General features: G+C 41.2%; 2 protein-coding genes across 4 annotated transcripts; one reads left to right on the top strand and one right to left on the bottom strand.

Moving 5' to 3' along the window:
- The first annotated feature begins 21,860 nt into the window (after positions 1-21,860).
- On the top strand, positions 21,861-57,252 carry si:ch211-236h17.3 (carbohydrate sulfotransferase 11). Of its 2 annotated transcripts, none has more exons than XM_061735072.1 (4): positions 21,861-22,310; positions 47,695-47,771; positions 52,787-52,948; positions 55,428-57,252. In XM_061735072.1, exons 1-4 carry the CDS (start codon positions 22,217-22,219, stop codon positions 56,109-56,111), a joined length of 1,017 nt encoding a protein of 338 aa, XP_061591056.1. In that variant the 5' UTR covers positions 21,861-22,216; the 3' UTR covers positions 56,112-57,252. The 2 variants fall into 2 exon arrangements, with proteins under 2 accessions (XP_061591056.1, XP_061591055.1); XM_061735071.1 differs by having other exon boundaries at positions 52,784-52,948.
- An 8,201-nt stretch (positions 57,253-65,453) lies between these two features.
- On the bottom strand, positions 65,454-126,688 carry LOC133456574 (solute carrier family 41 member 1). Of its 2 annotated transcripts, none has more exons than XM_061735069.1 (11): positions 126,553-126,688; positions 110,459-110,778; positions 81,690-81,797; positions 80,174-80,245; positions 77,578-77,722; positions 76,072-76,218; positions 74,875-75,019; positions 74,122-74,201; positions 71,522-71,656; positions 69,071-69,219; positions 65,454-65,758 (listed from the first exon to the last, which is right to left on the bottom strand). In XM_061735069.1, the coding sequence occupies exons 2-11, from the start codon at positions 110,759-110,761 to the stop codon at positions 65,585-65,587; spliced, it is 1,458 nt and encodes a 485-aa protein (XP_061591053.1). In that variant the 5' UTR covers positions 110,762-110,778; positions 126,553-126,688; the 3' UTR covers positions 65,454-65,584. The 2 variants fall into 2 exon arrangements, with proteins under 2 accessions (XP_061591053.1, XP_061591054.1); XM_061735070.1 differs by lacking the exon at positions 126,553-126,688 and adding an exon at positions 117,525-117,548.
- Between the last annotated feature and the right edge of the window lie 17,491 nt (positions 126,689-144,179).

Genomic DNA, 144,179 nt, shown 5'->3' with positions numbered 1-144,179 from the left:
AGCTGGTTAGTGCATGGAATTTGTTATCAGCTTTGAAACGGTACAGACGTTTGCCTTGTGAACACAAACGCCACAGACGAGAAACGGAACAATTGTATCGATTCAGCCCCTGAATCGGAACAAAACAAACGGGCCACAGGTCTGAAAGCACCCTTAGTGAGGCGGAGTGGAACGCACCTCAGAAAAATCCAGTTAAATCCTTAGCTCAATTGTTGCCAATAGCTGCATTTAGACGTGCATGTAAACATACTGAGTGTGTTTGTTCTCTGCCTGTGGCAGGATCGGCTGGTTTCCCGGAGGTGTTTCTCCCTGCAGTTGTTGGTCTGACATAATTATGGCCTTTTATGGGTCATGCTGGGTGTGGAGCTAAGTCTGAAATAAGATGAATAGAAATCAGTAATTCAAGACTAGAGATCAGTCACTTTGAATAAGCTAAACGATTTTTGAAGCTGTCAGGTTTCTGTGTCATGTGATTAAATCCTCAAATAAAACACCATGAGTCTCCTATTTTACCCGCTGACATCTCCTTCTATCTGCACGCTTACTTTTCACATTTTAAATGCTCATATTTTCGACGCCAGCTGAGATCAGAAGTAGCTGCCTTCTCTCTGAGCAGCACTTGATTTAAACTGCTCATCTTCAGGGAACCGTATCATCAGCAATGGTTTTGGCAGTCATAAAAACTAAAGCTCACATCTTGTCTGATTGGAAAACCTCTAGAGAGAACCTGGTGTACCATCTTAAATTATCCTATTTTCCACTCTCAAAGAGACCCTGCAACATTGTGCATTTCAGGGGGGAACATTCTGCACCTAGTGATGAACACTTATTGACCGTGTTTGGGTGTATTTTATGAAAATGTTTTATTTTGGCGCATTGTAAATTTCAAACCCATAGGTTCTGTGAAATCTTCTCCCAAGCCCTTAGTCTGAACAGCCTCATCCAGGGAGTTATTTGCTTAATTTCCTCTGTTGCAGCATTTAACGTGAACCGTTGAAGTCCTAACGGCCTAGAGGAAATGACTGGATGCTCGAGTGTGCACATACTCTGCCGAATGATTCAAGCTTTCCATTGTGCATGTAACGGCCTCAATAAAAGTGTTTTCAAAGTTTAATAATCTCCTATAAGGTGAGTAAACAACCTCATCTGGATGGAATGCAGAAAGGAAAAGCTGTTAGAGGTGACTTCAGGAAGAGGAGGGGTTCCCAACACGTAAACCTCAATAAAATAAACAAAACAACACAGACATTACATGTAATTCGACAAAAACCAAAAACTAAAACAAAATGCAGATTAAATGTTGTTGTTGTTTTCATTTTCAAAAAAACTATCTGAGAAATCATACAGCTAAGTCCAGAGGTATGCTGTAGTTGCAGTAATGCAATGCAGTTGAAAACATTCAATTTATATGAATTATACTCATTCAATTTAAATTAAATTAAAACAATAATACTTTATTGATCCTGTGGGCAAATTAATTATGTGATCATTTGCACTTTGGTACCACTTTGTTTGTATATGTGATAACGGACTGATTTTTCATCTTTTCCCGCTTCTACACATACATCGCCCAAATAAGTTACGGCTACACAGCTAGAGTCTAGCCAATAAAATCAAACACAGAGGCACAGAGTTAAATACGAAAGTGGGTTGTTCTGAACCCAAATTAGAGGAACATTAGTTTGGAACTGTAAATAATCTTTGTATTTAGAGCTGTTTAATATTACTTTGGTAACTTTTAGACGTTCCCATTTATTTAAGTGGTTAAGAAACACACTGGGGGGCGTGATGGAGTTTATTTTGCTTGTCAAATGTCCGGTGTGAGGCCAGAAGCGTTGGACACACCCTCCTCATGCGTTGCTACAACGCTGCCATGTGAATCCAGCGTCAATCGCCACTGACCACCAAGTGAAAATGTCTTTGCAGCAGAAATAAACATATTTACAACCCGGTTCAAAAATACGGTTTCGATCTCAATAGCTAGACTTCACATCCGTGAAAAACTGCACAGGGAATGAGTTTTTTTGTTTTTTTTTCCACATGAGGTAAAAAATTATATAAAGCAACACATTTATGTGTCTGATTAGGGAGTGGTCTTTTGATTGGCTGCTGGCAAACCAATGAATAGCTGTGATCAATTTCGCTACATAGCACTTAGCTCTGTATTGACATCTGTGAATAAAGTTGTGAGAGAGTAAAGTCATTCATACTGTTAATTTTACTAACAGACCACCGGGACTGGCCTTGGGTTGGTCTGGAACAGCCCCCGGGTCTGGCGCTCAGAAGGCACGCCGATTTTTCCCATAGACCGCAATAGTAAAAGAGAAGCCTCTAAAACTGTTCACAGGACACCTCCAGCTGTAATCACCGGCAATTACTAATCTTTGTATTCTATATTTTTAAGTCATGGACTTTATATCTGTCAAAAATGTTTTATAACGGCTAGAAAAGTCAAAGAAAAGTCTCTTTCTGGGCATGACGTCACGGCTGACGTCACAGCCGTGTCCGTGCATTCCACGGATGTTTATATTATGTAAATTATGTAATTATATTATATTAATACATTAATAATATATGTAATACTATACATGTAATAATATACATTAATTCATATATTATATTAATACGTATTATATTAATATTCGTTCTCATTGCCCCGGGGCATGATGGGAGGCCCCAGAGCATCATGGGAGGTGACTGAACTTCGCATGCTCTATGGGCCCGTGTATGCGGAAGTAAACCCGGAAGTCAGAGATTTTTTCGTCGTATGCGCTGGCTGAGCAGAATGCATTGAAATGAATGGGCGGCCATTTTCAATTTCCCATCCAGTTTTATAATAGATCCATGGTCTGGAAGGATCGCAGGAAGAAGCTTTGCTATGAGTGGGCAACTTCTGCTAACTTTGTGTGCGATAAACACAATTGACCTTTCGTCAGCCTTCTGATTGGTCCCTGGCTGAACAATCAGAAAAATGATTCTCCGTTGCTACATCCGGTTTATCCGGTTGGACAAAACAGCCGTCTCTCTCGCTACATCAATGGAAAAAGTGTAGTTTTTACTTGCCTTGTATCAAAATTTAAATCACTGGATTATTTTTTTTAAAACTTTGTATTAGTAAAAAGGAACACTAGTGAGGGTGCAGAGTATTTTTAATCCCCAAACTGGCAGAAATCCGATCCGTACTTCCAAAACAAAGTCGGCTTGGCAGCAGGCTACAACCCATAGCTCCAACCGCGAAAGCCGTTTATTTATTTATCTCAAAATTGTTAAGCCGTGTGCTCGTGGGGTGACACTCGCTACCCAGAGAGAATCAGAGGAATAGGCTACATTTCATCCCAAAACAAACAGTAAATTACGAAAAATGTCTGCTTTGGATGAAGCTTTATGGACGGCCAGACCTTCCACCGTGCTTATGCTAAACTCATCAAAATATCTCGTTTTTGCTGAAAACCTCCGTTTTTTAAACTCCCTCCACGGTACCTGAAGAGTTCCTTTTTTATTTATATCTAGTTGCTGTTGATTTTCTTTGGTCCATTAATTAGAAATAAAGTGATTTAAAACCCAGTTTTTACAATAAAAGTGGACGGGAGTTGACAGTTTTATCCCACCTGGCAACTGGGGCGAGGCTTGACAAAGGGTCAATCCTGCTAGTCCTCGTTTCAGTTCTTGCAGGACTCGTTTTGAACATCATTTCAGTAGTGACAATTTAAATGATGTTTAGAAAAATTTGATGAGAATGAATGCAAAGTAAGATTAAATGGCGTAAAATTATGAAAAAGAACAAAATGTGTTACCATAACTATGTTTATGTGCAGTAGGAGGTAAAAGAGGCTTTGGAAATGAGTGACATCACGGTGGGTTTGTCCAGTAATTACAGTCTGTCGTTTACGTCCTCGTACTAGTGTTTCCATTTTCAGGACACATTTTCAACATATGTTTGAACCTTTACAGTGGATTATGTCATCAAGTTTTTAGCTTATCATAAACTCAGTGTTGACAGTCGCTGGTTTCACATCTAAGTACACGAGGTATAATCAAGCGTTCATTTGACAGTGATGGATGAACGTGATGTGATCTCCTCCCATTTATCTGAGCACGCTTGTCTTAAAATGGGCTGACGTACCGTGGATTATTACAGACTGGCCTCAGAGTTATCTTTCCATCTCCTCTAAGTACGAGCCTGCATATTTTAAAGCCCTTTTATTATCTGTCACTTTTTCAGGGGATTTCTCCACATGAGACCCGTCATCCCGGCCCCTCCCAGCGCCTCAATCACACAAGCATTCACAAAGATCAAAGGATGCTGATGGCCTTAACTTCAGACTAGAGAGACTAGTGAGAGGGCAATCTCTAGGAACTGAACTGAACTTTCTTTTAAAGTGCCCTCGGTGACTGGTTTCATTACCTTTTTGATTAATTTATAAGCGAGGGAATGGACCGTTGACACACCAGCACTGCATCTTAACAGAGCATTTGTTGATGCAACTCTTACATCTGGTTTCCGGAGAAGTTGGCAAGATAATTGGACGTTTCTAACAGGATGAGTTACAGTAGAACTGCTTCAAAAGGACAAAGTAAACCTTGTTAACCTGAACTTTTATTGAGGCGCTGGCCATTCCCAACTTTCTCTTTAACGCCCTTCACTCAGATTAGAGTTTTGGTTATTTTTTTCAAACCATACATTTTGATTCAGCTCAATATAAAAAAAAGCATGTGTAAGCTTTCATTTCATCTATTTGATCCAGCAGTTAATGCTGTGCATGCATTTTTGCAAACACTCAGCTTATCTATTCTTCCTCAGTCTAAGAATAATACAAGTTTTCATTTTTCTTAATAATAATAACAAAAAAAAGCTAAATTCTGTAACTAAAAGTGATAAATCCAATGAACACCAGACTGTGTCTCTGTTACTGTTGGCTTCACTCCTGCAGTACAGTAAACACATGGACTGGGTCTCACTATAGCCTAATCTCCATAAAACTGCTCCTATCTGCATATTTTTGTCTTTGTTGTCACACATCCGGCAAAGTGTAAAAAATGGCCAAAAGGCAGCTAATTAGGACTACAAGTAACCCAGAATCAGCTGAAATCCCTGTCCATGCACGGCCTCAAATCCTCAAAAACTGAGGACGCCGTGTGAAATGGAAACGGGAACAGAATGCCATTATTGTTGTGGAAAAAAACCTATTAAACACTCTTTAATATGTTCTTTCCAACTGGGTGGATAACTGGACTGAAACTGAGTGGTTACCAAGTTACCAAGAATAAGACTTGATCTACAAATCTCAAGTTCATGTTTTCTCAAATACAAACATCTGGAAAGGATACATCAATGCCATAAGGGATATAGGGAGGTTTTAGATAAATGCTGGTCTGGACTCTCTCATCCAGGTCATAGTACCTCTCTCTTCTTTTCAGGTCACCAAATCTTCAGGACAGAAGGTGAAAGGTCTTTTAAGACAAGAAAAAGAAGTCCATTTGTCTTGTTTCAAGTCTTTGAGAGTATTACAGGGAGGCCTTGCAGCTTTCAGTGAGACGATGCTGAGCTACTTTCCTTATAGCACGGCTTTGAGGTAGAAGAGTCTGATTACTGAACCGGTCGGACTGCAGTTGAGACCTTTCATCAAGGCAAGACAAGTTTATTTGTATAGCACATCACAGCAACAAGGCAATTCAAGGCGCTTTACATCCTGAAAACATGAAAAGTAAAGAGGGTAAGAAAAAGAGAGGGGGAAAAAGATTGAGTTACAGTGCAGTGGTATCGTAAAGAAAGGTTAGACTTAAGCTAGAGTTACAGTTTAGTGCTAAAATTAACATTGTTTAAGTCTAAAGTCAGAAGGGTTTCAATAATTCATCAAAGGAACTGTAAACAAGAGTTTTTAACCTTGATTTAAAGGATCTGAGGGTTTCAGCGTTGCTGCAATTTTCTGGAGATTTGTTCCAGATCTGTGGAGCATAGAAGCTGAATGCTGCTTCTCCATGTTTGGTTCTGGTTCTGGGTACAGAGAGCAGACCTGAACCAGAAGACCTGATATGTTTGGATGGTTGCTGTGGCAAAAACAAGTCCCTCATATAAACCATTTAGTAATTTATTAACTAAGAGAAGTATTTTAAAGTCTAGTCTCTGTACAGGTTCGGGGAGCCAGTGTAAGGAGCTCAAAACCCGACTGATGTGGTTCACTTTCTTAGTTCTGGTGAGAACTGGTGGAAGCAGCGTTCTGGATCAGCTGTCTGATTGACTTTTTAGGCAGATCTGTGAAGACACTGTTGTAGTAATCAATTCAACTGAAGATAAGTGCATGGATGAGTTTTTCAATATTCTGCTGAGACATCAGTCCTTTAATCCTGGAGATGTTCTTCGGGTGATGGAAGATGACTTTGTATTTGTCTTAATGTGTCTCTGAAGGTTCAGATCTGAGTCCATGACTACACCCAGATTTCAGGCGTTATCAGTGGTTTTTAGTTGTAGTACCTGAAACTGTGTGCTGACTCTTAAACCCTCTTTTTTTGGTCGAAAAACAACTACCTTAGTTTCGTTTGTGTTCAACTGAAGAGAATTATGTCACAGTCGCTCAGTGATTTGTTCCGTTCATTTACTCAACGATTGTTGTCACCTGGTGGCACTGTAATGTAAAGTTGTGTGTCATCTGCGTAATTATGGTAACTTGTTTATTATTATCTGAACTAGCGGAACCACGTAGATGTTAAATAGAATGGGTCCTAGGATAGAACCTTGGGGAACTCCACATGCATTTTTTGTTGATTTCAATGTAAAGTTACTTATTGACACAAAGTAGTCCCTGTGTTTTAAGTAAGACTCAAACCAGTCAAGTGTTTTGCCAGAAAGTCTGACCCCATTCTCCAGTTGCTTTAGTAATATACCATGGTCATAAGAAAGAGAAAAAAGAAAGAAAGTCACGAAACTTATGTCACATCCACTCAGTGATTTGTTCTCTGTTTCTACTCAACGCTTGTATGGGCTCATTGTCACCTGGTGACACTTTAATGTAAAGTTGTGTTTCATCTGCATATTCATGGTAACTTGTTGTTTATTATTATCTGAACTAGCGGAACCACGTAGATGTTAAATAGAATGGGTCCTAAGATAGAACCTTGGGGAACTCCACATGTATTTTTTGTTGATTTCAATGTAAAGTTACTTAGAATCAATCAGAATCATATCACATTATTTGGCCAAGTCAGATCAGACAAGACATGGAATTTGACTCGGTTATATTCGCTCACTGTACAGTAAATAGGGAATAGACAAATGACAGCTCTTATTAACATATATACAATTCATTGACACAAAGTAGTCTCTGTCTTTTAAGTAAGACTCAAACCAGTCAAGTACTGTGCCAGAAAGTCCGACCCAATTCTCCAGTTGCTCTGGTAATATACCCTGGTCAAAGATGTGAAATGCTGCGCTGAGGTCCAATAGTACCAGCACTGCGGTTCTTCCACAGTCTGTATTTATGTGTCATTGAACACCTTAGCAAGGGCGGCCTCAGAGCTGTGGTGGGCACAAAAGCCTGACTGGAAGACGTCAAAGCCGTTGGTCAGAGTTAAGAAGGTATTTAACTGTTAAAACAGCTTTTTCCTAACCTCACCGATGAAGTGAAGATTAGAGATGAGTCTGTAATTCTGCATTAGCAACAGATTGTTGCTGTCTTCAAGGTCTGCGGGACAAAACCTGACAAAGGAGATTTATTCACTATTTGAGTCAGATCACATGCAAATGTAAAACTCTTGAAGAAAGCTGTGGATAAAATATTGAGACAACAGGAGGATTAGTTTAGTTGATCCGTAATATTCTCCAGATTTTTGTAGTTTTGAGTAAAACTCTTACTGGACTTGATATTGATGCACTGACTGGTTTTCTAATCTTGTGGATTTTCTTCGTACAAAAGTTAGCAAATTCATTGCCAACTTTGTTTACAATGACAATTGCCTGTTTGAAAACCTTCTCCTGAGATGTTTTAGACACAAAAAGACCATATTTTGTGAAGAGGCATTCATACGGCACTTAAATATGTCACAGAGGGATGTGTACAAAAACTGGACACGGTTGGTAATAAAGTTAAATTGGAGGTGAGGGTTTATGAGTCACCTCATTGAACTGTCGTCACCATCAAACCTGCTCATGCACCACAAGGTTTTAATAACCTTTAAACAGAAGTGTCCAAACTTTTGATTGAGCTGGGATTTTGCCTTTACGTGCAAAAAGATTTCTCGGAGCCAGTTGGAAAGGGACAGTCTTTTTTCCTTTCTTTCTACACGATGCACAGCTAATTCAGCATAACAAACCCCAGAGACAACGCTGCACACGTGCAGCTCTCAGGTGCTGCTGCTGCTGTTTTTAACTTTCTGCCACTGATGGAGCAGAATGGAAGTGGAGCGAGTGAGTGCTGCTCAGGAAAGAGAAATTAGGCTGAATGGAGCTGAAAAGCAGCTAAACCGAGCGGCAAAGTCTTTAGGTTGGCAAGAGTGAGTCAGCCAAGCAGTAATGACTGGAAACAGCTGTGGAAAAGCTAATCTGGCTCCCTATAAAACCAATTTTACTTCATATAAAGCTCACTGATTCTGGAGCCAGTTGTTTGTTCAGCTTTTTTCTTACTTTGAAAGTATTCAGCATGTCAGACTTAACTAGTTGACCATCATTTGCAAGAGAAAATGCAAAACTCCCTTTGTTTTATACTCAGCATATTACTTTTTTATGATAAAATGTATTCAATTCCTTTGATCCATCTTCTGATGCACTTTGGGAAGTCTTCTTTATATTTCTGCGTTATTTTCACATAGACAAGAGTGAATTATATGCTCCTTAACAAGGTTGGTCCCTGACGCACCAGGTTGTAGCGGATTTGGTCATAATATTTAAATTGTGTTTTGTGATTAATAAGCACTTTTTTTGAAAATTATTTTGCGTTGGATCGATGTCGCGAATAAAATAGTTCAGACCATCCAGCTCCTCAACCATCAGTTATGTGTTTCACATGAGCAGAGTTCAGGTAAAAACAGCAGTTAAATCAACAAAAATGTCAGTTTGCTGGATGAAATATATTAATTCCTGATAAAATACGTTTGTTAGTGCACAGCTCTGCTCATGTATGCATGTGAATGAGTGCACGTTTGTGTGTACATGAAAGTACAAAGTGCATTGAGGTTTCTTGCTTCGGGAATCCCGGTCTGTGATTGGACGCTGCCTCAGCGTCACCGCTGCTCATTTGCATAAAGTTGAGATTCTCTCAATTTCAAATTGACGCTCTGGACGCCTCCGACACCTCTTGCAACAAGCTTTCATAGACATTGAATGGCAGCCGGACGCCTATGACGCCCGTGACTCTTTTGCTGTCAACATTAAAAACAGCAAGACACAATTAAACAGTAAATAACAAATAAATTGATAAGAAAAGAGGTAAAATAGTCAAAAGCACAAGTTGTTAAAAAGTAAGGGCAGTAGAGTAAAGCAGGTACACATTTCATTCTTAAAATGGCAAGAATTACATTTCTATACGGTCAAAACGTACAAAGACCGGGTCAAATACAGTATTACAAAAGTAATCCGTAACAATTCGTACGGTGAATTAAACCAATTTGACAATTCTATACCACAATTCCTGTTTCCAGGTCTTAGCAATGAAATTAGCTCACAGGACGTCATGGCCGAGGTGACTAAGAGACTCCAGAATGTAATGCTGATGGATGAGAAAACAAGAAGTTGACTGAACAAGGATGAAACTTGGACAGTGTCATAAAGGGAACTTGACCTCCGGCCCTGTAAAAGACGGCTGAGCTAAAAGTGATCAGCGTTCAACACAACAGTGAACGTGTGTTTCGAGTGTATTTAAAATGTGATCCTAACATGGTCTAAATCAGTGATTCTCAACTGGTGGGTCGGGACCTTTTTGGATATACTTCCCTATTTTTTCATGTATTTGCAGGAAAACTCCACCTGAGTCTGTTAAAAGTGGCTGTTGAGATATTTTTATTGTCAAATCAGCTTCCTGTTTGAAGCTTGATTAATGACTGAATAACTTCACTCCTACTGTATTTGTGCATTAGTGGATGCTCAGCTAAAGCCATATATTTTTGGGACATTTTTTTCAGTTGCACTTTTTTATTTCACGTTTGTACGTGAAAACACTGTTATTTCTTTACAATCTGAATCTCAAGCTACACTACATTTTCAATGAATTTGAGTTACTAGAAAATTGTTGAATTGGGTCCCGGCTGGTGATGAAGGAGGGATGGAGGGCCCCGAAGCCCGACCAGTTGAGGTCTAAATGGTAGCTAGTACTGTCAAAAAAGAAGTCCTTTTGACACTTTTCCTGTAGGGGGTTGCAGTTTTAGTCTGTCTCCTGCTTCTTCCTCTTTTTTTACACCAACCAACTGCACATCCTCTTTCAACACAACCAGAAAGCTCCTCTTCGGTCTTCCCCTTTTTGCTGCAACATTCTTCCACGTATAATTTCACTCCTCTTCAAGTGACCAAATCATCTCGGGTTTGGTCACAAAACAATGTTCTCCCCCGAGTCAACAAGTTTCCCAAGTTACCAAAAATCCCCTATTCAGTGTTTGCCAGAAGCCAAACACATTGTCACAGTGTCGCATTCCCGCCACGTCCCGGTGTAGAGAACTCTTGGACATAAACCCAAGTTTCCCTGACTGTTCATGTGAGCTTGTCCCTAGTCCTGTCCATCTTCGTCTTACCTCCAGGCCACAGGGAAGAGCTGCTTTGTTTCCTGCTGCTACTCTTATCACACGTATCTCCACCATCCACGCGGCCTGCTCGCTCTACTTCACCTGTTTTCAAAACTTTCAGATATTTAAACTAGGGCTGTCAAAGTTAATGCGCTAATAACACGTTAACTTAACGTCCTCTTAATGCCGGCAATTTTTTTAACGCACGATTAACGTGTAGGATAAAAAAAAAAAAATGCGCATTATATAATTTCTGGCGGTCGACGGCACCCGTAGCTTGAGGAAAAGTATGGTGGATTACTGAACTTTTTTGAAAAGCGAGGAAAGATGGATAATGAAAAGGGACTTTTGAACGGCAAGTTGACTTTCAAAAAGATGCAGATGGTTCGCTCGACAAGACTAAAGTTATTTGCATGTACCGTCAATTTGAAATTAATTACCATCGAAGTACGTCAAGTCTCAAATACCATTTGCAGCCAAACACGCGACCAATGCAGAGAGAGCGCCGCCCCGCAACCCCCTCATCAAAAGCAGACAACGCTGGATAGCAGTTTGCAAAAAAGGCGTTTTGATCCCACTTCGGAGAAGGGGATATTTTTTTAGCCTTTTATTTTCCTCCATATAAGGTTAGACATAATTACATGGAGAATTTAACTGACCAATGCACTTCTTGTACAATGTTTGTGATGCATATGGTTCATTGTTTTACATTGAGCTGCTTAAAAAAAACAAGGAATCTTAAGTTAGTCTTTACAAGTGTAAAGTTGGGGACTACATTGTGTTTGTATTTATGAAGGAATGTTACATTCAGGTCAAAAGCTTTTTTTTGTGGAAAGTTGAATAAACATTGGCATAAAGCAAGCATATTTTCCCTTTCTCATGTTGTTAACAGTATTAAAAACATTTAAAAAATACCTAAAGGTAATTAAGAACAGCAAAAAATATGTGAATAAATGTGCGATTAATATGCGATTAATTGCGCAACTATGAACAAAATGCGATTAAAAAAATTAATCGTTTGACAGCCCTAATTTAAACATCTGCACCTTCTTCACATCAGAGCCACGGTCCTCACACACCTGGACTGAATCTGCAATCTGACTCTTGCCCCAGCACCTTACATATTTATTTATTTATCTTGTGTTTTTTCAAGTGTTCTTTCTTTTATACCTCAGTTTTTTTTTGTTTTTTTTTTAATTCTATTATTCTATTGTCTATTGAGTGCTATGGCAAGAAAATTTCCCCTTGGGGATGAATAAAGTCATCTGTCTGTCTGTCTGTCTACTCCTGGCGTCTTGGCCGTTCCGCCTGCTTCTCTTTTATTTACACATGAACAAATTTGCTGGTACCCTTCCATTAAATAAAAGAAAGGAGAAAAGCCCACAACAATGTGAAACTGACAAAAATAGTAATTATATCCTGAAATCAGAAATTGCTTGTCAATTGTGGCTCAACAGAATCATTATGTTCAAGGTCAAATGTACTTATATAGCACATTTAAAAACAAAACACCAAAAGGCTTTAAAATCGGATAACAATGGAACAGAAATCTTTTGAAAGCAGGAAAATAAAACACATTTAAGAAACAATAAGATCAAAATAGCAGTAGAGTCTGTGTGTCGCACTCGACTCAGAATTGAGAAGAGAGAAGAAATGTGTTTCTAACATCTGAGCAGCAATAAAACAAACAACTAATGACTCCGGCCTGTACAAACATTATGGGATGCTCAACTCAATATTGGTTCCAGAACCTTTTGAGTCGATCACTGCAATCCAGCGATGAGTGTGACTCCCAGAGAGATCTGAGCACCAGTCCAGACCAGAATACTGGAGTTCTGGTCCTCATGGACAAACGTCTCCAGATGTATCAGGTGTGAAGGGTTTTTCTCTAGACTGCAGGTTCCAGATGTTTCCACAGATGTTCAACAGGAAGTAGACCCGGACTCATAAAAGGACACTTCAGAACGGTCCAGTGTTTGGTTCTGAGTGGTTCTGGTCTGGTTCTAGTTGTGTGTTTTGAGTCGTTGTCCTGCTGGAGGACCCAGGACCTGCGACTGAGACCAACGTCTCTGTAACTGTAGCAGCACGTTTGTCTCCAGAACGTCTTGATGGTCTTGAGATTTTCATTGCACCTGCACAGATCCAAGACCCTGGTACCAGACGCAGCAGAGCAGCTCCAGAACAGAACCGAGCCTCCTCCACGTTTCACAGTAGATTTTATTTTCTTTGAAGGCTTCATTTTTTGCATCTTGTGAACATAGACCAAAAACTCTAAACCGTTTTTTTTTTTTTTGTTCATTGAATGATTCTGTTTAAAGATTATCCAAACGCAGTACCTGACTTACATTGGTCAATGTTCAGTAAATTATTATGTATTATTATTGGCAGAGGTGGGTAGAGTAGCCAAAAATTGTTCTCAAGTAAAAATACAGTTACTTCAGAATAATATGACTCAAGTAGAAATAAAAAGTAGTCATCCAAATAATTACTTGATTAAAAATAAAAAAGTACTTGGTGAAAAAACTACTCAAGTACTGAGTAACTGTTGAGTAACGTCTGAATTATTTTTTTAACACAACCATTCAAACAGACAAAAGTACAAAATAATCATCTTCAGGCAAATTAAATCAATAAAATAATAAAATAAATGAAAATTAATAAAAAATAGCTTAAAATAAAATAATCTTAAAGTAAATTCAAGTACTTTAATAAATAATAAAATAAATATAATAACAGAATAAAAAAAATTATTAAGCACAAGTAGCACAAAATTTCAAGCCTTTGTACTTTTCTTTTTTAAACATGCAGAACTAGAACAAGCCCATGAACTCATATAAATATAATGTGTGTGTTTGAGTCTGTGTAAATGTGACAAAACATGCAAAAACAAACATTTTTCCCAAAGAATTTCCCAGTGATGTCATGAGATTGACGCGTACGCGGATAAAAGGGATAAAAGAAAAGTAACAGCTCAACGTAGCCTAATGTAGCGGAGTAAGAGGAACAGTTTCTTCTTCTTCTTCCTCTCTTGTTACTACCCACCTCTGATTATTGGTCAGTTTTAAATAATTTCAGCAAAAATTGTGGGTTTTTCTTTCCTTCTTCGATGGAAGATTACTCACAAATCCTTCAGTCTTGCTGTAATGGACCAGTTTCTGATAAATGGTTAATTAACACGATGAACTGACAATTACGAACTGGGAAAAGAGTGAGTTGCAGAAATTTGGCAATAACACACTCCAAAGTCAGCACTGGCCCAGAACCAGCCCTAGAACCGGTTTGGTGGAAAAGGGTACAGGTGTACCTAATGAAGTGGTCGCTGAGTGTAAACCTACTGTATGCTGGAGGTGATTCATCATACTACTGAACTTGCTGAATTTCTGCTCTGCAGTAACAGGTAACATTGTATGTTTTCTACGCCAGCAGGTGATAAGCTACCCGTCTTTCTGTACGTGACTCACAGGTAGGGTCGCCACCTTTCAGAAATAGAAATAAGAGACGCCCCGATTTCAGCAGCGCAGGCGCCAAAAAAACATCCCCAAAACTTCTAAACTGCATAAAAAATGTATTTATTTTATATGAAAAAACAAAAGGCTTTGATTTAACGTTTAAAGTGCCTTAATAGCATTGAACTTGCATGACTGTACAGACAGACAACCATACTAGCAACTGAAATAGCCTCCTATGATATGTATGTCCACATCAGTAAAAGTTAATTTATTTCAATAATCCAACATAAAAGGTGAAACTAATACATTACATAGTCTCATTACATGAAAGGCAAGATGTGTTAAACCTTTATTTGTTATAATTTTGATGATTGAATTGTTTATTGATTTCATAATATAGAGATTTTTTATTTGAGGTTTTCATAAACTGTGAGCCATAATCACCAAAATTATAACAAATATAGGCTTGAAATATCTCACTTTGAATGTAGTGAGATATAATATATTTGTTTCACCTTTAGTTGAATTTACTACGAATTAAGTTTTGCAATATATTCAAATTTTCAGACCTTCACCTGTATATTATGACATCAATAAATAAGAACATAATATATGTCCGTAGTGGTTCAATACGGAACGTACAGTAACTTTTAATTCCCAATTACGGAACAATTCCGTATTTCAAAGGACAGGTGGCGAGCCTTCTCACAGGCCCGTTGATCTGGGGCTGCAAACTATCCAGAGAAATCCCTCAGGAGCCTTCACCAGAGCTGGCGTGCTGCTGCTGATCCTCCAACTGCTCGGGCTGCCGTGGGCTCATCGGTGACAGGTAACGGTTAGCCGGAGCCCCGTGGGTGGTCAGTAAACCATCAGCTACAGAGGGTTGAGTAGTGAAAGCTAACATTGTCCCAACAACCACGTAATTTGCCGAGCCATCGCCGCCTACGACTCTCTCATTTGCAAGTCTGAGATCTCTGTTAAGTGTCTCCAAGAAGCCCAGGAGGTAAAGTGTGTATTATAGGGCTAATGGTGGGTACGTGTGTAATTACAGCACGCTCAGCTCTGGCAGTGCCAGAGGGTGTGCATGGAACCGGCCCAGCGGCTCAGTTTCTGCCACGTCTTTTCACTTTTGGTCCTGATTTAGAAATCGATCTGCTGTAAAACCCAGACCCACAGTACAGTGGTTCCGTGTTGCTCAGAGAGGCTTAAATCAACTCAGTTCACTCCAGCTTCCTTCCATGTGTGGCATCTTGATCTGTTTGTAGTTTGTTGAACATGTGTTCCCTCATTTAATTATATTTCAAAGTAATACTTTCTCTCTTTTGTGTGAGCTTAGTCAAGGTTTGGGTGTCATATATGTCAGAATCCATGCAAAGCATTGAAAGAGTATGAGATAATGGTTCAGGTACTGCACATCTCTTTGTAGTATGTTTCTGAAAATCTTGTATGTTTTTCAAGTCCTTTTGCATCTTCGTATTTAGATTAGTTTTATTTTATTTGTCCCCTAGGAAGATTCGTCTTCAATTGCAGTACATTTCATCAACAAGGCAAGGCAAGTTTATTTGTGTAGCACAATTCAACACAAGGTAATTCAAAGTGCTTTACATCAACATTAAAAGCAGCAAGACACAATTAAACAGTAAATAACAAATAAAATGAAATAAAATGGTAAGAAAAGAGGTAAAATAATAAAAAGCACAAGTTGTTAAAAAGTAAGGGCAGTAGAGTACAGCAGGTACACATCTCATTCTTACAATGGCAAGAATTACTTTTTTATACGGTCAAAACATAACAAGACCGGGTCAAATACAGTATTACAAAAGTAATCTGTAACAATTCGTACAGTGAATTAAACCAATTTGACAATTCTATGCCACAATGCCTGTTTCCAGGTCTTATTTCATACAACTGATGAGAATTACGTTTCTACTGTATACGGTCAAAACGTACAAAGACCGGGAAAAATACAATATTACAAAGTAATCTGTGCCGATTCGTGCTGTGAATCAAACCAACTTGACAATTCTACGTCACAATGCCTGCATTCAGGGCTTATCCATAACTTTGCGCGGTTTTCAAAACTCATAAGTATTTAATTTAGGAGTACAGTACGCTTAAATAACAAATAAAATGAAATAAAATGATAAGAAAAGAGGTAAAATACTAAAAAGCACAAGTTGTTAAAAAATAAGGGCAGTAGAGCAAAGCGAACTTAAATGACAGCACACAAGAGGACAGACGGATCAGCAGGCCTGCGGTTCGGATGGTGAGTGATGTCTCGTACTATGGTGTTAAGTGGTCGTGAGATGGACTTGTTATTTAGTTCTGTGAAGTTGGGTATGGGGGACCGATTATTCTAACATCTGTGTTTGTGATGCATTTGAGTTCTTCCCGGTTGGTGACAGATAGCACATTGGAGAAACATGCCGGACGATACAGAAGGATGGGCTGAATGATGCTTTGGTAGAGTAGTAACAGGAGGTGGGGTGCAACGTATAGGCCTTTAAATTCGACCAACGGCCTTTTTTGGCTTCTTTGTTTTATGTCCGCGGTGTGCTGATCAAAGGTGAGTTTATTGTCCAGAGTTATTCCAAGATATTTGAAAGTGTCCACTGTCTCAACTGTTTGGGTGTTTATAATGCTGAGGGAGGGCTGACCAGTAATTCCTTTGTTTTATTGCCATTGATTTGGAGATGATTGTCTGAGCACAACTTGGGGAAATTAGTGTATTGTGATGTTTAAATGCTTATGTATGATTGTAGTCGGTAGGTGTGTCCCAATTCAGGGGCTGGGTCCTTCTGAGGACGCGGTCTTCGTAGGCCACGCCTTCGAAGGCCACGCCTTCGAAGGCCGCGAAGGCCATACCGAAGGCTGGACGGACGCTAGTGAAATGAGACGGTCTAGCCTGCGGGGGATTTCCTGGTTGCGTCACCAGCTGTTCACGCCCTTGTCCAACGTCACTAAACAAAGTAGAAAGAAAGAAAGATAGACAGAAAGAAAGAAAGAAAACACGATAGAAAAGAAAGAAAGAACCAAAAAAAAAAAGAAATGGAGCCAGAAGTTTTGTTTTTGTTTTTTTTTTGTTTTTCATTTTGTTGGAGGAGGAAGAGAGGCGTGTCCGGTGGAAATAATAAATTTTTTTTTTTTTTTTTTTTTTTTTTTTACCTTGTCTGCACACATATTATTGATTGATACCATGACGGTAGAAACCAAAAGTGTATATATGTGCATTATTACTATATTTAATATATATACATATATATACGCACACAAATGCGTACACATACATAAATATACACATACAAACCCAGTGTTTTTTTTTTTTTTTTTTTTTTTTTTGGGGGGGGGTGACGACATCCACTGCCAATCCAGGAAGCAGGAACACACGGAGACACACGTCAAGCACTGGAAATCTGCAACAAAAAAAAAAAAACACAAACAAAGCACGAAACCGGCACGGAGCCAACCAAAACAATAACAGCAATCGACCTAAATCTTGAGATCTGATCGCAGTCTGAGCTAAGCTATCGCTACCGCTACCTAAACCCAAAAACTAGAGAGCCAGCATGCAGGTGAACAAGCCAGTGTGTATGTCTATGTGTGTGTGTGTGTATGTATATGATCATGCGTGTGTGTGTGTATATGCATGTGACTAAGTGACTGTGTGTGTGTGTGTGTGTGTGTGTGTGTGTGTGTGTGTGTGTGTGTGTGTGTGTGTGTGTGTGTGTAATAAACCAAACAAAGCTCCACCTGAAGTGTATCTATAGTGGGGGAGGGGGGGGAGCAACCCCGCCACCCGCGAGACCAGAGGCCGACACGGAAGAGCCCGGAACCCAGGCCACCGGCAACCCCACAGAGGGGAGAAGTAGGAAGGAGGCAACCCACCGCCTGCGAGGCCCCCCCCCCCCCCGGCGGCGGCCGAGGGGGCCCGCGGGCGGGGCCCCCACGGCGCGGGAAGAAGCAGCCAGGGACCCCGCGGCGGCGGACCGCGACCCAGGCGATCCCCGGCCACCCGGTCCGGGCCGGACACGCGGCCAGGAGGCCCTCACCCTTCAGGCCAACGACCCCCACCCGGCAGGGGGCCAGCCTGCCCGGAGAGACAGAGCCGCCCCGGCCGCCGACGCGGGCAGGCGCACCCGTCCCCCACGAAAGTAGCCCCCCAAGACCAGAGGGGCGCCCCGCCGCAGAGGCAGCGGGGGGGACCGGAGACGGGCCCGGAGAGAGGGAACCCCCCAACAAGGCGACACCCGTGCAGGCCCGACAACGGAGGGCCCCAGACCCAGGCATCCCATTCATTCATCCATTCACCTATCAGATACCTATACTAATAATAATATAATATACTATACATAATAATAATACTAATAATAATAATAATAATACTAATAATAATAATAACCATCTTTGTATACTGTAATAATATATTTTTCTGAAAAAATTTGAATCTGAAAATATTTTTCTGACTGTGCGCAATGAATCTTGGGATATGGTGGGCCGCGGAGGATACAACCGATGGATCCTTCAAACAGCGGGAAAAGAAGGCTGCATTTGGGCTGCATTTGAAGGAGCCTTCGAAATGGGACAGCCTTCGGCGCGCCGCTGTGATGTAATCGGCCTTCAAATCCAACCCTCGAAGGACGCAGCCCCTGAATTGGGACACAGCTATTGTGTGTCTTGCTGGTTATTTTGTGCCCTTGTGCAGGGATTTAGCACCTCTTAATAATTGTGTGCCTTTCTCTAAATGAATTTTTCATCCATTATTAACTTCCACTTATCCTGTGAGTAACATCGTACGTGGTATGTCAAGCATCACTCATTTGAAACACGTGTTGTGTAGGGGGCGTTGTGTGTCAAAAGTTGGGACATTTTTCCACTATTGACACTTAAATCTGAGTGTCAGCAAATTACGTTGCTGCGACACAGTTAGTGCTAGCAAATAAAATTGCACATGGGGGTGGAACAGTTTCAAAGTACAGGACTTATTTGTGTTTGGATCATGAAGAAATGTGTAGGCTACGGCTGTTTATGGTCTGACAGATGTCAGAACCCCCTTCCCCCCTTTGAGTGTTAAAGCGACGCTGCTTTGTGAACATATGTGGAACACGTTCATGCTGGTTTTCCCAGCTGGAATTTGCAACTTCAGATAAAATTAAAACTGCTGATCCTGATTTCTCAGCAGGTAAGCTTTTAAAGCAAGCTTAACATTTTTAGAGTCTAATGGCACTTTTCCACTAGTACCTACTCAGCCCGGCTCGGCTCGGCTCCACTCGGTTTGGTTCTTTCCCACCAGGGGTCTAACGTGCCGAGTAGATACTTTTCTGTAACTACTCTGCCGAGGTTCGAGGAGCGACTCTGACGGCGGCTTCGTCATTTTATTCAACAGGCAATGGCAGTGCAAAAGTCTGTTTGGTGATCCAACTCTGAGGTGCAGATGTTCATAAACCTGGTGCTGAGGAGAGAATTAAAAACGGATGTAGACGGGCGGTAATGAACGACCAGATCCACCAGTTCTGTCACTTCATAGCTGCTCGTGGCTCCCAACAGACTTTTCAGCAGCGCCGAGACAGACTAAAAAAAAATTAAAAAGCATTGCTGCTTGAAGCTTCTCTCTCTCTCATTTTTTTACTTGATATCGAACACAAGCCACAGACCCAGCAGCACATATATCATCTCCTCCAGGTTCTCCATCTTTAGTGTTGTTGTCTTCTTCCTTTAGATCACACAATCAAATACGTCACAGCAGCTTCGCTCTAACCTCCTACTTCTGCTCCTGGTGATGAATTGTAGTGGAAAAGAAACCAGGCCAAGTTGAGTCGAGCCGAGCTGAGATGAGTAGAGCCGAGTAGGTGCTGGTGGAAAAGTGCTATACCAGGAGCTCTGTCACTTCATAGCTGCTCGCGGCTACCAACGGACTTTTCAGCAGCGCCGAGACAAACTAAAAAAAAATTAAAAAGCGTTGCCGCTTGAAGCTTCTCTCATTTTTTAATTTGATATTGAACACAGGCGTCAGACCCAGCAGCACATCTATCATCTCCTCCATCTCTCCATGTTTCTTCTTCGTTTAGATCAGTGGTCCTCAACCCTGGTCCTCAGGACCCCCTGTCCTTCATGTTTTAGATGCTACCCTGCTTCAGCGCACCGTGATAAAAAGGACTGTGTCATTAACACACTTGTCCAGACCTGGATGAGAAGCTGATGAGGACCATTAATTAGAATCAAGTGTAATGATGCAGGGCAACATCTAAAACATGCAGGACAGGGGGTCCCGAGCACCAGGGTTGAAGACCACTGATCACACAATCAAATACGTCACAGCAGCTTTGCTCCAACCTCCTACTTCTGATCCAGGTGCTGAATTGTAATGGAAAATAAACTAGGCCGAGTTGAGTCGAGCCGAGCTGAGATGAGTAGGTATTAGTGGAAAAGTGCCATAATTCTTCTAATTTCTGACAGTTTTTATCTATTTATCTAATTATTTGTCTCCATCTGCCCCTCTGTTTAGGAAACTTCACATATTGTCAGTATACGATATAAACATATTTCAATCATGCATATTTATTTATAAATGTATCCATCTTTCCCACTTGCTTTCCAAATCTTTTCATGAATTCTTTACAGCCAACTCTCAGGTCCATTCCTACAACACAAGACACAGTAATAAACTTCATCCCCCTTTTTGTCGCACTACACACAGCCAGTTCTCTTTTGCTTATAGAGGATCGTTAATGTGGAATTCCTATCAGTTCATTGTTGAATCATCCTCTTCTATCAAAATTTTTAAGTTAAGACCTAAATATATTCTGTTAAATCAAGACTCTTAAACGTTTATTTTACAGTATGTAAGATGTGGATTATTACCCTACATACTCTTTTGCGTTCCCTGCTCATGTTGTTTGCTTTCTTATTGTCTGTTGTTATAGCTTCTTGTTTATTTTGTGAATACCAGTATTATTGTTGTTGTTGATTTATTTGTCAATTCTTTTATTTCCTTGGGGAGGTGCTTCTTATAAGCCCGTACAGGGTTTTTTAACCTCTCCCGCACATATTACTTTTGTCTGTTTGTTGTTGCTTTTGTTTTTCTCTTTTATGGTGCAAAAAAAAAAGGAAAAAGTTTTTAATTGATTATTTTTTTAAATTTTTTAATTAAAAAAAAAAAAAAGTTTTTCTGAATCTGAATCTGAATATTAATTTTGTCTGTTAGTTGTTGTTTTTGTTTTTCTCTTTTATGGTGCAAAAAAAAAAAGTTAAGTAAAAAGTTTTTAATTGATGTAAAAAAACATTTTTTTTTCTTCTTTTTTTTCAAATCTAATTAATAAAACCATTAATATTTCTCATTATAACGACAAGAATGACCGTGCTGTGATTGTAAATGCTGCCTTCACGAACCACTGGTAAGTATCCCTCTTTGTGCGGCTGTCATTGTAAAAATAGTAAAAAAAAAAAAAAGGCGGAACTTTTCACCCGTGTTCATCTTTTTCTGACATTAGATCCTAATCGTGCCCCTTCGTGTTATTTAACTCTCCTAACAAGAGCGCAGATCAGATCCCCCGCCGCCGCGGGAGCGGAGTTAATTTACGCGATGCGGGTTCCCGTTTGTCCCGTTTGCTCGTGAACGCAGCGCCGCGCCGCGGTGGGTGTGACGTCATGGCACCGTGCCCCGTCCATGTTCGGCGGAGGAAAAAAGTTTGTCGCTTCGTCAAAACTTCAGGCTCCATGTAGATAGATGTGGGAGAGAGACAACGTTTTATATCACCCTGTTTTTTTTAAAAGTTACATAACGTGTTATTTAAGGTGGATATGTAATTCATAAAACCAGCGTGGACGTCTCAGGGATCATCTTAATTGTGTCGTTCAAACCGCCTTCTCGTCCGGGGCGTCGTGGTCGCTTTTTTAATTTAATGTAGTCAATTAACGGAGAAGGTGGCCGGTTTTTTTTCTTTTTTCTTTTTCTTTTTCTTCCCTTTTTGAGAGGCTTTTGTTTTTTCCCCCCCTGGTGGTCGTATGAGCCGCGGCGGGGCCAGGGCGAGGGGTCCGGTGCTCCGGCGGAGGGGCCGGGCGTCGGGATGAAGATGCCCAGAGGAGGACGCCTGTTCCTGGCCACGAGCCTGGGCTCGCTGCTGGTGCTGGTGCTCTACTTCCAGAGCATCACCAGGCCGGGTGGGTGAGAGACGGGGGAACACGGTTCTTTATAGGGGTGGGTGGGGGGAAACAGCAGCAAAGGAACAATAAGACCCCTCGTTTTGAGAGGTTTGTGTTTGGCTGCGACACAATCTGCTGTAGATGCAGCAATGTCATGATATAGACGTGTGTTTGTGTTGATCCAGGGTCTAAAACCCTTTTAATTACACCCTTAATGCTGACATCTGGAGGTAAAATCAGTCTTAAATGAGCCTTTCTCTAGGAACTTTACTGTTTTATTCATATAGTATACATGGTGTACGGTATGTGTGTGTGTGGAAAAAATGCAAATGATCTTTTGTTGACATTCATTTTAAGGGTTTTTTTTTAAGAGAAATATGTAGATGGGCTGATTTTCATGAATTGACACATGTAGGGATACTTGATGTTTTAAAGGCACTGGTCTCTGTCTAAAACATTTTAATTAGACCTTGAATGATATCTGGGGTTTAAATCAGTCTTAAATGTGCCTTTTTCCAGGAACTTTACTGTTATATTCATATATTATATGTGTGTGTGGGAAAAAATGCAAATTATCTTTTGTTGACATTCATTTTAGGGAGATTTTTTTGAAGAGGAATGTGTAAATGGGCTGTTTTTTTTGTATTAATTGGCACCTGTAGGGATACTTGATGTTTTAAAGGCACTGGTCTCTGTCTAAAACATTTTAATTAGACCTTGAATGATATCTGGGGTTTAAATCAGTCTTAAATGTGCCTTTTTCCAGGAACTTTACTGTTATATTCATATATTATATGTGTGTGTGGGAAAAAATGCAAATTATCTTTTGTTGACATTCATTTTAGGGAGATTTTTTGAAGAGGAATGTGTAAATGGGCTGTTTTTTTTGTATTAATTGGCACCTGTAGGGATACTTGAGGTTTTAAAAGCACAAAACCTTTTAATTACACTTTGAATGACACTTGGAGTTAAAATCAGTCTTAAATGAGCCTTTCTCCAGAAACCTTACTGTTATATGCATATAGTATACATATATACACGGTATATGATGTTTGTGTGGGAAAAAATGTATTTATTCATTGACACATGTAGGGATACTTGAGGTTTTAAAGGCACAGGTCTCTGTCTATAACCTTTTAATTACACCTTGAATGACACCTGGAGTTTAAATCAGGAACTTTACTGTTATATGCATATAGTATACATATATACACGGTATACAATGTGTGTGTGGACTAAATGAACAGCAAATATCTATTGTTGACATGAATGGGCTGATTTTTATTAATTGACACATGTAGGGATACTTGAGGTTTTAAAGGCACAGGTCTCTGTCTAAAACATTTTAATTACACATTGTATTGGATCTCACTATAAGTTTTATTTCCCCCTTTTTATGAATATAACCATGTGTTTGGCTGCATCACAACATCACCTCAAGTCACAATATAGGACCTGCATTTGTCATGTTGAGTCCAGATCTCTGTCTAAAACCTTTTAATTACCCCTTGAATGACACCTGGGGTTAAAATCAGTCTTAAATGTGGCTTTCTCTAGGAACTTTACTGTTATATTCATACAGTATTGTAACGTTAGTCAGTATACATATATACATGGTGTAATATAATGTGTGTGTGTGTGTGTGTGTGTGTGTGTGTGTGTGGAAAAAATGCAGATTATCTCTTGTTGACATTCATTTCAGGGAGATTTTTTTGAAGAGGAATGTGTATATCGGCTGATTTATTATTTTTTTTAATTGATTGGCACCTGTAGGGATACTTAAGGTTTTGAAGGCACAAAACTACAACTTATTTGATCTCCCTAGAAGTTTTATTTCCCCTTTTTATGAATATAACCATGTGTTTGGCTACGTCACCTCATTTGTCATGTTGAGTCCAGATCTCTGTCTAAAACCTTTAAATTACACCCTTAATGCTGACATCTGGAGTTAAAATCAGTCTTAAATGTGCCTTTCTCTAGGAACTTTACTGTTTTATTCATATAGTATACATGGTATATGTGTGTGTGGGAAAAATGCAAAGTATCTCTTGTTGACATTGATTTTAGGGAGATTGTTTTGAAGAGAAATATGTAAATTAGCTGATTTTTATCAATTGGCACATGGAGGGATACTTGAGATGTTTAAGGCACAAAACTCCAACTTATTTGATGTCACTATGTTTTATTCCCCCTTTTAATGAATAGAACCATGTGTTTGGCTGCGTCACAACGTCACCTCAAGTCACATATAGGACCTGCATTTGTCGTGTTTATCCAGGGTCTAAAACCTTTTAATTACACCTTGATTGACACTTGGAGTTTAAATCAGGAACTTTACTGTTATATGCATATAGTATACATATAAACACGGTATATCATGTGTGTGGACTAAATGGACAGCAAATATCTCTTGTTGACATTCATTTTATGGAGATTTTTTGAAGAGGAATGTGTAAATGGGCTGATTTTTATTGACACATGTAAGGATACTTTAAAGGCACAGGTCTCTGTGTAAAACCTTTTAATAACACCTTGAATGACATCTGGAGTTTAAATCAGTCTTAAATGTGCCTTTGTCCAGGAACTTTACTGTTATATTCATATAGTATACATATATACACAGTATATATAGATCTATATAGATCTGATCTGGCATGTGTGTGTGGAAAAAATGCAAAGTATCTCTTGTTGACATTGATACTATACTGGCACATGTAGGGATACTTGAGGTTTTAAAGGCACAAAACTCCAACTTATTTGATGGCACTAAGTTTTATTCCCCCTTTATATGAATATAACCATGTGTTTGGCTACGTCACCTCAAGTCACAATATAGGACCTGCATTTGTCATGTTGAGTCCAGGTGTCTGTCTAAAACCTTTTAATTACACCTTGAATGACATCTGGGGTTTAAATCAGTCTTAAATGAGCCTTTTTCCAGGAACTTTACTGTTATATTCATATAGTATACATATATACATTCTGTGTGTGGAAAAAATGCAAGTATCTCTTGTTGACATTCATTTTAGGGAGATTTTTGAAGAGATATGTAGCTGCGTGGATTTTTATTAATTGACACATGTAGGGATACTTGAGGTTTTGAAGGCAGAGAACTGTAGGACTTATTGGATCTCCCTAGAAGTTTTTATTTCCCCTTTTTATGAATATAACCATTGTTTCTGTAGCGGTTAAACTCTTCAGTGTGAAGCAGTTGCTCAACTATGGGTGTTTGGTGAAAGGTAAAATCTGGAGAGACCTTTTTAACTGGATAATTGGGTTGATGAATCGTAACATTGGCTATAATCAACAGAATCCTCATCGTTTAAGTATTTATCCAATTGGGAAAAGGCAAAGATTGTATCTTTGCATCAAGATGGTTCATGGTAGTCTGGCTTCTCTACGTTCCTACGCCAGAAATGATCTGACAGATAATAAAGAATATGATTGTTTTCTCTGATATGACACAGAAACATGTTGTTACATGGTTTATGGTTAGTTTTTCACTGCAGAGTGATTTGTGATGGTAAGACACCAAAGGCAAGACCGGATTTGTAGTTGGGCTGTAAAAAAAAACGGATTTAACAATGTACGGTATATTTTTTTTTGCTGATTTTGACTTTCTGTGGAGTCTTGGCTGAAGCATCTTGGCAGGGTTTCTGTGGACGACCACGTTCTCATCTTATTACAATGCGCTCCTTTTGTGCTGGCACTGTCTGGTGTATCTGCCCTTTATTTTTTTGTTTTATTAACTTAAATCTGAGCTCTTCTCAATTTGCTGCATAATACATTTTCTGTTTTGTGAAAGTGGCTTGAATAATCTCAGTTTTACGTCTGTTAAGGAGGCAGAGATCACATTTTTGATAGTATGGTCTTATTAGGATGTGTATCGTCGATGGAAAAGCGGCAGCGCTGGAATACCTGGAGTGTTCATGTGTGCAACATGTGGTAACGATGAAATGTGAATGAAATGATGTATGAATAAGCTCAGTGTCGATGCTGGAATGTTTTTAAAGCCCCCCCCGCCTCCCTCCTGGAGACCCCCTGCATTCCTCTGCGTACTCTCCTCCTTTCACCTCTTCTCTCTGTCCTGGACACTGGAGAGGCAGATTAACCTCGTCAGCACTGATTGATTTGTGCTTAGTTTGCAAGAAAAAAAAAGCCTCTAAAGAAAATAAGAGATAATTTGACCCATGAGTTGTTTCTTTCCAGTCCAAGCTGTAGAAGTTTGTCACCTATGTGGTTTTCTGGGGTATTTTTGTGCATCTGTGACACATCTGTGTAGATAGTGACTCATTCTGATCTCTAAACTGAAAATATAAATGACTAAATATGGCGTGGTTAACGCTTTAACCCTTGTGCTGGATTTGGGTCAAGGAAGGAAGGAAGGGAGGAAGGGAGGAAGGAAGGGAAGAAGGAAGGAAGGAAGGGAGGAAGGAAGGGAGGGAGGGAGGGAGGGAGGGAAGAAAGGAAGGAAGGGATGGAGAAAAGAAAGAAGGAAGGAAGGGAAAAAAGAAGGAAGGAAGGAAAGAAGGAGGAAAGGAGTAAGGAGGGAAGGAAAGGAGGGAGGCAGGGAAAAAAGAAGGAAGGAAGGAAAGAAGGAAGGAAGAAAGGAAAGGAGTAAAGAAGGAAGGGAAAAAAGAAGGAAGGAAGGAGAGAAGGAAGGGAGGGAAAAAGGAAGGAAGGAAGGATGGAGAAAAAGAAGGAAGGAAGGAAGGGAAAAAAGAAGGAAGGAAGGAAAGAAGGAGGAAAGGAGTAAGGAGGGAAGGAAAGGAGGGAGGCAGGGAAAAAAGAAGGAAGGAAAGAAGGAAGGAAGGGAGGAAAGGAGTAAAGAAGGAAGGGAAAAAAGAAGGAAGAAAGGAAAGGAGTAAAGAAGGAAGGGAAAAAAGAAGGAAGAAAGGAAAGGAGTAAAGAAGGAAGGGAAAAAGGAAGGAAGGAAAGAAGGAAGGAAGGAAGGGAAAAAGGAAGGAAGGAAGGAGAGAAGGAAGGGAGGGAAAAAAGAAGGAAGGAAGGAAGGGAAAAAGGAAGGAAGGAAGGATGGAGAAAAGAAGGAAGGAAGGGAAAAAAGAAGAAAGGAAAGGAGTAAGGATGGAAGGAAAGGAGGGAGGGAGGGAAAAAAGAAGGAAGGAAGGGAGTAAGGAAGGAAGGAAGGGAGGAAAGAAGGGAGGAAAGAAAGGAGGACGGAAGGAAGGGAGGGAAGAAGGAAGGAGAGAGCAGGAGGAAAGAAGGAACAGGAGAATTAGGAATTGGGTCATTTTGACCCAAAGACAGTCCAAGGGTTAAATAAAACCAGGTAACAGATGATGTCGATGATGCACATCCGAGCCTCCGTCAGAAACACCGTCCACTGTGGAAAAGCCACGGGCTGCTTTTTATAGCCTTCACGGGCGACACACAAACCCACACGCTGCCGAATCTCCAAGCAGCGCTGGAGCACTCTGGTTGACCTTCCTCCACCCACTCGCCCGCCTGCCTGCCCTCCCTGCCGGATCCGTCTGGGCCCGTCAGCTGCGAGAGCCACACCAGTAGCAATGAAAGCCACATGTAAAGCCGCTTGGAGCCACATTAGACAGAACTAATTCACAGGATGTCAACAAAGCACAGCGCCTCTGTAATTATTGTGTATACACTCCCGAGTGGGCTTAAAAACCAACAACAAAGTCTCGTTTAGGTCTGTGTTTTCCAGGCCGTCCCCCCCGTCTTTTCATCTGCCGGTTCTCTTTTGATTCGACTGAGTGATCCCGGGTAGAGGAGATGAGCTCCCCGACAGATCGGTTCCTGCGTAGAGCCATGTGTAAATACTGATTTCTATCATACCCCCTTTTTTAGTTTGGATGAATAAAATGGCTTCTAATTAAATGTGCCAGCAGATTTGTGAAATTGGCTCTTGCGAGTGTCTCCTGAGCTACGAGCCAATGGCTGTGGAGTACCAGCTGCACAGGGACCAGGCGGCTGGTATCCCTAGAAAAACATCAGGAGATCCGGGTCTCATATCTGTTTTGTGGAGTTAAGGCCCAAGAAATGTTGAAAGGATAATTGGCGGTACCTGCAATCGTGATTCCAGGTATCCTGAGACGATGGGCATGTTCCGTTTTATAAATCCAAACTAAACAGCGCTAAATGCCTTTTGTGGATTAAGCTACTAACGTTATGTCCAAATGATTAACGAGGGCGTCTGCAGTTATTCAATTATGAATCAGCACAAAGCTTTTAAGTCTGTTGCCTTAAGTTCTTTAATCGCAACTACTTTGTAGAAACGCAGCCTTTACCTCCGGTAAGTTAACTACTTTGCTCTATTATCTAACGTTAATTTCCACTCGTGTTGTGAGTTTACCTCCGATTGTGGAGCTACTGAGCAGCAGACGCAGCTCAACCTTTAAATCTAGTATCCTCCCAACCCCAGATCTAGTTCTTCATAGCTAATAGTCAGAGGTGTCAAAGTATTCACATTCATTACTCAGGTAGAAGTATAGATACTAAAGTTTAAAAATACTCCTGTAGAAGTTGAAGTATCAACTCAAGTTTTTTACTCAAGTAAAAGTATAAAAGTACTGGTTTCAAAACTACTTAAAGTATAAAAGTAAAAGTAATGTAAGGGGGGAAAAAGCCATTAAGGACAAAAGCCATTGAAAATGAATGTATCTTAGTATAATGTAAATATATTAAAGAAGCATATATGTGTACTATTGAGCATTAACATGTGTTTCAGAGAGCAGGAGATATGATGACTTGTTGCCTATAAGTATTTTAATGGTGCAAAAAGTCAAACTTCAGAGGCATGTTATCATTTATCCTAACCTTTATTGGAATGTACATCCAAGTTTAGTTGCAGGAATCTGAGGGAACGGATGTAAGAACAAAACTGGACAAGAACATCTGAAACAACCACAACCAAATTCACTCTATCCGGATGGAGCAATTTAACTGGATAGTTTTTATTTAAAGGCCAAAATGAAATAGAGTAACGAGGCTGTTTTTAAAATGTAAGGAGTAAAAAGTACAGATAATTGTGTGAAAATGTAAGGAGTAAAAGTAAAAAGTCGTCTGAAAAATAATTACTCCAGTGAAGTATAGATAACCAAAATTTCTACTTAAGTAAGGTAACGAAGTATTTGTACTTTGTTACTTGACACCTCTGCTAATAGTAGATCTGCAGCACGATAGCTTCACATCTACCACCTCTACTACTTCAAAATCTGTCTGAAACATCTCGCAATAAGGTTTTTTGTGTTTAAAAAAACAAAAGAACAAAATAGCTGTCTGTCAGAGTTAACAGTAACTCAGGTGGAGTTGGGTGCAGCATGTTCACCAGCTCCTTTTTCTTGCACACAAACTTGAAAATGTCCGGTCCTGAGACCGACGGCAGCGAGGATGATGATGGTGAAGACGTCAGTGATGAAGAGTACCTGCTCATTTGACTCCACTTTGCACTCGCCTGCCCCGGCATGACTTAACGACTTAATTCACCGTTTATTTTAGAACCAGAATTTCAACAAGTGTTATGAGAGCAGATGTTTGATTTATTGTTTTAGAGCTGCTTTGATTGTGTGGATAGAAAAATGTTTAGTTTGTTGCAGGATTTATGCTTTTTTTTATTATTACTGGAAACGCTAGCTGCCGTGTTGGTTCAGATCCAAAGAGCTGGATGAGGTCATTATTTTTGTTTTTTATATTAGACCTGCAGAAATCTGAAAACCACCAAGGATTTTGGTTAAACCAGGTCTTACTTATTTCTACAGACACTTTATTTGTTTTCCTGAAATTCTTTGGAAAAGCATTGCAACAGCAAGACAGCATATCTTTTGCAAGTAGAAATAAATGTGTTTGGTTATTTGAATGAATTTGGCAGTATTAATAATGAATACTGGTTGCTTGGCTAAGTTTCACCCTTGGACCGTTCTAAGCAAACACTCGCACTGGACCGTCAGTTAAAGGCACGACAACGTGCATCATCTTCAAAAGATTATGCTCTTAGGTCTTTATTCACAGTCTAAAAATCAAGTTCACCAAAATCGTCTCGTCGCTTAAGTGACAGCCGTTTGGCATCGTATTCCCCTTTTCCACCAAACCGGTTCCAGGGCTGGTTCTGGGCCAGTGCTGAGATAAGATAAGATAAGATTATCCTTTATTTCGCCCTCAATGGGGAAATTCACTTTGTGTAGCATCAGTACACTTAACACACACATGCAGGGAAATGGTAAAAAATATGTAATCACAAAATATAAACAGTGTATACAGGACTGTCTCAGAAAATTTGAATATTGTGATAAAGTTCTTTTTTTTTCTGTAATGCAATTAAAAAAACAAAAATGTCAAACATTCTGGATTCATTACAAATCAACTGAAATATTGCAAGCCTTTTATTATTTTAATATTGCTGATTATGGCTTACAGTTTAAGATTAAGATTCCCAGAATATTCAAATTTTTTTAGATAGGATATTTGAGTTTTCTTAAGCTGTAAACCATGATCAGCAATATTAAAATAATAAAAGGCTTGCAATATTTCAGTTGATTTTTGTTTTTGTAATTGCATTACAGAAAATCACAATATTCTAATTTTCTGAGACAGTCCTGTACATTGGAATGAAAAATAAAAAAGTAGTGCAGTACGGCAAAAAGAAAAACAGTGCAAAAAAAGCAGGTAGGATGTGTATGAGGTAGACAGAATGCACATGTTATTGTCTGTCTACTGTTTGCTACTGTGAGTTTGGAACCGGGCTTTCTGTTTCCATTGACAAAGAACTGGCTCCGGGCCAGAAGAACCGGTTCCAAGGTAGCACCAACTCTTTACTGGACTAGAGGATAGAACCGCTTACGTAAGCGGAGGGGGTGGAGTTATTAAGACCAAAGCATCATGGGTCTGAGGAGGAGACAACCTGTCTTTTAGAGACGTGTCCACGGAGGAGCTACGTGGACCAAGACCTATTAGAGCAGATACCTGGTTGTTGCTTCAACTTTCATGCCGATGCAAACGCAGCGATGTAACTGACGTTGCAGCGACGTAATGACGTGGCTCCCTTAGCACCCGAGCTGTGGAAAACAAACCGGTTCTCAAGTTGAGAGAGTTGTGAACCAGAACCAGCTCTGGAACCAGTTTGGTGGAAAAGGGGTAATAGATGCAGCTTTGGCCTGAGAAAAATAAAAAAAAACATGCCCCTAATTGTGTATCAGTTTGTGGCTTTAGGTAAGTTGACCCATTGAGGTGTGTAAAAGTTCACCTTCTGTAGCTGAAATCTAGCTTTAGAAACCAGAGCTGGGTTGTTATTTTTGTAAGAGACTGTAAAAATGTTTATTTCTGCCGTGAAGTTGAACATTGATTCGCTTTTGGGACCAGACCCCGGTGGTTTTTCACTAAACTGCACATTTTCCCTTCTTCCACGTCTGCTTTGAAAACTGGACGTCGCTCCTATAAGATGAGATTCATGGTTCTTCTTGTGTAAATCCAGCTAAACTAGTAATTAAACAACCATTTCCTGCTACATACATTCCTGCTTCACACGCGTTTGACTTCCAACGCTTCTTTATTTCCAGACAGTCGGTGCGCGACTGAATTCTCTGTTTTCGAAACAAATCTTATGACATTCATTGGCGTCTCTCTTCCGTCTCGCTGATGAATAGGATTCAAGAAGGGGCGGGGCTTGTTGCTAGGTTACAGCAACCCTCTTCACCCTGGCGCATCCATCAGTAATTTTAAATTGTTATAAGAAAACTGAAAATGTGGTCATAGATGCTTCCAGTAAGCTGCTATTTGAACAGTAAATGGAGGATAAATGCAATAATTGAGACTTAAAGTCACTGCGCGGTATAAGTTACATTCATGCATCATTTAGGATCAAGTCAGGATCAAATTGCCAACTTTCCAACTTTTAAGAACAGACCTTTAAGTCATGGATTTGGGGCTTCACAGTTAAAGGACTTTCGCTTCACTCAGATCAAATTTTAATATAAGAAGAAGAGAAATCCTAGTCTAGAGCGTCGAGGATGCGGCAGCCTTCCAAACACAACAAACAGCCAAAAAAGTGCATATGTTTTATAGCTCCATCACTTGCCTTCTCCCATTTTTGCGGTCCGACTTGCGGCTCTTCCTGCTGCACCATCATCCGTAATGGTTTTGCGATGCCAGACTGGAATATTGGCAGCGGCGACGGTTCCACTACCTTGGGATAATCGCGCGGCGTTGGTGAGTCGGCGGTGGATGCACGCAGCTTTTAAAAGGCTCCATGAAACTTTTCACTGTTTTTGGACGGGTGCCTGCAGAGGCTCCAGGTAAAGACGCTGCAGTTCTGTGAACGGCACACGTTTGTTGGCAGCAGGAGGACAAATTGTTTCCAGTAATGTTGCATGATTGTTGAAAATTAGATGAAATGATACTGACAGCAATTGACTTCTTACCTCTCCGGATCCGTTTTTTGGTCATTATGTTTTTTTTTTACACCCTCGTTTTAACATGAAACATGCTTCCTATTTTCAAACAGAAGTACTTTGTGCTGATGTGCAGACGGATAATTGGCTTTTTGAGGAAATCAGTTCAGTTCTGCAGGAATTACAGGTATCTGACTCGTCTTCAGAGTCTCTAATAGATGATGATGACTTCTACTTCACCATGTGTGCAGGATTACCCTCCCAGCTCTCGTGCACACATGCACCCACCCTTTAGTGCCACATCTGCCAATTAAGCCCTCTGTAATGCTGGAGAGAGGAAGCACGGTGCATATTATTATTGTGCCGCCATTGTCCAGGTTCCTGCAGCGGCGCCGCGGGGCTGGAACGCAGGAAATGTGATTCCTGCTCGGCGTGCGATTAGGAACACGCTGCTTAAGTCGTGACAGATGTACCACTTCATCAAAAGATAATTTACATAAGAATTTAATTGAGCTTTGTTGTTTGGTTCCCCCCACCCATGACTGCGTTTCCTATTTGCACTTTCATTTGGAGGGAAGTTGATAAGCACAAACGCCTTATCGGAGCCGTATCGGTCGAGAGCAGCAGTCGCGACACGGCTGCGGTGGGGACAAATGTAAATAAACACAGAATACACTGTATTGCTCAGTTTATGGAGTCATATTTTATTTAGAATTAAACATAGTGAACATGTCAACTGTTTTAAGTGAGATAATGTACCATATAGACACGTCTGATCTAAGCTCGGGTTAAACCATATCTGTTTTTAGATTTTTGTACATTAGACCTGTACTGATGCGTCTGACGTCGACTTTAAAATATCATCACGCAAAATAATTGTAAAAACGAACATCACATGATCAAATTATGGTCTGCATCAGCTCCTACATTTGACGTTTTCTGCTCATAACTATGTTTACCTGCATGAAAAACGTTTTTTTTTTATCGGTTAGCAGACCCTAAAGTGGCACCAGAAGATGGTTCCCACCTAAAACAAGTTTTTTATTTTTATTTTGTTTTTGTTCCATCTGCCTTAGAAAGGTTCCTTTCGTGATTAGACTTTTTTTTATGTACCGGTAATTCAGTGTGAAACAGTGCCCTGTTTTATCCAAATATGTTATTTTGAACGTGTTGTCTTTAACATTTGGACAATATGCATTGCGCTGCTTTAAAAAAAATCTTTAGTAATTTTTTAAAGGAGAGATTTTTGTTGGACAGTAAGAATAAACAGGCCTTTTTATTTTGTATAATTTTATTCTTTATTTTTAAGAAACTATATTAAGGATTTTTTAATATTTATTTGATACATTATGGTTTTTATTAATCGAACAGAAAAATAATCATCCAATTACTCCTTAGATTAGTCGACTAATCGATAAAATAATCGCCCGATTACCGTATTTTCTGGACTATAAGCCGCACCTGCATATAAGCCGCATCCGCTCTATTTAAAAAAAAAAAAGAAAAAGATATGCAAGCCGCAGATATTTATGTTGTTAGATTAGATATTTACTACATGTACAGAAGGATTTTGAACTGTAAATGATGTACATGTTTGTACCTAAATAGATCTTTTCCTAACAGTGTCTTTTAACACGGCAGCAACTTTGCTGATTAAAACGGGACAAAACCAAGAGAAAATAACCGGTATTTATTTATCTATTTATCTGTTTGAAATCTGCTTCTACCTACTTCTATCTGCTAAAGAAGAAGTAGCGTATTCTTCTTTGCATTTATTTTGTCTTAGTTTTGATTCTAATTCCGGTTAGAGCGCCCCGAGCGGTGGAGGAAAAATCCACAGAATAGAAAACCTTTGTATAAGCTGCATGGTTGAAAACCTATGAAAAAAGTTGCGGCTTATAGTCCAGAAAATACGGTAATCGTTTTAGAAATAATCGTTTACCTCCAGCCCTTTTGCACATATTTTAGTCCCATGTCAATCAACTGCATTTTTCCAAGAACTGGAAAAATGCAGAACGGCACGAATGGAAAGTTTGATTTGGCAACAATAATGTAAGTCACCGCTGGGACTTCCCCGAGGATCCTGAACATCCTCCTGATCCCGTGGACTCACATGACGAGAGTTGGTATTAGACTGGTATTAGGGTGTGACGACACTCTGGATGGAGTATTAACGCGCTCTGGTTTATATTTCCTTTCGTAGATGTTTCATGCTTTAGCGCCCGTGTGATTTGGTGGTATTTTAGGAAATGAATGTTTAAAATAAGAGTCATGCCAATTCTCTCCTGACCGTTTAGCTCGGCAATCAGAAGCTCTAGAGTGGAGGACTGGCTCTTATTCACTATATATTCGCTAAGAATCAGCGATTTTTGATTATTTTAACACATTTAAACTTGATGACCTTTGTGACTTGAAGGAGCACCTCGTGGTTACCATTCAGCCGGTTTCTGGAGTGAGCTGGACCTGGATGGAGCGTTTCCTTTTCGACTCCCAGAAGTCCGTTGGTTTCATCTCGTAGAACGACCAGCCCAACCTTAATTATGTCCCTTTACCTCAAAGCTTCACTGTCAAAACTTGGACAGCGTTTTATTGCCACGGTTTGAAGAGGCCTAAACACAAACTACTTTCAAAACAAAATATATCCTTTTCTATACTCCCACTTTCTTGGCTTAACTTGATGATACATGTCGAATCTTAAATATTTTGGTTCCTATAAAAGAGCCGCTCCTATGTGCAAGGGTCAAATAGGGTCAAAATGTCCTTCAGGAACCATGTAGCTTCATCCCCCGTTGAGCTACCCACTAACAACGCCATAAATCATTAAACTTATTGGTTATTATTGTTGGTTTTACTTAGTTAAGCTGACAGCTGAAGTATATTCCCTTCTGAAGCCAACGTGAGCATTTCCCAGATGTACATGGATGTTTGTCACATTGCGTTTGAGACCACATCATAAATCTGCAGTGGCTGCAGCTCGTTACCGGACATATCTATGTTTAGGTTTGGTACATATCCCTCCCCGGTTTATTTAAAGGTATTGTGACATGAAAAACACATTTTTCTTGATTTTTTTGTGTTTTGTTGGGTGTCTTGACATCAATTACACCCAAAAAACAACGAACTTTTAACATTCAGTGTATTGTGTGCTTTCTGGGATTTTCCGCATAACTGTGCAAAAACGGCGCACCTGGTTTGGTGGCGGGCCGTGACGTCAGGGCCCGCTAAATCACCGCCCCCTCCACCCAGCTCCCTGCCTCCTCTCCTCTCCAGCGCACCATAAAGCCTGATTTATGGTTACACCGACGCAGACCCTACGGCGTAGGGTTACGCGGCGACGCGCTACGTACGCTGAACCCTACGGCGTAGGCTCTGCGTCGATTTAACGCGGAACCATAAATCAGGCTTAACACGGAGCTGTTTAGAGCCTCTTTTGTTCTAATCACCGGAGGAGAACTGCTAAGAAGACCCGCGGCCACTGACTGGACTTAAGATAAGGAGACACTGCTGCTTGCATGCCTTTATTTTTATGATTGTTTGCTGTGGACTGTCTGCTTCGCCCTGCTGCTTTTCCGTGCATGCTTCGCCTGTCGCTCCCGGCTTAAAAACTCTCCGACGCCGCTGTGAGCGTATTGCTCGCGGGGAGCTGCGGTCCCGGTCCTCTGGTCCCGGTTGGACTTCATCCCCGGGCTGTAGTCGCCCTGTCTGGGCTGTGTGTCGGTGTTTGTGGTTTGGTGTGCGCGCGTGTGTGTGAAGACGGCAGAAGTGTGTAGCGGTTGGTTGGAGGAGGTTTGGAGGAGGAGCGGGGCAATGATTGACAGGAAAGGGGAAAAAGGACCTGTTTTTCACGGCGCAAAAAAACACTGTAATAAAAAGCCAGGAATGGAGTACTAGAGTAAAGTTTTTCTTGTTACACTCTTTTAGACACATTTGAGGGATGTTGGCCAAGACTTTTAATAGTGTTAAAAGCATGTTAAAAATGATGTCACAATACCTTTAAGTCCAGTTTGAATGCTCCTCGAACAAAAGATGGTCTAAAACATCGTAGGACGAGGTTGCCAGTGTAAAACTGTAAGAGACAAGAGATGGGTCAGTTTGAGCAAATAATTCGTATCCACAGCTCTGACATTAGTTTTTTCAAGCTTTTATTTTAAAACTCGGTCAGTCTCTGTGGCTCAGGAAGAAAGCATCCTTGAGAGAGGATGAATGAGGCGGCATGCCGAGGATCTCAGCTCTGCAGAATAGTAAACAGAGGAGTGAACTTATCAGCATGTGAAGGATGAAAGGAATCCAAGCACATTTCAACGATTGGGTTATCGCTATGGCAGGAAACTGATTAGCATTATTGGAATAACTAAAATATAAAACTTTCTAAAAAAAAAATCAAAGCATATTTTGTCCATCCTGGTTACTGGGAGCCCAAATTTACCGATTTACACTTCACGTAGCCAAGCGGCTGTAAATAAATCCACATAGGAGAGGGTGGGAAACCGCTCGTCCTGGTTTCCCAGCTGTGGGAGACGATGCCGGATTGATCAGAACGCTGAATTACCCGCAGGAAGCTCGATATCAGTTCAGCTTCACGGTTCCTGGATGTCCAGCGCTGCGTCGACAGCGTCCGCACGTACGCCGACGACTTCTGGGTTTACGTCGGAGGACGCGGTCGGCCATTAGAGCTGCATGTCAGGTTTTCAAAGCTTGTTTTCGGAGGTATCTTCAGATCTTATCTGAAGCTATTAAAAGCACACGTGTAATGGTTTTGCGTGCACCTCTTCTTCTAAAGTGGTCAACAAAGCCGCTGTTGTGAAACGCGCTCAAGTGTCCCCGGACGACCTCGTCGAACATCTCGTGCTACACCTGCCGGCCGTTGGTTCTGCCTCGCTCCGCGGCGCTCACCAAAGGATGTTTATTGATCCTTTTAAAGCGATGGGCCTTACGGGTCTTCAGATGGACGGACTCGAGTATAAACGAGTCTTTGTCTGCGGACAACAAGGAACAGCTTGTCTTCTAGTTCCAGTTTACATTTTAAAGCTTAATACAGCGGCGAACGACTAGATCTGATGTGAAGGATTAACATCCACTGATTTCTACCAGAGTTTCTCTGCTTTTAACATATTTAACATATTTCCTACTTGGATCATGCAACAAATTAAGCTTTTTCTCCTTTTAATTAAGACAAACAAAGAGATCAGAGCTCATGGATCTAAGATGGTGATATTTATAAGCCATTTATGTGGCCATATAGATTAATCTTTTTTTTGAAGGGAGTCATTTTCTATGAATTTTGTGTAAAGTGAAAGTTAAAATGCGCACAAACACACATATATGTGTGTGTATATGTATATATATTAGACCCAGAAAGTAAGATTTCTCCATATTTGTGTCTGAAGTGACAACCAACTAAACAACTTTGAGATAGCTCTTCAAGATTAAAAAAAAAGCCCTGCGGGGCCCGATGTCAGCCATTAATTTAGGGAACTTCTTTAGTTTCGGCTTCTCTGGTCTGAATTAGTTAGAGTTTAGTTTCTTTCTCTGATCCAGCTTTTTCCTCTGAACTCGTGTTCCCAGATAATCGATGTGGCCCTGGGTGCCATGTCTTCATTTTACTGGCAAGCATCTGTAGCTAAACTCACAACTACGTACCAGATGTTGAAGCCGGGCCCTCGCTTATGAAAGAAGAAGAAGAATAACTCTTCATGATTGGAAGCAAAACACATCTGACTTTTTCTGATTGCTCGGAGAGATGGACAAGATATGAGGTTGAAGAGCAGGAAGTGGCCCGTGGTTATCGCTCCTAACAGCCGAGGTGTCGGTTCATGTGTAGCTTATGTTTCTCACGTCAGCACCAACGAAACTCTTAAATAACCTGAATTTACTGATTTTACTTCTTCTGAACATCCTGTAAAACTTTAAATGTTCATTTATGTTGTATTCACACAGTTTTTATGACTTCCGTGCCCTCGTGGTGAATGAATGGTGAGATAACGTCAAACCAAAAACCCCAGGACGTGTCGCCTCTGCTGTCACCGTCATCACTTCCTGCCTTCGTTCTGGATCGATTTCTGCTGCGTCTTTGTTTTTATGCTTTTCAGTCACTTTCGGTTGTGAGGCAGACTTTAACACACCGAGATCAAAGCTCCCAACACTGCAATTTTCTCACAGCCCGGGGAGACGTCCATTACGTGGCGCTCATAAAAACAAGTGCAATTAAGTTGAATTATAGTTCTTCTCACCAAGCTGATGGCACATAATTGTCTGTGCTGCGTCGGGATCACAGAGCCAGACGGAGATCTGCCTTTTTTTATAAAGAAAAAGCTAACATTAACTAAATATTTGGATTCATTAAAAGCATTTTGGATGCACGTCTCAGACTTATCCCCGATTCCTCGGAGCTTGTGAGACGTAGGACGGTTTTCCGTGTTTATAATTACCAGATCAGTCTGCAGACTTGATGGAACCACGTTTTTTATTTGAGTAAAACGTGGACGTTGCTTCTCGGGGCTTTTTTTTACAGCGTTTACCTCAGACGTACCCAGGATTCCTCGTGGTTTCTGTCGGTGGGTCTTTAGTGGGACGGAGGCCCAACTGACAGCTGTGTCGTGTCACTTCCTGCAGAGGAAGTGGTGGTTTTTACGCGGTTGTTGGTATCAGAACGGAGTAGCCTCCCTGAGAGGATGTGAAAACTGGCTGACGACGCATGAAAGATCAGTATGGTACAAACTCGTTAGGCCAGTAATTACTCGACGGATTAACACAAGTGGAGTGGTATAAAAACAAAAATTATATAAGTCCCACCCCTCACAGCGTAGCTGCAATTTGATTGGCCGCTACCCGCGTTTTTAAAGTACCGAAAGGTGAAAACTTCCATCTTCTGATGGAGGAAACCACTTCATTGATGGACATTAGACGTCTAAAGTTAAGTTTCATTGGCCACGGTTACATGTTTTTTAATTCGGAATTCATTATTCCGAATTAAGTAATTCAGAATTAAACTATTTTCCTTCGAGTTTACATGTAAATAGTAATTCCAAATTGAGGTTTACATGGAAAACACGTCTGATCGGCTTTATCCAATTCCGCTTAAGGTTTGGGGGTTGGGAAGGTTCTGATTGGATAAGGGGGCGGAAGTTACGTCTACCGGAAGAAAAACAAACTTAGCCGCTGCAACTTTGGAAAGCTGACAATTTTTATGTTTCCTGCCATCTGTTCTTTTAATTATTTCCAGGTCCTCCAAGCTATTTATTAAATAAATCAACTCTGCTCTTGACCAGCGTTTACTGCGTGCTGCATCTTGAAACTTTGTTTGGAAAACAAGCCCAGCGCGGAATATAAGCGTCATGGAGACAGACGGGCGAGGGAACGAGCAGAAAGAAAGACCGGAATTAATTTAAAGCAGAATGAGTGTTTACACGATCGTGGAATTATTCTATTCGGATTTAAAATCGGAATAAACCAGCCACTTCGGAATTAAGTTTAATTCGGAATGGCCATTTTCATTCGGAATTAAGTGTTTACATGGTAATTTTTACTCATTTTAAATCAGATTTAATTTTAATTCTGAATTAAAGAGGAATTAAACTTCCCATGTAAACGCACTAATTGTCCATTTCTGTTCTAAGAAGTCTTTTGGCTTTCTGGAAGAGTTAGTTTGAGGCAAAAGTGCCAAAAAAGATCGTTGGCGAACATAAAGTAAAACACATGATCCATGTTGTGATTATTCGTCCATATCGTTGAACGAGCTTATTGTGAATATTATTCATGCGATAGGTCTTCCAAATATTATCTTTTTTTTTGGATGACATTTGATCAGTAAAGTGATGAATTCCCAGGAGCTTCACTGCGTTTATTTGGTTAAAGACCTGGCCTGCCGTTATCGTTTTGGTCTGATACTGATTTTCTCTCTAATCAATTGCACACAGAGACTCATTAAAACCAGCGGCCGCGGGGCCGAAAGTCCTGCTGGCTTCACTTTCAGCTCCGCGGGGGCTGATGTTTTAAACACACACACCTTTCTAATCATCTTTCCATGTCCTCATGTTATCAGCAAACACGTATTTATACTCGCTGCCGTACAATAACTCCAGACACACGTGAGGCTTTAACGCCGCTGCAGTTTCTTGACCTACTTTCCCTCTTCCTGAGGAAGCGCTCGGCGTCTGCTGAAGGGCTTTTTTGTTTAAAGACGTGAACTGCAGCTCTGTTCTGGGAGCCGAGGCGCAGTTTTTTACTGAAACCTCGGACCATCTGATATCGACGCCTCTAAGTTTGGAAACATCCACGATGTCAGCTGATCGTGAGACGCTTCTTAACCCTTTATGACCATAGAACAAGTTACATTTCTGCAGGCTATACTGCCATTTTATGGAGTATTTGTATTTGCTATGCATCAAAACAACCCATATAACCCAATCTTTACTAATCTGTATGTTACAAGTCCATACTAACTAGATAAAATGCTAAAAAGTGCAAATAACTACCAAAAAAATGTAAATCGTTTTTTTTTTTTTCAATTTTACACATTTTTCTAAATGCAGAAATCCCACAGCTAAATCCCTCTAAATTGTCAACGGCAAAAAGTAACACAGAAGCCTTTCAACCACAAGAAGTTTCTTTGTTTATTTTAGTTTTTGAGATATATCATTTTATCGCATTTTTAGATATTGCGTCTTCATGCACTGAAATCAGCTCCAAAACTTGGCTCACGGTAAACCGTTATGTGTGTGTATGGTGTGTGTGTCGCTGAGTAATCTTTCGTGAAAATCTCTGCACGAAAAGCACGAACAAGAGCGCAAATTCAAACTGACTAGTTTCCCAGGGAAATTACGTCACCTCCCTTGTTCGTTGGAAGTGGCTTGAAAAAATACAACCTGACAACGTGATGACGTGTCAACGTAGGACGAGCTGTGAACGCGTACCAGATCTATAAATAACCTGCAATGTCAATTATGAAGATTTCCACAGTTTTGCTGGATTATGTGATATTTTTTTTTCCAAAAGATTGAATGGATTAAAACTCTGGGACACTAAGGCTACGTTCACACTGCAGTTCCCAAGTGACCCAAATCCAATTTTTTGCTCATATGTGACTCAGATCTGATTTGTTTATGACAGTGTGAACAGCACAAGTCACATGGAATCTGATCTTTTCAAATCAGATTCAGGTCGCTTCCATATGTGGCTCTAAATCGGATACAGGTCTGATGTTTTGCAATGCGACCTCAGTGTGAACAGCCAGGTCGGAATTAATGCGACTTTGACGTCAGTTGAGAGCGACCGTTGTCATAATACTGCGCTGGCGGGGGCGGGAGTCTCTCGGAAGAGATCGGAAAAGGTCAAGACAAACATAATATATACCAAATATATACAATAATATAATATATACATAATATATACAAAATATACCCATGTACGCTCACTTCTGCTGCCTCCATGTTTACCGCCGTATGACGGCGTGCTGCGTGTGACGTCTTTGTTATTGTTCCTCTGAGCATGCGGGTCAGTTCAGGGCCGCGATGCGTTCACACTCGAGTCTGATATAGGACACATTTTAAAAGATAATGTGAACAGCCACACAAAAAAATCGGATATGGGAAAAAATCGGAATTGAGCATTAAGGCCCGCAGTGTGAACGTAGTCTTATTGCAGGATATGTAAGTGAAACTCCTCCCGTTTAATAGGGGTGAGTATTGGGAAGGACCTCACGATACGATACGCATCACGATACTTGATAGGGCTGAACGATATGGACAAAATTTCCTATCTCGATATTCATGCCAGATATCTCGATATCGATACGATACGATATGACTTCGGTTCGGTGAAAACCAAGCATTTTTCAGAAAAATAAAAACATCAGAAATCAAAAGAGTGCAGTTTTATTGATTAGAACTCACTGCCAGTCATCAACATTAACATAAAGTCACTCAATAATAAATAATAATCAAAATATTTTACTGTAGCTCCGCTTTAACAATAAATAACCAATGCAGTTCAGTACATGTTATTGATTGGATGCTGCAGCTGAACGGACTGTCACAACATCACTGCAGTTTCATGAAGGAGTGAAGACAGATTACAGATTAAACTCATGTTTCACTCCCAGGTTTCATATTTGATTTATTTTCTGTTTCAACAATTAAATATCTAAAAATGTTAACTTTCAATCTGATCAACAAAAGAACCAGAAACAACTTTCTTAATTTATTACTGCGCATGTGCAATCCCCCCATTTGTCCAATCCTTGTTTTTCAGTATCCTCCAACGAATAGGAAATAGAGAAAAGAGTTTTCCACTCGCTGTTTTAATTCCCAATTTCGATTTTCAAACACATCAATTAATTTTTTATTATCAAAACAAAAGATGGGGAACGGATTATTTTGGTTTATTTCTCGTTTTTATAAACGGATGGACACGTCGCAATTTTCACCAAGCACGACTTGCACAACACCTCGCTCTGGTCGACATTATCCTTTCTAAATGTAAAATACCTCCAAATAATGGAGGATGATTTATGTTTTGGCAAAAAATTAGATTCTGCACCGCCACCGGCCGCATTATCCTCCGCACTCATGTCTCTTTTCTTCCGTTTGGATTTCTCCGCTCTTCTCCGCTCTCCCGTGTGTGTGGCTGTGTGCGTCTCGTACGTCTCCCTCACTCCCACCCTCCTATGTTTGTCATTGGTTGGCTTCAGCTGTCGATCAACAGCAAGCATGAAATAAGCTTTGTGGTTGGCTGGCCGTAGTGGTGCGTTCAAGAGCAATCTTAAAAGTAGTGTTTATGGAGACTGCTCGCGCTTTACAAGCAGGGCGAGCGGAAATATATCGTTTATATCGTTGCTTTTCCGTTATTAATGTCTTGAATGTTCATATCTCGATATAGATACGATAACGGTATATCGTTCAGCCCTAATACTTGAGCCACGATACGATACACATTGCGATATCCCGATTATGCGATATATCCCGATATATCGCGATATTCTACATACTTCACCGAAAAATTCCAAGTTGTATATATGTACATCAGATGATAGTGATAATGCATTGGACAGACTGAGTCAAAACAATGTAATTCAATCTTTCCATTTTAATTATGCAACATATTTGCATGAAAAAACACACTGAAACACAATGAAAAGTGCAGTGTGTGCATTATTCTTAGATACAAAATACTCAAAATAAAATGCAGTGTCTCACCCACACTGAAATCACAAAATAAAGTGCAGCTAGGGGTGAGCAAAAATATTGATACGGCAATATATCGCGATACATACATTGAATATCGATATCGTATCGGGAGACTATGTATCGCGATATATTGCCGTATCAATATTTTTGCCCACCCCTACTGTTTAACATGCAAAAAGGATCATTGCTCTGTTTTATTTGGTTGTAATTGTACGTTTTGAAAATCAATACGCAAACGGGAGCGTCTGCGCTCCGGCCGGTCTTAAACGGTTAAGAGGTGCTGATGCTCTGCATGTGAGAAGAAGTAAGGTTTGTTTTACACGGTTAAACGTTGAAAACGGTCCAGCCAGGACTGAAGATAGTCTGGATGATCTGGCAGAGATTCCTCGAGGAAACGGAGGATTTTTGATGATTCGCTGGAGCAGACGAGAGGGACGGGGACGGGATGTTCTCTCCTCATCTCAGCGTGTTGATCTCAGATCCTCCTTCATTATATCTGTTAAACGCCTGCCGAGTCATCAGTTCCCCCTTTTTTATTTGTGAGTTTCAGCTTCCTCAAAGTGGCAGGAAGTAGTTATGATTTACAGCTTGGTTTCAGAGTAAACGGCGGTCTGCTTTTCATGACGCCGCAGTTCCAACGTGACAGAGATTTGACAACATCTATTTTATTTTGACTGAAATCCAGGAGCCCGACTGGGTTTCCATACGATGGTGATGAGTTTAGTCATTAAACCTCCTCATCGTCTGAAGCAGAGCTTTTTATTTCAGCTGCATATAAACTAATTCCCTGTTTCTGCTCCGCGTCGTTAGCGGCAGACACAAACGTCGGCTGCCAACAGGTCTGGACGGAGGCGAAGTGGTGGAGAGATGGAAAGAGTCTGGGGAAGGGAGGAGAGGCATGTAATGTAATCATTTAGCTAATTCATTGTTTGGCTGTGTGATGTTCAGGAATTGGAAGTAGAGGTTTAATAAATCTCCCGTTTAGCAGCAGGTTTATTTAATTTACTGTTAAAGGAAAACTTTTAACGTTTAAACCCTCCGATTAAGGTAGAAAAACCTTATTTCTAATGAATAATGCACTTTTTATTGTACCAAGATGTTTAGATGGACCTGAATTAAGTGCCCTGGCTTTGATCGTTACCCAGCAGCCAGTATTGATCCAGTATTGATCCGGGTACCGGTCCGGTACCAGTTGTTTGTGTCGGTCGTTGTCTTGCGACACCGTCTGGAAGAGTTTCTTATCTCGGGGACGTCCTGACAGATTCGGGTCATCGAGCGGTAGAAAGGACAGATGGTTCACAGATCCGTCACTTCGGGTTATTATCTAATCAGATCGGAGCAACAAATGCTGGTGTCCCGGGACGGAGTGCCGACTGAGACGACCTGCAGTTCTTTGACTAGGGATGGGCGGTATGGACTAAAAGATTTATCACGATAATTTCTGGCATTTATCCCGATAACGATAAAAAAAATACCAATTCAACTCCATCTTTTTAACTATAAATCTATCACCACATTCAGTCTTTGGAGCCCCCAAATCACTGCTCTAAAAGATACTAAATACTACTAAACTACACCAATTACATTGAATTGATAAAAACCAATTAAATGAGTTACACCTGTACTGCAAAACTGGAATGACTCAGATCCGCATCAACGGGAATTTTTCTTTCTTTCTTTCTTTCTTTCTTTCTTTCTTTCTTTCTTTCTTTCTTTCTTTCTTTCTTTCTTTCTTTCTTTCTTTCTTTCTTTCTTTCTTTCTTTCTTTCTTTCTTTCTTTCTTTCTTTCTTTCTTTCTTTCTTTCTTTCTTTCTTTCTTTCTTTCTTTCTTTCTTTCTTTCTTTCCTCTCTATTTTTTTGACGGTATATCGTGAACGGTAAAATATCGTCAAGACCAAAACAAACCCAGTAATGTGCTGATCCTGCATGATTGTAGAACATCAGCTCCATCCTGGTTCTAGTTTCCATATGAGCTTGTTTTCAACTGCAGCACAATAACAGAGAAGTGGATGATGATGTTGAACTCACTATAAATGTTTCCATCCATCAGCTGAGATCAGATATGTGTGGCGACTGCACTACCGCTATTTCTACACTATTGGAGGATTGACTCCAGGGCTTTTAAGGATTGACACGACTACTAACTCTGTTACAGAATGGGAAGATAAAGACATGGCTCAGAGGCTGAATTTCTCATTTATTTAGCAAAAACAATCAAAAGCTTGTTTTTAAGACATTCAAGGCCTGTTTAAAATAGGTGTTAGATGTCGTAATAGGTCCCCTCTAAGGGACGTCTCCAACTATGCCGTTTAACTTAACGTTAATATTGAAGAATGATGCTGAACAGCTTTTTACTTGGTTGCAGGTGTTGATCCACTGACGATAATGTTCTTGGGATCCATTTTTGCAAAAATAAGGCCTTTTAAATGTTTTAATTTGTCTTAAATCTCAATCCAAGGGTCTTAATTTTAGAGGGGATGACTGGATAGTCGTTATTAAAAAGTTTATTTCATCGTTTTGAGGAGAATCTCCTGCAGAGGTTCTAAATCTGTGTTGCCAGGTTGGGCAAGTTTCAGCCCAATTGGGCTGAAAAATATATATTTGGGCTGCTTTTCTTGTTATTTCTACACTATTGGAGGATTGACTCCAGTGCTTTTAAGGATTGACACGACTACTAACTAGTCCCAAAGTCTCTAGCAGAATAACCAGCTCCAACACCCCCCTCCACCTCAGAAAAGGAATGAATAGTAAATGTTACTGATTTAAATTGGACTGAATTTGGAGATGAAACCTGAATTTGAAATATTAAAGATTGAAATTACATTATTAATTATTAATATATATTATGTTAAAAAAATAAAAAAATAAAAAAATAAAAATAAAAAAAAATAAATTACATTATTTACCATTATAGTAATCAGATTACATCGTATATCAGCATCACTAAAATGTACCTGATGCTTAATCAATCATGATATATAAATATTATCCATATATTTATTCAAACAAGGCTGTTATAAACACAAAACTGTAATTAAATACAAACGCATGCAGATGCACCAAAACATTAAATCAGATGCAAAATACAAATAGTTTACAAAACTGTACATTAACAAGAGAAAGAACTGCTGATACCAGATTCTGTCACCTTATTGGCAACGGACTCTCAGTTTTCCGAGTCCGAGAGACCAGGAAAAAGTGAATTTTTGTTGAGTTTACATTTCTGTATGTCAAAGTTAGATACAAGTTACTGTTATGCAGTATTTCATTGTGCTGCTTTTGTCATTCAAAAGAATTGGTCCGGTTGTTTTCCCTTCCGATATTCTGAGATAAGACAAGGACAAACAAAAAAAAGTGATCTTAAGTCTAGTGAGCCGGTCACTGCATGTACAGCCAGCGGCCCGTCATCGCTTTTAAAACCAAATACTGACTTATGAACGGTAAATAAAGACATTACAGAGCAGAATTATGTATTTATTATCAGGAGTACTTTTATTTGTGGAGTTAAATGTCTGAACGGAGGCTGTGGGTTTATCCAGGCGGGGCTTCAATGATCCGTCATCTCCCTCCGTTAGGTGGAGGGAAAGAAAACAAGCACGGAGAGAAGATAAAAAGACCAGCGGGACTCGTCAACACAGTATGGAATATTTAAAGGGGAACGGGGAGGATTTTCCCTCCGATCGGTGGAAACTCGCTCGTATATCTTTACAATGAAAATAAATGACGCACTTCTGTTCTGTTTAAATACTCATAACTCTCCGATCATCAAAGAAAACGTGCTCTGGTTCCCACGAAGTTCCCTCGCACCGTTTTACGGCCTCCACGACCTCTGACCTCTTGTCTTCTTGTCGTCTGCAGAAGCTGCTGTGAAGACGGGCGGCCGGCCGGGGAAGAGCAGCAGGAGTCCGCTGCAGAGCCTGCTCGATGGAGATGAGGTGAGGGCCGAGACGCAGAGTCACGACGACTTCCTCTTACACATTTCTGCAAACTTAGAGTCCCGGATCGGCATTTTAAGCTCAGTAATAAACATATTCCATCACTTTTTTCCTTATTTTACTTCTCTCTAGTGTTGTTTTCATCAGCCTGTTTCAGTTTTAGTCTAGTCTTTGGGTCAAGCTATCATTTTAGTTTTTATTAGTTTTAGTCTCGTTCATTCTCCTTTTAGTCGTTTCAAGTTTCAGTCGACTAAAAGTCTGAACATTTTAGTCAGAATTGTCCAGGACTATTTTAGTCTCGTTTTATCCAATCCAATCCAATCCACTTTATTTGTATAGCACATTTTAAAAACAACAAGGTTAACAAAGTGCTGCACAATGAGTAAAATAAAACATGATAAAAATAGTAAAAAGCTAAAAACAGAGTAAAATAGATAAGAGCACATAAAAGCACGACATAAAAGACAGGACAGAGACCACACAACTCTCACGCTGGATTAAAAGCCAAGGAATAAAAATAAGTTTTAAGACGAGATTTAAAAATTTCTACTGTGGGGGCCATTTTAATGTGGGGAGGTAGCTCGTTCCAAAGCTTAGGGGCCATAACTGAAAAGGCACGGTCGCCCCTGGTTTTTTGCCTTGTTTTCGGAACAACGAGACGCGACTGAGTAGAAGACCTCAAAGACCTCGAGGGAGTGTACACATGTAGGAGGTCCGAGATGTACTTTGGTGCCAACCCATTTAGTGACTTAAAAACAAACAATAGTATTTTAAAATTAATTCTAAAAGAGACAGGGAGCCAGTGAAGGGAGGCCAGAACGGGGGTGATGTGGTCATGCTTGCGGGTTCCTGTTAAAAGACGAGCAGCCGCGTTTTGGACTAACTGTAAGCGAGCAAGTGAGGTCTGGTTGACGCCAGTATAGAGGGCATTACAGTAGTCCAAACGGGTTGAGATAAAAGCATGAATTACTCGTTCAAAATCATTAAAAGATAAAACAGATTTAATTTTAGATAAAAGCCTCAGATGATAAAAACTGGATTTTACTACAGAATTAATTTGCTTGTCCAGTTTAAGATCATTGTCAATTTTGACGCCGAGGTTGGTGACTGTGGTTTTTTGGTAAATGTGTAGGGAACCCAGATCAATGGGAGGGCCATCACAGGCCCGATTGGGTCCAAACACCATGACCTCAGTTTTACCTTCATTTAAATTTAAAAAGTTTAATGCCATCCAGGCCTTAATGTCCTTTAGGCACTCTAGCAGAGGCTTCAGGGAGCTGTTGTCATTTCTTTTGAGGGGCAGGTAGATTTGAGAGTCATCTGCATAAAAATGGTAAGAGATGCCATGCTTTTTAAAAATCAGTCCAAGAGGGAGAAGGTATAAAGAAAAGAGGATAGGTCCGAGAATTGAACCCTGGGGGACTCCACAAGATAAAGGGACAGAAGACGATTGGGAGTCACCAAGTCTGACTGAGAAGCATCTCTGGGACAGATATGACCTGAACCATTCCAAGGCAGTTTCTCTGATACCAACACAATGCTCTAGCCGAGAAATGAGAGTTGTGTGATCAACTGTATCAAAGGCAGCAGTAAGGTCTAAAAGCATAAGAATCACAGAATCACCAGAGTCAATAGTTAAAAAGATGTCATTAAAAACTCTTAACAGTGCAGACTCAGTACTGTGGAAAGCTTTAAACCCAGATTGAAACATCTCAAGGATGCCATGCATGTCTAAAAACGACTGTAATTGTAAAAGTACAGCTTTTTCTAAAATTTTCGACATAAAAGGGAGCTTTGAAATGGGTCTATAATTTGATAAAACTGAAGTGTCTAAATTTGGCTTTTTAATCAGGGGTTCCACAGCAGCTTCTTTAAATTGCGCCGGGACAACACCTGAAGCAAGGCTACTATTAATAATTTTTTGGACATTTGGTCCAATAGTCTCCCAAATCTCTTTAAAAAGACGAGGAGGGACAATGTCAGTGGGGCAGGATGAAGGTTTGAGTTGGGTGACAATTTTAGTTAAAAATGACAACGACACAGGCTCAAACTGATTAAAAACAGATGAACAAGTGACGGCTATGGAAGGGTCGAAAGAGGGGGATGAGATATGGGCTCTGATAGTAGCAACCTTGTCAATAAAATAGCGGAGAAACTTTTCGCACACTTCAGATGAAGCTTCCAGACAGGTGGATTGGGGACAATTTAAAATCGAATCAATGGTTTTAAAAAGAACACGCGGGTTATTAAAATTTTGTGAAATAATATCAGAAAAGTAACGTGTTTTTTCAGCTTTTAAAATTTTCTGATACTTTCGCCAACTGTCCTTAAGGATTTCAAATGACACATGGAGCTTATCTCTCTTCCACCTGCGCTCAGCTTTCCTGCACTCTCGCCTGGCCGCACGAGTGGTGTCATTGAGCCATGGCTCAGGTTTGGGTCTGGGGCGCACAGCTTTTGAAGGGGCAACAGTGTCCAGGATGCCAGCACAGGTTGAGAGAAAGGATGCGGTTAGTTGCTCTGTGTCCAGGTAAGTAGGAGACCTAGTGTCAGACTGAGCAATTTTAATAAAAACAGAGGAGAATTGAGCAGCGGTGGAGGGTTTTAAGATGCGGCGGTGACGTGCAGAAGCGCACGATTTAAAACTATGACAGGGCAAGTTAAAATCAAATAAGACAGGCATATGATCAGAAAAAAATGCATCAGAAACCTGAATATTAAAAATTGGCAACCCATATGATAATACAAGATCTAACGTGTGTTCGCTGCGTGTGGGTCCAGTAACATGTTGTAGAAAGTTAAAAGCATCAATCAAGTCTACAAAGTCTTTAGCCAGTGGCTTCGTAGGACAACAGACATGCACGTTAAAATCACCAACAATTAAAATCCTGTCATACTTTGTCATGATACCAGCCAAGAATTCAGCGAAGTCTTTTATAAAGTCTCGGTTATATTTTGGCGGCCGGTAAACCACCGCACACAGTATTGGATCCGACCGACCCAGTTCAAACAAGCTCAGTTCAAAAGAAGAGAAAAACAGTGGCGACAAAAGCTTGCAATATAAGTTGTTCTTAAAAACTGTCGCAATTCCTCCTCCACGACCAGTGAGCCGCGGTGAATTAAAAAAGGTGCATTTGGGAGGTAGAAGCTCTGTGAAGGCAGCAGACTCACCCGCATTTATCCAGGATTCCGTCACAAAGAGTATATCCAGAGTTTGTGAGGAGAAGAAGTCCCGGAGAATGAAAGTCTTGTTTTTTATGGATCTTGCGTTTACCAGCGCACATCTAGTCAGAGCCGGGGCATCAGCCGCGTGAGCTGCCCGGTTCAGTGGCTTGAGGTTGCCGTGATTGACTCCTCCAGGACGGCGGAGATGAGACAGGCGAAGACGCGGAGCATGGAGCGCCTCATACGGGCAGGCAAATGGTACCAACCAGGTGCCGACCGGAACGAGGGCTCGCCGGGAGACATAGCGGCGTAGACATGCCTCATATTCCGGCAAGGAGAGACGGGGAAACTGTGCCAGCCTGGGAGAGAGGGCCAGCCAGGCTTTGAGTCTGACTAGGCGCCCACTGCGCTTCCCCCGGCGTCTGCGCCTCCGGGGAAGTGGAAGCCCAGCACGGAACAGGTGTGATGGGACATCAGCCAGGTGAGGCGGAAGAAAGTTTTTTGGCTCGCCTAGGCCATATTCCGCCAGAAAATCCACAGTGGCTTTGACTTTTAATAAGTCATGGCGATTGTAAGTCAGCAGAGAGTGTGTGGATCTCGCTACAAACACAAGAAACAGTACAAACAACACAAAAGTCGGGAGCGTCAGAAAGCGGGCCAGACACACCGGCGCCATCTTCCACTCCTCCTACTACTACTCTTTTAGTCAAAGATTGTATTAAGCCAAACCCATTTTACAATTCAAACAAGGTTATCACTGTCAAGTCCAACTCCCTTTAATTTAAGCCGATAATCAATTCAATTCAATTTTCAATTCAATTTTATTTGTATAGCGTCTAATACAACAGATGTTGTCTCTAGACGCTTTCCAGAGACCCGGAACATCGGCTGTTATCCCGTCTTCTCCACTAGTTGCAGCCATTTTTGCTGATGTTTTGCCACTCAGTGCGGGTAAAGGGGCTGGTCCAGAGTGACGTCAATGCAGACCCTCTATAGACTCAAGAATACATTCATTCCAGATACAGAAGACTCTAATTTGAGTTTACAACATATTTATTTTTCCGCATTTCTCCCCATCTTTTTCTTTGTCCGTGGCACATTGGGTTTTCTTTTCCACGTCTATTCTTCTTCTCCAGCCCCAGAGCAGATCCCTGCGTTTCTCTATGTAACTTTGTTTTTAATCTACATGAACCTAGAGCTCTGCGTTAACGGCATCAGCCTCTAACTCTGCAGCTGCATCTTCTGGATCTGATTCCCCACGGGCTGCGATTCCCCGAGGACATAACGTCACCCAGCAGAACTAAACCAGAGGAAACTATTGAAAACATGGACATTAAGGAGCTTTGTTGGAACATTTCGTCTCGTTTTGGTCAACGAAAATGAAGACACATTTTAGCAGAGTTTTCATTTTGTAATCTACATTTAGTCTCGTTTTTATTCCTCTACGATATTGCGTTATATATTAAGTTATCGTCATATGACCAGCATTTTCGCCTCGTCTCGTTTTCCTCAGGTTCGTTGAGGACGATATTTGGTCATCATTTTCATTGACGAAAGCAACTTTACTTCTCTCATGGGAGAGATGATGGATGTCTGTTATCTGAGTTCATATCGGGTCACGGTTCCTCCTTCTCTCACATCCCCAGAAACGCTGGAGAGTCATTTCTAAGAACTTCATCTCAGACGTCACTGTTTTAGAGGAATTAGATGAATTCCCCTCCAGTTTTCTGAGTTTTCTAACTCTTGAGTATGGCGGCTCTGCCTCCTGCAGCTCTTTCTGAAAGGTTTTCTGTGTGAAACGCGTGTTTCTGTGTTGCCGGTCTCCCGGACTCGTCCTGCATCTCAAGCAGCTGGAGCTGTCGGCGGTGCAGCGGTCCCTCCGAGGCCGCAGGGATCTGTTGGAGCAGGCGTGCCGGAACCACACCAGGAAGCGCCGGGTGCTGTCGCCGGAGGATCTCAAGCACCTCATTGTGGACGACAAACACGGCCTCATTTACTGCTACGTGCCCAAGGTGAGACACTCGCTCCACTGTTGCAGCAGCAGCAGCAGCATCAGCGCGCTCGTGTAACGGGAAGTCTGATTCTGCAATCCTCTGAGTCACGACCTGGCCGGCTGATTCAGCGGGAATCTGATCACCCACGCCAAGACAAACATCTGCTGGGGAGTTATGAAGTGATCTCTGTGTGGAAACAGCAGCTAACGAGCGTCCAGGGTGGTCCGGGATCCCGGGATCAGGATCTGAGTGGCTGATCAGAGCCGGCGAGCATCTCCCTGACAAGCAGCTGACGCTGCAGGTTCAGACGAGGCGGTCGCTTCGTTTATGAGTTAATAAAAGCTCCTTTAACTGATCCTGCTGCTGCTGCTGCGGTTCAAGTCCCGGGGGGCGTTGCTTCGTCCTCTGGTCTGGCTGCAAGCGTCTCTTCAGAACCAGAACACTCTTAACACTGAACCGTCTACGCCTCTGGTTTTATTTTGAAAATTCACCAGACTTCCTGATTGGGTTAAAAAAGTGGGCGTTGGCCTTCCAATTATTAAAAAAGAGATTTAGACGCATGCGAAGGGAAATTGTCGTCACTTTGTTTTAATATTTAAGATGATCAGTGAGCCAGTCACCGCACTCACGACCAAAATATGTCAAGGTGCCAGAAAACCATGTGTAAACTATGCAAAAAAGAGGATCTGCACACTTGCAATGCAAGTATCTTTAATAAATCAACCAAGCTTTCGGTCAGAAGACCTTCATCAGGGTAATAGGGTAATAGTCCATTACCCTATTACCCTGATGAAGGTCTTCTGACCGAAAGCTTGGTTGATTTATTAAAGATACTTGCATTGATCCAAGTGTGCAGATCCTCTTTTTTACAATATTTACAATGATGAAATTAGTAGTAGTAGCCGTAATCAGCCGAATAAATTCTTGTTCGACTGAAGCCTTCAGAGTTTCACTAAAACTCGATTATTGAGGGCTCCACAGAAATTGGGCCGCTGCTTCTCCGTCTGACTTTTTAAATTTGTACCTGTTTTTAACTTGTTTTAATCTTGTAAGCACTCTGAGATTCTTTGAATGAAGAGTGCTCTATAAATAAAATCTATTATTATTATTTATTAGGCTTTTTTAGGGGGTTCATCATCGTAAATTTGCAATATATTAAGTCGTTTTTGATCTAATGTTTTGCACTGAACTTAATTACACACTGCAGCCTGTTGAAATTAATAGGAGGAATATTATAATATTATTGATTGTTTTGTCATGTTTTAATATTTGACAGACACCATCATTCTGCACACGGCAGAGTTTTTATTTAGTATAGTTTGAGGCGCAAATAAATGCCAGGGAGGGAGACGGAGACAGAGAGATTGAGGACCCTAGTTACAAATTATTAGACTAAAACATTGAAATGTCGACTCTGACATGTTTATGTCGTCAGAACAGACGGAGCAGGTTAGTTTACCGTGTTCAGATGATCCTCCTCTTTGATGTTGAGCTCTATTTTTATGAAATTATGACGAACTGCAGACGTCTGACATGATGGAGTTCAACAAATACGGATCTCGTCCTCCAACTTTACCATCTATCCGTCTCTGGCCAGGGGGCGGGGCTAATCCAACATTCAACAACAAAGATAGACCGTTATAGACCGTTACCTGTTATAGAGGTCTGAAAGCACTTGGTACTTTCCTCCCGATGAAATTAAAGAATCGACCAATCGGAGTTTAGTAGAGCTGCATCGACTAATGAATCGAGAGATTTATTAGATTACAGCCGTAGAAATTAACACTTTATGACCAGCTGGAGCTCCGTGATCCTGTTTGCATATTGATTTTTCAAAACATACAATTACAACCAAATAAAACAGAGCAATAATTGTTTTTGCAGGTTAAACAGGAAGAGTTTCACTTGCATATCCTGCATTTAGTGTCCCAGAGTTTTAATCCATTAAATCGTTTGGAAAAATCACATAATAATCCAGTAAAATTGTGGAAATCTTCATAATTGGGGGGTGACTTCGTGATTTTCACGAAGGATTATTCAGCGACACACACACACACACACACACACAACGTTTTACCGTGATCAAAGTTTTAGAGCTTCAGCGCCGGATGAAGATATATAAAATGATAAATCTCAAAAACTAAATCATGAATTCATTCCAGATACATTTCCTTTGGTTTAAAAGACTTCTGTTACTTTTTTCCAATCGACAGTTTTGAGGGATCTAGCTGTGGGATTTCTGTATTTAGAAAATTATGTAAAATTAGAAAACTATTTCAATTTTTTGGTAGTTCTTTGCACTTTTTAGCAATTTATTTAGTTAGTATTGACTTGTAACATACAGATTATTAAAGATTGGCTTATATGGGTTGTTTTGATGCATAGCAAATAAAAATACTCCATAAAATGGCAGTATAGCAGAAATGTAAAAATATGCTTATACTTGTTGTTGTTCATTAAGGGCTGAACTTCATGCTACCGGTCTCTCTCCCCCCAGGTGGCCTGCACCAACTGGAAGCGGGTGCTGATGGTCCTGACGGGCGACGGCCGCTACACCGACCCCCTCTCCATCCCGGCCAACGAGGCTCACGTGGCGGGGCGGCTGCGCACGCTGTCGGAGTTCTCCACGGTGGAGATCAACCAGCGTCTGCGCAGCTACCTCAAGTTCCTGTTCGTGCGCGAGCCGTTCGAGCGGCTGGTGTCGGCGTACCGCAACAAGTTCACGCGCAGCTACAACACGGCCTTCCACAAGCGCTACGGCACCAAGATCATCCGCCGGCACCGCGCCGAGCCGCGGCCCGAGGCGCTGGCGGCCGGCGCCGACGTGTCGTTCGGCGAGTTCGTGCAGTACCTGGTGGACCCGCGCACGCAGCGCGAGGAGCCGTTCAACGAGCACTGGGAGCGCGTGCACTCGCTCTGCCACCCCTGCCTCATCCGCTACGACGTGGTGGGCAAGTACGAGACGCTGGAGCCCGACGCCGCCGCCGTCATCCGGCTGGCCGGCGTGGAGGACGCCGTGCAGTTTCCGGCCTCGGCCAAGAGCACGCGCACCGACGGGGACATGGCGGCGCGATTCTTCAAGCACATCAGCCCCTTCTACCAGAGGAAGCTGTTCAACCTGTACCGCATGGACTTCACGCTGTTCAACTACTCCACGCCGCAGTACCTGCGCACGCGGTGACCACGGCAACCGTCACCCGCGGCAACGGGGAGACCTGCGGACGCGGTGACCTGGTTTCCATGGAGATTATCACCTTTGCTCTGTGGGGGCGGAGCCACCGGGTCACATGGGTCGTTTTTAATCGTCTTCGAGGAACGGACGGCATTTTTCAAACATTTACAAGGATAATTTTTGTATTTATTTCCTGATTTTTGCTTTTGATAAAAACGCGAGCGACCCCTGACTCCGACTCTCTCCGACTTTCACAGGAGTGAATTTTTCTTCTTCTTCTTTCCGTTTCTGAGAAATAATGAGCCATAGAGACGCGAGAGGAGCAGGTTCTCTTCTGCGGCGGGACGTGCTGCCTGTGAAGCCGCCGAGCGCCGCGGCCGCCGGAGCAGCGACGGACGGACGGCCCGTATTTATGTCTGTCACTGCACAACGTATTTATTGATGTAGAGAAACCTGGAGGGGATCCGGGTCGGAGGAACGCCGGTTCCCCGACGTCCGGATCCTGAACTGTCGGCCGCTCCGTCGTTCCCATGAAGCTTTTGCTGCCGTCCCTCGTCTATCAGCGTCTGTGTTTCAGGAGGGCTGAACAAACACGGCGGAGCTGCGGTGGCGACCCGGACCAGCCGGCGCGGCGAGGGTTAACCCGCCTGCGGGCGCCGGACTGCAGCGCCTTGTTCAGCCGAGCTGCAGGAATCTGCAGGTTTATTAAAGGCTGCAGTGTCTCGTGTCCAGAGGAACCACCAACCCCCACGTCTTCCCCGGGTCTACTGGACTTTTACTGGATCTGGAGAAGCAATCGGAGCAACCGGTCGTAGTTTCCAGCTGGTGCAGAGTGTCGTCACCTCGTCAGAGTCTCTGCTGCCGCACAAACGTTTGTAGACGCCAACATTTATTTGTGCATTTGGAAAAAGAGAAGTGTTTACCTGAAGTAGCAGAAAGTAGTGATGCACCGAAATGAAAATTTGTGGCCGAAACCGAAAATAATAATAAACACTTGGCCGAATAACGAACAATACCGAACATGGTTCTTCGCTGTTTTTCATTTATTTTGCCAATTTTTTCACCATTGCATAAGTCAAATACATTTGATTTAGGCATGCTTTTAAAAGAAAAAAATATTTTACAAAATTACAAGGTAGAAAATATTTATTGAACATAAAAATAGATTGATTTATGTTGTTTTGGTTCCACCTCCTGGTGGATGTTAGGTAAAATTCTTATGTGGTTACCCTTTGGTTGGCTAACGATTTAGGTTTGTGGTGCGCAACTGTTACGGGAGCGGCCAGTTTATTTCCTTATTTTACAACGTCGTTATTAATTGTTCGTTTTTTTTCCCACTTATTCCACCGAACACCGAAAGTGTTTTTTTGCCATTTTCGGCCGAACAATTTCGGTTACCGAACAATCGGTGCATCAGTAGCAGAAAGTAAATTAAGTCTCACGCCTCCCCGGCGTCCGTGAGACTCTTTAATGACGCCAGTGAATCTGGAGCTCGGATGTTTTGAGCCCATAATCCAGACCAGGGGTCGGCAACCCGCGGCTCCAGAGCCGCATGCGGCTCTTTAGCGCCGCCCTAGTAGCTCCTGGAGCTTTTTCAAAATTGTTTGACCTTTTTTTTCTCCTTTTTTTCTTCTTTTTTTCTCCTTTATTTTCTCTTTTTTCCTTTTTTTTCTTCTTTTTTTCCTTTTTTTCTCTTTTTTCTTCCTTTGTCCTTTCCTTTTTAATCCCAAAATTTGGACTTTTTTCTCGACATTTCAAATTTTTTCTCGACATTTTGACTTTTTTCTCGACATTTCGACTTTTTTCTCGACATTTTGACTTTTTTCTCCAAATTTTGACTTTTTTCTCCAAATTTTGACTTTTTTCTCGACATTTCGACTTTTTTCTCGACATTTTGACTTTTTTCTCCAAAATTTTACTTTTTTCTCCAAATTTTGACTTTTTTCTCGACATTTTGACTTTTTTCTCAAAATTTCAACTTTTTCTCGAAATTGTACTTCAACATTAATCTCGACATTTTGACTTTTTTCTCGACATTTCGACTTTTTTCTCGAAAATTTTGACTATTTCCTTGACATTTTGACTTTTTTCTCCACATTTCAACTCTTTTCTCGACATTTCGCCGTTCGCCATTTGTCTTCATTCTAAGGCTTATACAAGACTTTTCATTTTTTGCGGCTCCAGACATATTTGTTTTTGTGTTTTTGGTCCAAAATGGCTCTTTCAACATTTTGGGTTGCCGACCCCTGATCTAGACCAAGTTAAAATCGCCTTTAAAATTAAGTTTGGGTCCCGTCTGGATCTCGCAGCGCCGCGTAAAGCTATTCTGGGCCAGATGCTGAGAATCAGGGCCGGTTCTGAAGCAGCCGGAGGTTAAACCTCGTTCACGCAGCAGAGCGTGTTGACCTGAAACCAGATATCAGGATAAATTAACCGGAGTTGAGATCTGAGGTCCGTTTGTCCTCGTAAACTCCAGGACGTCTGCGTCTCAAACACTGATCCTGACCCGGTCGTCAGACCTCCGGGTCACATGATACGGACGCTTGTAAACACTGAAACCAGCAGACTGTAATGTTTAACTTCAGTACTGGGAGGTACTTAAATATTGCTGGTAGTATTTCACCAGAACCGGTGTTTGGTTTTAGTTTTACTGAGTTACGACAGACGAAGCTCTTAAATCACGACTGACGCGTCGAGTCTCAGCAGAACCAGATCCAGAACTGAACTCTGAGCTCCGTTTCACCAGGTTTTGATCTCAGGACGGCGCCTTCGTTCGCCGGCGTTTCTTCTCTTTTCCTCTGGAGACGAGACATTTTCAACAGATGTGGAGAAAGATTTAAACTTTCAAGTCAAAATGATTATCTGGGATGTTTGTCATTAGGATAAAAACATCTCAGAAGTCGCTCTACAGCTCGGGTTTTAGTCTTTCTAAAGATTTAAGGACGTTTCTAGGTCCTGGGTGCTAAAACTGTCCAGTCAGACTCTTGTTTTTAATTTATGCAGCGACGTAAACGCTGGGCGGAGTCTGATCAGGCTGCTGACCAATCAGAGCGGGTTTAGGTGGGACAAAACGCAGCGTTTTAGGACATTTCTACTGGGACATTTCTGGTCATTTGCTTTAATTTGAAACAAGTACGTGAACAAATTCTTTGTTTTTTCGTTAAATACTGATATTTATTCTGAAAACGCACCCCCACCTGTTTCACGTGCAGAATGTGGCGACGATTCCTTTTATTTCTGTTCCAGAACATTTCACAAACATTTCTATAAGTCCTGGATCAGCTGGGAACCGTCTGGACTTCATCACGTCCAGGTTCATGTTCGTCCGTAGTTACGCTTTGAAAGTGCAATATCTGTTAGTCTGGTAAAGTGTTTAATCTGCGTCTTAAATTTAGTTTCTTTCTCTTTTTTGTTTTTGTTTTGTTTGTCTCTTTGCAGCCACGGATTTACAGGGTTTTATTTGAGCTCTCTTGTGTATCGGCGTGTAATTTAAACCAGAATCTGCGACCTTTCTGGAGTCAAAGATCTTTTGTGGCTCGTTGTGAAGCCGCGATCGCGATCTGATGGTGATCTGATCGTGATCCGATCCTGATCCGATCCTGATCTGATTCTGATCCTGATCTGATCCTGATCTGATCCTGATCTGATCGTGATCTGATTCTGATCCTGATCTGATCGTGCACTCGGGCCACAAAACTGTGAATGTGACTGAAGTGCTTGCTGTTGTGAACGACTGGTGACCTTGAAGCTTCAATAAATACCAACTCCCACTGGCAGCGCTTCCTCTCCCGCCTGTTTTTTTGGGGGGTTTAAAGTTGAATCTTTCCTGGGGAGGGTCTTGAGTGGCTGAGGAATGATTTACATTCTGTGGCTTTAATATTTATCTTGTGTACGAATAACGACGTAAACATATATATATATATATATATATATATATATATATATATATATATATATATATATATATATATATATATATATATATATATATATATATAACGCATAAAAGGGACTTTTATGTTGGTGAAACATCAGTACCTGGATGCGGTTGCCAGGTAACGGAGTTTGAGAGGTCAGTTAGTAAACATGGCCCTGAATTGTTTTGCCCAAAGTAGGAATCATCTTCGTCCTCCAGATGTTTTTTGGCCAAAGCTCGTAAATATGTTTGCTGGTTAAACTTTAGAAACTTTAGTTCCAGCGGTCGATCGCTGCATCGAGGAGAACATCGTTCCTGATTTAGAGGAACGTTTACCGTTTACAGAGATGTTCCTACACGTGAAAAAGTCCCAGCAGAAGAAGAACTTTGTCTTTTATTAGACAAACCCCCAGCTGGGGGTTCTGAACACACAGGGAAGATTTAGTTAAATTAATTAATCCTTGTTTACTCACCTTAACGGCTTTACGCATCAAACCAGTCCAGTTCATTAAAAGTGGTTCAGTCCAACAGAAGCAGAACTGTAAAGAAAAGACTAAATAAAAGCGGTCTGAGCCTCAGACTGACGGCAGATGAGCTGAAACCTGGCGAGTCTCTTCCCACATGGACTTCTGAGCCTGATCTAAAAATAAAAGCGGGACGTTTATTTTCACCACATGAGGATCTTTTGAAGACGATCTTCCTCTCCGGTCTGAGAGGATGGATTTCCACTTAGTTGGTGTTTCTGTTGGCGGCGGCGCAGAGGGAGACGGAACGACTTTGTCCTGAAACGTTTAACATGCGGAGGAGCTGTTTCCAGTTTCCAGGGAGGGGGTGACGCAGCTGGATCCTCTCGCTGGTTTTCAGTCTGGCGTGTCCCGGTGTTTCGCTCTCAGCTGGTTCCGGGAACGTCTCTGTTCCAGTCCGAGGGTTTCTACCTCCTCGTCTTCGTCCTGATTCACCTCCGAGTCTCGGTTTCCAGGGTTTCAGGTCCAAACCAGACGTCAAGCCGCCGTTTCCGTAGAGACTGTAGAACGGCCGTGTGAAAGTTGGGACGACGGCGTTGATGGAAATGTGCCGGCATGGAAACGGCAGGGGGGTCGGGGGGGGGGGGTCGGGTCTAGATTCAGTCTGTTTAGTGCAGTTGCATCGTTCACACACATGCAGGTAACCAGGTAACTCCACCTCTGACGGTGCACCAGGTATCCGAAGGCATTGCTTCATTCCCGTCCCGTGGGTGAATGACGGAACTTTAACGTGCTACGTAACGTTACTTCAGCGGACGCCAGCGTTGGTACGGGACCTTTTATGAAAAACAGGTTTTTTCTTGCTTTAACATATATAAAGTGGTCTCCCCTCAGCCTGCCAACTCAGAGAAGGAGGAAAGCAACTAAATTCTGCAGTGTCTGTACAGCCGCCCGGATGAGCCGTCCAGTGTGATGTGGATCTACGAGCCAATAAGATTCTGCTCCCGTCGTTACGTAACCACGGGCGGGATTTCCATAGGTCGTCCTCCGATGCGTGAAACCACGCCCACAACTAACTCCACCGGCCGGAGCTTCTGCCATTTTTTCGTAGCGGTGTATCGCGTCATTCAGGCAGCCAATCAGCACAGAGCCTCATCATAGCCCCGCCCACTCAGAATCCCACATAGATAATGAGGTTAGAGAATGGGAAGATAAAGACATCGCTCAGAGGCTGAATTTCTAATTTATTTAGCAAAAACGATCAAAAGCTTGTTTTTACTATTAGGGCCAGGCCAGGAGAAAAATAAAAATAATATTTTAGAGGAGGAAAATGTTTTCTTTCATTGTGCACTTCGAGAAAAAAGTTGAAATGTCGAGATTAATGTTGAAATACAATTTCAAGAATAAAGTCGAAACTTTCCCCTTTTTTCAACATTTCAACTTTTTTCTCGACATTTCTCGAAGTGCATAATGAAAAAAAAAATCTTCCTCCTCTAAAATTTTATTTTTCTCCTGCCTGGCCCTAATACTCTTCTGTAGTTTTGCATCGTAGCCAAGCATTTCCACCAGAAACATAACTGAGGAGAAAAAGAGGATTCAATGTTTCTTGGAGCGAATCATTTGCATTCATTGCCTGAATGTTTCCTCTGTAGCGAGAAGTTGTCCGATAACAAAAAGAGTCATGTGGAAAGACATTATTATGCTGCATTTGCAGCCGAGGACCCAGTTATAACTTATATAGAAACATGCAGCATGTGTTGTCTTCATTCTAAGGCTTATACAAGACACTTCATTTTTTGCGGCTCCAGACATATTTGTTTTTTGTGTTTTTGGTCCAATATGGCTCTTTCATCATCTTGTGTTGTGACCCCCCGGTCTAGTTGGTGTCCAGAGTTTCTCCTGCGTTTCTCCTGCGTCCGTCGGTCCGTCCTTGGTGTTGCCGTGGTGTCGAGTGAAAGCTGATTGGTTGTTTACGGGATGATGAAGGCGCCGCGGCGAGGCGGCTGCAAACACCAAGATGTCAAAAGAACACAAACAAGTTTGTTGGCTTTTATTAAAATAGAATTATTCATCGCCACAAAATCACGTAAACACGTTTGTACACACGTACGACGGCACAGGTGTGAAGCTCCGGCGACGTGAACACAGAACAAAGTAAACCGGCCCGGATTCACAACATGGCAGTGACGACAAACACGGAGGTACGACACACAAACAGCTGCGACATTTATTCCTAGTTACGTTTGTAGATGACTCCAGTTACGACGGGCAACGCTAGCTTTGTTTTCAGACCAGGTGTCAGTCAGCAGTGAAATGTTTGAAACTTTAAACCAACAGAACCGGGAGACGAAACATCCAGAGCGAAGTAAGACTAAGTCAGACGTAAGAAACGAGGAAGCGCTCAGGAAGTCTCCGGACGACCGTGAGAACAAACATCGGAGGTAAAGCGAGACGGTCCGTGTACTTCACGGCCATCCGTTTTTTCTTTTGAAATTACAAAATAAAAATAGAGAAATAATCCAAAATAATCTTTCCGATCTTTTGTTTTGATAATAAAAAACAGAAAACGGATCGTTATCCGTTATCCGTTATCCGTTATCCGATTTCATTGATGTGTTTGAAAATTGAAATTGGGAATTAAAACAGCGAGTGGAAAACTACTCGCAGTAATAAATTAAGAAAGTTGTTTCTGGTTCTTTTGTTGATCAGATTGAAAATGAACAGTTTTAGATTTTTTTAATGTTGAAACAGAAAATAAATCAAATATGAAACCTGGGAGTGAAACATGAGTTTAATCTGTAATCTCTGTCTTCACTCCGTCATGAAACTGCAGTGATGTTGTGACAGTCCGTTCAGTTGCAGCGTCCAATCAATAACATGAACTGAACTCTAACATACTGCCCATTGGAAACGAATTGGAAATAGAGAAAAGAGTTTTCCACTCGCTGTTTTAATTCCTAATTTCGATTTTCAAACATCAATGAAATCGGATAACGGATAACGATCCGTTTTCCGTTTTTTTATTATCAAAACAAAAAATGGGAAACTGATTATTTTGGATTATTTCTCTATTTTTATTTTGTCTTTTCAAAACAAAAAACGGATGGCCGCGAACTACACGGACCCGAGACGAAAGCAACTTCTATCACGTACTTGGTTCCGTTGACGTGTTTTGGGTTTTCAGTGTTTGTCGTGTTCAGACCAGGTGGAAGTATCGCAGGTGTGAACAGTTCGGGAGAAGCAGCAACGATGCCTGAATGACTTGAGAGTTTTTTACGTAGCGTCGTAAACCAGAGCGGGAGCTTCGTCGGCGCTACGGGACTTCTGGTCGTACTTTTTTAGTGTTGATGCTGCAGATGTTCTGATCACAGTGGAGGTTACGGTCTAACAGTTTTTCACAGGATGACGTTTCCATGGCAACGATTCTGTTTACGACATTTAGAGAAAGTGACGGCGCTCTTGTAGGGAGAACAAATATTAGCATTTATTAACCGCGTGTAGCACCTTATGTAATAATTTCCTGAAAATGTAACAAAATTTAACTCAATCGAAAATGTAATAAAAACCAATAATGTAATAACTTCACCAATAATGTAATAAAATATCCTGAAATTGTTATAACATTTTTACCGATAATTATTGGGAATTTATTACATTTTCAGGTGGGTCTTTTTTTTTTTTTTCCAAAACTGATAATGTAATACTTGACAAATAATGTAATATATATGTTCATTTTCAGTCCAGAGTTCTACATTTTGTGTTTTAAGTATCTAAGAATGTTGTATACGCTGGATTTGAAACACCAGAATGACTATTGGGTTAAATTGCAGACTTTAAGTACCATGTAATACATTTTCCAATAATGTAATAAGGTATTACATTATCGGTAAAAATGTTATTACAATATCTGTCAGGATATTTTATTACATTATTGGTGAAGTTATTACATTATTGGGTTTTATTACATTTTTTTAGTGAGTTAAGTGCAAATTTTATTAAATTTTCAGGAAATTATTACATTATAGGGAGCTACAACCGCATGAAGTCGCTTCAGCCGCCCCCGTGTGGTCACCAGCGGAACTGCAGCGCAGCGTGACCTCAAAACTAGACTACGTTTACCAGATTTCAACGTGTTTTTAGTAATTAATATAATGTGTTACTGTAACTGGGCCAGTGGGCGAGGGTTTGTTGGTCTGAACACGGCAGAAGAACCTCTCAGGTTCTGATTTGGGTGATTCCTCAGAGGTGCAGCTGCTGAAATCACGAAGGCTCGTTGTGGTGCATGAAAGTTAATCTCCCCTAGATACTTCAACCGCATGCTAATGAGGAAAATAACTGCATATAAACCTGAACGGGTGACGAGACGTCCGCCAGGACCTGGAGATGAAGTGACGTCTGCCAGAACGATCCTGCAGCCGCGTTTGTGCAAACGTTGGAAGGTTAATCCTCTCGGGCTGCAGACGTCCCGACGAAGCGTCCGTTAAAGGGACTGGAGCTGAAACGTTACTGACGTGTGCAGGAGCTTTGAGGCGTCAGAGTGATTTTACAGAACCGTCAGCCGCTCGTCGGGTTAGTTTCCCAGCATGCTCGAGGTGAAAGTGCAAGTACAGATGCTTCACGAGCAGCTGGAGCGGCGAGAACTCAAACCCCCGACGATGATGATGAGAACATTGTGTAGAAAATAAAAACAGGCTGTAAAGGTTTCACATTTCATTTTGTTCTGTTGGTATTTTCTACTCAGTGTTTGAACTCTGCTCTGAAGAGATGATGCTGTCAAGACTTCAGAGCAGAGTTTTCATCTTACTAAAACATCTGTACTTTATAAAATGGGAGTTGTGTTGGTGAGTAAGGTCTTCAGTAGATAAAAGGTGGATGAAGCTCCACCCGTGACATTCAGAGCGTTGATGCATAGAGTCCAGAGAGCAGCCGAGTCCGTCCAGCTGCAACACAGTCAGAGTTTGATATGTTAAATAAAACCTTGTGTGCACGTGTGATGAGGCTCTCAGTCCCCCCTCTCCGGTCCAGTCCGAGGCAGCGGAGACCGTGCTGTGAGCCGGGTGGAGCCGGTTGGAGCCGGTCTCCGGGCGTTACCGTGGGAACCATCATAGCCCCAGGCCCTGCACCAGCGAGACGCAGCGGAAGCACAGCGCCAGGAAGCCGGTCCCCAGCAGGTCGCCCAGCGCCGTCAGGTACGGGATGGAGAAGTTGTCCGGGTCCAGACTTCTCCTCCACATCAGACGCACGATGAGGTCGGCCACGTAGAGCAGGATGGAAACCTGGACAGGGGGACAGAACCATTAGGGCTGGGGATCGATTCAAATGTCAAGAATCGATTTGATTCCGATTCTTAATATTCAGAATCGATTATCATGATTTAAAATGTTTTTTGAGCTCTTGTTTATATGACTGTAAAATAACTAGTGAAATAATAATTTCACAATAATTATTGTGAAATAACTAAGAAATAAATAACTCAAACAGGCCTTTCAATATCCATTTAAAGGGCAAAAAAGAAAGAAATTGCAACAGTTCATGCAGTAAACAAATCATTTTAGCTTATCTAATTTATTCTGTCACCACGCACACATATTGCCATGAAGCACCTGGCATTTTTCAGAAGTGTCATGACAAACTGTGTGTCGACTACTGGGATTTCAGTAGTTCACCTGGCGAAAATGATGAAGAAAATCAAAAAAAAAAAAGAAATCGATTTTTAGGAATTAATATGAGAATCGATTTAGAATCGGAAAGTCGATTTTTTTCAACACAGGCCTAACAACCATCACAACTGATGAACACAGAGACCCAGACTAGTGTTGATTTTGCCAGCCTGTTTCAGTTTTAGTCTAGTCTTTGGGTAAAGCTATCGTTTTAGTTTTTATTAGTTTTAGTCACGTTCATTCTCCTTTTAGTCGTGTCAAGTTTCAGTCGACTTAAAGTCTGAGCATTTTAGTCTTATTTTAGTCAAAGATTGTATTTAGCCAAACCCATTTGGCTAAACCCACTTATTATATTATTGTTACCTTATAGACTCAAGAATACATTCATTCCAGATACAGAAGACTCTAATTTGAGTTTACAACATGTTTATTTTTCCGCATTTCTCTCCATCTTTTTCTTTTCCGACGACACATTGGGTTTTCTTTTCCACGTCTTTGTAGGAAAGTGGATCCAAAGATGGTTCTTCTTCTTCTTCTCCCAGTCCCAGAGCAGATCCCTGCGTTTCTCTATGTAACTTTGTTTTTAATAACGTGAACCTAGAGCTCTGCGTTAACGGCATCAGCCTCTAACTCTGCAGCTGCATCTTCTGGATCTGATTCCCCGCTGCAGCGACTGGGATTGAGGACTAACGTCACCCAGCAGAACTAAACCAGAGGAAACTACTGAAAACATGGACATTAAACCAGAGAAACTACTGAAAACATGGACATGAAACCAGAGAAACTACTGAAAACATGGACATTAAACCAGAGGAAACTACTGAAAACATGGACATGAACGATCTTTGGTAGAACATTTCATCTCGTTTTGGTCAACGAAAATGAAGACACATTTTAGCAGAGTTTTTATTTCGTAATCTACATTTTAGTCTCGTTTTAATACCTCTACGATATTGCATTATATATTTAATTATCGTTATCGTCACATGACCTGCATTTTCGTTGCGTCTCGTCTGGTTTTCCTCAAGTGATAAAGGTTCGTTGACGACGATATTTAGTCAGAATTTCCATTGATGAAAGAAACGATGGCAAGGTTGCAGGTTGCGGGCCTGTAATAAATCATCTGATTGTTGTTGACAGATGTGCGACTCATCTGACTCCAAACAATCAGGTGATTTGAGTTGTGTCCACATGCTGACTCAGCAGCAGATTTGTTCAGCAGGTCTGAGGTCAGCAACATCTGTGGCCTGATGTTCGTAAAGACCTCCAGCTCTGACCTCACGCTCGCTGCCCGGCCATTAATGTGCTCATGCTTTTCTACTGGCTGCAAGATCACTATATTTATTCAAACATCTGCAACAAATGTTCGACAGGTTTCATGTGGCGCTCTGCTCGCACATGTGAGCAGTAGCTGATAATGAGAGAAGCCCCTCTGGATGAGATGCAGATAACAGATTATTATTAGGGACTTTAAAGGTTAAAGGGGACCTATTATAAAAACCAGGTTTTCTCTTGCTTTTACATATATAAAGTGGTCTCCCCTCAGGCTGCCAACTCAGGGAAGGAGGAAAGCAACCAAATTCTGCAGTGTCTGTACAGCCGCCCGGATGAGCCGTCCAGTCTGATGTGGATCTACGAGCCAATAAGATTCTGCTCCCTGTCGTTACGTAACCAAAATGTGATTTACATCGGTTGGCCTCCGATGCGTGAAACCACGCCCACAACTAACTCTGGCCGAAACAACAACAACTAACTCCACCGGCCGGATCTTCCGCCATTTTTTCGTAGCGGCGTATTGCATCATTCAGGCAGCCAATCAGCACAGAGCCTCATTATCATAGCCCCGCCCACTCAGAATCCTGCATAGATAATGAGGTTAGAGAATGGGAAGATAAAGACATGGCTCAGAGACTGAATTTCTAATTTATTTAGCAAAAACAATCAAAAGCTTGTTTTTAAGACATTCAAGGCCTGTTTAAAATAGGGATTATATGCCATAATAGGTCCCCTCTAAGGGACGTCTCCAAAAATCAACTATGCCGTCTAATTTAACGTTAATATTCAAGAATGATGCTGAACAGCTTTTTACTTGGTTGCAGGTGTTGATCCACTGAAAATGATGTTCTTGGGATCCATTTTTGCTAAAATAATGCATTTTAAATGTTTTAATTTGTCTTAAATCTCAATCCAAGGGTCTTAATTTTAGAGGGGATGACTGGATAGTCATCATTAAAAAGTTTATTTCATCGTTTTGAGGAGAATCTCCTGCGGAGGTTCTAAATTTGTGTTGCCAGGTTGGGCAAGTTTCAGCCCAATTGGGTTGAAAAATATATATTTGGGCTGCTTTTCTTGGTTTTTACTAAATACTTAAATAAATTATTAAATAAGTTTCCATTATGGCAGAGAAAAGTTGAAACTTACACAATAAACTCTGATTTTATTTGCTTTTAGCTACTCAATTTAATTGTAGTCTTTGTTAGGAGCCTGAATTGGCTACTAAGTGGTGTTGTGAAGCTTAAACATTACGGTTTTAACATAGAGAATGTTTGACTTGGGCTGGTTTTTATTAATTTGGCGGGTTTTACATGGCGTTTGGGCTGGAACCTGTCAGATCTGGCAACCTCGACCTCAGTACTTTATCAAACTGCACAACAGCTAGAAATGAACATGTTCGTCTTCTAAACTAAGTCAGTATTTGATTCCATTAAGTAAAGTAAATATGTCAATTGAACTGGTTTCAGCTCCAGCGTCGGCGGTTCTGTCCTGGACCAGAACGTTCTCTCGGGGAGCTGCTGAAACACCAAACTGGGCAGCAGCCGTTTCACACCTGGGTAACATTTTTATCTGCGTCTGCATGCGGGTCGGCCGAGGGCCACCGGGTTCAAGGGAACCTTTTGGACCAGCGTCGCCGTGGCGACGGCGGTTTACCTGCAGGAAGGCGGCACACAGGTAGCAGACGGCGAAGGCGGCGCTGATGGGAGCTTCTTCTCCCTGCAGCAGAGAGATGGCGTAGAGGAAGACCAGCTGTCCCGGGACCACCAGCATCAGCAGCACCCGCGCCGACCTCGAGTTCACCCCTGGGGGGACAAGGTCGCTCAAGGTCACCACAGAGAAGCTTTGTTTAAACTTTATTAAAATACCAATTACAATAGTTATTAGGGGTGTAACGACACTAATCTCACAATACGGTACGATACACGATATTGAGGTCACGATAACGATATGATACGATATTATAGCAGTATTTTTTTAACAACCTTGAATGAGGAACATATGACTGGAAAAAAAATGGCTTTTATTTGAAAGACACAAAATACAAAACAATACTGTACGTTTGCCCTATTGTTACAGTTTGTAATGCTTTGTAACTGTTTAAGTTTTAAAGAGAAAGCCAGGCCAACCATTTTCCACAAACTGAACTAAAAGTAAATGTCAGGTTTGCATTATGCATCTTCAGTTTCAAACAAGTACAAATATTTAGCCACAAACTGAATAGTTTCTCTCATGTATGATTTGACTTTTTTCTTTTCCAGAAATTTAACAACTAAAATTAAATAAATTAATAAAAGGTTAAGGTTATTTTGGTAATTCAGGGTTCATTATTTTATAAATATATTCTTTATATTCTGATGTAAATCAGGGACTATAATGACACTAGTCAGTTTATCTGTAGTGATTAGTCTGTTTTAGATTGGGCGGAGTGATACGCCACAGTACGGCACTAGATGTTCTAAAATCCTACGCTGTTGAGGGACATTAAAGTACACTCAAACTCGGAAGAAGTTGTCCCCGTGTTTATCCTACTCACGACCCGAAAAAGGTTTAATTTAATAAGGTAAGGCTTAACTCTACACCAGCCTTACATAAGTAAAAGTTCAGAGCTCAAAACCCTGCAAGAGTCCCGTGATCGGGACCAAAACGGGACTAGTTTCTTCTGAGCGGAGTAAGATTTTGGTCCGCGGGTCGAGGCACATTACTAGTCAACACAATAGATTAATATTAATAAACCAATATCGCGATACAGTTTGTCACCTCCACGACACGATCGTGACGTTTTTGTATCACGAAATTTCGTGGCACGATATATTGTTACACCCCTAATAGTTATCAAGATATTTTTGAACAATCCTTGACAGAAGGCTTTTCAGTCACATTTGTTCAAGTTAGCACTTAAATGGTTACATATTCCTTCATTGGTGTCCATCTTTGCAGGAACGAGTCCGTTCTCATCTGCAGCTTAGCTGTCATGTTAACATAGATTTGTTTAAGGCCCCGTTTACACGTAGCAAAAACGGTGGTGTTTTCATGCGTTTTGGCCGTTCGTTTACAGGAAAACGAAGCTCAAAGTCTCCAAAAACCATAATTTCCCTAAACTCCGACCAAAGTGGAGATTTGCAAAAACTCCATCTTCACGTTTGCTTGTAAACAGAGAGAAACGGACATTTAGGCTTCAGAACGTCACATTATGAGACAGAAACGTCACCAGCGTCATGTGTGCAACCTGTGTTTACAATTTGCTTGGCCACCGTCAATATTTTCTTGTATTTTATCTGTTTTATATTCTAACGTCACATTTAAAAGTAACTCCACTTCTCTGTCACTCCAAACGAAAGACTCTCGTTCATCTTGGAAGTAACTGGAAGTTACTCGTGTCATTTGTTGATGTTTTTTTCCAGGATTCTGATTGGCTAGCATGACTTTATCTTCTCGTTACACTGCCCCCTGTAGGTTTGGCTGCTCATAGCACCTTAACAGCGTATTCATGCGGGTTCGTGTAAATGATGGTATTTTTCAAAACATAGAGGGGGAAATATCCTTTTTTGTAAATACCCGGCTATGTGTAAACGTAGCCTCAGTCTCATCTTCCACTGAGTTCTTGTTGGTGAGAGTTTCTTCTTCCAATTTACAGTTACAGTCTTTCTTACAATCATCAAAAGTATACGTAGTATATATCTCTTGTCGCTTGTTACATTGTCTGGGAAAACTCCCAGTATAAATAACACAGAGAAGCTTTTTAACCAGATGCAGCTACAGGGACCAGAACTAAAGCTCAACGCTGCCGGTTCAGTTTCTCTCCACCTAAAAGTTGAGGGGAAGATTTATTGGCATGTCGTTTTGCAAATACAGAAAAAAAAACGATGACCGGAGAGAAATCAGAGATGCTGGAAAGACGACGTCTGTCGCCTCGGTTTTCCGCTCAACTTTGAGGTGGAAACGTTTGAACAAAGATCACATTCATGTGATTTTCACGTTGGAGGACCGACAGTTTCCTGAGTGAGGGATCCAGAACCATCTCCGGTGGAGGTGAGAGAGAGTACCTGAGGAGGTGGAGGAGTGACGGTACCTGAGGAGATGGAGGAGTGTGAGAGGTGACGGTACCTGAGGAGAAGAAGGTGATGCAGGGATTGGGCCAGTGCTGCCTCATCTTGTAGGGCAGAACTCCCGGGATGCTCCAGAAGTGCAGGTAGGTGGAGATCCTGCTGGCCTGGATGGCCACCAGGTTCCCGCCCACTCCTGCATCAGGGAGAGAGCAGGGGCCTCATTAATAAAGCTTGCTTGCGCACAAAACAGGGCTTGAAAGATGCGCAAGCTACCTTCTACGCAAAGGTTGGGATTTAAAAAGAAAAAACTAACCGAAAAATGTGTGTATGTTTAAGCCAACCCTGATCCTAGCGCATAAACATTTTGAAGATATGGGAAACTGGCGACGCAGTTGGTGAGGTGGTGAAATGAAGCCAGATTCATGTCATACTTTTAATGTCATCACATATCAGACTTATAGATCCATGTACACCCAAGCCGGTGTTCTGCTGAGCTGTCCTACCTCGGCAGAAAATACTACCGTACGATCCCTGTTTCTTTTATCTCAGTTTCTTTTTTTTTTCCAAAGGCTTTTTCATGCAAATAGACGATTTAACAGCAGGAAGTCAGAATGTGCTTCACATAGATCTATGTGTATGACGCTTTGGCGGAAGAAAAAAAAAAAGTCAGATCACGCTTCCACATAGATAAATGTTGATGTCTATGTTGAAGTGTGATCTGACGGGGTATTTTCATCTGTCAAATCATCCTACCTGCATGGCATGTCCGCGGTGCAGGACACGCCGTGCAGATGTCGTGCCAAAAAGAGATTGCCTGCCAGAATCTGAAAATGGGTCTTTTTACCTGATTGAAGGCCAAATACAGTTAATGAAAGGTTGTTTCTACGTAAATATGATTTGATCTCATTCTTGAGCTTCATAATCTGAAAATCTGACATTTATGCCCATTTATGGGAGAAAGTGGTTGTGTAGAGGGCGGGGTATGAGGCGAATTCACCTGCACAACCTTCCAGCTGGAATGTGATTTATAAAGAGAACATTGCGTGCAAGTGTGCGTGCACACGGTTTTATAAATCCGGATTTTTTTTTTTGCGCCCGCCATTTTCGGTTTGTGGGTTTACGTGCACTTCTAGTATGAATCCTACACACTCTTTTATGAATGAGGCCCCTGATCAGTGACAGAGCGATGACCTGGTTCAGGTACCACAACCAGCTGGGCTGGTGGGGGTTACATGTGATCAGAAAAAGAGCTCAAACACAGACAAGTATCACCAGCTGAAGTAAAATAAAACGATTGTGCATTATCAGCTTAAGAACGCTGTGTTTGTCTGTTATTGTCACTTGGATAGAAATAGAATTACATTTTCAGGTAAATCAAAGCCGAAAAACATAAAAAGGCTGCGTCTTCAAGTCGACCTACATAAATTTAGCCTTGTTTTTTTCCATTAGTTTATTTTTGGTATGAAGTGATGGAGAGTTTGTGGCAGAAATGTGATAAACGTAGTAGTAGCAAACATTCAAACGAGAACTTTGAAGGCCGAAGTGGAGACACTCCACAGCACAAAACAAGTGTTAACTGTTAATTTGTTTCATCCCTCCATCTTGTGTGTTCTCCTCCTCCATTCTTGTGGCTGAACCGCTAGCAGGTCTTTCACTCCGACCAGCTGAATCCTGGTTCTGGTTCTGTCCTCTGGACTCCAGCCAGCTGCAGCTGTAACGGCGCTTCTGCTAAGATCATTGTGTTCCTCTGACATCTGTGTAAAGATGTCCGGACCCAACCAGAACTCTCGTACTCGTCTGTCTTCAATCCTCCACAGATGAGACGAGAGATCGTGTAATTCAGCTCGGCGGTTGTTTTGTTTCTGGTTCCGTTTAACCCGCAGAAACAAACGACACACGTGTTATTTGTGCGATTAGGATCTTGGAGTAAACATGAGCCTCGTTTCATAAAAGTTTTATAACCTCGAGGCGAAGACGGAAAACTCAAACCAGATTTGAGCTGAGGGTGAGAGGAGGAGAGGAGGAGGAGAGCAGCGGCGACAGATGACGGTTCCGGGGGTCGTGCCAGGACTCGTTACATCAGCGCTGCACCAGGTTCTGCTGCTCTTTAAACCTCCACTTCTGTGGTTTTATGACCTTAAACGGTCAAATAAGTCTCTTAACTGTGAAAGCTGATTAAATCTAGCAGATAAATCAGGATCTGACTCTTTCTGGTGGTTCTGGACCAGGCCCGGACTCGTCCTCTGTTCTAGTGGAGGTTAAAATCTGAGCTTCGTCTCACCAAAAGTCAGTTCTTGTGATCTGGATCAACGTAATCCGTTTCTTGAAGGGGGGGGGCTGCAGCAATAAAGCTTGATTTGGGCCTGAAACACGCAACAGGATTGAGTGGATTTGACCAGAATCGAAGCCAAACAGGCCGCTGGTGCGATGGGGGAGGATCTTAGGGACATGGACTTTAACTGTAAATATGAGAATCAGCAGGACGTTTGTTGGTCTGAACATCTGATGAAGATCCAACCCATTAAATTTACTTTCTCGGTTATTCTGGACACACCGGGCTTCTGGACTCGAGTCCATCAGGACCGTCTTCCAGCTCGGGTTCTTGCCTGAGGATAAGAGTGAATTTAAAGGGCCGATGACGATGATGAAGCAGCTCACCGTTGATGACGGGCGTGAAGACCGCCATCCCCTCGAAGTTTGGATCGCTCACCGTCTTGTCCAGAATTACGCCGCCAAAACTGTGGAGATCAGAGAAGATCAGCAGTGTTTCAATGCATCAATAACCTTTTTAAAAACCCGAATATGACCCCTGGGTTACTCGTTTTAACACCCGAATATTTGGTCATGTAAACACCAAACGGAATATCCCGATCAAATGGAACATGAATTTGTTTTCTGCACATGCTCTGTTCGCAAGGAATCCTGGTCTTTTGAGTCCAGGAATTTCTTATAAACACGGAGAAACGCAAGACCACGCCACACTTTTGGAGTGAGGAGGAGACTAATCACTTCATAAATGTAATGAAGGATATGAACATTTCTGCATTTGTAGACGGTAGAAAGTACCGGGATAGCGAGATTAACAAGAAGGTGAGAGAAAAGTTGCACGAAGCAGCATTTGTTTTGAATTTGGATACAGGAAGAAGAAGCGGAAATGACGGTAATTGCGTCATGACGTTCTCCGTGCGTCGCTGGTTTGATCCAGATATCCCAAATGATAAATTGCCATGTTTACAGGGATAACCCTGTTTGCTCACGCATGGAAACGGAATATTCCGACTGTTTCAGTAACTGGAATATTAGCAATAACCCGAATTTTGACTGCATGTAAACATAGTCATTGTCTCCGGAGTAGAACCAGAACCAGAACTGAGAACCAGAACCGGGCCGGAGCGACCCGGAGTCACGTACCTGCTGATGGACATGGCCACGATGACGGGCTGCCAGCCCGACCTCAGAACCTCCCTGATCTGGGGACTCCTGCGGGCCACCAGCACCCAGAGGGGGATCAGAGCCAGGAAGACCAGACACACCAGGGGGGACAAGTACCAGATATCTGGGGGGGAGGGACACAACATGGGATCAGTTTCATCCAGACGGCTTTACAGTACAGACTATCTCCACTAGGGCTGCAAGGATTCCTCGAGTACCTCGATTACAGAAAAATGACTAAGTTCCTCTGTCTCATAGCCTTGTTTAAATAAACAATAAATGTAAACTTCACGTTTCGTACAGGTTCTTTTTAATGTGACAACGTGCTGCTAACACGCATGTGTCCCTTATAAAGCGGAAGAAGAGGCGTCACGCTTTCCTAACGCGTGTGAACAGTTTAGCTGCACAGACGCCGGCCGGGACCGACAACAGTGACAATGAGAAAACGCAGCAAGTAAGAAAGTAATAAGAGGAAGAGACAGAAGATGTCGAAGGTGTGGGACTATTTCAAATTAAAAATAAATAAAAAAATATATAAAAATAATAAAAAAGGCCCCGGTCCACAGCCAAGCATTTCTGTTAGAACGTGTTAGTTTTGAACGTGAAGTTGCACAATTTAAAAGCAAGTGTTTAAGAATATTTTTGATACTTAGAAAAAAAGTTTGTTTTTAATGTTTCAGGAAATGTTAAGTTTGAAATAATTGTATTTATTTTTATTGGAAAACATTTTACTAGTTTGCATAATATGTAAATAAATGTCAATTATTCTCATAAAAGAAAAACAAATTGGTTGTTTTTAATCAAGTAATCTGTCTTGTTTTCTATTGTATATTTATAATTGGGCTTTAATAAAGCAAAATTAAGTTTTATCCGATTAATCAATGGAATATTTCATAGAATAATCGATCACCAAAATATTCAATAACTGCAGCTCTAGAAAAGCACTCGGAGACCCAGAACACGACTATTTAAGTCTTCACAGCATCTCTGTGGGTTAATCTACCACCGTTAACACCTTTGACTTCAGAAATGTAATTCATTTCAACCCACCAAGAGGGCGTGAGTGGTTTTGATGACTGCAGGTTTGGGTTTTGCTGCCCTCTGGTGGCCTGACGACCTCAGCAGCCTCTACCTCTATAAAACCTCAGGTTTCCCAGGTCTGACCCGGTAACTCACCTCTGTACTGGTACAGCGTGCTGCTCACCCCGGCCAGCAGGGACAGCGTGATCAGGTCCCCCAGACTGGCTGCGATGGGCGTGGCCACGTTGTCGGGGTTGATGCCCACCTTCCTGGAGCCGATGATCACGCCGATCATCACCAGACCTGCAGAGGAGGAGGAGGTTCTGGTAATCACTTTTCTCTGCCTATGCCCAGAACTAATGCATTGAAAAAAACAGTAATGTATAGAGCAGTCACACACCGGAACCATCTCCCCCCATGTCTAGTTGAAATAATCAAGGTGTCAAGTTTTAAAAGGAGACTGAAGCAGCTGTGGTTCAGAATGAAGTCATGATTGGTCCTAGGTATACATTGTGATTATTTTACAAATTGTAAGTATATTATACATTGAATAGTAAATATATTCTAAATTACTGTAGGCTATGAGTATATATAGTATAGTATAGGGATGGGCGGTATGGACTAAAAAATGTATCACGATAATTTCTGGCATTTATAACGATAAAAATGACGATTAAAAAAAATACCAATTCAACTCCACCTTTTTAACTATAAATCTATCACCACATTCAGTCTTTGGAGCCAAATCACTGCTCTAAAAGATACTAAATACTACTAAACATCTTTCTTTCTTTCTTTCTTTCTTTCTTTCTTTCTTTCTTTCTTTCTTTCTTTCTTTCTTTCTTTCTTTCTTTCTTTCTTTCTTTCTTTCTTTCTTTCTTTCTTTCTTTCTTTCTTTCTTTCTTTCTTTCTTTCTTTCTTTCTTTCTTTCTTTCTTTCTTTCTTTCTGGCTCCTTCCTTCCTTCCTTCCTTCCTTCCTTCCTTCCTTCCTTCCTTCCCGTACGTTGTGCGTGGATTTAACATAGAACTATAAATCAGCTTTACACAAAAACGTCATTAACGGGAATTTATCGTTTTTACCGCGAGATGACAAATTCTTATCGTGGGGAATTTTTTTGACGGTATATCGTGAACGGTAAAATATCGCCCATTCATAGTATAGTAGTATAAGTATATTATAAATTATAAAGTCGTTGCAAACTATTTTGTTCATAAGTGGATACAGATCTGGTGATAGTAGCAAATATTGTGAAGATGTGGATGTTTTTGGTTGGTTATTTAATCTTTTATTTTTGTTTTAATTTATTATTTTTTAGGAATTCTGGTGAATGTTTTCACCCTTTTTGAGTTGTATTATTATAATCTTTTGTATGTCTATGTGTGGACCCCAGGAAGAATAGTCTTCACATGGTGAAGACTAATGGGGATCCTTATTAAATAAACAAATAAATAAACAGGTCCGGGTTTCTGTTGTAATGATTCAGAGACATCCGTCCTGGTTTCCAGACGTCTCCCAGGGAGGATGAAGCTTCCCAGTTGAGGAGAGATTAGTGTTTAATTTCCTCCCACCAGAGCTAAACTGCTCCTGGCAGGATCACGTCGGCTCGGCGACCCAGTTGGAGCAGAAGTTCTGGTCCGGGACCAGAACCACAGATGACTCACCGAGGGAGAGGGCGGCCACGAAGGCTGTGGTGATGCTGCTGGCGCAGAGCACGGCCGCCTGGTCCAGCTCCACCCCCCCCCTGGAAAAGGCCCCCAGACAGACGGCGGCCACGGCCGCCAGGAAGCCCACGACCGTGGCCTGGACCTGGAGGACACAGAACCGGGTCAGCAGGGGCAGGGACAGAACCGGGTCAGCAGGGACTCATGGACACGGTTAGGCTTGAAGAAATATCAGCTGAAACCAACATAACATGTTGGATATTTGAATTCCTTTTAAAGGTATAGTCTGTGATCGTATTCAAAAACAATTATTGTTATACTGGGTGAAATGGTCCTTCCATCCTGAGAGTAGCCAGTGAATAATGTGTTCAGAAAAAGGAAAGAAAAACATCCAACCTCTCTGACAGCTTTAATCCTGTAAAAGCTCTGACCAATATGTTTTTTGCGCACCGAATGAAACGGATTGGTCAGAGGACCAGAGGATTGGCAGGGGGGAAAGAACCAATCAGATGCCTTCATTTTAAGTCCCGCCCACACCCCTTCTGTCCCATGCGCACACTCTTCACGTCGAATGTAACTGCTCGCCCTGCTAAAAAGGCTAAAAAAAGAAAGCCAAAGTGCGATTCTGCGGCGCAGGTTGTCCGCTACTGGGCCTCCATCCCGGCGAGGGCGGAGAGCGCCGGTGCGGGTTGCGGGTTTGCGGGTTGCGGTGCGCTGCGGTGCCGTGCAGGCTCTGGAGCCACGGCTACGCCGTAGGGTACGCCGTAGGGTACGCCGTAGCCTGCGGCGTAGAGTACGCGGCGACGCGCACCATTCTGCGTTGGTGTAATGCAGAACCATAAATCAGCCTTCAGTGTGTCCTCTGTCTGCTGTTCTGAACTTCCCTGTTGTGCTCATTTTGCCGGGTTCCTCCGCCGAGACACAACTTTTGCGTATGCGTTCATTGTTGTGTCTAAAAATGATGCAGTGCCCTAGTGCTGGGCGGTATGACCAAAAATTTATATCACGGTATTTTTCAAAATTATATCGGTTTCACGGTATATCACAGTTTTTTTTTTTTTCATGCACAACTGGGTGTTAACCACATTTTCTAATGATTTGGAAAGGAATTGCTGCAGTGAATCGTCTTAGAATGGCCTATTTTACTGTCATGAGGAGGAAATATTGTAGAAAAACATTAATGTCCACACTAGTATAAATACAGGTTTGCATGGCCTCACAAAATGATGCCGTTTACAATGAGGTGATGATTCTAATGAAGTGAGAGAATCAGTCAGACAACACTTAAAGACTTTAAGTGTTGTCTGACTGATCTTTTACAAAATTACAAGGTAGAAAATATTTATCGAACATAAAAAACTGAAAATGTTTTAATTTCCAGCATTATGTTGTTTTGGTTTCACCTCCTGGTGAATGTTAGGTAAAATTCTTATGTGGTTACTTTTTGGTTGGCCAACGATTTATGTTTGTGGTGCGTAACTGTTACGGGAGCGGCCAGTCTATTTCCTTATATTACAACGCCGTTATTAATTGTTCGGTTTTTTTCCCACTTATTCCACCGAACACCGAAAGTGTTTTTTTGCCATTTTCGGCCAAACAATTTCGGTTACCGAACAATCGGTGCATCACTACTGCTAAACAACGTAGCAAGCGGGCGCAAATTTTTTTGGGATTTTCGGGTCGGATCGGGTGTCTATATGCGCAATCTCTCCAATTAGCAAAATACTGGATACCTTCCCCTGCCTCATCATCATCTCTTGCCTCGACGCGGGGCCCCACGACTGCTTGAGACCCGGTGGGATCGGTGATTTTTGTAACAAATTTATCAAACGAGCCTTTCAGAGAGGCATTAAACTCTTCCATTTTCTTTCATTTTTTTTCTTTTTTCATTCCCTGATGGAAATTTCCTGATTCTGTCTCGTTCTCTCGACATTGTGTTACAGTTTGTTCCACACTACATCCGTCTGGATCAGACTAGCTTGTGTCTGCGCTTGGTCTGACGCAGTTGTATTGAACAACAAACACACGCATCATTGCACATATATTTATTGATATGCACAGACTAGTACATATTTAGGTCTGTAATGGAACGTGACTGTTCATATTTATAAGGGAAAAAACGGAAAAAAAAAAAACGGCCCATAGCGTGAGGCCCCTTGGGGTGCTGTGCGGTCGCACGGTTCGCACACCCCTTGCGGCGGCCCTGTCTAAACGTGATATATGTAAAATGATATATCTCACAAACTAAAGCCTGAATTCATTCAAGATAAATTTCCTGAGGTTTGAAAGTCTTCTGTGTTATTTTTCTACAGCTAGATCCCTCAAAACTGTCAATGGAAAAAAAGTACAGTATGTGTCAAATTAAAAGATGATTTACATTTTTTGGTAGTTATTTGCACTTTATAGCAATTTATCTAGTTAGTATGGACTTGTAACACACAGATTATTAAAGATTGGTTTATATGGGTTGTTTTGAGGCATAGCAAATAAAAATACTCCATAAAATGGCAGTATAGCCTGCAGAAATGTAAACATATGCTTAGAGTTGTTCTGGGTCATAAAGAGTTAAACCGGGAACCGGCTCGGGGCCGTTTACCTGGATGAGCGCCAGGTTGCTGCAAACCATCGTCCACTGTTTAGCAGGGTCGTCCATCTGACCCGTGTTGGCCTGGAAGTGCAGAGATACAGATTAAAAGAATTCAGATGTGTGTGGTGGAGCGTCAGGTGAAAGGTCCAACAAAGAAACCTCAGGGGGAACCAGGTATTACAGGACAGAAAGTGCCAGCAGACCCCAACGTTTATACTCGTTTCCCATCTCGGCTCATTGTTCTGACTCTACTGGGGTTTATTTTTCCGCATTAACAACATTTCACGCTGAATTAATGACATCTGCAACATGTTGAGGCTGAATAATAATAAATAGTTCACGCTGCTCTCATCTAACTCGCTCTGTAAATACAGTTTATTCCAGTACTGATCAGGTGTCACTCAGGTTTCAGGAGAACATTTGATCATTATGTTCAGTAATGAGGTGGGTCAGGAACCGGGGGGGGAGCTCGTGCTACTGTCTTTGTTTAGATGTTTTACTTATCTGTTAGAGCAGGGGTCGGCAACCAAAAATGTAGAAAGAGCCATATTGGACCAAAAAACACAAAAAACGAATATGTCTTGTATAAGCCTTAGAATGAAGGCAACACATGCTGCATGTTTCTATATTAGTTATAACTGGGGGAAGTTTTTTTTTTCATTATGTACTTCGAGAAAAAAGTCGAAATGTCGAGAAAAAAGTTGAAATTTCGAGAAAAAATTCGAAATGTCAAGAAAAAGTCAAAATGACGAGAAAAAAGTCAAACTTTCGAGAAAAAAGTCGAAATGTCAAGATTAATGTTGAGGTACAATCTTGAGAGAAAAGTTGAAATCTCGAGAAAAAAGTCAAAATTTCAAGAAAAGTCAAAATTTCGAGAAAAAAGTCAAAATATTGAGATTAAAAAGGAAAGGAAAAAGGAAGAAAAAAAGGGAAAAAAGAAAAAAAAAGAAAAAAGAAGAAAAAATAGAAAAAAGGAAAAAAAGGAAAAAGAAGAAAAGAAGAAGAAAAAAAGGAAAAAAAAGGTACAACATTTTTGAAAAAGCTCCAGGAGCCACTAGGGCGGCGCTAAAGAGCCGCATGCGGCTCTGGAGCCGCGGGTTGCCGACCCCTGTGTTAGAGGATGTAACTGAACCTCTGCTGGACATGGTTTCAGTCAGAAACACGTCCTCACATCTTCTGGACACCTCGTTTTAAATAAGTACGCAGCTTAATCTTTAATGAAAACCTCAAATGTTTCATCTGTGCTCAGCTGTGAAATTAATTTAACTTCTGGATGTTAAACTGGATTTTGATCCAAAGCAGACATTTATCTTTGTTTGGTTTGGGTTTAGAAACTGAACTAAACTAAAAAGCACATCCTCCTTTAAACACCAGTGATCAGGACGGAGCCTACCAAACATTTCTTACATGACTGCACTGTGATTCTCATTGATTATGTTGTAGCAGGAGCTTCTATAAGACTGAAACATGAGATTTTCTAACCATTTAAGGTGGAACTGCTTCACTTCTAGGATAAGTAACTCACGGCAGTGGAGAGTCGGGCGGCCAGAGTCATCTCCAGGTTTCCTTTGAGTCCAACCAGAGCAGGAACCAGGATGAAGACCTCCGTGATCACCTTAAACACCTCCCAGTGCTGCAACACAAACACACACACACCCGGGTTAGTCTACATGGAGATTAATTTCTCCCTTAAACTACACACACACGTATTTAAATATCAAATGGGACATTTGACGTTACAGAACAGGTGAAATGTCCCATGAGGCCACACACATCTGCTGAGGAAAGAAGAGTCTCTACTACTTTTCTAATCCTCTGTCCCAGCAGACACACGCAGTGAACTGTGGGATGTGCTGCCCCCTTGTGGCCAGAGACGGTACTGCTATTGAGCCACATCTCAGACACAAAGGCAACAGTCCTCAAAAATAAAACCCATTTAGCTGTTTTTACTGCTGCATCAGTAATAATATCTTGAGAGTAAACACTTCCTTACTGTTATTTTAGTAAAACTAACACGTGAAATGCTGTTTGAACACCGGCCAAAAGCAAATACTGTGTTTTTTCATATAGGATTGTCTCAGAAAATTTGAATATTGTGATAAAGTTCTTTATTTTCTGTAATGCAAAAATGTCATACATTCTGAATTCATTACAAATCAACTGAAATATTGCAAGCCTTTTATTATTTTAATATTGCTGATCATGGCTTAGAGTTTAAGATTAAGATTCACAGAATATTCAAATTTTTTGAGATAGGATATTTGAGTTTTCTTAAACTGTAAGCCATGATCAGCAATATTAAAATAATAAAAGGCTTGCAATATTTCAGTTGATTTGTAATTAATCCAGAATGTATGACATTTTTGTTTTTTTTAATTGCATTACAGAAAATAAAGAACTTTATCACAATATTCTAATTTTCTGAGACAGTCCTGTAGTTGGAACTGTTTTTTTTTTAAAGATTTTTTGGGCTCTAGTGGCCCTTTATTGAAGTTGCAGACATGACGGAGGTAGAGAATAAGGGATGACATGCAGCAAAGGTGCGCAGGCCGGGATTCTAACCTGCAGGAGGACTGTAGCGTCAATATACGAGCCGCTGCTTAACTCACTGCACCACCCAGCGGCTCAAAAACGTATGTTTACAAAAGAAAAGAAAAGTAAAAATCGTCCGTGTCCTCACTGCCCCCCCGAACCTGATCCCCACTGATGCAGTTAAATAACACCGTCATATTCCGGTCTAACCTGGAAACCTACTTTCCAGCTCTCTGAGCATCAGCTGACGTCACGCCGCCCGACGCAGGTTCAGCGGGTTTACCCTTAATTCAGTCTGCTGGGTGTTGTGTGACCGACTCCTGCTGGCTGGTCTGAGCGCTTCACGTCTTTAAATAGAAAGGAGAGCAGCAGAGACGAGGGGATGGAGAGACGGACGGAGCCGGTGGAAACGTGACAGCAGGAGGGAAAGTGAAGATGCTGAACGTACGGAGACGACGACCGGCGGAGAATCACACATGAATATATAATACAGGTCGCATTATTCATCTGGCGTTTGACGTACGAGGACAGAAACCACTTTGCTCCACCAGAACATGTGAATGAGGCGCATGATTATGTGTTTTTTGAAATAAAACTAAACTTTCAGATTTAAGAGGTTTCACAATAACGTGGCTTTTACTATCTAGGGATTAAAGCCACTTGTCTTCATCCCGGGAGCTGACTGGGTGAAGTGAAGGTTGCTCCCTCGCTGCTTCAGGAGTAATGAAGCAGATGAAGAGTTCAGGAGGTTCAGACTCCAGAAACCCTCCATGTTTCACAGACTTGTAGCATCGATGTCCTTTTATACAAATGCAGGATGATAGTTGGACGTGAATCAGACAATTAGTGAAGAAAGACGATCCAGCGTACAGAGGGGTTAGTTAAAGGAGACCTATTATGGCATCTAATATCTATTTTAAACAGGTCTTGAATGTCTTAAAAACAAGCTTTTGATTGTTTTTGCTAAATAAATGAGAAATTCATCCTCTGAGGAATGTCTTTATAATCTCATTCTCTAACCTCATTATCTATGCAGGATTCTGAGTGGGCGGGGCTATGAGGCTCTGTGCTGATTGGCTGCCTGAATGACGCGATACACCGCTACGAAAAAATGGCGGAAGCTCCGGCCGGCGGAGTTAAAGCGCGTCCGTGTCTTCATCGTGTCATAACTGCATGCAATGCGAGCGAGCGTCAGTGACAAAATAAATTATATTGCTTTATTTTCTATTGGACTGTCCTAACTGGCCGCAGCGCCGTTTTGAGCTGAACATTTGTCGGACGCCCTGCTTCTATTTCCTTCCTGTCGCTCGCGTTGAAAGCCGGTTGAAAGCGCTGTAGGAAACGGTCACGGATGAGGAACAGCTGATCCAGTTAGTTGAAATGAGAAGTTATCTCTATGATTCCTCCTCATTTCACTACAAAAACCTCAATAAAGTTCAGCTGCTGGAGGGAGACGGACAGAGAGCGTCCGATGTCACGCATTGCAATGCGATAGTCGGGCTCTCGCGTGCAGTTACACGGTTGGATAGTTGTGTGTGTGGTTTGCATTTTGGTTACGTAACAAAAATTAGCAGAATCTTATTGGCTCGTAGATCCACATCACACTGGACGGCTCATCCGGGCGGCTGTACAGACACTGCAGAATTTGGTTACTTTCCTCCTTCTCTGAGTTGGCAGGCTGAGGGGAGACCACTTTATATATGTTAAAGCAAGAAAAAACATGTTTTCCATAATAGGTCCCCTTTAAAGTTAGTAGGAGACGATAATGTTTATCACCGACACCATCGATGCCACTTCTGATTCCAACTAAACAGAAGAACTAAACTACAACTAATGTCGCGGTTGGAACAAGTATTTAAGTTTTTCATAATTAGCTGTGCATTAATGAGCATTTGAACAAGTTTAGACGGACCGAGCCAGGAGGACACCAGGGGACGGGTTGAGGACAGGAAGGACATGAGCGATGGTGGGACGAAGTCAGACGAGGTCAGATCAGACCAGTGACTCGCTAAAGAGAAAATCAATGAGCAAACAGCTCCTGCTCAACCAACCGGGGAGGAAACTCCAACACCCTCGGAGACACGGAGACGACGAGTTTATGTGAACAGTAGATGTCCAAAAAACTAGTGATGCAAACGACCGACTATGTTTGTATTTAAGGAGCAATTATGGTTTTGAGAAGAAATGAGACACAAAATACAGGAAACAGCAGAAGAGATGCAAATATGTACCCGGAGTGTGTTTAATTAACACTAATAAAAGTACCGGTGTGTGAGGTCAACTAGTGTTTAATTAGTACTGATAAAAGTAGAAACCTTCAGGATGGAAATAAAAGAAACAATAATTCTGGTAACGAGTCAGAGGAGACAACTCTGCAAACGACTCCAAACACTTCTGGGACAGAGAGCGTTCACTAGAACTCGTCATCTTAGTTATTTACAGAGGTGTCAAGTAACAAAGTACAAATACTTTGTTACCTTACTTAAGTAGAAATTTTGGTTATCTTTACTTCACTGGAGTAATTATTTTTCAGACGACTTTTTACTTTTACTCCTTACATTTTCACGCAATTATCTGTACTTTTTACTCCTTGCATTTTAAAAACAGCCTCGTTATTCTATTTCATTTCTGCCTTTAAAAAAAAACTATCCAGTTAAATTGCTCCATCCTGATAGAGTGAATTTGGTTGTGGTTGTTTCAGATGTTCTTGTCCAGTTTTGTTCTTACATCCGTTCCCTCAGATTCCTGCAACTAAACTTGGATGTTCATTCCAATAAAGGTTAGGATAAATGATAACATGCCTCTGAAGTTTGACTTTTTGCACCATTACAATACTTATAGGCAACTAGTCATCATATCTCCTGCTCTCTGAAACACATGTTAATGCTCAATAGTACACATATATGCTTCTTTAATATATTTGCATTATACTAAGATACATTCATTTTCAATGGCTTTTGTCCTTAATGGCTTTTTTCCCCCCTTACATTACTTTTACTTTTATACTTTAAGTAGTTGTGAGAAAGTGAGCAACCCCTCCCCTTCTCACCTGACTCTTTTTTAAATGTATGTGGAGGATTGGGTGTGGTCTGCAGAGGAGCAGCACACAGGTGTACCTGGTTCTGCTAATTGGAGCCCACCTGTGTCCAATCAACCTCTCCACCCTGCCTGGGTTTAAAAACAGCAGCTGCATACCAGAAAAAGGGGCTGCTGAATGGAGGAAGCTTGCTGAGAGGCTATGCCCCATTGTGCCTTCTTTTTTGCAATACTGATTTTGCCCTCCGCCTGTACGTGTTATTTTTACAATTAAAAGCCTTATTTTTTTTGGCATTCTACGCTCTGCAAGGTTCTTTTTACACCTCATCACCCAGGTCCAGTTTTGCCTTGTCCCCTTGTACGTGGGGAGGCCGCTCTGGTTCCTCACATTTGGTGTCAGGAGTGGGATCTTTGGCGCCACCTGAAAACTGGAGAGAAGAGGTGGGAAGCGACGCCGTGGGTTTGGCTGGGAGACCCGGTGACCAGCAGGAGTCTGGGAGACCCGGTGACCAGCAGGAGTCTGGGAGACCCGGTGACCAGCAGGAGTCTGGGAGACCCGGTGACCAGCAGGAGTCTGGGAGACCCGGTGACCAGCAGGAGTCTGGGAGACCCGGTGACCAGCAGGAGTCTGGGAGACCCGGTGACCAGCAGGAGTCTGGGAGACCCGGTGACCAGCAGGAGTCTGGGAGACCCGGTGACCAGCAGGAGTCTGGGCGACCCGGTGACCAGCAGGAGTCTGGGATACCCGGTGACCAGCAGGAGGTCTGTAACCGGCAGGATGCGTCCTCGGAGACCGGGAGGAAGCGTCCTCGGATACCGGGAGGAAGCGTCCTCGGATACCGGGAGGAAGCGTCCTCGGATACCGGGAGGAAGCGTCCTCGGATACCGGGAGGAAGCGTCCTCGGCAACTGGGAGGAAGCGTCCTCGGATACCGGGAGGAAGCGTCCTCGGATACCGGGAGGAAGCGTCCTCGGATACCGGGAGGAAGCGTCCTCGGATACCGGGAGGAAGCGTCCTCGGCAACTGGGAGGAAGCGTCCTCGGATACCGGGAGGAAGCGTCCTCGGATACCGGGAGGAAGCGTCCTCGGATACCGGGAGGAAGCGTCCTCGGATACCGGGAGGAAGCGTCCTCGGATACCGGGAGGAAGCGTCCTCGGATACCGGGAGGAAGCGTCCTCGGCAACTGGGAGGAAGCGTCCTCGGATACCGGGAGGAAGCGTCCTCGGATACCGGGAGGAAGCGTCCTCGGATACCGGGAGGAAGCGTCCTCGGATACCGGGAGGAAGCGTCCTCGGATACCGGGAGGAAGCGTCCTCGGCAACTGGGAGGAAGCGTCCTCGGATACCGGGAGGAAGCGTCCTCGGCAACTGGGAGGAAGCGTCCTCGGATACCGGGAGGAAGCGTCCTCGGATACCGGGAGGAAGCGTCCTCGGATACCGGGAGGAAGCGTCCTCGGATACCGGGAGGAAGCGTCCTCGGATACCGGGAGGAAGCGTCCTCGGATACCGGGAGGAAGCGTCCTCGGATACCGGGAGGAAGCGGCCGGCAACCGGAGGAAATGGCCGTTTCCTGTCTCGCAACGGGGTTGGCGAGACTCCAGAGGGGGAGGGAAGTGTGAGAAAGTGAGCAACCCCTCCCCTTCTCACCTGACTCTTTTTTAAATGTATGTGGAGGATTGGGTGTGGTCTGCAGAGGAGCAGCACACAGGTGTACCTGGTTCTGCTAATTGGAGCCCACCTGTGTCCAATCAACCTCTCCACCCTGCCTGGGTTTAAAAACAGCAGCTGCATACCAGAAAAAGGGGCTGCTGAATGGAGGAAGCTTGCTGAGAGGCTATGCCCCATTGTGCCTTCTTTTTTGCAATACTGATTTTGCCCTCCGCCTGTACGTGTTATTTTTACAATTAAAAGCCTTATTTTTTTTGGCATTCTACGCTCTGCAAGGTTCTTTTTACACCTCATCACCCAGGTCCAGTTTTGCCTTGTCCCCTTGTACGTGGGGAGGCCGCTCTGGTTCCTCACAGTAGTTTTGAAACCAGTACTTTTATACTTTTACTTGAGTAAAAAACTTGAGTTGATACTTCAACTTCTACAGGAGTATTTTTAAACTCTAGTATCTATACTTCTACCTGAGTAATGAATGTGAATACTTTTGACACCTCTGGTTATTTAAGAACATGTGATTTAGTAACCAGTAAGTACCGGTTCTTACCGGTGAACACAGAAACCGTCTCTAGCTGCGAGGCTACAGGTAAACTGGTGATGAAGCTTTTTAGTTTGGAGACGGGATTTTCTTTTAGTCTGACGTGGAAATATTTTGGGCCTCAGACATTTCTGGACTGATCTCTCTGCACTTGGCCCTTTTTCTTGTCCTGATTCTGGTCCCGTTGGAGGTTTTCCCTTTATTTCTAGCCTCCGTAAAAAGACCCGCACCGTTTGTTTGCGTCTCCGTGTAATTACAGCAAACATTAATGGCGGTGAGGGATTTACTCCTGCAGAGCTGAGCTTTTCTTCTACCTCCTTTACGTAACCAGACGTGGCTGATGCTCCACAGCTGCCGGGTCTCTGGCTGATGCTTTAATGAATTATAGTAAACAAACACTGGTATTGTTACACACCTGAAGTGGACTGAATGATGAATTAAGATTATAAACTGAAGTATAGTGTAACTTTGTAAAGGTGAAGCGGCTTCCGTGTAAAAGCACAAGTCACCGCGGTGAATAATTCAGGCATCATGAACAGGTGATTTAAGAGGAGAGGGGGAATAAAAGCATGAAGGGAATGTGGAGCGGTACGGACGTGTGGTTGCTCTGCTCCGGTTCTGGCTGATGTCTGGCTGACGGTTCTGGCTGACGGTTCGCTGACGGCAGGAACAGCATCCTGGGACGTGGCCCACTTCCACTGGAAGACGTGCCAGGAGCCGACACGGCCGAAATACGTCAGAGACATCAACATCTTTTAAGAGCTTTTTATACTCTTTCAATTATTTAAGTTTAGTCTACATGGAGATTAATTTCTCCCTTAAACTACTTCCATCTCTGTTGTACGGGAGGTTTTCTCTCATAAACAAAGTTAAGATCCTGTCACTCTTCATCCTCTGTGTCCCACGTTTGGATCTGAACCAGGAGGATCAGAGATCAGAGATCAAACCACTTCTGCTTCATCAATGAAGAAGGTTTGTCTACTGATGCAGCTGCTGCTTTTATTACTACCATCCTTTCATCAGTCATTATTTCTCATCTCAACAAATATCACGTGTCCAGGTTCAGAGAACGCCCGAGTCATTTACACGGTAAAAGACCAACTGGTCTTCTCGAGGCTGTGGATCATTTCTGTTCATTCAAGCTCTGCACGCCAGGTTCACCAAACATCTACATGACGTATTCTGGCTGGAAGAACTCGGCGGTGTCAGCTGAACTCTAACAAGGCTGTTAGTTTAAGATGTTGCTATTACCAGACTCAAAACTAAGGTTGAAGGGAAAGATCCAGGATCATTCGTTGGTGTATTATTCTTATTATCAATTATCTTATTATTGGAGCAAAGTCATCTCAGGTGGTCAATAATTTCAGCTGGGAACGTTTCTGAACGCAGAAATTGATTTTTCACACTCAGATATACTCATATATTTCAATGTATAGACCTTCAAACTAGGATTATTCAACCAAAACAGCTCAAACGGAGCCGTCGGTCGGGGAGAGGAGGGTCTGAAGCACTCGTGAGCCAATCTGGTGCTTGGATCACCAAGTGGAAGACTCACTGCTGTGCTAACGTTGCAGCAACATCATCACCGTCATTCCTATTTTTGCATGTTTTGCATCTTTCATCGGCTGCTCGATCGACCCAAACCTGCATGAAGCCTCGGAGACGGACCAGATTCCCTCTGAAGTCTCCTGAAGCAACAGCAGTGAGTCCTGGTGTCTGGGAGAGACGGTTCCAGCCCCGGGGTTTTCACCTCCGGCAGCAGAGACCGACCAGCGCTTCATCCCAACTGGACGCACCTCATCCACACCCCCGTCCAAACAATGACGTGCAGATGATTTCGGGTTGATGGCACAAATTATCCGACAGAAAGGTGTTGGCTCACTTCAGCCTTTTTTGTGTAAAATAATCAATAGAGGGAATGTGCATGACGTCACAGATGCGACTTCACAGCGGGTTTCGCCCACTGAGTGTCAGAAAGACTGAGTGTCAGCGTAAACTTTCAGTTTGAGCAACTGGAAAACATCTAAAATGGGAAAGAGCTGTTGTGCGATCGACTTTACTCATAGATTTAGCAAGAAATCAGAGTTATCATTTTACAGACTGCCGAAAAATAAGCTTAAAGAGACAAATGGATCGCTGCAATTTGGAGAAAGAACTGAATCCAGGCACCGAAACGTGGATTTGCGGTTCCTGTTTTGTATCAGGTAATATTGGATTTTTGGGTAGCTAACATTAAACGGTTAAATCATAAAGTTCCGTGTCCTCATCACTTTAATTTCGCCAACAAATCCTGCCTTGAAGTCGGACCAAGCGTCAAGACTTTTGTATGCCTTCAAGCTTTGCTTCGTGTATTTCCCCGGCGTAGAAATTAAGTACATATAAATATCAGGAAACTGGATTCGTGGCCAAATATTAATGTCCATGGACCACTGGTTCTTGGGGTAACTCTACGGGTCACTGTCAAGTCCAACTGCCTTTAATTTAAGCTGATAATCGGCTGTTATCCCGTCTTCTCCACTAGTTGCAGCCCAGTGGAGAAGTGACGTCAATGCAGACCCTCTATTCCCAAATTTTCTTTAGATTTTATCAAATCCTCCCCTCTGATGTGCAGCTGAATACTTTATGAGTACTCCTGAGTACTTCTGTCTGCAGAATACATTCTTTCATGTTATTTTGCCCATTAATGCTTCTTACATATTTTAGTTTTTTTTACGTAGTTTCCTCCTAGTTATTCCACTTGGGTATTTTGACATCCCATAATCATGGGTTGAGATTTCATGCATGTTTTTCCATAAAGGTAAAATCCACTTTAGATGACAGACTGACTAATTATTATTATTATTATTTAATCTTTGCTCCTTAACGGAGGCGGGGCCCCTAACGAGACAATTATTAATCATTAATGTTTAATGTGGTGATGCTACAGAGATCTGGCCCTAATCGATGTTTGTGGCGAACATTTCAGTCGAGCTCCGTAACCAGCGCCGGTCCGTGTGACGTACGGATCCCAAACGTCCTTCACTACATCCACTTATTCACTTATCTGAGCATCAGTGATCAACCACGTGCACCTCTCCATCACACACACACACACACACACACACACACACACACACACACACACACACACACACACACACACACACACACACACACACACACACACACACACACACACACACACACACACACAGCTCAGTACTGTGGTACCTGGAGTATTTTCAGGTCCAACTTAGTTCCCAGTCAGTCACAAACATCACTCCTACATTCAGCCTTTTTTACAACAACGTCTACACAATCAGAACTATCAATAACCTTCATCTACAGTTTAGTAAAAATCACTGTAAAATCAATGACTTTTATAGGTTACAAGAACAAAACTGTTCTTCTGTTAAATAAAAACAGAAACTGGACATTGGCCCGGTCCGCCATCCTGGTCCTCTGATACTAATACTGACGGGCAGATTAGCATCAACCAAGACTCCAAACCGGCCCGTTGAGTAAGAACATCAGTGACTGATCGGCTGGTTTCACTGTAAAAGCAGGTCGATTCTTCGTTGGTCTGCACTGCAAAAATCAAACTCTTAAGAATATTTGTCTTATTTCTAGTTAAAATGTTGAATTGTTAGTCAAAAAAATCTCATTACACTTAAAACGAGACTCATCACTGGAAAAAAACAACAATTTTCACATGTTTTCACTTAAAATATGTAGAAAAATCTGCCAGTGGGACAAGATTTATCTTCTCATTACAAGCAAAGACATCTGTTGTGAAAATTGTCAAATAAGTAACTTTTCTGGTAATGAAATAAGACAAATATTCCTGGTAAGATTTTGAGTTTTTGCAGTGTGAAACGAGGTTTCTGGACGATCCTGTGTGAGTTATCGCACATTGGATTCTCTAGGTTCTGTGCTCGTGGATGTGGAGCCCAGAAAATGCATCACCAAAGTAACTAAGTCATGAGCAACATTCTCATGAACCTAACATGAGCATCAGCGGACACTAACGTCTAGTTTCAGGTTCCCCCCCAAACCAAACCATCCATCCCTCACTCTCTCTCTTAAGCAACATACTTTCATGAGGTCCATGACGATGCCGGCGGAGACCATCCCCAGCCCGGAGATCAGGTACGGCACGATGACCTGCGCCGCGATGAGCCAGGAGCTCTCGGGCAGGAACCCGTGCTCGGACCGGGTCAGCTTCCAGGTGACGCCGCGCAGCTTCCTGCCCTGGTAGCAGAGCTCCAGCTCCAGACGCGTCACCACCATCGCAAAAACGCAACGAGCTCCTCACTAATTATCCCATCGTAAGTTCAACTTCTCCAAACTTAAAAGGGGAATTTCAGCCTCCTATATCTCAAAATCAACTTTAGTTTGAGCGGTGAAAACAAGGAGGCTGATAAACGCCGGCGGCTGGAGGTGATCAGGTTCTCAGGTGCTGCTCTTCCTCCAGGTGATTACAGATCCGGTTTCCTCGGCGATGTGGTGGCGCTAGTCCCGATCTGAGGGCGATGCGGCGCGGGTCACGAGTCCTGGGGTGAGTCAGCAGTGACGGGAGTCTGAGGTCACCGTGTCAGCGGTCCGATTACATCATCCAGGTGATTTAACTACTCCAACATGATGAAGTTGCTCCTCAGGGAAACAGTTGTTCACTCATCAATCCACCTGATCAGTCATCAGGCTGAAATCCACCTGACCTCCGGTTTAAAGAGCCGTCTCCTTGAAACGACAGCAGTTTGATGGGACGGCTGGAAGCTGAGGAAGATCCGGGGATCAGCGGGGAGCCCTCATGTCTCCTCCATGGCCGTCTGCTCTGCTCGGAGGAGAGAGAGTGGCAGGAGAGAGAGAGAGCGGCGAGGGGAGCCGACACGAGCGCCGAGCAGCCAATCACAGCGTCTCTGACGAGACGAGGCTTCCGGCAGGCTGGAGAGTTCCTCTCCTCCCGGCGCTGCTGCAGCTCTGCCGTGACGTAGCAGTCTGCACCGAGCAAACCCCAGACGGAAGTGGCATCACCCGCCCCCCCGCTGCTCCTCGCTGCGTGTCTGCTTCCCATCCTCCCTCCCTCGCTCTCTACGGTGCATTTCTCCCTCTCATCCATCTTTTTCCCATCTTGCTCCCTGTATCGTGACTCATTCTCCCCCCCCCCAACCCCCGTTAGATTTACACAGTCATCTCCTCCTCTCCCACTACAAGAACAGTTACACAAAACCTGCAACAAAACACAGCCCAAGTTATTTTATTAAACTGATCAACAGCACTTAAAAGATAATGATTAAAAACAGGGTTTTTTTAGCCAACTCCCCCCTAATGAGGGCTATTTTGAAAACGATTAAGCTAATTTAAGAGTGAGGTTTAAATGGGTTTTCCAAATTGATAATTTGGAGCATCTTAGGGAGACTTGTGCCATAAAAGTAATTTCAGATTTAATTAGGGATGTCCTGATCCCATATCTGCCTAAACCGAGTCCCGATCCGCTACTTTCATAGCAAAATAATGAACAAATGCAAAATAAACAGATCCAGGTTGTTCCCTATTTTTATGTTATTCACCTTATTTTATCATTTAACACTTAAACAGAGTAGTTCTCTTTAATGTAACTATAACAAATCAAGTAAAAATAGTGCAAATTTAAACATAAATTTGGATTAAATTAAAAAAAACAGCAGCTCAACTTAAAATACCCAGCAGGCATGTAAACAGATAAGCAAATGAAAGTCTGAAACAACGTGATCGGCCCCATAACCGATCAAGGAATTGCGGAATTGAGCATAATATAAAACAATAAAAACGGAATCTACTTTTTAACACGGAATATCGCAGAAAATGACATAATTTGACTGAATCGCTGTTATCATGAGGAAGAGGAACGTAAACCCAAGGGGGGATTTTAGAGGAGTTTTAGCTAATCTGCGTGACACAGCTCTGAAATTTCCCCCTTTTGTTCCAAGCATGCTAGCGCGGCAAAGCAACTCAACCTTTGTCGGTGAAAATATGAAGGAAGACGACGCTGACACCTAAATACGGAGCCGAACAGTTCCCTGGCGTTTTACGGAAAAGATTGTATTATGTACTTTGTAACAATATATACAGTAACTCTGAGGTTGAGTGTTACTTTTGTTTAAAGCTAATTGAGCACTTTATTTTTTTGTTTTGACTGAAAATGCTCAACTATTGAGGGAAAGTGTGCAATATTATGTTGCCTCAATAAATATGTTAATTTCCATCGAAGTAGTCTTTATTTTAATTCATTAATATTAAAAACACATTTTATTTGGTGGCAAAATAAAGTAAAAGGTAAAAATGGAATTCCAAAAAACTAAAATGGAAAAAAAGGAATTTGAGGAAAAATAAAAACGGATTTCATAGAAAATATCTGTTTAGGGTTTTTTTTAGTAAACATTTGTTGATTCAAGTGAAGTCTTGGTCCGACTGGTTCAGTTTACATCGGCAGAGATGATCCTTCACTCTTTACGGGTCTAGCTACAGCTCTTTGGAAGGAACTCTGGGACCTTTGGGATGAATCCAGAGCTTCTTCACGGACTCAAATCTTAACTGGGAACAGACTCCACGACGAAATCTTGACCGTTTGGTTCAGTTCTCCAGAGACTTGGACATGGAAGACGTATTAGCATCAGGAGTTTACTACTCCTACTACTCTATTTGGACCCAGAAGAAGAGCATCAGGTTGAAGCTACGGCGTCTCTGTGCTTCGTCGTCTTCGTGTGGATAATGTTTACGCTGCGTTTCTTCAGCAGATGCCTTCATTCACAACAACTTCACATGGTTCCACGTCCTCCTCCGGAGCTCCAGCTGCACGTCACGTGTGGCGGCGTTCCATCTGCTCAGGCTGTTCTCCGAGTACGAGGGACCGACTGTTCCCACGGTTACGTCTCAATGTGGGCCTCTTTGTGTCAGAACACTGCAGTCCCTGTTTCTGGCAGGAAAACAGAGGAGGAACAAGCCGGCTGAGAGAGACACAGCTGACGGACTTGAGGGGAGTTTTCATCCTAAACATGATCCGTGGTTTAATAACAGCAGCCAGCTGAGACGTCATCGACGCGGCAGCCATGAAACTAATGTTCAGGGTAAACAGAAGTGATGTGCTAATCAGCTTCACCTCGTTAACCAGGGAAACAGCTGCAGAAATTAGCTTTAATGAAAACTCTCCGTCACTTCTGGTCTGACGCAACTGTTTGACTTATTTGTTTATCTAAAACACTCACAGCGCTTATTACTGTGGGGCTTCTGGGAGGCTTTTCATCGCTGGGCGTCTTTATTTCATTTCAGCGAAGCAACAGTGAATCTTCAGGTTGCATCGTTGCTGTCAACAGATCCAGCGGTTCCTGCTTCATCACCATCAGACTGACAAGAGCTACTGTATCTGTAACTGTGTCATGTAGCCAGGACTCGAGTTGAGGGGGGATGAGGGGGGATGGCATCCCTCCTGAAATAAAAATGGTCAAAATCATCCCCCCTGTAAAATTTCCAACCCCCCTTTCCATCCCTTATGTCATTTCATCAATGAATGTGGTTTTACTGCTATTTCAACATTTAGAGTCATCACCAGAAAAATAACTTATTTGACAATTTTCACTGTTTCAAGTAAATTTTCCCTTCAAATTCCCTTCAAATAGGAAAATCTGCCAGTGCGACAAGATTTATCTTGTCGTTACTTTCATTCATTTTCCAGTTATGAGTCTTGTTTTAAGTGTAATGAGATTTTTTTTACTAAAATGAAACATTTTAACTAGAAATAAGACAAAAATTCTTGTTAAGATTTTGAGTTTTTGCAGTGATCCATTTTACTTATCCTGTGAAGGACAGAGTCATATTGATAAGTTCAGAAAACTGTTTTTTATTGTCGTGTTTTGATGTATTTGATGTAAGCCCAGTGGATATTTAAAGCTTACAGAAGGCTGCATTTAACTGCTGCTATGTCATTCCTGCAGTATTTCTGCAGGTGTTTTGGTCATAGCTATTATTTGTAATATATTATATTATTTGTAATCAGCACAAATTATCTGTCCCCATATGATAAAATCCACCATCCCCCCTGATTTTTTTTTTTTTTACAACTCGAGTACTGCATGTAGCCAAAGTTAAGTCGTACTCGAAGCAATATTCAACACGCCGCAAACACAAGACGGTTTTTGTGCGTCGTTGAATGTGAGACCGAAGGAGGAAAGCCAGCTGGACCAGCGAGGTGGGATGAAAGCTAAAGAAGATAAGCAGCATTCCAGTTTCTGATAAGTGCTCTTTTGTTCTCTCTTCAGTCAGACTGGTGTGTCCTTCTCCGTCCTCTGTGCTCGGAGAGACGCAGCTCTCAGCCAAACTCTGGACTAATTGTCCTCCATCAGCGCAGGAGGGAGAGATGCCGACGGCGGGAGGAAATACTGAGGAGCAGCAGAAGCAGGGAAGGGTGTAAACCGCATGAGAGGTGGACGGAGATTTATCAGCGGAGGACAGGAGGAAGACGGAGGAACCACAGCAGCAAGGCTGGCAGCAGACCAGACGCTGGAAACGCCTGGCACTGGATGAAGGAGGCCACACACACACACACACACACACACACACACACACACACACACACACACACACACACACACACACACACACACACACACACACACACACACACACACACACACACACACACACACACACACACACACACACCTAAAACTCACCATCAAACATACGCATCATTATGCGTCTGGGGCAGGGGTCGGCAACCCAAAATGTTGAAAGAGCCATATTGGACCAAAAACACAAATATGTCTGGAGCCGCAGAAAATGAAAAGTCTTGTATCAGCCTTAGAATGAAGGCAAATGGCGAGAAACGAAATGTCGAGAAAAAGGTTGAAATGTCGAGAAAAAGGTTGAAATGTCGAGATTAATGTTGAAGTAGCCTACAATCTCGAGAAAAAAGTCGAAATGTCAAGAAAAAAGTCGAAATGGCGAGAAAAAAGTCGAAATGTTGAGAAAAAAGTCAAAATGGCGAGAAAAAAGTCGAAATGGCGAAAAAAAAGTCAAAATTTCGATAAAAAAGTCGAAATTAGTCGAGATTAAAAAGGAAAGGAAAAAGGAAGAAAAAAAGAGAAAAAAAGAAGAAAAAGGAAAAAAAGAGAAAGAAAGAGAAAAAAAGAAGAAGAAAAGGAAAAAAAAGGTTGAACATTTTTGAAAAATCTCCAGGGAGCCACTAGGGCGGCGCTAAAGAGCCGCATGCGGCTCTAGAGCCGCAGGTTGCTGACCACTGGTCTAGGAGATGTCATGTAAAGGATAATGCGAAGTCCATATATTTATGTTAATGGTCACCTCAAAGGGCATTATCCCGCTTATACCAAGGTCACTTACCAAAAAACATAAATATTATTCATGTTATAAATCAGTTATTCACGCTTTAATGTGTTTTCAGTTGAAAACATTAGTTTTATAACAAGCCACAGCTGAGCGGCTGAGCGGACTATTTAATCTCTCGTCTGCAGCCGTTGTAACCTGGTAAATTACAATGTTTTTTAACAAGCCATAACTCAGTTTCCTTGGTAACACCTGAGGGTTTGACTAATACCTGGAACAATCACAACCGTCCCATAAGGTCCTTATGCAACGGACACAGTGTTGATTCTGCAGTAACTAGGACGGACCTGAGATACAACTTAGCAACGGGAGATATTCTAGTCCGCTCAGCTCCGCTATTTTCTTTTCTCTCCTCTTCTGCATCCCAGTCATCAAAATTGTTAAATTCACCAAATACATTAAAAGAAAAAGAAAGAAAAAAAAAGAGAAAAAAGAAAAAAAGAAACAAAATCACTCATGTCGCCGTCCTGCGGCAGTCGGCTCTTCTTCTATGAATCTCTGTTGCCGTGGTTACCAAAAGATATCAGGCAATTTGACCGAACTTGTTTTCTAGGTATAGATTATCACTTTTAATGGACACCTGCCAGCCAATCAGAATCGAGTATTCAAGTTAGCAGTAGTTTATATTTATTAAATGACACATATAATTTACAACTAGATAACAAAAAATGCAGGATATTAATTTTGATCACTTACTTTGCAAAGAAATGTATACTTTTATTTTGGAAGAACGATTCCCCTCAATCTTATACGACTTTTGTAGATCAACTCACAGCATTTCTACCCTTAGAACTAACCTTGGAAAAATATAATTGTGGCCATCTTTTTCAAGAATTTTGGTTCCCATTATTCTCTGGTTTAGAGAACTTCATTGTACACTGAATGCTGTTTTATTGCTGTCATTTACTTTATGTATCTTATGTATCTGTAGGTATTTGAGTTTTGATGCCCCTATTGTTATTTACTGATGTTTTTTTCATATTTTTATTCACTTACTTGTTTTTTTTTCTCTTTCCAGTTTATTTATTTTATTTATTTATTTTTTGTGTATGTTTTTGTGCTTTTTTTTGGGGGGGGGGTTAGGCGGGAGTAGGCACACGTGCACAAAAGAAAATTGTAAGACCTACCGTCGTTAAGAATGTATTTGATTGTCTTTCTTTTGTGAAATAAAAATATATATAAAAAAAAAAAAAAAAAAATCAAGTATTCACACAGACCGATAGCATTTATACATCCCCGTGAGGGGAGTGGTCTCAGCGACCTGAGCTACGACAGACTCCGTCCCAACTTTCCCTCCAAACACCAAAACAGATACATGTTTGATTTATCTGTTCCTTTATCTTGTGTATTTCTGTAACACCAGATTAGTGTACGTGTTGTTAAATATGATCGTCTGTCCAAGCTGTAGTTTGGACAAATGAAGCGACGCCGTCGTCACCATGGACCGTAAAATACAACACAGGAAGCGTCGGCCACGTAGCTCTGGGTTTCTGAAGGGCCTCTTGGAAACCCCTCACCGTGTGTCAAAGTGAGCTGTGGCCGCCAGCTCCTTCGGCCGATCCTCGTCGGAGGAGCTGCAGAAAATCCCGTTTCAGTGAATCAGAAACCGCTGGTTTGTTGGGTGTTACAACCGACACACGCTCATAACAGGTATTTCACTCACCCACGAATCAGCGCTGTTTAATGTGAGACCGAAGGAGCAACATTTCTGAGTTTTTTTCTCGTGATGAAGAGGAGTTTTTTGTGTTTGCCGACATGAACGGCTCCACCTTTGACTTCAACCTTTACAGGCGAATCCCAGGAGGCTTTTAATGAACACCCATAAAAAAAATAATAAATAAAAAAAAAAAAAAATTAAAAAAAAATAATACAAATTTGCTGTAAACACTTCAAAACACCAGTTTGACACCAGTCTCTGCAAAGCTAATTAACTTCATTACTTCTATCAGCTACGCCTTGCTCTTATCTCTTCTTCTGCTCTTTCTGTATGTTGTTGCAAACTACAATTTCCCTGTTGTGAGACAAATACAGCTGTCTTATCTTATTTGCATTAGAAAGTGTACAACAAAACAAGACTTCATTCTGTTGATGTTCCACAAGAAAATCCATTTTTCACAACATATTTATGTTGGAGCGCTACTCTAAATAATTGTGTTGTGTACTAGACTTGATCTGACAGACCAGGGGCCTCATTTAAAATGGACTGCGTAGGATTCATACTAAAAGTGCACGTACACCCAAAAGCCGAAAATGCCGGGCGCAAAAAAAAATCAGGATCAATAAAACCATGTGCACGCACATCTGCACGCAATGTTCGCTTTATAGTCTATTTGCCAGCCTATAGAGCCCTATTGTGAACCCGGAAATGTTGAGTACCCCAAAGTTTTATGTTAGAAATGTACAGTATAGGTCCCCAGCATTTACAAACTGCCGGATGCTAACTTGCATATGTTGGGCAATTAGCATAATTAGCATAATTAGCAACAATTAGCATACTCACATATATGGACAATATTTCAGCAATTGCTTGGCCAATTTGGACAATATTGGAGTGGTTTTGGGGGTTATTGATGATGCTGAATCCATTTCATCAGAATTCAAAATGGCTGTTTCAACCAGAAGTGGCCATATTTCAACTCAACACTTTCAATTTCAACTCCCGATTTTGATGAATTTTAGTCGATTTTGAGATTATTGATGTGCTTAATACATTGGACTTACATTTCAGAATCAAGAGAGGTAACCCTAACCCTAACCCTAACCCTCTAAATGTGATGAGCGACAGGACGACTGGGCTAGGGTAGTGGAGCTACGGGTGAATGGCGTCCTGGACCTGCCTGCAGCTGATGCCCAGTATCACACCAAGTACTACAATGATTTTAGGAAGGTGCCTATTGACTCAAGTGCAAGTGTTAGTTATAAACCAGTTGATAGCTGCTTAGCTGCTGTCATTGACCACATGAATGCAAACAAGTCGGTGACCTGGACTGTGTCAGAGTTACACGATGTATATGAAGCTAATTCGGGGGACCTCTGCAGGAAGCAGATGCTATCCAACCTGTGTGATTATTATGGTGACACTGTAGTTGTACTGAGGGTTGAAGGGTGCCTGACTATTGTTGGCTTTAGAGAGTGCGTTGGTAAGTCACTCAAACTAGTAAAACAAGCTGAAACCTCTAGTGATGATGATGATGTCACCAAGCTTGTTAGAAGAGTGCGGGCGGAGGTCCGGAATATTCCCTTGCCCCGTGAATATGACCTTGGCAGCTTCCGACATGACAAGGTCATACAAGACACAAGTCCAACCCTCCTCAAGCTTGTCTCCAGTCTCATGTCCAAGGAAGGAAAGGTAACTAAACCATCACTTACACTTGCTCAATGCATCCAGCAGCACATCAGTAGGAGCTGGAATCAGACAACTCTGGGGCTTGCTGTGAAACTCCACCATAAGCATGGTAGCTCAGAACTGGTTCAGAACCTAAATGACCATGGCATTGTCACTACCTATGATGAAGTCCTACGGTTCCGGAAGTCAGCTGCCAAATATGCTTCTAAGGACCCAGATATGGGGGAGGCAGCCTAGTGGTTACAGAGGAAGGCTGGAGTCTGGAGGACCCGGGTTCAAGCCCCTGGATTGCAACCAAAAAAGTCAACCACCTTGGGCCCCTGGAAAACCTCATGGTAAAGAGCTGTACATTACTAAACAGACTGTGAGTTCAATTCCCGCCAGAGGTCTTCAGCCCGTTGACTTTAAGTAGCACAAATCCACTTTTAGAGTTCAAAACACAAAATGAAAAGATATGTGCACTAAGAGAGATGTCTTCCCCCAAGGATACTGGTGGTGTGGAGGGTTTGCTCAGGGCTCTAAGGTGCCAAGGAAATGGTGGTCCATGCTGGTTCAAACCTGCAGTATCTGGAGAGGTAGAGGCATCAGACCTTATACCTGGACCACTTTTAAAATGACTTCCTTCTAATGACGATTGAAAACTGGCCAGGAAGCCTAGAAAGAGGCAATAATGTGGGGCCTCATGGTAAAGAGTTGCACATTGTTAAAGAGACTGTGAGTTCAATTCCTGCCAGAGGTCTTCAGCCCGTTGACTTTAAGTAGCACAAAATCCACTTTTAGAGTTCAACGCTAAAAATGAAAAGATAAATGCACTAAGAGAGATGTCTTCCCCCCAAGGATACTGGTGGTGTGGAGGGTTTGCTCATGGCTATAAGGTGCCAATGAAAGGGTGGTGCATGCTGGTTCAAACCCTCCCCATCCTCAGTATCTGAAGGGGTAGAGGGATCAGGGAGGATGAGATGTTAGGAGTGCTAGGGGGATGAGGTAGGATGAGGAGGGCTAGGGGGGTCAGGTAGGATGAGGATGGCTAGAGGGGTCAGGTAGGATGAGGAAGGCTTGGGGGGTCAGGTAGGATGAGGAAGGGTCAGGTAGGATGAGGAGGGCTAGGGGGGTCAGGTAGGATGAGGAGGGCTTGGAGGGGTCAGGTAGGATGAGGAGGGCTAGGGGGGTCGGATAGGATGAGGAGGGGTCAGATAGGATGAGGAGAGGTCAGGTAGGATGAGGAGGGCTTGTTGGGGAGAGGTAGGATGAGAATGTTAGGGGGGGTCAGGTAGGAGGAAAGGGCGTGAGGGCTAGGGGCTATGAGGAGGGCTAGGGAGTAAGAGGACAGCTGAAGGGCCAGGGGTATGTGGTAGGAAGAGGAGGGCTTGGTGGGGTCAGGTAGGATGAGGAGGACTAGAGCAGAAAGGCAAGGGGGATCAGGGTGTAAGAGGTGGGCTAGGGACATGAGGAAAGACAGCTTGGGGGGGGTCAGGAAGGTTGAGGTAGGAGCGCCCAGGGAATCAGGTAGGAGGTAAGAAATTAATTACCCTTTTCAAAGCTTTGATTTGTAAAAGGCCCTATCACCTGATCCACCTAGCCCTCTTACCTGATCCTCTGAGCACGCCTACCTCCCTTCTTGCCTCAAGCCCCCTCTTACACCTCATCCTTCTTCCTCCCCTTGCCCTTCTCCTACCTAACCCCCCAAGCCCTCCTCTTCCTACCTCATACCCCTGGCCCTTCAGCTGTCCTCTTACTCCCCAGCCCTCCTCATAGCCCCTAGCCCTCATGCCCTCTCCTCCTACCTGACCCCCCCTAACATTCTCATCCTACCTCACCCCACCAAGCCCTCCTCATCCTACCTGACCCCTCATGTCCCTAGCCCACCTCTTACACCCTGATCCCCCTTGCTTTCCACCTTTCTCCTCTAGTCCTCCTGCCCTCCCCATCCTGCATGACCCCCCCTCATCCTACCTCACCCCACCAAGCCCTCCTCATCCTACCTGACCCCTCCTCATCCTACCTGATCCCTCCTCATCCTACCTGACCCCACCTCATCCTACCTGACCCCACCTCATCCTACCTGACCCCACCTCAACCTACCTGACTATACCAAGCCCTCCTCATCCTACCTGAGCCCCCTAGCCCTCCTCATCCTACCTCATCCCCCTAGCACTCCTAACCTCTCATCCTCCCTGATCCCTCTACCCCTTCAGATACTGAGGATGGGGAGGGTTTGAACCAGCATGCACCACCTTTTCATTGGCACCTTATAGCCATGAGCAAACCCTCCACACCACCAGTATCCTCTAAAAGTGGATTTTGTGCTACTTAAAGTCAACAGGCTGAAGACCTCTGAAGGGAATTGAACTCTCAGTCTCCTTAACAATGTACAGCTCTTTACCATGAGGCCCCACATTCTTGCCTATTTCCCAGGCTTCCTGGCCAGTTTTCAATCGTCAGTAGAAGGACGTCATTTTAAAAGTGGTCCAGGTATAAGGTCTGATGCCTCTACCTCACCAAATTGTGAGGATGGGGAGGGTTTGAACCAACATGCACCACCCTTTCATTGGCACCTTAGAGCCCTGAGCAAACCCTCCACACCACCAGTATCCTTGGGGGAAGACATCTCTCATAGTGCATTTATCTTTTCATTTTGAGTGTTGAACTCTAAAAGTGGATTTTGATCTACTTAAACACAACTGGATGAAGAACTCTGGCGGGAATTGAACTCACAGTCTGTTTAACAATGTGCGGCACTCGTCCATGGTGCACAACCAGAGGTGTCAAGTAACGAAGTACTCCTTACATTTTCACGCAATTATCTGTACTTTTCACTCCTTACATTTTAAAAACAGCCTATTTCATTTTGGCCTTTAAAAAAAAGCTATCCAGTTAAATTGCTCCATCTGGATAGGGTGAATTTGGTTGTGGTTGTTTCAGATGTTCTTGTCCAGTTTTGTTCTTACACCCGTTGCCCTCAGATTACTGCAACTAAACTTGGATATACATTCCAATAAAGGTTAGGATAAATGATAACACGCCTCTGAAGTTTGACTTTTTGAACCATTACAATACTTATAGGCAACTAGTTGGCTAGAGGGGGGTAGCCTAGTGGTTACAGAGGAGGGCTGGAGTCTGGAGGACCCAGGTTCAAGCCCCTGGTTTGCAACCACCTTGGCCCAATCAAGGCCCTTAACCCTTACTGCTCCCCGGGCGCCAGGCCATTGCATGGCAGACCACTGCTACTAGTTCAACTAGAAAATGGGTTAAATGCAGAGAAAGAACTTCCCCATTGTGCTAAGGGAATCTTTCTTTCTTTATTTCTTTCTTTCTTCTTCTTCTAGTTATCATATCTCCTGCTCTCTGAAACACATGTTAATGCTCAATAGTACACATATATGGTTCTTTAATATATTTGCATTATACTAAGATGCATTCATTTTCAATGGCTTTTGTCCTTAATGGCCTTTTTCCCCCTTACATTACTTTTACTTTTATACTTTAAGTAGTTTTGAAACCAGTACTTTTATAATTTTACTTGAGTAAAAAACTTGAGTTGATACTTCAACTTCTACAGGAGTATTTTAAACTCTAGTATCTATACTTCTACCCGAGTAATGAAGGTGAATACTTTTGACACCTCTGGTCATCAACAACTTGCCATCGAGGTCTACACAACTCCATTAGTGACAGTTTACAGCCAGTGGAGGCTCAAACTGTTGAACTTGTCTTTGCTGCCGGTAAAACCATGACCACAAAATAACGTTTATGCATGTGCAATCAAAATCTATGACTCTGTTTCTGGAATTCACGCCTTTTGAAAAAAAATGTGCTTCCATACCTGTGACCCAAATGAGAATAAGTATGTATGGATGGATACACATAAAGTTTGACATAAAGAGTCGTGGGTGGTGTGATCTGACTCGGTATTGAGTCCTTGACCTTCATTGGCCTGAATTAGCCCCGCCCCTTCTTCTGATTGGTTGATATCTGATAGTTCCTACTTTCTGCCATAACTTTTGAATGGTTTGATATAGAGAGTCATGGCTAGTGTCATCCGCTAAATGTCCAGGGGCCTCATCTATAAAGCTTGCTTGCGCAGAAAAAGCGCCTGAAAGTTGCGGAAGCCGCCATCTACGCAAAACCTCGGATCTAAAAAGAAAAAACTAACCGAAAAATCTGCGGATCCCTACGGCAACCCTCACCCTCCCGTAAGAATCTACTTAAGACATGGGGAACTGGCGACGCATGTGGTGAGGTGGTGAAATGCAGCCAGATACATGTCATACTCCCAGTGACTGCGTCCACATGCACTCAACAACCACTTTAAAACGCGAAGATTGGCAATAACATGAATGTGGACTGAATGTAAACATAGTCAATGTCATCACATATCAGACTTACAGATCCATTTACACCCAAGCCGGCACCATCATAGATCCATGTGTTCCACGAGTAAGCCATTACGCAGGCATTTGCAGGACGTATATACCATACTCCCATCCTCAAATGAGTGGTTAATAGCAGCGGTCTAATCATCTAATGATCAATCGTGACAAGGTGTGTGACAATCAGTCTAATTGCTGTGTAAGAATATAAAATGCACGGTGACAGCCGTGCGTAATGCTGCACAATGTATGCGCTGGCACTACTCGAGGACCACGGAAATGGTTGGATCAGGATGGAGAGACAAGGGGCCCGAGCCGAAGAGGAAAAAAGGTTATTTTTTTCTTTTTAGATCCGAGATCGAGAGTAGATGGCGGCTTCCGCAACTTTCAGGCGCTTTTTCTGCGCAAGCAAGCTTTATAGATGAGGCCCCAGATCCTTTATTACTAAAGGTGGTAAACTTTTCAGAAATGAGCCGAAAAAGCAAGAACGGTCCATGGAGATGATGTTGTTCTGATGTTGTAACTTATGTCCGTGCAGCAAAGATCACCACACGTCTCCTGAAAGATCAGTCCTGACTACTCACAACAAAACTGTAAATGTCCTAAATAGTGAAGAAACTGTACTCTGTGTTTCTACGGCATCTGAGACCAGTTAAGCAGTAAACTGGACTTGCTGAAGCCGGCAGCTCCATCAATGAGCATTTCCACTGCCCGATTGATCGGCCGCCCGATCATGGCATTTTCAAAACATCGGTATCGGACAAATAAGTATCGGGACATACCTAGTTATTAATGTTTTTTTAATATTAAATCGTATTATATATCGTTGCATTTAACGTCACTTCCGGCCGCGTGACAAAGTAAGCGAAACTAACATGGTTTACATGTTTGAATTGTGAAATTTTATATCTGTTCATGTTGCATTAAGCTGCTGCTGCTATTCATTACATGCCATTCAGAATGTTGCACTAAGGTTAAGCCAAAAAGTATTTAAATTTTCTTGTGTTTGTGAGTTTGACTGGATGTCATTCAACTACCTCTTTTGAAGTTAAATGTATTTATTTTTGTTATTGCACTATTCCGCACTTTTGTTTTAGTTTACAATTTCATGTTTTTACATTTTGTGGCACCAGTGCCGATAAGCTTTGTTGAAATATATGTCCATGTTGTTCTCCAATGGAGAATATAAGAAACTTTGGGATAATTTGAGTTTTAGTCCTCATTTTTTTTTCTTTTTTTTTTTTTAATTCATTGCCAAAATGTATCTGATCGGGAAAAAGTATCGGAAATGTATCGGGAGCCAAAAGAAGTGATCGGATCGGGAAAAATCGGGATCGGCAGATACTCAAACTCAAGTGATCGGGATTGGATCGGGAGCTAAAAAATCCTGATCGGGATAACCCTAGATTCCACTCAACTCGAAGTGCACTAACACTTATATTTCACCTATTTTGGTTTCAGCCTCACCTCACCTGACCCCTGGACAATCACCTCTGCTTTACCTGAAAACATCCTAAATCCTACAACCACGATGTTCAGTCAGAAGTGAAACTATTCAGTTTCTGTTTGTTTGTTTTTCTTTCCAGCAGATTCCAAAGGTTTGTGTGTCTGTTGTGTGTTTTCTTGTGTTTTGCTCATTTCAGATTTCCAGCAGATGCCCCCGCCCTGCATGAGCAACCACAGGCTCACTCACACACACACACACACACACACACACACACACACACACACACACACACACACACACACACACACACACACACACACACACACACACACACACACACACACACACACACACCACCTTACTCCTGCTAGGCCAGGATTAAGGGGTTGTTGCTCCTGACATTCTGATTAATCCTCTCCCAGATATTTCATTAACAGCTCGCTTTACAAACACGGTTCAAGGTCAGACGGCTGCACCTTTATCCTGTTTTGCTGCTCTGGACGACAACAATCGGTAAATGACTGACTGCCCCTCAGAGGTCTGCAGGTCTGCAGGAGGACGGCGTGTACAGGACAGGACACGACGGGGCTCCCAGGCCAGATGTCTGACCCCCGGGACGGTGCGTGTTTACACCAGCGTTGTTTGGCTCGCCGTGAACAAATAAAGACAAGATAACATCCGGGATGCTGCCAACGACGTGTTTTCTAACAACTCTGACGTCATAGAGGGTGAACTTTTGGAGTTTCCTCGTATCATCAAACGATGAAACAGTAAACATGTTTGTGGTTTTAAAATGAGTGACGTTAAACGCACACAGATTAACAATTTATCATCATTTATTGAGTATTTCTGGAACCAAACCACACGACATACGTATGAAAACATCTAAAGAACTCACGATTTAATTTAGACATTTGTGGAAACTGTCGCTACATATTCAGACGGCCCTAGAAAATATGCTGCGCTGTTTCGCGCGTCTGCGTAGTTGGTTGGGGGTCTTTGGTGCGGATGAGACGGTCATGTGGCTACGAGTGCAGTAACAACATATAAAGACTCCCAGTGAGGCAAGTTATAACCAGTACTGGAGTACAGGAGGGGGGGATGAGGGGGGATGACATCCCCCCTGAAATAAAAAAACGGTCAAAATCATCCCCCCTGTAAAACTGCCATCCCCCCTTTCCATCCCTTATGTCATTTCATCAATGAATGTGGTTTTACTGCTATTTCAACATTTAGAGTCATCACCAGAAAAATAACACCAGAAAAATTTGACAATTTTCACCTGTTTCAAGTACATTTTCACTTGAAATAAGTAGGAAAATCTGCCAGTGGGACAAGATTTATCTTCTTATTACAAGCAAAAAAATATTGTTCCACTGGCAGATTTTTCTACTTATTTCAAGTGAAAATCTACTTGAAACAGGTGAAAATTGTTGTTTTTTCCAGTGATGAGTCTTGTTTTAAGTGTAATGAGATTTTTTTACTAAAATGAGACATTTTAACTAGAAATAGGACAAATATTCTTATTTTGAGTTTTTGCAGTGATCCATTTTACTTATCCTGTGAAGGACAGAGTCATATTGATAAGTTCAGAAAACTGTTTTTTATCGTTGTGTTTTGATGTATTTGATGTAAACCCAGTGGATATTTAAAGCTTACAGAAGGCTGCATTTAACTGCTGCTATGTCATTCCTGCAGTATTTCTGCAGGTGTTTTGGTCACTGCTATTATTTGTAATATAATATATTATTTGTAATCAGCAAAAATTATCTGTCCCCATATGATAAAATCCACCATCCCCCCTGATTCTTTTTTACAACTCGAGTACTGGTTATAACAGAATTAAAAAAAAAACAAATAAAATAACTGAAATTGGCAGCTAAATGTTGTGAATAATGGATTCCATTAATTTCCACTTAGTTTCCCAGTCAAATATAAATGAATCTCACACAAAGCCGTTCATTTACCAAGACATCCTCCGTTGTTGGACACTCGGGAGTCAAAGTAATCGAGTAACAGCATCATTAGCTTCTCTATTTCTTGACTGCAGATATTAATCAGATAATTTTCTATCTTTTATGTTGAAAACAGGTGTTTGAGAGCCAATAAAAGGAGTCGTGCAGGTTCATGAGCCGTCAGCGCTCTACACCGGTAACCCGGCAGGAGTTTGATGAATTAGAGAAAGGAAGAGCCTCTCTTTTCCTGAGTCGTGTTGTTTTGAGGTAAACACAGATTTCTGGAATTACCCAGAGTTCAAAGCTTATCTAAAAGGTACCAGAGCTTGAAATTAGACGGCTGAAAGTGACCTTATTCAGGCCTTTTTCAACGTGAACAAAGAAACGCCGTCCCCACTAACATCCTCACTGTGGAAGAGAGCTGCAGGGTTACATCCATCCTCAGGTGATCTAACCACGGCTGGATTCTGTTTTTACACCACACATTCTCCGAATGTGATGCCGGCTGAAACCTCTCGTTCCTCGTCGTCAGCAGCAGCTCGTTTACCTCCAGCGCTGCGGCAGCTATGACTCAACACGGAGGAAATATCACGTTACTGCAGATGAGCACAGCTACTCCCAGGGAACAAGGGATGTTATGGTAACGTGAAGGGATGGAAATGTGCTGCGTCATACAGTTCGGACATAACGTCTTTGAGCGGCTGATCAAAGTATCAGTATATGATCAAAAAAAGTATTTTTTTGAATGATGTGGGAGTGATGTTTAGTGCACTTTATCCAGACATTGTTTGTATTGCTTTTATGCTTTTATACTGGGTTTTTCATACTTATTTATTCCTCTTATTTTGATTGCTTCTTTTGCACTTTGGTGGGAACATCCCAACCAATCTCATTGTAACCTGAGCACAATGACAATAAAGTCTATTCTATTCTATTCTATTTTATTCTAAAGTCCGGTCCACAAAACCTGAGCTGCCAGACGTCTGACAGGACGTCTCTTTGCCCTCCAGTTTCTGCCCTCAGGAGTGAGGAAGTGAAGCCGCCGGGGGCAGGAGAGCAGCACCCGGGTATCGTGTTCAGATCAGGGCTGAAGTTTATCCATGACTAGTGCTGGGGATCGATTTGAGATTCTTAAGATTCATAATCAATTATCAAGATTTGATTCGATCCGATTCGATTCCGATATCAATTTGGGTTAGTGTTATTAAAACTGTTTTTTGAGCTGTTGCATGAATTATATGACTGTGTAGTTCTGCAACATATGAATACCAACATATGAATACTAGTATTATGTTTAGATTCAACAGCAAGTATTGGCAGCTAATGATGCTGTAAGAACCAATCACCTCCCAGAATGCTGATAGAACTGCTTTTAGAAACATCGTGTGGGGCAAAATTACCAAACAGATCCAGGGAGGAAACAGAGATTTTTTCCCACATTCCGTTTTTATTTTTTCCATTTTGGTCTTTTTCGGTTTTTTATTTTTGAGAATTTGGGTTTTAGCATTTTATGCAAACGTAACCCCAAGACAGTAAATAAAGTAATGAAATATAGACAATTTATGCAATTATAACTGAAAACTTTAATGTTTTCATACCTTTAAACATATTTAAAGGCAAAAACATGGCACCAGTTATTCTTGTGTCCAACAAAACATTCCTTTTTTGGGCATAAACAAAAAAATACCAAGAGTTGTAATGTAATGATGAAAAAAAAAAAAAAATCGATCTTACAACATTCAATCAACATACGATCTTACGACATACAAATCAATTTTTAGGAATTAATATGAGAATCGATTGAGAATTGGAAAATCGATTTTTTTCAACACAGGCAGCTGCAGATCTAACTCTTCCCACTGGACTGGAAAGCCAGATAAAACTGGATCTTCTGAGTGTAAAAACATGCATAGATGGTTAACTGTGCACTTAAAATTTTGGGCTACATGCCAGTTCTCATTTGGAAATGATTGCAGATATGTACCGATTATTTACGGTTGGGGGCATAGGAGGAACATAACAGCGGCCCGGGAGCAGGCTGAACTCACCTGCACCCTGTCCAGCACCATGCCGGCCATCACCATGCCCATCCCGGCCAGCAGGTAGGGGAGCACCACCTGGAGACAGATGGCTAGAGACGACTCCTCCTCCACTTTGGCCCCCGGCACTTTGGGCTTCTCCTCTGCCGGCTTTTTAGGAGTAGGCCGGAGGACCGGCGGGAGGCTGAGCTCATCTTGTAAGTCTGATGCAGCTCTGAGGAGGTCGTTGCCCTGCGTCTTGGCCTTGGTGCGAGACTTCTTGCCCTTCTTCCTCTGGCGGGTCTGCTGCGGTGCTTTATCCTCCCCCGGCATGGTGGCAGTGGCCTAATCTGGGGAAACACCACACAGATGGACCATTATTGTTGAGTTTGGTCAGGCTCCTTTAGATCCAGATTCAGACTTTATTAATCCCTTTGGGAGGTTCCCTCGGGGAAACTGACATCTCCATCTTACTCACTCATTCATATACAAATAAAACACCCCAAAAAACAAATACCCATATAAAGATAAAAAGATAAAAATAAAAAAGAGTGCAGTGCCATAAATCGAATTATATGAATAGAAAAGAAATAAGTGTTATGAAATATTGCACAATATTATTATATACCTGTAGTTAGTGGTGGGGGAAAAAATGCAATATATTGTTGCGTTCTATTGTTGAGTTCTCAGTCGCAATAAATAATCGATAAACTGACGGCAAATATCATTTTATAATTTTATTACAACACACATAATGGATTTACGCGGTTGTCGCCGCACTATTGTTAATGCACTTCAATTTGTCCAGCTGTACAGTGTTTACATTTACAGGACTAGGAGGCAGTGAGGTACTATGCAAAATTAAGTTGCTCACTGACTTTTCAGTATTAGAAACAAAGCAGAAACAAAATCCTGGTTTATATAAAACATGTTATTAATGTTCATGCACTTTAATTGTCCAGCTGTACAGCGTTTACATTTACAAGACTAGGAGGCAGTGAGGTCTATACAAATGTACTTTCTTTGTACATTGTATGACGTTTTGGCATTGAATAAATGCATAACTACAGACATTTTCCTTTTTATGGGTATTTTTTCTTTTTCAGTCACACATATAGTTGATGACATTTCTTACATTATATATCAAGTATCGTATATATCGTGTATCGTGATATTATCGTTATTGTGGGCCACATATCGCCACAGTACCTGTTACCTGTATCGTCCCACCCCTACCTGTAGTAGAACTCAAATTGTAGGCATAGGTCAGTTTGATTTCTAAAATTGATCGAGAAAAGTTATCCATTAACTTGCCAGGAAGATGATGCTCATTTTACTTCAAATGACTCGTTGAGCCAAACTGAGAACTTATTTTACCATCTACTTAGGTTGCACGAGCCTCAAGAAAAAAATTCATAATTGTTTTGAAAATTCCACTTTTTTTGGTGTAAATATGTTGTTTTTTTTTAGTCAGTTAGATTGTTGGCGCTCGTGTCCGGTCTGTAACTTTGGAGCAACATGCTGGCACTACATTAATGACCCTTTTCCACTAGTACCGCCTCAGCTCGCTTCTACCCGCCACGCCCCCGTCTTGCGCTTTTCCACTACGGGCCAAGGCGGGTAGAGCCGCTCCAAGCAGATACTTTTTCTGTAACCATTCTGTCGAGGTTCTAACCGGGCTGAGCCGGCACTATATCTGACGTCACCACATTACAGACCACTGATTGGTCGGGGGGCGGGGCATTCAGACGTTTGAATCAGGAAGCGGGAGTCAGCGCGAGAGCGACTCGCGGCTCGCGGCTCGCGGCGATTTTATTATACAGCGCAAACGTGTTTGGTGATCCAACTCTCAGGTGCAGATGTTCATAAACCTGGGGGCTGTCGAGAGAATTAAAAAAGGGATGTAGACGGGTGATAAGGAACGACCAGATCCACCAGGAGCTGCGTTTTACTCTCAGCCGCTCGCGGCTCCAGCTGATTTCTCATCAGTGCCGACACGAACAAAGCGGTTGCGCAATCGAGTACGTCACAGCAGCTTCACCCCAACCCGCCCACTTCTCACCTGGCTGTGGAAAAACAAACAGGGACAAAACGGGTGGAGCCAGGACGAGGCGTGACGAGCCGAGTCGGGCTGAGTAGGTACTAGTGGAGAAGCGCCATAACACACCTTCTACCAATCACTACACAACAGCTTTGCTGCAACAGAGCGTGTGCCTGAGTCTTCTGGTCGATTGCCCCCCCATAACATCATCCATAGGTGTTTTTCAAAAGTGCTTCAGAGCCCACGTATGTCAATCAAAGTTGCCCATTATAGCCCGTCTGAGATACCACCTACGATGGAAAAATAAATAAAAAATGTGTCGCTACTGAAACGACATTAGAAATGGCTGCCGTCACAGCTAAAACGAGGACTAGCAGAGCTGGTCACCATGGAAACCGCTGCCACTCAGAATTACAGTTGACGCGCAGTGATTACACTTTTAGAGAGTCATCAGAAGATGTTAAGCCGTCAGCGAGAGGTCAAGGACAGGCAGTAGCAGCAACACCGCAACAGTTTTATTGTGTATATTTAAGGGTTAATCTGTAGAGGATGAGGAGTTATACAAACAGGAGGGCTGCCAGAACTCAAAGGAGGGGATGTCATCATGGTAACGACACTTAAAATAAGACTTAATGGGTTGATAAGAATATATCTAAGGGATTTAGCATCACAGGTCAGCATAAGCCGAGTCAGCGAGGCTAAAATGGGTAACTGTGATAGACATGAGGTCGGGGGTTTCCAGCCAGTTCCCCAGACCTGTTCCCTCCACCATCTGCAACCTCGTGCCGTGTAGATTCAGGAGGAAAGGGAGGCTTTAAAAGCACATCCATAGGTTAACATGCACAGAAAACCTAGTGGTGACGTCACAAGTCATTCCCACAATTTAATTGAGCTGATTAACTCACTACACACTCAGGCTGGGCAATTCACCAAAGATTTATCGAAACCAGTATTGAAATGTAATTTTGTTTGCAAGAGCTACAAGATATTTTATGTTTTGTTTATGGCGATGTTTGAAACCTTAATTTATAAGTACAAGTTATTTTTTATTTTGTACTGTTTAAGCACATGATTTTTTAAAGTGTGACCTTTGAAAATGTTATTTTCCTGTTTTTCATTGGCTTCATTTCAGTTTTTTTTTGTTTGGAGAGAAAGAGATTTAGAATACTTGCTTCCATTCAAAACTATTTATTTTATTAGTAAGTAATGGAAGTTGTCTGTTTTTTTTTTTTATGTATTTCTAATAATAATAAATTAAAACGTGACTTATCAGAATGAGAATCATGTTTATTTGGCCAGGTCAGGTCAGACAAGACATGGAATTTGGCTTGGTTATTTTCGCTTACCGTACGGTAAATAGGTAATAGTAAATAGGTAATAGACAAATGACAGCTCTTATTAACATATATACAATTTTTTTTAAATGAAAGGTGCAACAGTACGAAAGGTGCAGCAGTATCTCGAATGAATTTAAACTTTTCAAGTTGCAAGTGCTTTAATTGCAATTAATTAGCTAATTTATATGCATGGGTGGGTGGGGGGTTAATGTGGTGATATCTTTATTCGTTTGGGGGGTATGCTCATGCAAAATAATCATTGATTAATGGTAATCAAGGTTAAATGTTGAACTAATCATGATGTTGGCAGGTTATAATCCCCAATTCTGCAACACAATAGTCATAGGCTATATGTAGATGTGCAATAGATGTGCAATATCTGTCTGTCTACCTCACACACATTCCACCTGCTCTTTTTGCACAGTTTTTTGTCTTTTTTGTCTTTCGCACTACTTTATTTCCATTGTAATGTACTGTATATACTGTCTATATTTCGTAATTATATATATTTTTTACTCTTTTTTTACCCCTCCCCTGCATGTGTGTGTTTAGTGTACTGCTGCTGAACAAAGTGAGATTCCCCATTGAGTGAGAAATAAAGGATTATTTTATTTTATCTTATTTTATAGTGAGGGGGCGTGGTCTCTTTCTGTGGATTAAGGGCATCATAGTTTTTACAGAAGACGTGCAGATGTGTTATGTAACTCGTTTTCCTAGACATTTGCAGAATGTGAATTGCCAGTGTGACACTAGTTTCCTCTTGTGGATGAATAAAATACTAGTTATCTATAATACTAGTTATCCACGTGGATGCCGGTGTGAATCCAGGCTCAGACCTGGAACACCTCCGTGTCTGAATCTGATTTAACTGTTTTATTCACTAAAGATTTGGAAACAAACTATCTGGCTTTGCTTTGTTTGACGTGTTACCCCAAACTTTGAGCACAGAGAAGTTTATCGACCGGATAACATTCAGAAATTATTCATTGGGAGGGAAGGGGGTTATAATTTAAGGGGTAACCTAAACTTCAAATCTTTATTTGTGCGTACAACAAAAAAAAGTGTTTGTGTATCAGTTTGTGGAATTAAACTGTGGAATGGTTTGAATTTGGAGTTAAAAGAATGTACAAACATAAAACAATTTAAGAAGAAATATAAAGAAATAGTTTATTTGAGGTATAAAAGTGAAGACTGTGTTTAAAGATCACCAGCTGTCTTTGTATGTTTATATACTTAGATATACATATTATAAACAGGTATATGGAAGAGGAAATGGGTTAACGAGGAGTGTGAGAAACAAATAAAATAGGGAAAAAGGTATATCGTACTTTTTTAAGATATGTTTAGATATTTATGTGGATATTTATGTATTAAATATTATATGTTGAGAGGGATAGTTATAATTATGTAATATATGTTATATATTTATTAGGTATGTAGTATATATATATAGGGATATTTATGTAGTTTATATAGTGTATATTTATATAGATGCATATAATATTTGTATTTTCTATATATTGATATCATATTTATGTAATATTTATATTTTCTATATACTTATAAGGATAATCATTTAGTAATAGGCATAATTACGTAGTATTTATATAGACTATATTTATATGGATATTGTGTAGATATAATATTAATAATAATGTAAATTCATAGCGTTATAAAGAGGTAGGAACTAGGAAAAAGTGTATACATCTTCCTACTTTTTCGAACATATGTGAATATGAAGATGTTACTGTTAACTGTTTATTTTTATTTTTTTATATACATGTTCGAAATAAAAAAATCATTCATTCATTCATTATATTTATATCATAGTTATATTATATTTATGATAGAGCTTATGTCTTGTATTAAACAGGTCATTTTTGTAAAAAAGATTTTTATATCTATACAAATTAGTGTATTGTATAAAAAATAAATACAGACATATAATTTAAGTTTAGTTGTGGAAAGGGGGGTGGGATTAATGAATGAATGAATTAATTTTATTTCGAACATGTATATAAACGAAAAAAGGGGTCTCCCGCACACTGTCAAGTCACTTGCAAAAGACTTTAATAAAGAAAACACAGGACCTTTCTCAAGCAGAGAAAAAAATCTCTGCTTGAGAAAGGTCCTGTGGACCGAAACGTTGTTTGTTTGCTTTATTAAAGTCTTTTGCAAGTGACTTGACAGTGTGCGGGAGACCCCTTTTTTCCTTTGTTCACTCCTACCTACTCCAACGCACCTGTTTTTCAAGTTTTTCTAGGTGTGCATCAGCCTCCAGATCTTTACGAACATGTAAAAAAATAAACAGTAACATCTTCATATTCACATATGTTCGAAAAAAGGAGTAGCAAGAAGTCTACACTTTTTCCTAGTTCCTACCCCTTTATAACTCTATGAATTTACTTTATTGTTAATATTATATCTACACAATATCCATATAAATATAGTCTATGTCGACGAATGTCGCCGACATGTGCGCACCAGTATGAGTGTTGTTTGCAGGGGGCCGCAGATTTGGAATAGGATTGATGATGGCCTCAAGGTGTTGCCTTCTATCTCCTACTAAAAAATAATCTTTTACTAACCTATATATAATATAAAATGCTTCTTCATAGACTGCTGGGATGTATGTGTGTGACTGTATGTGTATGTAATGTTAAGTATGTATGTTAAGTGTTTTTTTGTGTACTTTGTATGCATTTATTCATCACCATCTCTTTACGGATGGTAACTGCTTATACCAGTGACTGTACCCTCACCCTTATACGAACTATGGGCCCCCACCTATAAGCTTTCCTAGCTTCCTTGGGGGACACTATCACTCTACCCACTTAATTCAATTGTATTATTATAATTATTATTATGGTATTGTGAATAAACTCAAACTCAAACTATATAAATACTACGTAAACATGCCTATTACTACATAATTATCCATATAAGTATATAGAAAATATAAATATTACATAAATATTATATCAATATATAGTAAAAACTAATATTATATACATCTATATACATATACACTATATAAACTACATAAATATCCCTATAAATATATATATTCTATATACCTAATAAATATATAACATATATTACATAATTATAACTATTCCTCTCAACATATAATATTAATACATAAATATCCACATAAATATCTAAACATATCTTAAGCAAGTATAATATACCTTTTTCCCTATTTTATTTGTTTCTCACACTCATTGTTAACCCATTTCCTCTTCAATATACCTGTTTATATATAATTATATATAATATTAAATAAGTTTATACTTCCTCTCACTCCTTTTCGAACATGTAACTTGAAATATGTGTTTTGATGTTGTTTTTTTCTTTTTGTGGTGGAATGTCCACCTGGATTTGTTTTCTTATCTTTTTTCTTGTTTTTTATACATATTTACATAACAAAAACGAACGACCTACGACAACACCGAGTATCTTCTCTTATTAATGACACCCACTCGTTTTAAATGGGACGAATTAAGACCCTGTTGTAGTTTAACGGTGTTGAAATGAACGAGGAGCCGCTTTTTACTCACTGAAAAGTGAATAAAACGAGTTTTTAACAAACGCAATAAAGCGTCATTCGCACAAACGTGACCCGCACGGGTCCCGGATATATCAATGATATCTCAAACTCATCTCTAAAGTCCCAAAAAGTTGTAAAATACAAACGTATAAATCTGTTCACACTCACTCCTCCGACGGAAACTGCCATGAGTGCATCCCATAATGCAGCTGCTCCGGTAACCATGGTTACTCAGCTAGACGCTCGCTGATTGGTTGAGCTGGGCGGATTTAAAATAGTACCCTGGACGTGACCACGCCCCCTCGAGAGTGACGGAGCAGCTGCTTTAGTATAAGATGAGTGTTAAAAGTTATTAAATATTGAGTTTTATACTAATTCAGAGCGAGAAATGGGGCTTAGGCCACTATGACATAAAGAAAATATGATTAAAGAGCATTTAACATATTATTTTGTCAAAAACAATAGTTATATTTCATAGATTATCTCAAATCATTTACAGAGTCCATATTAACCACTACTTTAACAACTCTCAACTTATATTTATTGATTTCAAATTTCAAGTTTTAAGATAATACTTTGTTGTGTGTTACAAAAGGTTACAGAAAACCATCTTTGACAAGGCTCCAGTCACAAAGAAACATTCACACATATACAAACAGGATCTCTTTACTTCTGTCTAAAATTATGACACAAACATGCTTTGAGTCTCTATTTCCTTTATAAGAACTGAGGTGTGGGTTCCGGGTCATGGCGGACGCAGAGTAGACGCTTCTCCTCCGCTCTCCCACACTTCTCTCAACTTTCCACTTTTTTAAGCCATCTCTCCTTAATTTACCACCAGCAACAGCATCGCAGCTTATAAAGAACACAACGACGCATCCGAGAATGGCAAATAAACAGGCGAGACATAATAAAAAAGACTCTACGCCCCTCAACGATGCTACCGCTAGCGAGGTTAGCATGGCCGCGCTAACAAGCCTCCTGGAAACCCATAAGGCTGACTTAGCAGCGGAGTTTAAGGTATCCTTCTCAGCTCTGGAAGCCAAAATGGACCTTGTCCAATCCACCGTGTCCAGCCACGGCCAGCGCATCACCACGCTAGAGACTAACGCGGACTCGGTGGATGATCGTCTGGCTAGCCTCGAAGCTACATGTGCTGAGCTGACTGCTGTTGGTGAGAAGCTAAAAGCCAAGACAGCTGATCTGGAGGCTCGCAGCCGCCGTAATAATCTCCGAATTATTGGACTTCCCGAGTCGATTGAGGGCCCACGGCCATCCGACTTTTTTTCTGCACTGCTCTCCCAACTTTTTGGCGAAGAAATACTACCGACGCCCCCCGTGCTGGATCGAGCACACAGATCCCTGGCCCCGAAACCTAAACCAGGGGAGAGACCACGGCCTGTCATCGTCCGGTTTCATGACTACCAGACCAAGGAGAGGGTTCTCCGCGAAGCCCGCAGAAAGAGGTCAGAGCTGCAATACTTGGGGAAACATGTTGCCATTTTTGAGGACTTCTCCCCCGACGTGATGGCGCAACGGGTTGTGTATCGTGAAGTTATGGCTCTCCTCTACAAGCGTGGGTTGAAACCCAGCCTCCGTTACCCGGCGAAGCTGTACATCACTGCAAGCAACGGGGAAAAAGTTCTACTCTCGTCGGTTGAAAAGGCTAAAGAATACCTTTCCAGTGGAAATGCTTAAAGGAACCCTCGGTCGCACGCAACGGCCAGCTTGTTCTACCTAAGACTGATGTCGTTAATAACAGTTAATATTCGTGGAAGCACAGACAGTCATTGCAAGGTTGGTTGACCCTCTTTGAGCCCGAGAGGCCTAATTTTATTCATTTTATTTTTTATTTATTTATTTATTTTTTTAATTAATTATAATTTTTTTTTTTTTTTTTTTTTTTTTTTTTTTTTTTTTATTTATTTTATTTTTTTTCTTTCTTTGCATCAGCGCTACTTTTAGCCCTACTAATTTTATATGTTAAAGAGGCCCTTTTTTATTTATTTATTTATTTTTTTGCATCAGCGCTACTTCTAGCCCTACTGATTTTATATGTTAAAGTTAAAGAGCCCCCCTTTTTTTTTTCTTTGCATCAGCGCTACTTTTAGCCCTACTAATTTTATATGTTAAAGAGGCCCTTTTTTATTTATTTATTTATCTTTTTTTATATTTTTTTTGCATCAGCGCTACTTCTAGCCCTACTGATTTTATATGTTAAAGTTAAAGAGCCCCCCTTTTTCTTTCTTTGCATCAGCGCTACTTTTAGCCCTACTAATTTTATGTTAAAGAGGCCCTTTTTTATTTATTTATTTATTTATTTTTTTTTTTTTTTTTGCATCAGCGCTACTTCTAGTCCTACTGATTTTATATGTTAAAGTTAAAGAGCCCCCCCCCTTTTTTTTTTCTTTCTTTCTTTGCATCAGCGCTACTTTTAACCCTACTAATTTTATATGTTAAAGAGGCCCTTTGTTTTTTTTTTATTTATTTATTTTCTTTTTTTTTTGCATCAGCGCTACTTCTAGCCCTACTGATTTTATATGTTAAAGAGGCCCTTTTTTTTATTTTTTATTTATTTATTTTCTTTGTTTTTGCATCAGCGCTACTTCTAGCCCTACTGATTTTATATGTTAAAGAGGCCCTTTTTTTTATTTTTTATTTATTTATTTTCTTTTTTTTTGCATCAGCGCTACTTCTAGTCCTACTGATTTTATATGTTAAAGTTAAAGAGCCCCCCTTTTTTTTTTTTTTTTTTTTTTTTTTTTTCTTTCTTTCTTTGCATCAGCGCTACTTTTAACCCTACTAATTTTATATGTTAAAGAGGCCCTTTGTTTTTTTTTTTTTTTTTTATTTTATTTATTTTATTTATTTTTTTTTTGGCATCAGCGCTACTTCTAGCCCTACTGATTTTATATGTTAAAATTAAAGAGCCCCCCCTTTTTTTTTTTTTTTTTTTTTTTTTTTTTTTTTTTTTTTTTTTTTTTCTTTCTTTCTTTGCATCAGCGCTACTTTTAGCCCTACTAATTTTATATGTTAAAGAGGCCCTTTTTTTTATTTTTTATTTATTTATTTTCTTTTTTTTTTTTGCATCAGCGCTACTTCTAGCCCTACTGATTTTATATGTTAAAGTTAAAGAGCCCCCCTTTTTTTTTTTTTTTTTTTTTTTTTTTTTTTTTTTTTTTTTTTTTTTTTCTTTCTTTCTTTGCATCAGTGCTACTTCTAGCCCTATTGATTTTATATGTTAAAGAGCCCCCCCCTTTGTTTTTTTTTTTTTTTTTTTTTTTTTTTTTTTTTTTTTTTGCATCAGCGCTACTTTTAGCCCTACTGAATTTATATGTTAAAGAGGCCCCCCCCTTTTTTTTTTTTTTTTTTTTTTTTTTTTTTTTTTTTCCTTTTTTTTTCCATCAGCGCTACTTTTAGCCCGACTGATTTTATATGTTAAAGAGGCCCCCCCTTTTTTTTTTTTTTTTTTTTTTTTTTTTTTTTCTCCCATCAGCGCTACTTTTAGCCCTACTGATTTTATATGTTAAAGAGGCCGCCGCCCCCCCTTTTTTTTTTTTTTTTCTCTCTTTTTCCATCAGCGCTACTTTTAGCTCTACTGATTTTATATGTTAAAGGGGCCCCCCCCCCCCTTTTTTTTTTTTTTTTTTTTTTTTTTTTGCACTACATTTCTCAGTAGAGAGAGATTATTGGGCAGCTGTGTATTATAATACCTCTCCCCCCTTTTTTTTTTTTTTTTTTTTTTTTTTTTTTTTTTTTTTTTTTTTGTTTGCATCTCTCGTGAACTTTGGGTCACTCCGATCTATGCAGTTTTTCCACTATACACTGTGTCCCTGCACATCGCTATTCAGCGATGCTGCTCTGTGAAAAGAAAGCATAAGTTCCGCTTGTTTAAGGCCTGGAGAACTAGAGCCAAGTTTGGACAAAAAAGGTATCAGGCTCTATTTCTGTTGTTGGACCTTTAATCTCATACCCTGGAGAGAGGCTGAGCAATACGTCTTTGTGGGAATGGGACTGTTCGAGCGAGAAGTGAGAAGTGAGAAGCAAGATCTGCACTGTATCTATTGGGATACTCAGGGTTTATATTCCTATGAGGATTGGGATTTTCGGTAACTTTGTACGTAAGTATGTAGTAATGTGTGTGTGTGGGTGTCTGGGTTTTTTTTTTTTTTTTTTTTTTTTTTTTTTTTCCCTTCTCTCTTCCTTTCCTCCCCCCGCCCCCCCCCCCCCCCCCCCTCCTTCAGGGCTCAACAGTTATTAGCAGGACTGGGGAATACCAATGAGTAGTAGGAACATCCGTCTCATCTCCTGGAATGTAAAGGGGATGAATAATATTGTTAAAGCCAACAAGGTACTATCACACTTACAGGAACTTAAAGGGGACTTGTTTTTCTTACAAGAGACACACCTGCGCAAATCTGAGTTCTCCCGTATTAAGAGACCCTGGATGAGTCACATTTTCCATTCGAGTTTTTCAGAGAGGGCTAGAGGTGCAGCTATTATTGTACATAAAGACGTTGCTTTTGAACCTTCCTCTGTTATTTCCGATCCGAATGGGCGCTACGTCATGGTACTGGGCAAGTTACAAGACACCCCTGTGGTCCTGGCCTCAATATATGCTCCAAATTGGGATGATGATAAATTTTTGTCAAAATTTTTCTCTGATATCCCAAACGCGGCAGATCATCACCTAATAATTGGGGGTGATTTTAACCAGGTCCAAGACCCTAATCTTGATAGATCATCCACCAAACAAGTTGGCCTGTCTAAGGCGGCTACCATGTTAAAGTTCCATGCAGACCAATTAGGCCTGTCTGATCCGTGGAGAACTATGCATCCTCATGCGAAAGCTTACTCTTTTTTTTCGCATGTTCACAGGTCTTATTCTCGGATTGACTTTTACCTGCTCGACAATAGATTGTTAGATAACATACAACTGTCCAAATACCACAGCATAGTGATTTCCGATCACTCTCCCGTCTCCCTAAACATTAACTTTCCCCAGGGCAGATTGCCTACCAGAACCTGGAGATTTAATTCTCACTTACTATCCGAGTCAAAATTCAAGGACTTTTTAACTAATCAAATTCAGTTCTTCCTTGACACGAACGATACCCCGGATATAGGCAGTGACATGTTGTGGGAGTCCCTCAAGGCCTTTTTGCGTGGTCAAATTATATCTTTTATTTCTGGCTTTAGGAAGTCGGAGCGCTCTAAACTAAAGCAAATATCAGATGAAATACAAAAGTTAGACACTCAATATTCTACTGACCCATCAGATGCATTATATAAGAAACGGGCACAGCTCCAATCACAATATAACTTATTATCGTCTGGCCGGATTGAGAAACAACTTTTACATACTAAGCAACGCTTTTTTGAGCAAGGTGACAAAGCAGGCAAACTCCTAGCTTACCAAGCACGAACTGAGGCGGCATCTAGACTTATACCTAGGATTAGGATCGCTTCAGATGACACCTCATCCAATCCAACCGCTATTAATAATGCATTTGTTGATTATTATTCTAAACTGTATTCCTCCGAATCCTCTCAACGTGATTGGGATGGCCCAAACCCCCTTGACCTGCTTTCGTACCCTCAAATTGACACACCGGTTGCTAGTGACTTGGGTGCTCCAATTACGGTCTCTGAGGTCAAGGATGCAATTACCTCTCTACAGTGCAATAAATCACCTGGTCCAGATGGTTACACAACAGAATTTTACAAGACCTACTCTACAGTCCTTGCCCCGATTCTAAGTAAAGTTTTCAATGATGCCCAGGCAGAGGGTCGGTTACCATCCACTATGTCAGAGGCTTCAATTTCACTATTACTAAAAAAGGATAAAGATCCACTTCTTTGTAGTAGTTACAGACCAATTTCTCTCCTGAATGTGGACTTTAAAATACTGGCAAAAGTACTGGCTAGTCGCCTTCAGAGAGTTATACCATCCCTAGTCGACCCTGATCAAACTGGTTTTGTTTCAGGGAGACATTCATCTTCTAACACACGCAGGTTACTTAATATTCTCTACTCTCACTCCACTGATTCTCCTGAACTGGTTCTATCTCTAGACGCGGAAAAAGCTTTCGATCGCGTGGAATGGAGATATCTGTTCTACATTCTTAATAAATTTGGCCTCAGCCCTGGCTTTGTGGATTGGATAAAACTCCTTTACGCCTCCCCTGTAGCCTCTGTCAACACTAACGGTATTAAATCACGCCTATTCTCTTTACATAGAGGCACCCGGCAGGGCTGTCCCCTTTCTCCGCTTCTATTTGCCCTGGCGGTTGAGCCCCTGGCCATTTGGCTGCGTAGTGAGAACGGGTTTGAAGGCATAACACGCCACGGACAGCTTCACAAAATTTCTTTTTATGCTGACGATCTTTTATTGTACATATCCAACCCTTCCTCCAGCCTCCCTACAATTTTAGACATTTTTGAGAAATTTGGGAAGTATTCAGGCTACAAATTGAACTTGGAAAAAAGCGACTATATCTCAATTAACTCTGCTGCTGATGATCTCCCTCATGACCTCCCTCCCTTTAGGAAGGCTACGGATGGTCTTAAATACCTTGGAATTACGGTGACAAAATCATTTTCCCAACTATTTGACAAAAATTTCAACCCATTGCTCGAACGTTGTAAATCAGACTTTGCCAGGTGGTCTTCCCTCCCACTCTCTTTGGCTGGGCGGGTCAACCTGATAAAAATGTCGTTACTTCCACGGTTTCTTTACCTCTTTCAACATATACCCATCTTCATAAGGAAATCGTTCTTTTCCAACCTTGACCAGCTGATTAGCTCCTTCCTCTGGGGTAATAAACGTGCACGAATCGGTCGAACAGCGCTCCGACTCCCTAAATCCTCAGGAGGACTAGCGCTCCCAGACTTCCGCTACTATTACTGGGCCTGCAATATCAACAAGCTCCTCCTCTGGAACACAGTTAAAACGATACCTGATTCCCCACAGTGGGCTTTGCTCGAAGTCTCCTCCTCACGTTTCTCCCTTTGGTCTGTGGTTTGCTCTCAATTACCTATGTTAATTAAACAGGTTAGCCCTAACCCAATTGTAAGAAACACTTTAATGATCTGGAATCAGTTCAGAAGGGCTTTTGGTCTCCACACACAGTCCTGCCAATCACCAATTTTTCATAATCACCTGTTTGCGCCGTCATGCTCTGATCCAGCCTTCCGTACCTGGTCTGAGAAAGGCCTGACAACGCTTGGCGACCTTTTTGTTGATAGAGTTTTCTCCTCATTTACCGACTTGGCTGCAAAATTTGACTTACCAAACACTCACCTTTTTCGGTTCTTCCAAATAAGACATTTTGTGAAATCCTGCTTCCCCCAGTTTCCTAATAGACCCCCAAACTCTCTTATTGACCAATTTCTATTGCTCAATCCCAGGAAGAAAGGACTCATAGGGACCACATATAAACTAATTTATACATTGTCCCCAAACCATCTGGTCTCCTTAAGAGCTACTTGGGGACAGGACCTTGGAATCACCTTGGCTGATGAGCAATGGGAGGAGATATTAAAAAATGTTCATTCATCCTCTATTTGTGCGAGGCACAGCCTTATTCAATGTAAAATCCTGCATAGAGCCTACCTTACTAATGCCAAACTTGCCAAAATCTACCTTGACAGAGCGGACTCATGCAACAGATGTGGGCAAGCCCCTGCCGACTTCGTTCATATGTTTTTATCTTGCCCTAAATTATCTGATTTTTGGACAGCAATATTCGATACACTTAGTAAAGCAACAGGCCGAACTATACCACTTGATCCCCTTACAGCTCTCTTTGGATTGCACTCACACGGTGGGCCTAATTCAACGCGAAAAATCATAGCATTCACCACATTACTTGCTCGAAGACTCATTCTTCTAAAATGGTCCCACGCCTCTCCTCCAACTCACAACAAATGGGTTCAGGACATACTGCAGTGTGTCGCATTAGAGAAGATCAGGCTTTCCCTGAAAGGTTCCTCAAACAGTTTCTATAAGATATGGCAACCACTCCTCAGGCACATTGACTCTATGACTATAATTGCAGAAACCGACTGAGCCCCCCCCCCCCCCCCCCCCCCCCCCCCCCGCCTTCCCCCTCCCTTCCCCCCCTTTTTTTTCTGTTCTGTTCTGTTTTGCTTTATTTATTTAATTTAATTATCTATCTATTACTGTTGTCTTCAAATATGTACTACTGTGCAATTGACATTTATTTTATACATATATATATATTTTTTTAAATTATTTTTATTCATTTATTTATTTAATAATTATTATTATTATTATTTTTAATCTTGGTCACCTGTCTTAATTTGTATTTTGTACTATGTGTGTTGTGAGAATGAATGGTTTAAATACGTACAGTTCAGGGTGGGTGGGTGGGTGGGTGGGTGGATGGGTTGTTCTGGGTTTGAAACGTAAAAAGGACTGGCTTTATCGTCTGACTGTTGATTTACTGCTTGTTAAACTATGAGTTTTTGCCTGTTCTGCACAAAATTCAATAAAGAAAGTTTGGATAGAAGAAATGTGTTTATCAAATATGATACATCTAGCATCATAGGGTTAAACTACTTTTGTGAAAACCTACAAATATTAAACCATCCTCAATGGCTGTGTTTGATGCTGCATTGGTCACATCATAGACATTAAAAGAATATTCCTCTCCCTGTGTTTCATTAACCCCTTGGAGATTCTTGCTCCTCTATAATTTAAAATGAGAATATCTCTACAAGTACAAGGTGTATTTGAATACATTTGGTAAGAAAATAGAGATAATACATGTGAAATTAGGACAGAAGGGTAAAATGAAAGATGCATATTAGTCCAGATGAAATAAAAATTCTATAACATTTCACCATTTAAAGTACTCTAAATTAATCTTCATATTCTTGAACAGACAGTTTTATAGAGGCTTTTGGAGAGGACCGTTTAGAGGAGGAACTGTTTAGAGACTTTTCCCTCATTTCCATAACATGCCACAAAACTCTAGTCGCTTAGAGTTCGTGTTTCGTGTTTCTTTTTTAGAAGAAATGACCTATACAGACTTGAGCTGGGCCTTTTACTAATTGTAAAAGTGTATGTGAACATTAAATCCTGTTTGTGTTATTAAAGATGACTTCAATGAAAAAAAAAAAAAAAAAAAAAAAAAAAAAAAAAAAGAACTGAGGTGTTTTCTGTCCTTACCTGTTTGTCTTCAGTCTGAGCTTGTGCGGCTTGTGACTTCATGCGAGTTCCCCAAATAACTCTGCAGGATTGCTACGCTGAATGTATGTTTGCGTGTCTAAATTAAGGCTGTGTGTACGATCCGCTTTCCATTTCACATGTTGGTGCTTTAAGATCTCCGTATGTGTATGAGCAGCATGCACGTGCACGTACGAGCTGCTGCGCGTGCACGTTGGGGCTGCGTCTTGAATTACATGCTCTGGCAGATAAGGATATCCCCCTCCTGTCTCCTTCCATCTCTGCTGGGACTGGCTGACAGCAGCCACAGCCTTTCACTACTTCATTCACAAAACCAATAAAACCTTTGCTGCAAGAGATTTATCACATTTGGGATTTCTGGATTTCTTTCAGTCGGCCATTATTTCAAATTACAGTAGGACACAAAAAAAGAGAAGCTGATATTTCACTCTTCAATACATCCTTCCCAGTCTTCCAATGACCACTTGGGGACGGCTCCAAACCTGAACCCTGACAGCGCTCGTCCATTACACGCAACAAATCTTTTGCATTGTTCGCACCCCATGCAAAGCAACAAGGCCTGTTTATCCCCTACGTCAGTGGTTCCCAACCTGGGGTCCAGGCCCCCCCTGGGGGGGCGCCAGAGATCTCTGGGGGGGCGCGGAACTTTATCTGCTTTGAAATTATGCAGTTGTAAAAATTATATTTGCGAATGAGTCATTCATAAGACATTGTTAGGAATAATTTATGAATGTCTTGAATATTTTTTGTGTTTTTTATACACTGGTGACAAACACAGGAAATGATTGAATTCCTTAATATTATATCATTACTCAACATTTAATCTACAGCAGGTTTTTAAAGGAAAAATTTTAAAAATTTTGGTCTCATATTAAAAGAGACATTTTTCAGAAATATTTTTATTTCCTTGTATGTCCTTTTGTGCGTATTTTATACATTAGTGACATTGGAGAAAAACAAAGTCTACACAGTAAACCAAAGAGAAATGTATCAAAAAAACATAATTAATGTTCATTTTTTCAATTAAAGACTATATTGCTGCTAGTACGTACGGGTCGGGGGCCTGGCTGGTCTTAGACACAAGTAGGGGGGGCTCCCAGGAAAAAAGGTTGGGAACCACTGATCTACGTTATCAACTAGGGATCTTGGGAAGGCAGCGCGTCAAAAGTTGTTTTTTGCCCAACTTAATTAAGACAAAGTCGGGCTTCTATCACCAGAACAACATCTCCAGGATCAGAGGACCAGAGGACAGAGGATTCTCAGCAGGAACTTGAAAAACTCATCCCTGCGTTTATCTTCAGGTGTATTGATTACCGCTTGACTACTGTCCTGTACTTTGGTGTCAACCAAACATTACTGAATTGCTTCCAGTTTGTCCAGAACGCTGCTGCTCGTCTGTTAACTAACACCCGGAAACATGACCACATCACACCTGTGCTGCGTTCTCTTCACTGGATCCCAGTGCAGTTTACAATCCATTTTTGACTTCTACTATAGAGGGAATACGCATGACATCACAGATGCGACTTCACAGCCGGTTACGCACACTGAGTGGCAGAAAGACTGAGTGGCAGTGTAAACTTTCAGTTTGAGCAACTGGAAAACATCTAAAATCGGAAAGAGGTGTTGTGGGATTGACTGTACTCATAGATTTAGCAAGAAATCGGAGTTATCGTTTTACAGACTGCCGAAAAATAAGCTTAAGAGAGACAAATGGATCGCTGCAATTCACAGAAAAACTGGATTCCAGGCACCGAAACGTGGATTTGCGGTTACCATTTTGTATCAGGTAATGTTGGATTTTTGGGTAGCTAACGTTAAACGGTCAACTCATAAAGTTTGGTGTCCTCATCACTTTAATTTTGCCAACAAATCCTGCCTTGAAGTCGGACCAAGCGTCAAGACTTTTGTAAGCCTTCAAGCTTTGCTTTGTGTATTTCCCCGGCGTAGAAATTAAGTACATATAAATATCAGGAAACTCAATTAGTGGCCAAATATTAATGTCCATGGACCACTGGTTCTTGGGGTAACTGTACGGGTCACTGTCAAGTCCAACTGCCTTTAATTTAAGCCGATAATCGGCTGTTATCCCGTCTTCTCCACTAGTTGCAGACATTTTTCCCACTCAGTGCGAGTAAGGGGGCGTGGTCCAGTGGGAAAGTGACGTCAATGCAGACCCTCTATTAGTTTTTAGTCCTTGTAATGGCCTCAGTTTCATCGACCGACCAGAGCTTTACGCTCCGCTGGCCAACATCTGTTAGAGATACTACAAACTAGTCAGTCACTGGTCCAAGACACTGGTCCAAGACTCTGAAGCACATTACCATCGGAGTTACAAGTCACTGAAGACGTCTCTGTTTAGGATGGCATTTGGCACCTAAGAGTCACTTTTAAAGGTAATTTTTACAAATTTGGGATTTTAATGGGGTTTTTACTAGTAATTTTGAATCTTTGTGTATTACTGTGTTTGTTTTACTATCTATTTGTTCTTAAACTTCTGTGAAGCACTTTGGTCAACCTTGGTTGTTTAAATGTGCTATACAAATAAAGATTGCTATGGCAACAACAAGTCCCTCATCAATCAACCATCCTGACCTCTCAGGTTTTTCTGGTTCAGGTCGGCTCTCTGTCCACAGAACCAGAACCAAACATGGGGAAGCAGCATTCAGCTTCTATGCTCCGCAGATCTGGAACAAACTTCCAGGAAACTACAGCAACGCTGGAACCCTCAGTTCCTTTACATCAAAGTTAAAAACTCTTTTGTTTACAGCTGCCTTTGATGCATTATTGAAACCCCTCTGAATTTAAACAATGTACATTTTAGCACTAAACTGTAAGTTTAGCTTAAATCTAACTTTTTTATGATGCCCTTGCAGTGTAACTTTTTTTCTCATGTTTTCAGATGTAAAGCACCTTGTATAGTCTTGTTGTAAGAAAGTTTATTAGTAAAGCACATTCCAGCAGCTTTACTAATAAACTTTCTCACAACTACGAAGGATGATTCATTCCTTCGTGGCCTCCTGCCCAGAACAACTACGTTATTACATCAGAATCTGAATCAGATTTATTTGGCCAAGTCAGGTCAAACAACACAGGGAATTTGAATAGGTTATTTTCGCTCACTATAGTAAATAGACAAATGACAGCTCTTATTAACATATACAATTAAAAAAACAGTGAAAGGTGCAGCAGTATGAGGTAGACATGGTTATTGAAAGGTGCATTGTTACAGCATATGATTGTGGCTATTATTATTATAATAACATAGATCATAGATATTTTCTAGAATTGTTTTATCTAAATACAGTTTGTAAATAAATTGGTTGAAAGTAGCTACCGTCTCCACCTCTGAATGCAGACCTACAATGTAAAGGTTTTATGAGTGGAGTGACACTGAAATTAAATCCCAAATAACGTGACCCTCCTGTAACATCAAGCTGACTCCATGAACTACAATACTACACATACTCAAAAATATACATGTATTGTAAGAGTTTTAAAAGACATTATATCCATATATATATATATATATATATATATATATATATATATATATATATATATATATATATATATATATATATATATATATATATATTTATATATATATATATATATTGATTGTTAAATTGGCATAAAAAGTCACATAATTCACAATTGCAAGTTTATTTTTCTTTTTTTGGCTGTGCTTGACTAGTCTACCAGGAATTAAAATTTTCAAAGTTCTCATATTCATAAAATGTTGATGTTGGTTTACATTTCCAAAGAACTCTCCTTGAAGGATTTACTACTTCATTGCTAAAAACATTTGGTTGTCCTTTTTCACAAATAAGTAGTAATTACCTCTCCGTGATAAAAGTTGTGAAAGAACTCCCTGGAAAATGTCCAGACCATGTGACCTGGTTGTTTTGGACCAATCAGATATTTGACCTGTGGCGCTGACTTCCTTCTCAGATCTTTAATTCTTAACGTTACTGTTACAGAAGCATTGTGTAAGGTATGCATGAACATGACAAGAAACAAGTGTAGTCATGTAAAAAAATGATTACGTATGTGGCTGCTGAGATTTCTAAAGAGCTAGCTTCACTCCGTCCAGCCTCGTAGTACCAGTTTCTGCCAGGTGTGGCGGTAGTGAGCAACATATCAGTCTCACTACAACTTGACGACACAAAAAAGTCACACGGTTTGTGGGGAAACCAAGCATCAGCAATCTTACTTCTGCATTGATGCGCATGTGGAACTAAGTTTCGTTGCAGTTCCTCGACTGGCCTCTAGATGCCGCCTCCGAAAGAGAATCAATCTCCATTGACTCAAGTAAAAATGTCAAACTAAAGAGGAGAAACAAACATATTTACAGTCTGATTTAATAAAGTTCATTTGGGATTTACAATTTAATTTGTTAATTCTTTTTGTCGGACAAGAAGAATTAGCAAATTAAAATATTTACAGTCTGGTTTAGAAAATCCTTTTGGTCTTAAATGTTTGATTTCACACCCATGACGACTCTGAGGAGGGAGAATATTTTAGTACCACGCCAGCACCATTTTACGACGGAGTATTAGGGCCAAACAAAAAAACAAAAAAGGAAATTACGAGAATAAAGTCATAATGTAATGAGAATAAAGTCGTAAAATTACGAGAATAAAGTCATAATATTACGAGAATAAAGTCGTAAAATTACGAGAATAAAGTCATAATATTACGAGAATAAAGTCGTAATATATTATAAATATATAAATATAACTTCACAAGATGCTCAATATTCCTCATTTTAACACAGGGAGAAGAAGCTCTTCCTGTTAGAGTTCTCATAAATTATATTCTCATAATATTACGACTTTATTCTCGCAACATTACGACTTTATTCTCGTAATGTTACGACTTTATTCTCGTAATATTACGACTTTATTCTGATAATATTACGACTTTATTCTATTACGACTTTATTCTCGCAACATTACGACTTTATTCTCGTAATTTTACGACTTTATTCTCATTATATTGTGACTTTATTCTCGTAATTTCCAATTTTTTTTGTCTTAGTTTGGCCCTAATACTCCGTCGTACCATTTATATGAAGCATTACATTTATTTCTAATATGACTGATTGACAGTGGGCTCAGCCACTGGCTAGTTGCTATCACTTCAGTTGTTTCAGAATTACAGACAAAAAAAAAAAAGTGTAACTGAGTAAAACTACTTCGGTTGGATAAAGATTTCTTGGATACAGATTTAGTTTTTTGATTGTCAGATTTGGTTCCTTGATTCACAATACATTTGGTACTGAATTAACGCCATAACTTGACATCATAGAAGGGACCGTGTGTTTTCTAGGTTCTGATGTGAGGAAAGAAAAATCCCCCTTGCCCTGCTATACTGCCCACATTCAGATTGGAGTATGAATTACATTTTTGGCCTCACATTAATCATCATCCCTTTAAGAAGTCTGACTTCTATCAGCATGGTGATGTTTCCACAGTTGTTTGCAGACTGACATCATGCATCATGCATCATGCATCATGTGGTATTTAATGATTACAGTATGTCAGAGCAATTTCGTTAATACGTTTGTGGTCTGTTCTAACAAAAATACCACTTGTGTACAGTTGTACAAAAGTTAGTTCCCCCCTTTAAATTAGTTGTTTTTTTCTGGGTAAAAACGTGATAAAAACCTCTGATCATACTGGGTTTTAGAATTAGGCATATACTGTACAAACCCAGATGAACAACAACGTTAAACTTTCTTCACTGTGGCGTTACATGTTTTATAAAAATGAAATGTGAATGAAATGTGAAAAACATAAGAAAACATGACAAATCGTCTTTAAGAAGAAATTGTTGCTGCACATCGTCTGGAAAAGGTGATTAAACATTTTCTGAATAATATGGAGTCTGGAGACTGAGCAATGCTCTGCAGAGGTTACAAAATAAAACAACAAAAACCTACAGGCTTCACCGAACATGTTGAAATATACAACGGCTGTCAGAGGACTGAACAAGTACGGCCTGTTTTCACCAGGATAAGAACCTCTTCTGTCAAAAAGAAGACGGAAGCAGACTGGGTTTCAAACCAGCAGACTTCTGGAACCACGTCCTCTGGACAGATGAGACCCGAGTACAGATGTTTGGTCTTTATGTTCAGAACCATGTTTGGAGGAAAACCAGCAGAAACACCTCAGACCCTTCATATTTATGCTCGTGGAATCATTTCCACTGCGATCATTTCCACTTGCTGGTAATACTAAGAGAGATTTTGACCTTTCCTTTATTCATTTTTACCAAAAAAAACATGGTTTTAATCAGTACTCGAGTTGTAAAAAAAAAATCAGGGGGGATAGTGGATTTTATCATATGGAGACAGATAATTTGTGCTGAATACAAATAATATAATATATTACAAATAATAGCAGTGACCAAAACACCTGCAGAAATACTGCAGGAATGACATAGCAGCAGTTAAATGCAGCCTTCTGTAAGCTTTAAATATCCACTGGGCTTACATCAAATACATCAAAACACAACAATAAAAAACAGTTTTCTGAACTTATCAATATGACTCTGTCCTTCACAGGATAAGTAACATGGATCACTGCAAAAACTCAAAATCTTAACAAGAATATTTGTCTTATTTCTAGTTAAAATGTCTCATTTTAGTAAAAAAAATCTCATTACACTTAAAACAAGACTCATCACTGGAAAAACAATTTTCACCTGTTTCAAGTAGATTTTCACTTAAAATAAGTAGAAAGATCTGCCAGTGGAACTAGATTTTTTTGCTTGTAATGAGAAGATAAATCTTGTCCCACTGGCAGATTTTTCTACTTATTTCAAGTGAAAATTTACTTGAAACAGGTGAAAATTGTCAAATAAGTAATTTTTCTGGTGATGACTCTAAATGTTGTAATAGCAGTAAAACCACATTCATTGATGAAATGACATAAGGGATGGAAAGGGGGGATGGCAGTTTTACACGGGGGATGATTTTGACCGTTTTTATTTCAGGGGCGATGCCATCCCCCCTCATCCCCCCTCAACTCCAGTACTGGTTTTAATCTCGTTGTTGTTGTTTTTTTAACTGTGCATGCAGTGGTGTCAAGTAAAAAGTACAAATACTTTGTTACCTTACTTAAGTAGAAATTTTGGTTATCTATACTTCACTGGAGTAATTATTCTTCAGACGACTTTTTACTTTTACTCCTTACATTTTCACACAAGTATCTGTACTTTTTACTCCTTACATTTTAAAAACAGCCTTGTTACTTTATTTCATTTCGGCCTTTAAACAAAAACTATCCAGTTAAATTGCTCCATCCGGATAGAGTGAATTTGGTTGTGGTTGTTTCAGATGTTCTTGTCCAGTTTTGTTCTTACATCCGTTCCCTCAGATTCCTGCAACTAAACTTGGATGTACATTCCAATAAAGGTTAGGATAAATGATAACATGCCTCTGAAGTTTGACTTTTTTGCACCATTACAATACTTATAGGCAACTAGTCATCATATCTCCTGCTCTCTGAAACACATGTTAATGCTCAATAGTACACATATATGGTTCTTTAATATATTTGCATTATACTAAGATGCATTCATTTTCAATGGCTTTTGTCCTTAATGGCTTTTTTCCCCCTTACATTACTTTTACTTTTATACTTTAAGTAGTTTTGAAACCAGTACTTTTATACTTTTACTTGAGTAAAAAGCTTGAGTTGATACTTCAACTTCTACAGGAGTATTTTTAAACTCTAGTATCTATACTTCTACCTGAGTAATGAATGTGAATACTGAAGACACCTCTGATGTTTTTACAGAAAACATGCTGCTGCTCTGCTGCCCCACCACTAGGTGGCAGCATGGATTAAAGAGTGTGGGGGGGGAACTCTGACAGGTTCATCACATCAGTCGGATGCTGTCAAACATGCACGTTCATGTGCAACACTACACTGCAGCTACAAACATACGCTAGAGGAGGAATTTTGTTTTCACAAGAATGTTTTAACTCTTCAGTTTCGCAGAAAAACCGCTACAGTCAAAACAAAAGAGGCTTGTGAAAGTGTACAGTACATTAGAGATGACATAAATCCATAAAGCCATAAGGTGAAGTTAGACTTACTGACTACATGGTGGTCTGGCGCGCTGATCTGTTTCTGACTGGCTTTAAGTCCGGGTTTTATTCACTCTAGGTTTACAGAAACACGAGCTATGTTGTATTTATGCTATTCTTTATCCTTCCCTCAGAGGTGGAAGGCTCCTGAAGGTTATGGAAATCTGGTTTACAGTCTTTACAGTTTGTTTTCAACTCCTATTAACTCTAATCAAAACCATGAGGGACTGCCTCTCCACGGGTTTTCTATGCATTTCACTCCCGTGCCTTTTACTTTTATGTGTGCAGAATGAAGTTTGTGGGTTGCTCTGGACTCAGACTTGCCAGTTTCAGCACTTAAGTGCTGCCTTCTTGCTTCCAGGATACAAAAGAATGATTAGATTTAATACATACTGCAGTTCTGCATCTTTTATCTGGTAAGAAAAACAGCTTAAACTTAACTGACAGTGTGAAGCATAAGAGTGGGATCAAAAATGAGTTAAAAACAATACTCAGAGATCTGGTTCTTTGTCAATCTGGCAAGTCAAGAGTCCAACTGAAATCACTTTTTCAAGTGTCAGTTACCAACAATTCAACGCGGCTTTTGCAGCAAGTAAATATGAACAATGTTTTCAACCCTCCTGAATACAACTCTACTACTCTGAGCCCCTCATGGATGATCGAGCTTCCCATTTTCTAAAGCCGGGCATACACTGTGCGATTATCAGCTCGTTTTGAGACGATTTTCCAGTCGTGCAACTATTTTTTGGATCGGGGCGGATTTCGACCCAATCGTTGGTCGTGCCTCGTGCAGTAAACGTGGGGTAATGATGAGAGATTAACACCTCACGACGAGCTAGCAAGAAAATCAAACTTGTTTGAAATCCTGGTCGCTCCTCGTGAAGGAATTGCACAGTTGAAGCAGCTGCGACCCAATTGGCCTCATCCTTTCACAGAGAGCATGCACAATCTCTGATGTCACGTTTAAAACTATTATTTGTAGTTTAAAGTGTTGCAAATTCACATTACAAATCATGTTTTAATAGCAGAAAAAAAAGACCACATTTCCCACGTCTGCCCAGACAATTCCTTGTCCAATCACGACGTTGTCTAATCTTTTTTCATTTATCGCCACACAGAATGGCACAAATTGCTAAAGGCTGATTTATGGTTCTGCGTTACACCAACGCAGAGCCTACGCCGTAGGGTATCGCGGCGATTTAACGCGGAACCATAATTCAGGCTTAAGGCAGCGCGTTTGTTTTTCCTCTGCATCTTCAGTGTCTCCCACTTCGGGGTTCCTCCTCCTCTTCCACTTCTTTTTGACGTTGCAGTTCCAGTAACAGAACTCAGACGTGAGGATTATGAACGTATAATGTGAGCAGACGGGTCGATCAGAGCGTCGAGTCGTACAGTGTGAGACTCGTGGGCTGTGAACTTTTGAACTCAGCGATCTAGTCGTCCAGTGTGAGATGGGGCTGATCAAACCATTTAAAATATTGCACAGTGTATGCCCAGTTTAAGGGAGAGTCCAGACACCCCGGGGGGAAACTCATTGATCAGCGATCTCCTTCTTTCGGTCACTAGCCATAGTTCAGCACCATAGATGAGGGTGGGACCGTAGACCAAGTGAATCCAGAGCTTCGTCTCAGCTCCTTCTTCACCACGACAGACTGATGCTGCAGCGACCCGCCTGTCCATCTCTGAGTCCATTCCTCCCTCACTCGTGAACTAGACTCTGTGATACTTGAACTCTCTCACTTGGGGGAGCATCTGACCCCTGAGCCAGAGAGGGCCCTCCACCCTTTTCCAGCTGAGCACCGTGGTCTCTGATTCGGAGGGGCTGATTCTCACCCCGGCCGCTTCACATTTGGGTTGCAGGTCTTGGCCTGATCAGGTCTTGGCATCATCTCCTCAATTCTGAGGTCACCTAAGGAGGTTTTAAGACACAGATATGCCCACCTAAGAGGATGCGGAGCCTGTGAACCTGAAGGTTAACTCCCTTATCTCCAGGGCTGATGTTACCGACCTGGTTGAGAAGCTCCTTGGCGGCCGGAGTTCCTTAAGCCTCTGGATGTTGCGCTGCAAAACTCAAAATCTTAACAAGAATATTTGTCTTATTTCTAGTTAAAATGTCTAATTTTTAGTAAAAAAAAATCTCATTACACTTAAAACAAGACTCATAACTGGAAAAAAACAACAATTTTCACCTGTTTCAGTAGATTTTCACTTGAAATAAGTCGAAAAATCTGCCAGTGGAACAAGATTTTTTTGCTTGTAATGAGAAGATAAATCTTGTCCCACTGGCAGATTTTCCTACTTATTTCAAGTGAAAATTTACTTGAAACAGGTGAAAATGGTCAAATAAGTTATTTTTCTGGTGATGATTCTTGTTTTAAGTGTAATGATATTTCTTGACTAAAAATTAGACATTTTAACTAGAAATAAGACAAATATTCTTGTTAAGAGAGCAATCTCAGCTTCCATTGATCATAAAAATCCAGGACCTCACCACCAGGGTGCTGAGCAGATGAACTGATTATTAGTGTTATCTTTATTATAATTTCTTAAAACCAAGGTTGACAGTTATCGAAAACGTGCTCAGCTCTTCTGGGAGACTCACAACAGGAATTTTGTGGTAGTTTTATGTAACTTTCTGTGCTGGATTTGGAGCAACAAAACAGAATAGGGACTCACTTTCTAAAAATGACATCAGATGGAACAAAGAATTAAAGACCCACCAATATTGGTACTTTCTTATTGTCGGAGTGTTTAAACTACTGTTACCATAACAACTCTATAGTTATAATATCCATTGTATACAGTATATATATTAATGGTAGGGTTTAAAACCCAAAAGTCACATATATACATTCTAATTTTCCAACACAGTCTACAATATTTTATTAGTCCCTCAAAAGAAAGTAAAAAAGTTCATGAAAATTTAAAAAAAAAATACTGCCCAAGAGGACTAAGATCACCAAAAGTAGAATGTGATAAAGTAGCTTAAGAAAACTCAAATATCCTATCTCAAAAAATTAGAATATTCTGGGAATCTTAATCTTAAACTGTAAGCCATAATCAGCAATAATAAAATAATAAAAGGCTTGCAATATTTCAGTTGATTTGTAATGAATCCAGAATGTATGACATTTTTGTTTTTTTAATTGCATTACAGAAAATGAAGAACTTTATCACAATATTCAAATTTTCTTAGACAGTCCTGTATATGTATATATGCGGGTTGTTGAGAATGGCCATTTTGAACTCAAATCTTTTGGGACGTTATTAAAATCATCACTCCTGACTCCAGGCCAGGTTTCCTCACGGCTTCATGATGGTAACAGTTTTCCAAGTCGTTAAAGCTCATCTTTGTTTTCCCTTCTGGAATAATAAAACGTCTCCAGAGGCAGACTGACGTTTGTATTTCTGTCTTTCATGCAAGCATGAGAGCCGTTTGCCAGACGGGACAGAAGTGATCTAGTCCGGTCTCTGTGCCGGTGCCGCTATGACATAGTATGACAGCACCAGGTGGCACTTTGCAGAGAAGATTTCCAAAATCGTGCTGCTCCTTCTTTCCCGAGACGGTTCCCACTCAAACACGGCAATGTCTTTCAGCTGATGACTTCAGAGAAGTGATGGTTTCCACCTGCACAGGGTCTGGGGGTAATTCATCCACCACTAGGCTCTAGGATTTATTCAGTGACCAGGGAGGTAATGGATGCCACCTGCACAGGGTTTGCAGCTGGTTCCCAGTCAGAGGCTAGAGCCAATAACAGCTTTATCAGCTCCAGCCTCTACTCTCCACTCCATTATGATGTGAATAAAGGCCTTATACAGCATATGAAGTGGTCAATACTGCTGTATGAGGATTACAGACTGTATACAAGGCTGTGGATCAGGAGGGAGAGCCTAAACCTGAAAGACGGTGGTTCATATGTTGAAGTGTCCTTGGAGAAGACACTGAATCTGGTCTTGTGAGCAGAGCCGTCTGGGAGATTTGCGAGGCCCTGTGCGAAATGGTTGGGGGGGGCCCTCACCCGAAATTTTTGGGTTTTTCGGGTCGGATCGGGTGTCTATATGCACAATTTTAACTCTCCAATTAGCAAAATACTGGATACCTTCCCCTGCCTCATCATCATCTCTTGCATCGATGCGGGGCCCCACGGCTGCTTGAGACCCGGTCGGATCGGTGATTTTTTGTAACAAATTTATCAAACGAGCCTTTCAGAGAGGCATTAAACTCTTCCATTTTCTTTAGTTTTTTTCTTTTTTCATTCCCTGATGGAAATTTCCTGAATCTGTCTCGTTATCTCGACATTGTGTGACAGTTTGTTCCAACTCTACCGTCTGGATCAGAGCAGCTTGTGTCTGCGCTTGGTCTGACGCAGTTGTATTGAACAACAGACATGCGCATCATTGCACATATATTTATTGATATGCACAGACTAGTACACATTTAGGTCTGTAATGGAATGTGACTGTTGATATTTATAAGGGAAAGAAGGAAAAAAAAAAAAAAACGGCCCACAGCGCAAGGCCCCGTGCGGTCGCACGGTTCGCACACCCCTTGCGACGGCCCTGGTCGTGAGCCTTGGTGTCAGAGGTGGGTCTGAAGGAAGGGGGTTTTACTTATTATTACTTATTATTTAGCATCAACATTATGTCAGTAATTCCATCTCCATTCCAACTGCATTTCAGATAAACATGAGAAGACTAGATGTTTAGTCTTCTCAGCATTGCTGCTAAATATAAGAAGAGCAACCTTGTTAACGGTGTTTTTACACTGGGACTATTCAGGTGAGCCCAAAGGAACTAAGAAAAATCATTTAAATGATATCATTAGTTCCAATTCAGTCAAAACTAGTATATAATAAGTAATATAATAAAATATAACTGTAAATGTATAGTATTGATTTCATATTGTATTTCAGTATCATAAGAACATCCTTTTGTCTCCTCTATTATTGGCACATGCCAAAAAGCATCGTTGGTGGTGCGGATAGATCCCCAAAGTATCGTTTCTCACCTCAGCATCAAGCCAGGTATTTATTTGTTTATTTATTTATTAAATGTATTCATTTATTTATTTATTTATTTATTTATTTATTTATTTATTTATGTCTTTTATTTTTGTGTTTGTGATTATGTTTTAATGTCTATGGGGGAGGGGGTATATATGTGTGCTGTGTGGGTATTAAAGTGAGGATGTGTGTGAAAATGACCAGATGTTTATTTTTAATCATGAGTGTGAGAGTTTTTCTATGTTTAATGTTGATTTTATTATGTAAAGCAGTTTGCATTACTTGTGTATGAAAAGTGCTATATAGATAAAGTTTGATTTGATCACCTGTCAATCATCAGCCACCCCCTTCAAGAACTGTAGTTAACAGTAGCATGAAACCAGCTCATCTCCAGCAACATCTCACCATAAAATAAGTATGTTATGTTGGTAAAACCTGACTTTTTAAGATGAAACTTTCCTTTTCATGCGTGAAAAATAAGCGTGATAAATATTACATGGATGGAACAGTATTGTGTTTTACTGTAGTTTTGTAATTTCCCAAACAAAAATACTTTTAAGCACTGTTTAAGCTGTGCTTGGCTGGGAAAGTCGTCCACCAGTGGTACGTCAGCGAGAAGACGTGAGAGGGACGCCGACTTCGGGCGACCTGACTCATTTGAGGTCACTGAAACACTGCTGTCACCATCTGTTTTTCAGTCTACGACATCATTTTACAAACTTCTGCTTCTCTTCAAAAACCCACGAAAAGTCAAAGCAAGTGCTTTCACTTCTGACTCAGCAGGTTCTGGAAAATCTCAGTGAAGAAAAAGTCCTTTATTGGTGGATACTTCATCTGTGATCTCTGTTCCAGCGAGTGGTAAGTGCTGATTATACCTGCGGACGCATCACAGTCTCCGCTGCTCTGGCTGGAGTCATAGCGGCCGTCGGCCGGCAAAAACTGTCCTAAGCGGTGCGTCCGAAATGCCGTACTAAACAGTATATACTCAAAAAGTATACTTAAGTTTGGCACACTTTTGAGTAAATATCAGTAGTATGCATTAATTCGGACGTACTACTCAGAGCCACACGGCAGTTTTTCACTCACACAATAATGTGATAAATGATGAACTCATTCGGTTAATATCTTATGGAAACCAAAGCGAAATCGCACCTAATTCCTCACATTTGAATTGTAGCGTGATGCCGGTGGTGCTGCTGCTGCAGCTTCACTGCAAAAACTCAAAATCTTACCAGGAATATTTGTCTTATTTCTAGTTAAAATGTCAAATTTTTATTCAAAAAAATTACCAGTAATTACCAGAAAAATAACTTGTTATTTAACCATTTTCCAATGTTTCAAGTAAATTTTCACTTAAAATAAGTAGGAAAATCTGCCAGTGGGACAAGATTTATCTTCTCATTACAAGCAAAAAAATCTTGTTCCACTGGCAGATTTTGCTACTTATTTTAAGTGAAAATCTACTTGAAATAGGTGAAAATTGTTGTTCTTTCCAGTGATGAGTCTTGTTTTAAGTGTAATGAGATTTTTTGACTAAAAATTAGACATTTTAACTAGAAATAAGACAAATATTCTTGTTAAGATTTTGAGTTTTTGCAGTGATCCATTTTACTTATCCTGTGAAGGACAGAGTCATATTGATAAGTTCAGAAAAGTGTTTTTTATTGTTGTGTTTTGATGTATTTGATGTAAGCCCAGTGGATATTTAAAGCTTACAGAAGGCTGCATTTAACTGCTGCTATGTCATTCATGCAGTATTTCTGCAGGTGTTTTGGTCAGTGCTATTATTTGTAATATATTATATTATTTGTATTAAGCACAAATTATCTGTCCCCATATGATAAAATCCACCATCCCCCCTGATTTTTTTTTTATTAACTCGAGTACTGATTAAAACCATGTTTTTTTTGGTAAAAATTAATAAAGGAAAGGTCAAAATCTGTCTTAGTATAACCAGCAAGTGGAATGAGATTTTTTTTTACTAAAAATGAGACATTGTAACTAGAAATAAGACAAATATTCTTGTTAACATTTTGAGTTTTTGCAGTGTTTGCTTGATACCGGTAACGTTATCCTCCATTTTTGTTGGCTGCTAAAGTATCTGCGCAGCACTTAGCAACCAAACACCGCTGCATTGCATTGTGGGAAGTTTCTGCTTAGCTAGTGTCCATCAATCCATACTAATACATTTCTCCAGAATGAGCATGGATAGTGCATACTATTGTGTACGTACTAATGTTTCGGACGCACTAAAAAAAAGTCTCACATACTGTTTTTGTTCCTCATTAGGGTGGAAGTTTGGGATTTCGGACGCAGCTTTGGAGAACGCATCAGCTGACCTGGCTGGGATAACTCAATCTCCCAGCAGGTTGATGACACTGCTGTCACACTGGACTCATGAATATGTCTGGACACCCTAGACGTCGCTGCCCGTTTCATCCACTTGGAAAAATAAATGAATAATCAGCGATTCGGGCCCGTGAGACTCTCGCAGGGCTCGGTAAGCTCCTGCTGACAGTGGAGCTTTGGTCCTCGTGTGATGATAAGCGCGGCGGTTGATAGATAGCTATGTCTCTGGCTTGTGTAGTGGAAACCATCATGGAAACTCGTAATGTTGCTATAAATAAATATCCCTTTCCTCTGTTGCCAGCCAAATTATCTGTCCATCAGTCAGTGGTCTGTTTATGTTCTACTCCGTCCTCAACGCCACTAGTTCCACTACGCATGCAACCGGGCTACGTGGTTTAGATGTCTTACGACTGCCGAGTGCCGTCTAAACTGATGAATTTGTTCCCAGCAGCTGGAGACAAAGTGCTTTTTGAGATGACGGATAGAGAGTGGGTGCAGCAGTCAGCAGAGACACAGCAGTCCACGTGTTTGAAGGTTTACCTTGGAGCACCTGTTGCTGCTCACAGCAGCAGCTGTTGGCCTTGTGATACTCCCACTTCACAAACCTTATCGCCTCGCTGCTGCTTCAACAAACACGCACAGAGTTGAGGCGGCAAACCGGGACAGCTCCCACTAAACTGGTAATAAGATCAGGGCTGGTGGAGGATCGGTGGTCTGCTAGTGTGTGTGTGTGGTCCCGGTTAGGCCTGGAGGGATCCGGGGATGAAGGTGGCGTTTTGGTCAGCAGGCTTAAACGCTCCTCACCATTCATGCATATGAAGCTTTGCTTCATTTTACCTTACGAGGTGCATAAACATTCACCCCCTGTACAGGTGTCATAAGTCACAATGGCCACGGTTACATGATGTTTTTTAATTCGGAATTAAATAATTCAGAATTAAACTATTTTCCTTCGAGTTTACATGGAAATAGTTATTCCGAATTGAGGTTTACATGGAAAACATATTGAGTCCTATGGGAAAAGTGAACGTGAGCACAGATTATTACCAATTCCTTCGCCCCATAGTAACCTAAGTAAATATGGGACCCATTTTTCAAAAGCCACAAACCTTCTGAACATTCTGATACCAAAATGGCAATTTTCAGACCGACAAATTAGGAGAAAATGAACATTGTTTGAGACCTGTCTCTGTCTGAGCAACACACTCTCGTGAGATTTGGCTCTCCTCAGAGTCGTCGGTCACTGCAGAACTGCCAAAGTCGTTTTCCCATCGGATAAAATGAAGTTTAAAACTAAAATAAAACTTGCTTCTTTGCTTAATAATACTGTTATTGTTATTATTGAAGTCTTTTTGGAAGGGAAAAAATAATATTAGACTGATCCGATGATCTTGTACTGGGTTGATATCAGATAAAGCAGAGCAGATAAGGCGGCAAATAAAAGGTTGCAGATAAAAAAAACGAGCGGCAAAATAAGGCGCAAAGTTGTACTGTATCTAGTGTTGTATGTTCCAAAACGATGTGGGGAGAGGGGCGACCACGCCCACTTAGGAGACAGGAAGTGGATACCATTTCATACCATTGGCAGTAACGGTAATGATCTTCTGTATAGAGTACCTTTGGTTACGTCTACCGGAAGAAAAAACAAACTTAGCCGCTACAACTTTGAAAAGCTCACAGTTTTTATGTTTCCTGTTTCCATCTGTTCTTTTAATTATTTCCAGGTCCTCCAAGCTATTTATTAAATAAATGGTCTCTGCTCTTGACCACCGTTTACTGCGTGCTGCCATCTTGAAACTTTGTAAGGAAACAAGCCCAGCGCGGAATATAAGCGTCATGGAGACAGGCAGGCGAGGGAACGAGCAGCGCAGAAACCCCGGAATTAATTTAAAGCGGAATGAGTGTTTACATGATCACAGAACTATTCTATTCAGATTTAGGGTGCTTTCACACCTGTGGCCCGTTTGTTTTGTTCCGATTCAGGGGCTGAACCGATACAGTTGTTCCGTTTCTCGTTCGTGGGGTTTGTGTTCACAAGGCAAACGTCTGTACCGTTTCAAAGCTGTTAACAAATTCCATGCGCGAACCAGCTGCTCTCTGATTGGTCAAATGAACGCGGAAGGAGTTTCCTCTTCCGTACCCCGGGATAAACAACA

The sequence above is a fragment of the Cololabis saira genome, chromosome 12, assembly GCF_033807715.1.
Source record: "Cololabis saira isolate AMF1-May2022 chromosome 12, fColSai1.1, whole genome shotgun sequence".
NCBI lineage: Eukaryota > Metazoa > Chordata > Actinopteri > Beloniformes > Belonidae > Cololabis > Cololabis saira.
This window is presented reverse-complemented; position numbering and strand designations above follow the sequence as displayed.

Bases quoted from the DNA above. Each gene is read 5' to 3' on its own strand.
- si:ch211-236h17.3 (XM_061735071.1), top strand. From the start codon at position 22,217: ATGAAGATGCCCAGAGGAGGACGCCTGTTCCTGGCCACGAGCCTGGGC. The intron at 22,311-47,694 runs GTGGGTGAGAGA...TGTCGTCTGCAG, and splicing joins CCAGAGCATCACCAGGCCGG to AAGCTGCTGTGAAGACGGGC. The intron at 52,949-55,427 runs GTGAGACACTCG...CTCTCCCCCCAG, and splicing joins TTTACTGCTACGTGCCCAAG to GTGGCCTGCACCAACTGGAA.
- LOC133456574 (XM_061735069.1), bottom strand. From the start codon at position 110,761: ATGCCGGGGGAGGATAAAGCACCGCAGCAGACCCGCCAGAGGAAGAAG. The intron at 81,798-110,458 runs GTGAGTTCAGCC...TTTGTGTTGCAG, and splicing joins TGGTGCTGGACAGGGTGCAG to CACTGGGAGGTGTTTAAGGT. The intron at 71,657-74,121 runs GTGAGCTGCTTC...TCCCTGATGCAG, and splicing joins CTTCACGCCCGTCATCAACG to GAGTGGGCGGGAACCTGGTG.